The 107,871-nt window shown below is 42.6% G+C and overlaps 5 protein-coding genes across 12 annotated transcripts; 1 reads left to right on the top strand and 4 right to left on the bottom strand.

The window, feature by feature from the left end:
* Positions 1–33,153: 33,153 nt before the first annotated feature.
* tmem65 (transmembrane protein 65) lies at positions 33,154–34,434 on the bottom strand. The gene is given in 1 exon segment (NM_001140624.1): positions 33,154–34,434. A coding segment is annotated over 1 exon segment (369 nt). The 5' UTR covers positions 33,955–34,434; the 3' UTR covers positions 33,154–33,585.
* Positions 34,435–40,862: 6,428 nt separating this feature from the next.
* rnf139 (ring finger protein 139) lies at positions 40,863–45,544 on the bottom strand. Its single transcript, NM_001173630.1, is given in 2 exon segments — positions 40,863–43,702; positions 45,268–45,544. Coding segments are annotated over 2 exon segments (2,013 nt in total). The 5' UTR covers positions 45,431–45,544; the 3' UTR covers positions 40,863–41,852.
* A 1,318-nt stretch (positions 45,545–46,862) lies between these two features.
* Positions 46,863–50,697, bottom strand: tatdn1 (TatD DNase domain containing 1). 2 transcript variants are annotated; one of them, XM_014177259.3, is made up of 12 exons: positions 50,555–50,697; positions 50,032–50,097; positions 49,780–49,829; positions 49,440–49,503; positions 49,171–49,314; positions 48,968–49,010; positions 48,751–48,836; positions 48,619–48,659; positions 48,413–48,489; positions 48,240–48,310; positions 48,006–48,132; positions 46,863–47,766 (listed from the first exon to the last, which is right to left on the bottom strand). In XM_014177259.3, the coding sequence occupies exons 1-12, from the start codon at positions 50,655–50,657 to the stop codon at positions 47,664–47,666; spliced, it is 975 nt and encodes a 324-aa protein (XP_014032734.2). In that variant the 5' UTR covers positions 50,658–50,697; the 3' UTR covers positions 46,863–47,663. The 2 variants fall into 2 exon arrangements, with proteins under 2 accessions (XP_014032734.2, XP_014032735.1); XM_014177260.3 differs by having other exon boundaries at positions 50,402–50,613.
* A 23-nt stretch (positions 50,698–50,720) lies between these two features.
* Positions 50,721–54,767, top strand: ndufb9 (NADH:ubiquinone oxidoreductase subunit B9). Its single transcript, XM_014177264.3, has 4 exons — positions 50,721–51,005; positions 51,339–51,531; positions 53,630–53,743; positions 54,324–54,767. The coding sequence occupies exons 1-4, from the start codon at positions 50,917–50,919 to the stop codon at positions 54,453–54,455; spliced, it is 528 nt and encodes a 175-aa protein (XP_014032739.1). The 5' UTR covers positions 50,721–50,916; the 3' UTR covers positions 54,456–54,767.
* A 165-nt stretch (positions 54,768–54,932) lies between these two features.
* On the bottom strand, positions 54,933–103,257 carry LOC106588358 (MTSS I-BAR domain containing 1). Of its 7 annotated transcripts, none has more exons than XM_082970034.1 (15): positions 102,769–103,257; positions 97,431–97,492; positions 95,131–95,204; positions 70,836–70,920; positions 70,496–70,587; positions 69,794–69,868; positions 69,252–69,263; positions 63,818–63,975; positions 62,748–62,855; positions 62,420–62,517; positions 61,699–61,909; positions 60,376–60,495; positions 59,273–59,428; positions 57,918–58,074; positions 54,933–57,641 (listed from the first exon to the last, which is right to left on the bottom strand). In XM_082970034.1, the coding sequence occupies exons 1-15, from the start codon at positions 102,838–102,840 to the stop codon at positions 57,007–57,009; spliced, it is 2,115 nt and encodes a 704-aa protein (XP_082826160.1). In that variant the 5' UTR covers positions 102,841–103,257; the 3' UTR covers positions 54,933–57,006. The 7 variants fall into 7 exon arrangements, with proteins under 7 accessions (XP_082826160.1, XP_082826157.1, XP_082826161.1 ...); XM_082970031.1 differs by lacking the exon at positions 60,376–60,495 and adding an exon at positions 59,775–60,017; XM_082970035.1 differs by lacking the exon at positions 60,376–60,495 and having other exon boundaries at positions 102,769–103,256.
* Between the last annotated feature and the right edge of the window lie 4,614 nt (positions 103,258–107,871).

Below are 107,871 nucleotides of genomic sequence, written 5' to 3'. Positions count from 1 at the left end.
GCTCGGTGTCGCTTGCCATTGTTTTATTTTTTTTTATTTTTTTTGCACAGATCTTTATTTAACTTGTTGTAAATAACAGTAACATGCAAAACATAAACATAACATAACAGCCAGAGGGAATCCAAAGAAATTAGAGAAAAATAAAAAAACTATTATATCAAATCAAATACAGACATATATCGAATACATTTTTTTGACATATTGTTTTGTATACGTTTTAAAGATTCTAAGTACTGTTCCAAATCAGATCAAAAAATTAAGAAAAGGGGCTTTTTCTTCATAAATTTTGATTTGTGGATGAAAGATTTTCCTAATAAAATAAAGAGATTTATGACATACTCACGTTCAATTGTGGAATCAGTGTAGTAAAATAATATGTCAAACTTAGTAATATCAATGGTTGTATGCAATTTGCGGCTAAGATATAGTTTTACATCAGTCCAAAATACTTCACTATATAAACAATTACAGAATAAGTGTTCAATAGATTCAGTTTCTAGTTCACAAAAACTGGTAACGTCAAATATATATTTAGAAATCAAGCTATTACACGGATAGCATCTATGGATTATCTTAAAGGAGATCTCCTTTACTTTATTGGTCACCATAAATCTGTGTGGAGTGAGCCAAGCACGGCGCCAGTTTACATCAAACGATGAAGCCCAACAAAATATTGCAGAGGGAATAGACTTCCTGTAGAAAATATCCCTTATTAAACGATTGTTGAATTTCGTATCTAGTAGACCAATGCCATTCAACTGAATATCGCTTACAATCGGAGATATTCCAAAATATGCATTATTCTGAAGTAAAGTTTTTATCACACTAGGTATAGCTTTAATAACAGTGTCATATTCCTTGCTTGAAACCTCAAAGTTGTATATTTCCATAAATTCTCTCCGTGTAAATAGATTCCCACTGTTATTAACCAATTGGCTGACAAGAACAATGTTTTTCGAGAACCATTTATGGTTAAATAACATATTATTTCTATGTAATATTGACCCATTGTTCCAAATAAAACATTTATGAGGTGAAAAGTTGTGTTTATACAACAAAGCCCAGCACATTAAAGCCTGCTTGTGAAAAACCGCCAGTTTCACAGGAATTTTACCCACAATATATGGACATTGTAGTAAAAAATTAAGCCCGCCAAACTTCTGAAAAACAAAATGAGGTATAATATTCCAGAAGCTATGAGGATTTTTTATGTACCTTTTAATCCAGTTGACCTTTGATATCTGATTGAAGAGAGTGAAATCTAAGACATTTAGACCGCCATCACAAACCCTGTTGGTGATAACATCTCTTTTTATCTTATGTGGCTTGTTTTTCCATATGAAGTTGTACAAAAGCCTATCTAAGGTACAGCAAGTGGATTTGGGAATGTCAATAGATGAAAAAAGATAGGATGCACGAGATAGCCCCTCAGCTTTGGATAAAAGCACCCTTCCTTGAAGACTTAAATCCCTCCCTAACCATGAGGATATTTTTTTTTTGACAGATTCAGTTACAGGATTCAAATTAAGATCATTCATAGCCTTAAGATTTTTGGTGATCTTTACACCGAGGTAGGTTACAGTATCTTTTTCAGAGATGTTACAATCTGCTGGGTTGACAGCTCCTTTCACAACAAACAACTCACATTTGGAAAGATTTAAAGTCAAGCCTGAGATTTTGGAGAACTGCTTCACGATATCCAATGCTAATCTAGCTTGAGATACATTTTTCAAAAAAAGTGAGGTGTCATCCGCCAGTTGGGATATCTTGATCTCTCTGGACTGGAATGTAATGCCTTCAAATGGACTTTTATGAACTAATGAGCATAACATTTGAGAAACTAACAAAAATAAAAAAGGTGAAATTGGACAACCTTGTCGTATTCCTTTGTAAATGTTAAATTCTTGAGGATGTTCCATGACAGAGTTTGATACAGCTATTGCCACCATTATACAGAGTTCTAATAGCATCAACAAAGAAACTACCAAATTTCAAATGCTTAAGACAATCAAAGATAAAATTGTGTCTTACTGTATCAAATGCTTTCTGAAAATCCAGAAATAGGATAACAGTGAAGTCATCTAATAGATCACGATACTCAACCAAGTCTAATATCAGCCTCAGATTATTAGATATATGGCGCCCTTTCATAAACCCTGATTGACATTCATCAATCAGATCATTTAAGCAAGACTTTAACCTTTTTGCAAAGATTAAGGCTATAATTTTGTAGTCGTTATTTAGGAGTGTGATTGGACGCCAATTATCAATACTTAGGAGATCCTTGTGTGGTTTAGGTATAAGAGTAATAACCCCTTGCTTCAGAGAAGCAGGTAGTTCTCCCTTCTTTATAGCCTCCTTAAAGGTTTCAAGTAAAAAAGGTGCTATTTCTTCAAAGAAGGTTTTGTAAAATTCAGAGGTTAATCCATCACAACCTGGAGATTTGTTCTTTTTTAACTGAGCAACCCCGTACTGGATGTCCATAATGGATAAATCTTGGCAACAAGACTGATTGAGTTCTTCACTAATCAAATTAACATTCTCTATAGAATCAAGGAGATCCTTAGAGTCACACAAATTGTTATCTAAGGAGTAAAGATTCTCATAAAATTTAGTGGTAAATTCTGATAACTCTCTATCCTCAGTGGTAACCCCATTAATTTTAAGTTTCCGAAGTGTGTTGAGTTCCCCTCTCCTCTTCTCCAAATTAAAAAAGTATCTACTGTTCTTTTCACCTTTTTCAAGCCATTGTTTTCTAGATCTTATGAAAGCTCCTCTAGCCTTTTCCTCATACAATGTATCTAGTTGATTCTGTAAATCATTCAATTTAGCTTTCTCATTAAGATCAAGATGCTCAATCTCTGTGATAACGGCAATTGTCTTAGAGAGTTTAGCTACCTCACATCTCCTTCTTAAAGCAAGCCGTTTTCCATAAGTAATACAGGCTGAGCGGATTTTAAATTTCAGCAGTTCCCAATATTTCCCATATTCTGCATTAGATGTAGCTAAACTCCAGTAAACAGAAATTAGATTCTTAATCACATTTTTTAAATCATCATGCAATAACAATGAGTTATTTAGTTTCCAGTAACCACCAGAGTATTTCTTACCATCATTACTGCATATTCTTACAGTCAACCATATGACTTTATGATCCGTCAGGACTGCAGGCAGTATTTTTACCTCTACAGTGTTGGGCACAAGACTAGAGGTTATCACCCACAAATCAATTCTTGATTGTAAGGAACGATCTCTATTACTCCATGTGTATTGTATCTCTCCAGGGTTTTTTACTCTCCATATGTCAATTAAGTCCAGGCTTTGGCAGAAATTCACCAACTTGTTCACACCAATGTTAGGCCTATGAGGCAATCTATCAGTCTCATTAGAATAAACCATATTAAAATCTCCACCAACTATTATCTGACTGGATGGGTATTTTCTCAGAAGATTTTTAAGAATTTCTTCAATTTCCTCTAGAAGTAAGTTATTTGGAGGACTAGAACAGTATCCATATACATTACACAACACAAATAATCTGTCCATGTGGTTGATGACCGCTACTAGCCAATGTCCATTGGAGTCCATTTGAGTAAACAAAAATTTCCCTTTGAAATGGTGTGCTAAAATTGCAACCCCAGCTGAATGATTTGTCCCGTGGGCCAAAAAAATGTCACTGCCCCACTGATTTTTCCAATAATTATAGTCCTCTTTGCATGAATGTGTTTCTTGAACGAATACAAGATCTGCGTTGCAGTCCTTACAAAACAAAAAAAAAGCTTTTCTCTTCAACAGGTTACGTATCCCCCTGGCATTGATTGACATAAACTTCAAGTCCATATCTATAGAATAGAAAGAAAAATCCTATGCAATCTCAACTTTACCCTCTCTATAAAAAGTTGCTTCATATATGTATTAACTGAATTCCTAACTTGTAAAATAGTAACACCATGTTTCAAAAGTAGTACGTTCAGTTTGCAGTGGGGAAGGAACTACCTTGTAAATCCTACCGACAGAACAAATCAAATCACCCCGGTCGTATTTCTTTACCGTTGGCGAAAAAGCTCTGATTCCCCTGTAGTATCCACCGTTTCCTTGATTTCGGGCCTGTTGTACGAGAGGCCACAATTTTGCCTTTGCTGCCTTGTCTGCTGCAGTCAAGTCCTCACCGAATCTAAGTTTTCTTTCTTTCAGAAAGGCGCTTTCCTTTGCTTTCTTCCAAACTGCATCTCTCGCTGTGCGAAAAGCAAACTGGATGATGATCGATCGGCTGACGATGGCATCTTGTTTCTTCCCAATACGATGAGCGACATCCACAGCCATATCCATATATCCATCGGGAAAGTCCGGTGCCACACGGTTACAGATGTCTCTTACTAAGCGCTTCACATTCTCATCCTGGTCCTCGGGGACACCGTAAAGCCGTAGCCCCCACCTTCTCCGGTATCGCTCTGCTTCCGATAAGCGCTCTTGCATGTCTGCGATGGTCTTCTCCTGAGCAATGCATTTCTCAGATGTAGCAGTGTTTGCAAGTTTAAGCTCTTCGATACTCTTGTATGCATGATTCAGAGAGGTCTCGAGGTCAACTATTTTTGATGTGTTTTCGCGTATCATTTTCTCCAGACCGTCAGCTCTTTCGTTTACAGCATCGATTATGTTGATCTGTAGTTCGCGCAAAGATAATTCTTTATGTGTCTTTTTGGGTGCAGGACTATTGACTGCATTTTCAGAATCAACCGAATGTCCAGAATCCTCCATTTCTTCTCCTGAGGAGTCAGGTGTCAGTTTTTCTCCAACGTATGAGTGCTCAGCTAGCAACTGCCTTCTCCTCCCTTTGCTCTTTCGCACATTTTTTCCTTCCATTTCTCAAAGTTATGAATCAAATTATCGGTCAACTAAGTGTTGTTCTCTATTGTGTTTACTATAAGCCAAGTTCCGTTACATTTAAGTAAGTTTGAGAGGGATAAAAGTTAAGGTTACTCGGAGCAAGCTGAAATCTCGTCTACACTCGCCGCCATCTTCCAGCGCCCCTCCCTTGCCATTGTAGATGCACTATATTTCAGCTTGATGCTACGTTGTCAGAGATACCGTTTAAAATGGAGGTATAACGTGGTCCCGTTTCCAGTGACATCGCCGGATAGAAAATCCAATCACTGCCTACGCAATGCCATATATGGACGTGTGTGACGTCCGAACTCTACTCGGTCCTAACAATTTCTTAGTAGCGTTTAGCTAGCTACAAATAGATATATAGATGGGTAATGGCACATACTTAAGGTGTTAAACGGGGAATAGTGTTAGAAGTGGCTTTATATTATTTATACCACCTCCATTGTCCATACATTCACACATACCAAGGGATTGGGATAACCTGTAGGTCTATCTCGCTAACGTTAGGCGTTGTCACTTACCTGTCTGTCATTGTGTCCGTGTGCCCGGCCTGTGTTCAGTAGAGAACAACATTGTCGAAAGTTCAGATATAAATGAATTGTCTAGATATTATCTTGTGTCTCTCTGCCAAGTAGGTCTAGTAATTAATCATAGGCCTACTACTATCTTCAACATATACATTGTCATTCACCTGAACTCAACCCTGTTGATCCTGTCCTCTACTGATTAGAATATGTTTTTTATTGAAGCTGGGTTGTATTCATTAGAGCACACACCATAACGAAACTTGTTGCCACGAAAAAAACTAAACAAGCATTTTATATTTCACTGTGTTTTCTTCTGTGTTGTGCAGTTAAGCCGCTCTGCCACACATTAGACACTGGTAGGAGGCAGCATCAGCACTGGCAATGGACCCAGGAACAGGTGAGGAATGGATGGCGGGGGGGCGACACAGAGAGAGACACACACACGTACGGGATACAGTACTGTACTACATAAAGCAGGCTTAACATCCCCTCCCCAAACACACACTTGAATGTGCCCAAGAAAGCGAAGGTAACATGCCTGAAAGACTACTGCTCCGTAGTAGTCACGTCAGTAGCCATGAAGTGCTTTGAAGGCTGGTCATGGATCACATCAACAGCATCCTTCCGGATAGCCTAGACCCACTCCAATTCGCATACCACCCCAACAGATGCACAGATGACACAATCGGAATCTACACTGCCCTTTCCCACCTGGACAAAAGGAACGCAAATGTTCATTGACTACAGCTCAGCGTTCAACACCATAATGCCCACAAAGTTCATCACTAAGCTAAGGACCCTGGGACTAAACACCTCCCTCTGCAACCTGTTATATTCGGCACATGTGACAATTTTATTTGAATACGAGTTTGACTCTCCTTACTGGTACAATATCGTCGACCCAGGTACGCTAGTCCTCCACTCTCAGATGAGAGAGACATAAATCGTTGTGTGTGTCTCTTTGGTGATTTTTTTACTAAATACTTTATAGTCCACCTGATAGAGATAGACCAAAGGATACGCTACACTTGAGACCAGGCTCTTCAGTACCCCTGGTACAGTGCACAGGTGCGCACACACACACCTTCTTTTGCCCCCCAACAGAACCTGGCCCTCAAGTTGCTCTCCCTTCCTCAGTACCTTAAAAAAAGGTATGGGTGTGGATCAGAAAACCTGTCAGTATCTGGTGTTACCACCATTTGCCTCATGCAGCGTGACATCTCCTTTGCATAGAGTTGATCAGGTTGTTGATTGTGGCCTGTGGAAGTTGCTGGATATTGGCGAGAACTGGAACACGTTGTCGTACACGTTGATCCAGAGCATCCCAAACATGCTCAATGGGTGACATGCCTAGTGAGTATGCAGACCATGGAAGAACTGACATTTTCAGCTTCCAGGAATTGTGTAGACATGTGGCGGTGCATTATCATGCTGAAACGAGGTGATGGAGGCGGATGAATGGCACGACAATGGGCCTCTGGATCTCGTCACGGTATTTCTGTGCATTCAAAATGACATCGATAAAATAAAGATGTAATTGTGTTCGTTGTCCATAGCTTATGCCTGCCCATACCATAACCCCACCGCCAACATGGGGTAACTCTGTTCACAACGTTGACATCAACAAACCGCTCACCCACACGACGCCATCAACATGGTCTGCGGTTGAGGCCGGTTAGACATACTGCCAAGTTCTCTAAAACAACATTGGAATCTGCTTATGTAGAGAAATGAACATTAAATTCTCTGGCAACAGATTTGGTGTACACTCCTGCAGTCAGCATGCCAATTGCACGCACCCTCAAAATATGAGACATACAGTGCATTCGGAAAGTATTCAGACCCCTTGACTTATTCCACATTTGGTTACAGCCTTATTCTAAAATGGATTAAATTGTTTTTTCCCCCCTCAATCTACACACAATATCCCATAATGACAAAGCAAATGTATAAAAAAATTGAAATATCAAAATGTCATAAGTATTCAGACCCTTTACTCAGTACTTGAAGCACCTTTGGCAGCGTTTACAGGCTTGAATCTTCTTGTGTATGACACTACAAGCTTGGCACACCTGTATTTGGGGAGTTTCTCACATTCTTCTCTGCAGATCCCGTCAGGTTGGATGGGGAGCGTAGCTGTACAGCTATTTTCAGGTCTTTCCAGAGATGTTAGATCGAGTTCAAGTCTTGGCTCTGGCTGGGCCACTCAAGGACATTCAGAGACTTGTCGAGGCCACTCTCGCGTTGTCTTGGCTGTGTGCTTAGGGTCGTTGTCCTGTTGGAAGGTGAACCTTCGCCCCCAGATCTCTCTGTACCTTGCTCCATTCATCTTTCCCTTGATCCTGACTAGTCTCCCAGTCCCTGCTGCTGAAAAACATCCCAACAGCATAATGCTGCCACCACCATGCTTCACCGTAGGGATGGTGCCAGGTTTCCTCGAGACGTGACAGTTGGCATTCAGGCCAAAGAGTTCAATCTTGGTTTCATCAGACCAGAGAATCTTGTTTCTCATGGTCAGAGTCCTTTAAGTGCCTTTTGGCAAACTCCAAGCGGGCTGTCATGTGCCTTTTACTGAGGAATGGCTTCTGTCTGGCCACTCTACCATAAAGGCCTGATTGGTGGAGTTGGTTGTTCTTCAATCTCCACAGAGGAACTCTGTCAGAGTGACCATCGGGTTCTTGGTCACCTCCCTGACCAAGGCCCTTCTCCCACCATTGCTCAGTTTGACCGTGCGGCCAGTTCTAGGAAGAGTCTTGGTGGTTCCAAACTTCTTCCATTTAATAATAATGGAGGCCACTGTGTTCTTGGGGACCTTCAATGCCGCAGACTTTTTTTGGTACCTTTCCCCAGATCTGTGCCTCGACATAATCCTATCTCGGAGCTCTACGGACAATTTCTTCAACCTCATGGCTTGGTTTTTGCTCTGACATGCACTGTCAACAGTGGGACCTTATATAGACAGGTGTGTGCCTTTCCAAATCATGTCCAGTCAATTGAATTTACCACAGGTGGACTCAAATCAAGTTGTAGAAACATCTCAAGGATGGTCAATGGAAACAGGATGCACCGGAGTTCAATTTCGAGTCTCATAGCAGAGGGTCTGAATACTCATGTAAATAAGGTATTTCTGTTTTCACTTTGTCATTATGGGGTAGTGTAGATTGATGAGGAAAAATGTAATTTAATCACATTTAGAATAAGGTTGTTACGTAACAAAATGTGGGAAAATGAAGGGGTCTGAATACTTTCCTAAGGCACTGTGTGCCACTCGGTGAGAGAAAGTGTCATTGTTTTGGGGTAGAATGTGTTGTTGTTGGAGGTGCGTCTTGATCAGTTCAGCTCAGAAAATACCGTCCGTGTCAATCTGCCGCCATAGGCCGGCCGTTTCTGTCACCAAAAATTGTGAAACTAAAAAGTCCAATGAATGTAAAGGGAATAATGAAATCAACGCATTCAAAAGTGAGAAAGTGTACGATGACGTATGGTGGGCCTCACGTACTGTGCAGTGAAGTATTATGGAGGTCTATAGGTACTTTAAAAGCAATTCATTATAATTTTTCTATAAACCATGGTTTTGAAGAAAGAAAAAATGTATTTAAAGAAATACACTGCTCAAAAAAATAAAGGGAACACTTAAACAACACAATGTAACTCCAAGTCAATCACACTTCTGTGAAATCAAACTGTCCACTTAGGAAACAACACTGATTGACAATACATTTCACATGCTGTTGTGCAAATGGAATACACAACAGGTGGAAATTATAGGCAATTAGCAAGACACCCCCAATGAAGGAGTGATTCTGCAGGTGGGGACCACAGACCACTTCTCAGTTCCTATGCTTCCTGGCTGATGTTTTGGTCACTTTTGAATGCTGGCGGTGCTTTCACTCTAGTGGTAGCATGAGACGGAGTCTACAACCCACACAAGTGTCTCAGGTAGTGCAGCTCATCCAGGATGGCATATCAATGCGAGCTGTGGCAAGAAGGTTTGCTGTGTCTGTCAGCGTAGTGTCCAGAGCATGGAGGCTCTACCAGGAGACAGGCCAGTACATCAGGAGACGTGGAGGAGGCCGTAGGAGGGCAACAACCCAGCAGCAGGATCGCTACCTCCGCCTTTGTGCAAGGAGGAGCAGGAGAAGCACTGCCAGAGCCCTGCAAAATGACCTCCAGCAGGCCACAAATGTGCATGTGTCTGCTCAAACGGTCAGAAACAGACTCCATGAGGGTGGTATGAGGGCCCGACGTCCACAGGTGGGGGTTGTGCTTACAGCCCAACACCGTGCAGGACGTTTGGCATTTGCCAGAGAACACCAAGATTGGCAAATTCGCCACTGGCGCCCTGTGCTCTTCATTGATGAAAGCAGGTTCACACTGAGCACGTGACAGACCTGACAGAGTCTGGAGACGCCGTGGAGAACGTTCTGCTGCCTGCAACATCCTCCAGCATGACCGGTTTGGTGGTGGGTCAGTCATGGTGTGGGGTGGCATTTCTTTGGGGGGCCGCACAGCCCTCCATGTGCTCGCCAGAGGTAGCCTGACTGCCATTAGGTACCGAGATGAGATCCTCAGACCCCTTGTGAGACCATATGCTGGTGCGGTTGGCTCTGGGTTCCTCCTAATGCAAGACAATGCTAGACCTCATGTGGCTGGAGTGTGTCGGCAGTTCCTGCAAGAGGAAGGCATTGATGCTATGGACTGGCCTGCCCGTTCCCCAGACCTCAATCCAATTGAGCACATCTGGGACATCATGTCTCGCTCCATCCACCAACACCACGTTGCACCACAGACTGTCCAGGAGTTGGCGGATGCTTTAGTCCAGGTCTGGGAGGAGATCCCTCAGGAGACCATCCGCCACCTCATCAGGAGCATGCCCAGGCATTGTAGGGAGGTCATACAGGCACGTGGAGGCCACACACACTACTGAGCCTCATTTTGACTTGTTTTAAGGACATTACGTCAAACTTGGATCAGCCTGTAGTGTGGTTTTTCACTTTAATTTTGAGTGTGACTCCAAATCCAGACCTCCATGGGTTGATAAATTGGATTTCCATTGATTATTTTTGTGTGATTTTGTTGTCAGCACATTCAACTATGTAAAGAAAAAAGTATTTACTAAGATTATTTCTTTCATTCAGATCTAGGATGTGTTGTTTAAGTGTTCCCTTTATTTTTTTTGAGCAGTATATATCCATTAACTTCTGCAAAATTCCACTACCTGCCCAAATGCATAGTGCCAACTGTAAAGTTTGGTGGAGGAGGAATAATGGTCTGGGGCTGTTTTTCATGGTTCGGGGTAGGCCCCTTAGTTCCAGTGAAGGGAAATCTTAACACTACAGCATACAATGACATTCTAGACAATTCTGTGCTTCCAACTTTGTGGCAGCAGTTTGGGGAAGGCCCTTTCCTGTTTCAGCATGATAATGCCCCCGTGCACAAAGCGAGGTCAATACAGAAATGGTTTGTCGAGATCGGTGTGGAAGAACTTGACTGGCCCCATCGAACACATTTGGGATGAATTGGAACACCGACTGTGAGCCAGGCCTAATCGCCAAACCTCAGCGCCCAACCTTACTAATGCTCTTGTGGCTGAATGGAAGCAAGTCCCCACAGCAATGTTCCAACATCTAGTTGAAAGCCTTCCCAGAAGAGTGGCGTTATAGCAGCAAAAGGGGGGACCAACTCCATATTAATACCCATGATTTTGGATTGAGATGTTCGACAAGCAGGTGTCCACATACACTACATGACCAAAAGTGTGTAGATCATTCAGCTTGATAAATTAGGGTGGAATCATCCATCCCCCTCTACAACCCCATGGACCTAGACAAGCCAGTGCATCCAATTGATAGCGAAAGGAGTTCCTGGAAGCTCAAGGGGTCACCAGGAATTTGTCAACATTTTACTGGTACAGTATTTATTTATATTTAAAGGGCTTCAGATCCTCTACACAAGACATTTAGTATGATGTCTACCTCTTTTTCGTGGAGAAAAACCAGGCACATAACCATTCTGGTATCTTATACTTCAGACACCATTTTGAACACCAACCTGTACTGTACCTACTTGTTCAGTCTCATCCCTCCCACTTCTGTTCCGTTGCTATTTTCTTTGTGAATTGATTCTAAACGTTTCCTACACTCAATAGGACACCCCTGCGGGTATGATTGACAGATGCGCCTGAATTTGTCTTGGCACCACCAGTGCCTCTGACCGGCTCACACCAGTAATAAAAACAAAATACTAGTTGGAAAGAAAAATCTTGGTGACCCAAGGGAATATTTTCTAATGTCCAGCTACCTGTTGAGATGCAAGGGAAAATAATTATCTCGTCTAGGCTATTCAAATTCACTAAAGATTGTTATGAGATGTTAGTAAAAAAACTAAATAGTAGTTTAAAGAAAAACTTGGTTACTTGTTGAAATGTTCAATTAATAAAAAGGACTGTTACAGAAATTGGTATTTTTAATTCTCTGTCATTTGTATTGACTAAGCACCTGTAAAATAGTGTAGCGAATTCATGGGGTGGCCCCGACCAGGACTCAAATCTGGGTCTAGCGACTCTCAAACCAACACCTTAGCCGTTATGTCAAATGACCCTTAACGAGGTGGTAAGGTGTTGGATTAAGGTCGCTACAATACTGTTTTATTCACTCTAGGTGGGTAAGGTAAAGTCCCCTCAGCCTGCATTTGCACAGGCACAAAGGAGAGGGACGGGGAGGAGGGACATGGAACTAACCTCTTTATAAAAAGTAAAATACAGTTGAAGTCGGAAGTTTACATACACTTAGGTTGGAGTCATTAAAACTAAAACTAGTTTTTCAACCACTCCACAAATTTCTTGTTAACAAACTATAGTTTTGGCAAGTCAGTTAGGACATCTACTTTGTGCATGACAAGTCATTTTTCCAACAATTGTTTACAGACAGATTATTTCACTTATAATTCACTGTATCACGATTCCAGTGGGTTAGAAGTTTACACACACTAAGTTGACTGTGCCTTTAAACAGCTTGGAAAATTCCAGAAAATTATGTCATGGCTTTAGAAGCTTCTGATAGGCTAATTGACAGTATTTGAGTCAATTGGAGGTGTTCCTGTGGATGTATTTCAAGGCCTACCTTCAAACTTAGTGCCTCTTTGCTTGACATCATGGGAAAATCAAAAGAAATCAGCCAAGACGTCAGAAAAAAAAAACATTGTAGACCTCCACAAGTCTGGTTCATCCTTGGGAGCAATTTCCAAATGCCTGAAGGTACCACATTCATCTGTAAAAACAATAGTACTCAAGTATAAACACCATGGGACCACGCAGCGGTCATACTGCTCAGGAAGGAGACGCAATCTGTCTCCTAGAGATGAACGTACTTTGGTGCGAAAGGTGCAAATCAATCCCCAGAACAACAGCAAAGGACCTTGTGAAGATGCTGGAGGAAACAGGCACAAAAGTATCTATATCCACAGTAAAACGAGTCCTATATCGACATAACCTGAAAGGCCACTCAGCAACAAAGAAGCCACTGCTCCAAAACCGCCATAAAAAAGCCAGACTACGGTTTGCAACTGCACATAGGGACAAAGATTGTACTTTTTGGAGAAATGTCCTCTGGTCTGATTAAACAAAAATAGAACTGTTGGCCATAATGACCATCGTTATGTTTGGAGGAAAAAGAGGAACGCTTGCAAGCCGAAGAACACCATCCCAACCGTGAAGCACGGGGGTGGCAGCATCATGTTGTGGGGGTGCTTTGCTGCAGGAGGGACTGGTGCACTTCACAAAATAGATGGCATCATGAGGTAGGAAAATGTTGGGTATATTGAAGCAATATCTCAAGACATCAGTCAGGAAGTTAAAGCTTGGTCCCAAATGGACAATGACCCCAAGTATACTTCCAAAGTTGTGACAAAATGGCTTAAGGACAACAAAATCAAGCTATTGGAGTGGCCATCACAAAGCCCTGACCTCAAACCTATAGAACATTTGGGGACAGAACTGAAAAAGCATGTGCTAATAAGGAGGCCTACAAACCTGACTCAGTCACACCAGCTCTGTCAGGAGGAATGGGACAAAATTCACCCAACTTATTGTGGGAAGCTGTGGAAGGCTACCCGAAACATTTGACCCAAGTTAAACAATTTAAAGGCAATGCTACCAAATACTAATTGAGTGTATGTAAACTTCTGATCCACTGGGAATGTGATGAAAGAAATAAAAGCTTAAATAAGTCATCTCTACTATTATTCTGACATTTCACATTCTTAAAATAAAATGGTGATCCAAACTGACCTAAGACAGGGAATTTTTACTTGGATTAAATGTCAGGAATTGTGAAACTGAGTTTAAATGCATTTGGCTAAGGTGTATGTAAACTTCCGACTTCAACTGTGTATATATAGGCACATTGTGTGCAGGATTCATTCATTGGTATCATCACAATCAATTTCCATGTATTCAATACATAGGCTGGTTACTCATAGTTTTGTAGACTTTCCATTGGTGCACAGAAACACAATAGAAACAAGGCAACAGTAAACATGTCATCCCCCATGAATGATGTAGTCCCCCCCCCGGGCCAATTTAGCATGGGATTAACATATTTCAGTTGATTAGTATAGAGTACCACAGTATGAGTCATAATACCCATAAAGCCTCGAGGTCACACAGTGAAATAGTTCCAATCGTTTTATTAAATCGTGGCAAAATACAAGAGCAATCAAACAGTATTTTTACACAAGTATTTTCTCTATTTTTGTTGGCATAAGTATACATTTTAAAATGTAAACATGGCAGCATAGATACATTTTATGTGCCTGTCGTTTACATGGGAGTGGGGATGAGCATTAGATAAGTCCATGTTTGTTTAAATGAATAGTTCTTATTACCATGCCAGACTTTCTAGCATGTCACTAATGGTGACAAACAAAGAGAAAACAGAATAGGACGATGGAGGTGTGCTTAGATATCATGGTGAGAAGACACAACTATCATGGTGGACCAATAGCCAAGAAGGGAGAGAAGAGTTGGATAGTAATGACGGGGAGTGAGGTTCAGATACAGATGGCAAAACAGAGAACCATACCACAGGAATCAAACTGGAGAACAGAACACCAAACGAGATTGAAGGAAACTTGATGTACATGTTTGGGAGAGAAAAAGTGTTAAGGCGAAAGACAGAAGAGATGGAGACATCCCATGAAAATTGCAGGAGAAAATTGGCAAGAGCAAAATACATTCTAGAGATGGTATATCCTTAGCAAGATGGCTTACCTTCCACATTAACATGTTCCAACATACGTCTGGGATTTCCGAGACTATAGAGGAGACCAATGGAGTGGTGTTAGACAAACACCAAATAGAAGAGGACAGAGCGTGTGGATCAAGGGTCTCTGGAGCTGTAGAGCCTAAAACAGCTGAAGGGCACATGTGACCAGGAGTCTCCAGCAAGCCCAGAACAGTGGTGCAACAAACAAGACCAGAGGACGCCAGGAGGAAAAGCAGTAGGGAGAATGAGTTGGGGCAGATAAAAATTGTCTCCGTCCACCAGAGGGCAGAGGAGGTGAGGAACAAGTGCATGGCTTCTATTAGCGCTAAAGAAAAGGATGGAGTGAGATCATGATCAAACTGCAGAAATACTACTCACCCAGAACATTTCCATTGCTTTCAAACAAAACCCATCAAAGCATTTATGTTACACCTTGGTGCCCATTTTCTTATCAGTCTGGTCATGCTGAAATATGCAGTTTTTACAGCCAAGTACTTTGGTGACCAAAAAAAAAATGCATTTGGCAGTAATAGTTTAAATAATAAGGGTCATTATGAACATTCACTACAGTTCATGAGGAAATACAGCAGCATGGTGAGGGGCATTCCAGTTTAAGTACTGCATTTACTATAATACGAAAAGGCAAACGGAAAAACGAACACCGATATTCATAGACAGAAAACACAAAGAATATCCTTTCACACAATAAATGACTAGTTTGATTACATCAATGTGAAAAAAATCTGATTTAGGCCACCATAAGCTAATGGTTGTCTATCAGTGAACAAACAGTAACTATCCTACAAAAAGTCAATCATATTGGTAACGGAATAGGTGCTGCAATTGCTTTTTAACAAACAGTGAGTGCGCAGTTTTACTCTGTCGTTCAGCTCACTTCATGAACTGACTTTGTTTCCTTAAATTTCTAAAATACAGCAGATTAACAATGACGTTCTTTCAAACATGAAGTTAAATACTTCAAAATAAAATCTCCTATGTGCTGGTTTTTAAAAAGGTCATAACAATACATTTGGTTAGAGTGATGTGAAGAAAATAAGGTGAGGCACTTCTATGGTATGGACTGTGAAAATTGGCTTTGCTAAAATAAATGTGAAAGCTAAGAGACATAGATCAGCAGTTAGAATAATAGATAGGTAACTTAAGACTGACATGCTAGGAACCCAAGGAATTACGCCCACTAAATTTAGTGTGCGTATAGTAGAGGTATGTTTGTAATTATGCATCTGAAAAACGGGGTTGGTAGTGCTAATAACAGCATTTGTGACCAGTTTTTCAAATCATAGCGTAATTGCTTGTTGACAAACTAAATCAATAAAGTTCAATGCGTAATATACTGTACAGAAATTCCTCAACAAAAGACGTATCCTTTGAAAATATATATTACACAAGCTAGTTCAACTCTTGCTGTTTCAAATCCCCCCCCCCCCCAAAAATAAAATGCCATCGAGGTTGCAGTTGACACGTGTTCCTTTGTTTCACAATCTTAAAACATTGGTTTATGAAAATAACTTGCCATCAAATGCAACTACTTTGTAAGCCTAATGGCTCATAATAAACTTTTGGAAGATTATTTGGTAGCTCAGTTGGTAGAGCATGGCGTTGCACAGTGGGTTCGATTACCGGGACCACCCGTATGTAAAATGTGTGCACCCATGACTATGTCGCTTTGGATAAATTACATGTATTATATTATGAAATAGAGAAGAAAGGTTTTCCAGAGTTAGAGATGAACTTAAAATCATGCTGATGATGCAGCTTGCAATTGACCCTGAGACCAGAAAGCTGGTTCACATGCTGTTAAGAGTCTGTAGTGTTGTTGTGTGCTTCTTTGTTCTTGCTCTCATCATCATCCCCTAGGAATAACAGGGGGAACATTCCGAGAATGCATCCGATTGTGACTCCAATGCCTTTTCCCTGCACACAACGGGAGAATAATGAATGTCAAATGGGAAGTTCAACAGTTTGAGTTTTGTGAATGTTTCTCCTACTATTAAGGTTAACATAAATCTTTGAACATGGATAGCTAGTAACCCACCCATCCTCGAAATTTCTCAACCTTATAGGACCAGTAACCAGATGAAGAAGTTTTAGTACAGGAGTAGACCAGCCCATAAAAGGTAATCATTTCTAAATCACTCACCATGTGGGAGCTAACCCTGGTCTGCCACATGTCCGCCTGCTTGGGGGTGAGGTCAGGAACCTGCATCCCTAGCCTGGAGGCTAGGACCTCCACGTATCCGGCAAGACTGCCCACAGACAGACAATATAAGAAACACAGATATGGTAGTCATGTAAAATGTATATTACCATTCCATTTCAAGAAGAAAAAAACAAATCACAATCATACAGTATGTGGACACCTCTTCAAATTAGTGGATTTGGCTATTCCAGCCACACCCATTACTGACAGGTGTATAAAAAATATATATATATAATAATAAGAGCACACTGCCGTGCAATCTCCATAGACAAACATTGGCAGTAGTGGCCCGTACTGAAGAGCTCAGTGACTTTCAACGTGACACCATCATAGGATGCCACCTTTCCAAAAAGTCATTTCATAACATTTCTGCCCTGCTAGAGCTGCCCCAGTCAGTCAACTGTAAGTGCTGTTATTGTGAAGTGGAACGTCTAGGAGCAACAATGGCTCAGCTGCGAAATGGCAGGCCGCACAAGCTCACAGAATGGGTCCGCTGAGTGCTGAAGCGCGTAAAAATAGGCTGTCCTCGGTTGCAACATTCACTACCATGTTTCAAACTGCCTCTGGAAGCAACGTCAGCACAATAACTGTTCTTCTGGAGCTTCATGAAATGGGTTTCCATGTCCAAGCAGCCGCACACAAGCCTAAGATCACCATGCGCAATGCCAAGCATCGGCTGGAGTGTTGTAAAGCTCGCTGCCATTGGACTCTGGAGCAGTGTGTACGCGTTCTCTGGAGTGATGAATCACGATTCTGGCAGTCCGACAAACTAATCTGGGTTTGGCGGATGCCAGGAGAACGCTACCTGCCCGAATGCATAGTGTCAACTGTAAAGTTTGGTGGAGGAGGAATAATGGTCTGGGGCTGTTTTTCATGGTTCGGGCTAGGCCCCTTAGTTCCAGTGAAGGGAAATCTTAATGCTACAGCATACAATAACCTTTTATACGATTCTGTGCTTCCACTTTGTGGCAACAGTTTGGGGAAGGCCCTTTCCTGTTTCAGCATGACAATGCCCCTGTCCACAAAGCGTAGTCCATACAGAAATGGTTTGTCGAGATCGGTGTGGAAGAACTTGACTGGCCTGCACAGAGCCCTGACCTCAACTCCATCGAACACCTTTGGGATGAGTTGGAACGCAGACTGCGAGCCAGACCTAAATCACCCAACATCAGTGCCCGACCTCACTAATGCTTGTGGCTGAATGGAAGCAAGTCCCTGCAGCAATGTTCCAACATCTAGTGGAAAACCTTTCCAGAAGAGTAGAGGCTGTTATCGTAGCAAAAAGGGACCAACTCCATATTAATGCCCATGATTTTGGAATGAGATGTTCGACGAGCAGGTGTCCACATACACTACATTACCAAAAGTATGTCAAAATCATACCTGTCTACCCAGTAACTTGTGACCCCCACCCCTGAAATACTTGCAAGGCTTTGAAAGTTATATAACTGACTAAATATTACACAGAATGGAGAAGTGGTTGGTGCTCTTACCCAAGTCCAGCCAGGTCTGACACTAGGTTTCCAAGAGCTGCAGCTGTAACAGAAGACAAATGAGATTTTACAGTCTCAATACAACTGCTCCTGATGTTTGTTTAAACATGTAAACAATGCTGAACAGCTGTTGTGCCATGTTGATTCCTTTTTCAAACGTTCAAAAGGTCAGCCACTGTCTCTACAGTTTATAATCGGATCAGTGAACTGAATTGTATTATCACTTCATTTCATAAGCAGTCAGCCACAATATGGACCAGGCTCAAGGAACTGCATAGATCCAACTGCTATAAACCCTGAAAGCCTCATGAAAACACTGCTTGTGCCAATCAATCATGGCCAATCAATTAAACCAGATTAATTTTCATTACTCATTCCTACACGAGAGAAACGTACAGTGCCTTCGGAAGTATTCAGACCCCTTGGTTTTTTTCCCACATTTTGGTAGGTTATTCTAAAATTGATTAAATGTTTTTTCCCCCTCATCAAACACACAATACTGACAAAGCAAGAACATGATTTTAGAAATTTTAGCTATTTTTTTTATTTTTTTTATGTAAACTGAAATATCACATTTAAATAAGTATTCAGACCCTTTACTCAGTACTTTGTTGAAGCACCTTTGGCAGCAATTACTGCCTCAAGTCTTCTTGGGTATATTGCTAGAAGCTTGGCACACCTGTATTTGGAGAGTTTCTCCCATTCTTCCCTGCAGATCCTCTAAAGCTCTGTCAGGTTGGATGGGGAGCATTACTGTACAGCTATTTTCAGGTCTCTCCAGAGATGTTTGAAAGGGTTCAAGTTCGGGCCACTCAAGGACATTCAGAGATTTGTCCCGAAGCCACTCCTGCGTTGTCTTGGCTGTGTGCTTAGGGTCATTGTCCTGTTGGAAGGTGAACCTTTGCCCCCAGTCGGAGGTCCTGAGCAGGTTTTCATCAAGGATCTCTCTGTACTTTGCCTCGATCCTGACTAGTCTCCCAGTCCCTGCCGCTGAAAAACATCCCCACAGCAGGATGCTGCCACCACCATGCTTCACTGTAGGGATGGTGCCAGGTTTCCTCCAGAAGTGACACTTAGCATTCAGGCCAAAGAGTTCAAACTTGGTTTCATCAGACCAGAGAATCTTGTTTCTCATGGTCAGAGAGTCTTTAGGTGCCTTTTGGCAAACTCCAAGCGGGCTGTCGTGCCTTTTACTGAGGAGTGGCTTCCGTCTGGCATTGTATGTCCACTCTAAAGAAAAGTATATAGCCTAAACAAAACCATCCCACAATTATTGGGAGGGGCTTTGCCTAATGTGAATAGCTGCAGTAAATATCAATGGAACAAGCAGGGCTCAAATAGACAAAGTATGTTAGTTGAAGAGCTTCATAAATCAGGGACAGATGCCTACATGCTTCCAAAAACAGCCTACAAAATACCATCAGGCCCCATAAAATGACTGCCATCTACTGCCACAGTGTGATTCAAGATGAGTAATACACAAGACAGTGACAAATACAAAAAAAATTACCATCATCACTGTCAAGACTGGATGGTAACCTAATATGTACTTTTGGTTTAGCTCTGAAATAAGGACAAATATGCCGTATCTTTTGATGTGATCTCCAGAACACCAGTTAATCTAACCCATTGGGTAGAGGCTGGCTAGACTTTTGTTACATTGGAAAATATTTGACCCCTGTAAGGTTGAGAAGTATTCTGACCAATATTCATTGAGGGAGCTACTGCCAAATTTGAACATTTCAGATCACAATTGAACAGTCTTACCTGCCATGGTTGATAATCCAAAAGTGACACCTATAGACAACTCAATCTGGGTTCCCTAAAAGTCAAGAAAGCAGAAATATTACATGGACACTTGTTTCTTGGTGGGCTAGCAATCATGTTGACTTTACCATCCAATTTTTTTTTGCAATGTTCCCTTTCATCCTCAGTGGCAGTGTCCGAATACCCATACTAGTGTACTACATACTTAAACTGCATACTCATTTTGGTGTTTGATCTAATAGAATTCACTCGTCTCTTCCAATTTTACGTGTCTGCCAAAAGCTGATAATCAGATAAATTGACTGGTTATACCAAAATTAACAAATGGTGGGAGTCAACGCAATCGCACATTACATGACGCAGTCAAAGTACTATTTTCAAAATGTCACATACTATGTCACTTTTTTTTTGCATACTATGTAGTACGCGGAAGGGTATGGGTATTCAGACACGGCCAGTATCTAACGAGAACGTGAAATACAAAATACATTTTAAATGCTAGTTCAAACTAAACAATGAATACAGGTACATTTAAACACCAGAAAAAGTCATACCACTTACTGCTGCAATCATGATGGCATTGTCCAGGAAGCCAAAACCAATAAAGGGGATCGCATTGTGTAGAAGCACTGCAAACAAGATAGTACCCCAATAAAAAAAAACATGTTCTTATCATTTGCTGCTAAGATTAACTTGTCTTGGGAGTTAGGTCTCCACACGTGAATATACATTTTTCCATTGAGTAATGGAATTGACTGGCAGCAGAACACACGTGTCACTAAGTGACTCACACATGCTTGCTTGTTTGTGCCTGTGTGTACTGTATGTTTATGGGGCAGTGTCCTACTGACATTGAGGAAAATCCAAATGTATTTACTGACAGACAGCTTGGCAAAAGACAGCTTGCAGTCATTTATCAATGGCTGACATGAACATTTCCCCTCATTATACACTTTCTAAATGTAAACTCAGCAAAAAAAAGAAACGTCCCCTTTTCAGGACCCTGACTTTCAAAGATAATTCGTAAAAATACAAATAATATCACAGATCTTCATTGAAAAGGGTTTAGACACTGTTTCCCATGCTTGTTCAATGAACCATAAACAATTAATGAACCTGTGGAACGGTTGTTAAGAACCTACCAGCTTACAGACGGTAGGCAATTAAGGTCACAGTTATGAAAACTGAGGACACTAAAGAGGCCTTTCTACTGACTCTGAAAAACACCAAAAGAAAGATGCCCAGGGTCCCTGCTCATCTGCGTGAACGTGCCTTAGGCATGCTGCAAGGAGGCATGAGGACTGTAGATGTGGCCAGGGCAACAAATTGCAATATCCATACTGTGAGATGCCTAAGAGGGCGCTACAGGGAGACAGGATGGACAACTGATCGTCCTCGTAGTGGCAGACCACGTGTAACAACACCTGCACAGGATCGGTACATCCGAAACATCACACCTGCGGGACAGGTACAGGATGGCAACAATAACTGCCCGAGTTACAACAGGAACGCACAATCCCTCCATCAGTGCTCAGACTGTCCGCAATAGGCTGAGAGAGGCTGGACAGGGCTTGTAGGCCTGTTGTCTGGTGAGGACCTGCCTTACATCACCGGCAACAATGTCACCTATGGGCACAAACCCACTGTCGCTGGACCAGACAGGACTGGCAAAAAGTGCTCTTCACTGACGAGTCGTGGTTTTGCCTCACCGGGGGGATGATCTGATTCGCGTTTATCGTCGAAGGACTGAACGTTACACCGAGGCCTGTACTCTGGAGCGGGATCAATTTGGAGGTGGAGGATTCGTCATGGTCTGGGGCGGTGTGTCACATCATCATCGGATTGAGCTTGTTGTTATTGCAGGCAACCTCAATGCTGTGCGTTACAGGGAAGACATCCTTCTCCCTCATGTGGTACCCTCCTGCAGGCTCATCCTGAAGAGCCCGGATCTCAATCCCATTGAGCACGTCTGGGACCTGTTAGATCGGAGGGTGAGGGCTAGGGCCATTCCCCCCAGACATGTCCGGGAACTTGCAGGTGCCTTGGTGGAAGAGTGGAGTAACATCTCACAGCAAGAAATGGCAAATCTGGTGCAGTCCATGAAGAGGAGACGGACTGTAGTACTTAATGCAGCTGGTGGCCACACCAGATACAGATTGTTACTTTTGATCCCTCCTTTGTTCAGGAACACATTATTCCATTTCTGTTAGTCACATGTCTGTGGAACTTGTTCAGTTTATGTCTCAGTTGTGGAATCTTATGTTCATACAAATATTTACACATTAAGTTTGCTGAAAATAAACGCAGTTGACAGTGAGATGACGTTTCTTCTTTTGCTGAGTTTATTTTGTGGGTTCATTAAGAGAAATAGCATGGGTAGAGCTGCTGGGAAACAAAAGCTAATAAGCCCATAATTAATTAGTTTAGAAAAACTGTTTTCAAAGGGGTATAATGTGACTACGGAAGCATAGACCCTTTTGATCCCACTGAGAACTTTTGAGCTATAAATCTCTATGGTATAAAGAAAATTACATTCATAATTTGAGAGACTGCTTTTATCTTACCGTATTTGATCTGAGCTTGAGTAAGCGGTGAAGCCTCTTGAGTCTCTGAAAGACAAGATCAAAAACAAAGATTCATATCTGAAAAATGATGTGCACTGGGGTAGAACTTTCAGATCCTGATCAACCCTCATGCTTTCTCTCCCATTTACATAATTTAGCAGACGCTCTTATCCAGAGCGACTTACAACAAGTTTGGCACAGAGGTGTAGACTGCAAACTCTTCAGCACAAATATAAACATATTCACTGTATAATGCTGACTACTCAGCTCCGTCCAAGAGGCTCCATATTCTATAGTCTTGTGACAAACAGATTCTTGGTAGGATATTCATTGATAACTAAAAGGGGCATGTTCCAAGTGAATGTGTTTGTGTGTTTAAAAAGTCATAGGACTACTAGACAGTCAACTGTTTTGTGGGAGTGAATTCAGACAGACATGAAAGTCTCCCATTACTGTTATCACATTACGTAGCCTCTCATTCATTGATAAAGACTAACACACAAACCCCAGTGATAAACAGATTCTCACCTCTAATATGGAATGCCGTTTGGAAAGGTCAAGGACCCTACCTTGAGACAGAGGGGCTGGGGTGCTATTTCTGGGGCGAGGTGACCACCAGCTGACCAGGTTACTTTAATGAGAATGGAAATACTATTGACCGTCATGGAATACTAATTAATCAGAACAGCAGGCCAATCTGCTCATGAGTGCACAGCAGCTCATAGAAGAGAACAGGCTTTCAGTGTGGAGTGTAGAACCTCCCACTGAGGGAGAGTGTCGCTATAAAACCCATAATAAACTGCTTGCTAGTGACCAAGTAAACGAGTTGAGCAGGGGGCATGGTCAAAGTCTGTAGGTAACCCTAAGGCGGCACAAGGCCATGCAACACAACGCCTTGCGGCACAAGGCCATGCAACACAACGCCATGCGGCACAACACCATGCGGCACAACACCATGCAACACAACAAAAGCTTATTTGTGCGATTTAATTTCTGTTGACTCAAGGAGGACACTTGGCTGATAGGAAAATATCAATAAACTTCTAGATGACAAAATTGATATCTGTGCAATCTGCAGCCAGTAGACCTCAGGCAAATGTTCAATGAGAAATAGCATAAGGCTCCATATTTGTCATCGGTCACTCCAATGTCCAACCCCTCCATCTATATTACCCTTCTAAACAATAACGGTCACAGCAGGCAGCAGCAGTGCTGATGAGTCATTTCCCTCAGAGCTTAGCTGAAGTGGTGCATGTGAAACTGCCTAATTACAGAAGTGTCTACTCCTGCTGTCTGTGGCAATAGTCACCACCATCTGCCTGCTGTCACAGTTCTGAGGAACTGGCACTCCAACACATTAGAAAGGCTTAACAGGGGAAGTGCAGGACTACCTGCTGCTAGGACGGAATTGGAGAGGAGATGTGTTCGTCTTTAGTCTGCTATTCTTTTGAGGGCCAATTAATTCTCCCCAATTATAGTAGTGGATGTAAATATTTCCCAAATTAAATTGGAGCGGAACAGGGAGATGTGCCAATATGTGTTGTTTCCCAGTGAAAAAGTTAGGGCAGTGCACTCATTTTACAATCTCTATGTAAAAACAATTTAAACTGAGCCATGTTGGTTTAAAAAGCTGACTCTTCCAAATGAAAAATTGATCACTTACATGCTTGTAAATTGTCATATGGTTTGGTTGCATTATTCAATAGTGTAATATGTTTTAGAAGAAAAGTTTGTCATTGTTGAATAGTTTGTGCTTACTGACTACTGTGATATTTAAGGTCAATTTGAGCTGCGGACCAAGAGTGTCGCATCGCCAGCCACAACGAAATGTAAGGATGTAATGTGAATTGAAAAGTAGAAATCCTTTTTGCCACTCCGCTCCTCAGACTCTCCTTCATATCTCGTAGTGGGAATAGGGCCTTGAGGTTTGGTTCACAGGATTAACATTTTAAATAGCCCATTACTGAAATGCCACAGTGCCCCTTGACATTCAGGGCAATTTCTGTGTTGAAAAGAAAATAGTTATCTGAATCACTAAACTGACTCACCTGGGGATTTCATGTTGAACACAGAGTAACATGGAACAAGGCAGCAGCATTGGATTGTCATGCCAGCCGACAATGTGGCAACAGTATGGACAAACTTGAGTAACGTCAGTGTTTCCCCTATATTAATTTAGCAGCAGAAATCATTGCCGGAACAACAAAAATATTTCTGCAGAGAAGAGTTTAAGATCAGAGTGACAAGTTACAACAACTTATATATCTTTGTCAGATTCACATCAGATAGTCCGAGAAACCTCCGAGGTAACTAGCAATCGACCTTCTAATCCTGGAAGTGTAGCCAACCCATAGAGATAATGTAGATAGAAGATTCTTGCCCAAATGCCTGTTCTTGCACAGGCAGCACCATTGAGGCCTTCTTATTGGTTAAGGAAGGATCACATAATTCCATCCTGGTCATCAGGAGGGTTCAGCCAATGAATTATACTCATGAGCAAACATTCCATGACTGCAGGTGGCAGTAAATAGGTGGCAGTAAATCACCAACCTTGGCTTTATACCGAATCAAACAACACACTCCAACTCATAGTAGAAGAAAATGTACTCACAGACACGTTGCATCCTCTATCTATCTCCATGAGCCAACTCTATTAATAGATGTACAGTATGTAATAATTGTTAGCTAAGTTACAGTAACGTTAGCAAAACATTTTTGGGGTTAATATAGAATTGGCTCGTGATGTCATTGAGAGCAGGAGATAAAATGAAAAAAAAAACAGGAAAACCCCAGTCCGTGTTCTTAGGGGAAACACTGAAGGTACACAAAGCAGGCAAGGTAAATGTTGGCAGTCCGTCCGTGAGGAAAACACACATTGTTGTACCCTGTAACCCCACTTCTCCTTCAGGTGTCTCACTCTGGCCACGCAACTGGCTAGTGCAGCTGGACGCCTCAGAGTCTGGAGGGGGGGGGGGGGGGGGGGGGGGGGAGGGGGATACGGGGCACATAAAGAGAAGAGTTGGGCATGGCTGGGTGTGTAAAGGTAGTTTCACTGGGACTTTTATGGAAAAAGGGCTTCATCTACTGAGAGCTGAAGTACATTGTCACACTTCACCTACAGTTTAACTCACCTGACTGGGTATGTCTTCCTCAATTCCTCAAACATTTAATAATAAGCTATGAGGTACGGTATGTACTGGATGTCAAAAGTTCACTCACCTGACTGGGTGGCTTTTACAATTTCAGTTCAAACAGCAAGAGAAAATGCTCCTCATAATGCATTGACATTGGATGGACAACTAAAGAAGATAAACGCCTAGGTCTACCTAGTGCACCCTCTACAATTTTACTATAAAAATGAAACAATAATGAGCACCAGTGCAAAACATTAGGCTCTTCTCATTAGCCACTGCACTCATTCACATATAGAGCGAACACTTCTGGGAAAAGGAGAACCTGAATTGCATGATGGTTGTCCATTTAAAGCTCTGAATGCATGACCGAGGAGGCATCAGGGCTAATAGTACTTAAGCGGTTTCCTGGCGTTTTACCAGAGGCTGGCATAACAGGGACATGGTGGAGGGAGCCCATCTGTCAGAGGCCTGCTCCAAGAGAGACCAGCTGGCATGAGGGAGGGTCAGGAATGAGCTCTGGAAAAGGTCACTGTACTTCAAGCTTACATATTTCTCTCGGGGTTAAAGTCGAGGATTTTGATTTATTAGGATCCCCATTAGCCGACGCCAATGGCGACAGCTAGTCGTACTTGGGTCCGACACATTACAAAAAATAAAAGACTTTACAATTTACATACATTTAAAAACATAAAAACATGTAGTGTGTGCGCGCATCTATGAGGTACACACAACAACAAGAAGACGGGAGTTCCATGCACTCTTGGCTCTGTATAATACTGTACGTTTCCTTGAATTTGTTCTGGACCTGGGGACTGTGAAAAGACTCAGGTGGCATGTCTGCGTGTGTCAGTGTTGTGTGTAAGTTGACTGCAAACAATTTGGAATTTCCAACACAATAATGTTTCTTATAAAAACAAGTGACGCAGTCAGTCTTTCCTCAACTCTTAGCCAATGAAGAGCAAGACGTGCCGCTCTGTTCTGGGCCAGCTGCAGCTTAACTAGGACTTTCTTTGCAGCACGAGACCATATGACTTAACAATAATCAAGATTAGATAAAACTAAAGCCTGCAGGACTTGCTGTGTGGGGTGTGGTGTCAAAATAAAGAGATGGTCTGCTTTTACAGACAAACCTCTCCCCATCTTTACAACATTGAATCTATAGGTTTTGACCATGACAGTTTACAAGGGATGCACGATATAAAAAAATAAGTATTACAAAATAAAATAAATAAATAATAACAATATATAAATAAAAAAATAGTTGAACATATCAGAATCATTTGATATTAGCTAAAAATGACAATATCGGTATCGGCCCAATGTCTAGTTTAACACCGATGTGCATACCTATATAACGTAATGACGTCAAGTAAAATGTTGCGCTACACGTGCAACACAAAATTCCTAACCTAGCCCACAATGTCTGCTGTGTGGATCGAGCAGTCAACATCTCAAGCAGTCATTTGAAAGTGTAAGAAAATTTCAGCGAGACAACACAAAGGCGAAATCCATTAATGCCAAGATAATGGAATTCATTGCCCTTGACAATCAACCGTTCTCTGTCGTGGGTGATGTTGGCTTTCGCCGACTGGTCGAGCACCAGTACACTACCAAGTGCGCTATTTTTCAGATGTTGCCCTACCGGAGTTACACAGTAATGGCGTCACTGCTATTAGCTTCACAACATACTATGGAACGCCATTTGGGTGTCAAAAAAAGATACATCAAATAACACTATTTTGACACGTCAAATAACCCAGTTCTATTATAGAATGTTGCGTGTTCTGAATTTGCACGTGCAAGCCAAGCGCCACCACTACAATCAGTAGCACTGTCAAAGCTGTACAAAAAAAGTCTGCAAACAAGCAAACACTGGCCACAAACGATGTGATTACAATACCTCGTTGGTAATAAAGCAGTATTTGTTTGACCGCAACTTCTGGGGTAGCTAGCTAGCTTTAGCTTGGTACCTAGCTTGCACCAATACAACCAGCCTGAAAACAATGACCAGTAGAAACTGCAGTAATTTTCATTATTCTTAGCAACAATTTAGGAATCCTTATGATTAAGTATTAGCTAGGTTGCCACTTGTTGTTCGGCTATTGAAATTGAACTTCAGTTCATGAAAATAAATAGCTAGCCAGCTACTTAACCCTGTTGCCCAAAGCTAACATTATAAGCAGCCAGATCGCTTCATCTGGCTAGTGAGGCTCGACCGGACCGGGTTATGTGTTGTGAAGCTAGCCACAATAAGGATTAGGCACAATAGTGGAATTTGCAGTTCACCTTCAAAATAAAAGTACCTCTTTGAAAGTGATGCAGAAGGTTACAATTGGTGGAATCATGCCATATTTAGACTAGATAATGTTAAACAAGGTTGGAATGTGAAGCAATGAAATGGGGTATCAGTCTACTCGGTGACACCCACAGAACACAATGGTGAAGAGTTTACTGGCTCCCCAGTCAGCCTAGTGTGTGAACTGACATTCATATTGCACTGTACAGCTTTACCTAAGGTTTGGGGATCAATTAAATGGGGTATCACTCTACTCAATATATTTTTTCCAAAACGTTCTCAGAGTTATCAGACTCCAAAACATCCACTATTTCCTCTGGAATAGTGTTCAATACACATAGGTTAACAATAAATGTGGCTCAATTCACAGTTGTTTCAGAGTCTCGCAATAAGAGCTACGATGCTAATGTTCTCTGGGTGTCACTGAGTAGACTGATACACCATGTCATTGATCCACAATCCATAGGTAAGGCTGTACAGTGAAATAAGTATGCCCACAAAGCCAATTCTAAAGTATAATACATCCAGTGTGATTTCAACAGATTGTCAAATTAACTAATTATTGTCTTTTGTTGATTTCATATAACATTCCAACCTCGTTTGGCATGATCTATTCAATTATGGCATAATTATACTATCTGTATTCATTTGCATCACTGTCAATGACATACTTTTATTTTGAAAGCTAACGGCAAAGTCCACTATTGTGGCTAGCGTTACATAGATGGGTCCGACCACCATTAATCAAATAAGAACTGTCTTATAAATTAGGGTTATTTTAGATGATGACACCTAGCTATATAGTTAACTAGCTAACTATAGCTACTGAAACAGATTGACGTTTTGCTATGTTTTTGGGGATGAACATTGTTTGCATCCATGAGCTAGCTAGCTTTTTTTTTTTTTATGACCAGCACTGTAGGTGCGCGATACAACTTTACCAGCATCATAGCATACGTATCGATGAATCATCGTGACATATGAAATACGAGTGAGTGTAATAACGTAAAAAATGAATGAACGTGTTCAATTATTATGTGACGTGCAGTCGTATTCAGGTCCTGACGTGTCGAACAGTGTTATTTGACGTGTCGAATAGTGTTATTGTGGAACAGTGTTATTTGACGTGTCGAATAGTGTTATTGTGGAACAGTGTTATTTGACGTGTCGAATAGTGTTATTGTGGAACAGTGTTATTTGACGTGTCGAATAGTGTTATTGTGGAACAGTGTTATTTGACGTGTCGAATAGTGTTATTGTGGAACAGTGTTATTTGACGTGTCGAATAGTGTTATTGTGGAACAGTGTTATTTGACGTGTCGAATAGTGTTATTGTGGAACAGTGTTATTTGACGTGTATCCTTTGCGTTCCATAGTATGAGAAAACCTGGTTGAGAATGAAACGACTGAATAAATGAATAACGAAACAGCACAGCAAGTAAGTGAAAGAAATGTTGATTATGTTTTACTGGTAATGGGGACATACGTAAATGCCAACAAAATAACTTTTTGGTCAGTGTGGCGTGTTACCTTTATTTAAGTAGGCAAGTCAGTTAAGAACAAATTATTATTTACAATGACGGCCTACCCCGGCCAAACCACATGACGCTGGGCCAATTGTGCGCCGCCCTATGGGACTCCCAATCACAGCCGGATGTGATGCAGCCTGGATTCGAACCAGGGACTGCAGTGACGCCTCTTGCACTGAGATGCAGTGCCTTAGACCGCTGCGTCCATGTGTTAACTATTTAACTGTACTAGAATGCTTAAAAGGCTGCAAACATTTTAAATATCAGTATAGTTTTTTTTGGCAAGGAAAATATCGGATATCGGTATCGGCCCAAAATGTAATATCGGTGCATCATTAAGTAAAACCAAGCAATTTAGTCTCCTCAACTTATTCAACAGCCACACCATTCATTGCCAGATTCAGCTGGTAGAACTTAGGGAATGATTTTTACCAAATACAATGCACTTAGTTTTAGAGAGGAGAGGGAATGTGTAGGACCATGAGAAGTTGGACTATTCACATGACCAGGATCCCAGCTATATACCGTAATTTCCGGACTATTAAGCGCACCTGAATATAAGTCGCAACCACTGAATTTAAAAATATATATTATTTTGAACATAAATAAGCCGCACATGTCTATAAGCCGCAGGTGCCTACCGGTACATTGAAACAAATGAACTTTACACAGGCTTTAACGAAACACGGCTTGTAACAAAAAATACAAAATTAGCAGTAAGCTTTAGTTGTCTTTTTGCACTGAGTCAATTCCTCACGCTGCTGTTTCCAACGTCTTATCATCGACTCATTAAGACCAAGCTCCCGTGCAGCAGCCCTATTTCCTTTTCCAACAGCCAGATCTATCGCCTTCAACTTGAAAGCTGCATCATATGCATTTCTCCGTGTCTGCCATGATGAGGGTGACAAAATGACTACCGTAATCAGAATGATGGGAAGTTTGAGAGCGCTCGATTTAATCTAAACAGTAAACAAAAAAGTTGTTTGACCTTAACCCGTTCGGCAATTTCTTTGGTCTAATGAAAGCTTCATGCCGCCAAAAAACTGAGCACGTCACAGAATGTGTTTTTTTGGAGAAAAAAAAATGAAAGCGGGAAAAATCCATATATTAGCCGTGTCATTGTTTAAGCCGCGAGGTTCAAAGCTTGGGAAACAAGTTGCGGCTTATAGAGAATTTACGGTACTTAGGGGCACAGTTTACCTCCAGTGATGGATCTACAAATCAGTCAGTGCTAAGAGCATGCCATTCTAATAAGAAACTGAACAGATCCGCTTAAAACTTTGAGAGTCTAGAACTCCGTTAAGATAAAATACAACATTAGGCTTTTATAATAGACAGTGTCCGCTACAAAAAATGTAATGGGCTTCAGCTATATGGCCCAGATCATTCAACATTGAGAATGCGCTGCTTTGGTGAAAATCTTAGCTTGTAGTTTATAACAGTTATTGAAATAGGTTACTCAGGCTATAGCAAAGGAATAGGCCACTTGGCATTGCCCTGCTGTGGGCTGCGCGGTCAGCTCTAATGCGTGGTGCCAGTCAAGTTGAAATCGTCTGTCACATCACGATAGCGGTCAATCATCTTCGATATCCTATACTATCGTAATGTTGCTCAACCCTACTGTACAGAACTCTACAAGGATGACTGGAACAAGAAGTCCCCACCAGGGAGTTACATGGTATGGCAGTCATACATGAGCCATAGGCTACATTGTCAAGTCTGATTTCATCCCTGAAGTAGGCCTATTGCTAATGAGTATGATGCGGCATACTTTGGAATGAGAAGACATTCAGCTGCAGAGAGACACCATAGCATATTATGGTACACCAAATGCCTTCAGATACCACTGCAGCACCAAACACACAAAACGGCATAAGCATTTGGTAAGGTTGTGCAATGAACATGCACTGCATGGCTGCCATAACCGGTGGAAGTAACCATCCCTTCCGCTTTACTTCCGTATCATGTTCCCCCAATCTTTTGAATGGGCTTTACGATTGTATCAAAAACAAATGCAGTATGAAAATAGGCAAAAACTTGCGATGTCATGGTGACATTGGCTAGCTAAGCTCATGTGCAGAAAAACGGTCTTGCGCCAAACTGCACATGTGCAGGCAGTCAAATCAAAGCCAATCATTGGATATAAAGTTGTTTTGGACGAAAATGAAAACGTGTCAGTTTATCACTTTGACAAGGTTTAATCAATAACATCTTCAACTAGGCTACTTAAAAAGGTCCAATAAGGCCGTTTTTAATATCAATTGCAATTTCTCAAACAAGAATGTTGCTAGGACTGTCTAGGAGTGGTCTGAGTGGGGAGGGGAAAACCGAAAACTAGCTGTAGTTGGCAGAGGGGAACTCGTTCTTATTGGTCTATTAACTAATGTATCGCCTGGTGATGTCACCAGGCAGTCCAAAACTACATCTCACCAAAACAGGCTGAAATTTCAGACTGTCTTTTCAAACAGCTCTTACACTAAAATGGGCATTATCATAATTTTCACTGTATTATTCCAAACTCAGCGTGGAAATATATATACAAAACACAAGAAAATCTAGTTTGACTGCACTGGGGCTTTAAGACGTTGTCTCAAATCGAGGTTGTGCCTTTAGATTGAGAAAATTAAGAAATAAGGAAGAATTTTTCACTTCTCTCAGACTTCTCAAACCTTAAACTCCGGTCTTGTCTGTTTACTCTGTTTCGCAAGCATTCCTCGCAATGTTTGGCCTCTGGGTTTAGAGACTCTGATTCTATCATCAAATGAGTGAAAACGCATTTCATTTCATATACACACACACATTACCAAAATAATGTGGACACCTGCTCGTTGAACATCTAATTCCAAAATCATGGGCATTAATATTGAGTTGGTCCCCTGTGCTGCTATAACAGCCTCCACTCTTCTGGGAAGGCTTTACACTAGATGTTGGAACATTGCTGTGGGAACTGGCTTCCATTTAGCCACAAGAGTATTAGTGAGGTTCGGCACTGATGTTGGGCGATTAGGCCAGGCTTGCAGTCTGCGTTCCAATTCATCCAAAAGGTGTGCAGGCCAGTCAAGTTCTCCGATCAACAAACAATTTCTGTGTGGACCTCGCTTTGTGCTGAAACAGGAAAGGGCCTTCCCCAAACTGTTGCAAGCACAGAATCGTCTATAATGTTATTGTATGCTGTAGCTTTAAGACTTCCCTTCACTGGAACTAAGGGGCCTAGCACAAACCATGAAAAACAGCTTCAGACAATTACTCCTCCACCAAACTTTACAGTTAGCACTATACATTGGGGCAAGTAGTCTTCTCCTGGCATCTGCCAAACCCAGATTCGACTGTCGGACTGCCAGCTAGCGAAGCATGATTCATCACTCCAGAGAACGTGTTTCCACTGCTCCAGAGTCCAATGGCAGCGAGCTTTACACCACAGCCGACGCTTGGCATTGCACATGGTGATATATATATATATATTTTTTTTAAATGTGTTTGTGGATGAATTTACTTCTGCCACATGCCTTTTATGAAGTTTTTGCACTTGAAGACCATTGCACTACGTTTTCCCCTATTGAAGGCCGTTCAAAAAGGCTACAAAAGTTAAACTACAAATCTGAGGGACACTTTCACACCGTATTAGGAACTTCTTCAGGATAAAAAAATAAAATAACACCCATAGTTGTGCAGGTCAAACAAGTTTAAGAAAAATGTAATTAACTAAAAATGGTAGCCTGTCAGTTGATTTGACAACAGAAATTACTTTATCCTCATAGACTATTGAAAATATAAAAATAAGGATGACAAATGTATGACTGAAATGTTGCCCAGAATATCCCAATAGATAAAAGTGGAGGACACTGTTCCCACCACGATAGCGACCAACTTGGGGTGGGGAGTTTCAACATTCCTGACATCACTATAAGAATAGGAAACACAAAATCACCCTGCCTGCAGAGGGAGTGAGGGAAGGAATGTCAATAATTATAAAATGGGAGAGGAACTTTCTTGCAATATCTGTTATCTTACCTTGAGCTATAGCTATGGATTCAAAGCTCTGCAGTTCTTTCAGCAAACATGTTCTTTCTTTGGGGTGAAGGCTGTAGATGAATTCTTTCGCTCTTTTCGGAGAGTTTAGGGGTTCCCGCGGCTCGTTGCGTCCGAGCGTTCCCATCCAACAACTTTGCAAGTTGGACACCTTCAAAACCTTTCTGACCGTGACACTTTCCAGCACTGTTCTTGTTGAGATGGTGGGTCGTAGAGCTATCTGAAGACAAAGCTTGAACATTGTGGCAAAATAGGGAAAATATGTTCGTACAAATAAAATTAAAAAACTTCAAATAAGATGGCTGGGTTCTTTACCAGTTTAACGCTCAACGGCACTGCCAACCAGATAATTCAGCAACGTTAACTAAGGTGTTCGCTGTAGTAACGTTAGTAGCTAATATTGCAAGTGTTCGAGTAATGAGAGCTGTCAAAGTAGCGAACCCACAGCTAAGCTAGGTAACGTGAAGTATTATTGCCTAGTTGCAACGTTAGCTTGTAGCTAATGCCCAACATGTAACGTTTAAGTCCTCTCTCCTCTTCTATTATTTGGGAAGACTGGTTTTATGTAACGTTTGCTAGCAACTACAGTCGACTCCTGTTACATTTCTGCAATAATACATTAACGTTACTAAATATGTCTGGCAAGACAGAGCAGTTCACGAAAGGAAAACACAGTAGCTAGCTAACGTTAATTGCACAAACCCGCACGTGACCAGACTGACATGCCTGCTACTATTGTGGCGTTAGCGGGTCCTCTTTCGTTTTGGCTTGAGAAATAAACAATTTCATTGCAAACGTCCGTGCAATTCATCAGAAAGTATTGATATGGACCCCCAAAAAATAGAGCTCAACGTCATAAACTGTCGTCGACTGGAAGCGTTCTTCGATTACTTCCACTTGCGACCAATGTAGTTTTTTTCTCTCCCAAAGACATTATGGTTTCTCCTTTCGTGTTCTTCCTCAATCTTAATTTACTATGTTGAGCTGACATTTCACATATCATTTAGATGTATTCATCTAGATTAATTATTTTTTGCTCCTAGCTACCACGTGTCCTGAGATATTTGTTGTTCCAAATTTGATCATGAGATTCTGCCCGAGTAGTAGTACACCACATTTACCAAAATGCAACACAAAACGTATCCAATTCAAATGTAATTCATTACAAATATAAAATATACATTATTCCAATGTACATACATTCGGCTAAAAGGGCAATCAGACAACTAGGGAATCACACCGATCCCATAGAGGTTAAGAGGTTTTAAGCATTTAGGCACAAGGGGGTATGGTATATGGCCAATATACCTGGCTACTGGCTGTTCTTAACTTGATGCAACCTGGAGTGCCTGGATACAGCCAATGGCGGTGGTATATTGGCCATATAACACAACCCCCTTATTGCTATGCAATTTGAACAGTAAAAAGTCATTTTCTGTCATACCTGTGGTATATGGTCTCATATATATCAAGGCTTTCAGCCAAGCAGCATTCAGGGATTGAACCAGGTTTATAATTGTAATTAAATCCCTTTTGTGCATGTGCATTAACTATAGATGATTCAGACAGGAGAGTTTGAGTGATGAAAATTATTCAGAGGATTTTGAAATCTCTGAGCAAGAAACACTCAGACAAACTTGAAAAAAGCTAATATTAGGCTATTTTCTGGCAATTGTGCCAGATGTTAAGACTACAAACCGTTATAAATGGCCCATTTGCGAGATTGGCTTGTCATTTCAATAGACATAGGCTACAGACAAAAATCTGGGATTATCAATTCAACTTTGCCATGGTTTGCTTAGATAAAGGTAGGTCCCTGATAGGCCTACATCTCATTTCATATAGTCTACAGTAGCCTAGAGAAGATGAAGGTAAAATGTCAACTGAACAATTTAGCAGCTTGCTTTGTTCAAATTAACAGACTAATTTATTCAACATGAATAGCGAAAGGATTTCGAGGTAAGAAATGCTTGTTTTCCCCAATAGCCTGCTGGAATAGGCTACTGAGGATGGGGTCATAATTTCAATCACTGAATTAAATATTAATAATATGTACACTCCCGGTCAAAAGTTTTAGAACACCTAATTATTCAAGGGTTTTTCTTTATTTTTACTATTTTCTACATTGTAAAATAATAGTGAAGACATCAAAACTATGAAATAACACATATGGAATCATGTAGTAACCAAAAAAAAAGTGTTAAACAAATCAAAATATATTTTATATTTGAGATTCTTTAAATAGTCACCCTTTGCCTTGACAGCTTTGCACACTCTTGGCATTCTCTCAACCAGCTTCATGAGGTAGTCACCTGGAATACATTTAAATTAACAGGTGTGCCTTCTTAAAAGTTCATTTGTGAAATTTATTTCCTTCTTAATGCGTTTGAGCCAATCAGTTGTGTTGTGAAAAGGTAGGGGGGTATACAGAAGATAGCCCTATTTGGTAAAAGACCAAGTCCATATTATGGCAAGCACAGCTCAAATGAGCAAAGAGAAACGACAGTCCATCATTGCTTTAAGACACGAAGGTCAGTCAATACGGAAAATTTCACGAACTTTCGCAAAAACCATCAAGCTCTATGATGAAACTGGCTCTCATAAAGACCGCCACAGGAATGGAAGACCCAAAGTTACCTCTGCTGCAGAGGATAAGTTCATTAGAGCTACCAGCCTCAGAAATTGCAGCCCAAATAAATGCTTCACAGAGTTCAAGTAACAGACACATCTCAACATCAACTGTTCAGAGGAGACTGTGAATCAGGCCTTCATGGTCAATTTGCTGCAAAGAAACCACTACTAAAGGACACCAATAAGAAGAAGAGACTTTCTTGGGCCAAGAAACACGAGCAATGGACATTACACCGGTGGAAATTTGTCCTTTGGTCTGGAGATCAAATTTGCGATTTTTGGTTCCAACCGCTGTGTCTTTGTGAGACGTGGTGTGGGTGAACAGATGATCTCCGCATGTGTATTTCCCACCGTAAGGCATGGAGGAGGAGGTGTTATGATGTGGTGGTGCTTTGCTGGTGACACTGTCTGTGATCTATTTAGAATTCAAGGCACACTTAACCAACATGGCTACCACAGCATTCTGTAGCGATACGCCACGCCATCCTATCTGTTTTGGGCTTAGTGGGACTATCATTTCTTTTTCAACAGGACAATGACCCCAATCACACCGTTAGGCTGTGTAAGGGCTATTTTAACAAGAAGGAGAGTGATGAGTGCTGCATCAGATGACCTGGCCTCCACAATCCCCCGACCTCAACCCAATTGAGATGGTTAGGGATGAGTCGGGCCGGAGAGTGAAGGAAAAGCCGCAAACAAGTGTTCAGCATATGTGGGAACTCCTTCAAGACTGTTGAAAAAGCATTCCAGGTGAAGCTTGTTGAGAGAATGCCAAGAATGTGCAAAGCTGTCATCAAGGCAAAGGGTGGTTATTTGAAAAATCTCAAATCTCAAATATATTTTCATTTAACACTTTTTTTGGTTACTACATGATTCCATGTGTTATTTCATAGTTTTTATGTCTTCACTATTATTCTACAATGTAGAAAATAATAAAACATTAAGAAAAACCCTTGAATGAGTAGGTGTTCTAAAACGTTTGATGGTAGTGTTTATGAACAGAATATGCTTGTCAACAACAGCCAGTGTTTCGGATATAAAAAAAAACTGTAGCCTAATCTGACTACTGTTACCATCAAACTAATGCGTCCTAACAACTGACCGGCAATTGCGATAGAGTTTAGATAACTTCAAATGTAATTAACTAAACATGTCCATTAATAATTGCATAATAACACAAGGCTACAACAGTTTTCGGCTATTTATTAAAGTGGTTTGCCAGCCCCATGTAGTCTACACAAGTGGCACATTGATTTGCAATGACTAAATGATATCATAATTTCAACATATTTATTCTATCAAATGGTAGCTTACAATGGTATATAAATTAATAGGCTACCTGATGGCCAACAGAGTCAAATGTATCATTCTCCACATAAAATAACCACGCGAGGGAGTTCCCGAACTTCCATTTAAAATGTCCACTCGGGGAGCCCCCGAGACCCAAGAACTGAGCACGCATAAAACACTTCGCTTGATAGCAAAGTCTACATTAGAATATTGATGTAACCCAAAGTCGTTTTCCATACTTTGCCTCCATTATTGCTTGATGTGCATCAGTTCTAGCGTATTAATATGTATTATGGAAAAAGTTTTGGAAATAGGTGTCCCCATAATTACGATCGAAATAGCCTACCTACAAATGGTAAAAATTTGTCACGATGTGCGCGCGTGCTGCTCTTTCAGTAAAAACGTCAATCACTGCCTGCCGGTCAGCAGCAGGTCACAGTGAAATATATATTTTTAAGAGAAATCCCATGGCGGCCGCGGTGCAAATTAGAAATAGCCCAAAAACACGCAACCCGCGACCAATACATGTTCACCGCTACATCGTTTTAAAAGTAACCCTAAACTACAAACATGGCAACCCTGCACAGACAGAAGGGGTAACACAGAACGTTTTCTCTCCACCAAATATGGTAGTGAGAGAAAGTCCTGTCGCGGGTAGTGGGCGAGGATGGAACTATTTGAAACTGGGCCGCTAATTTTCTCATCGATGAAACATCTGATCTCAATAAATATGTCAAGAACACAATGCACTACGTTTTATAGACTTGACGACTTGCCAACGTTTTAAAAAATTACGTTGTTTAGAAGTGCCAGATCGAATTTAGTTTGTGCACACGCCCACTTCAGAGGAGGCGTTTCCTAACGGAAATATGCAAATACATGATACAACGCGCCAATAGTATCTTGCTAGCTCGTGCTTGGCTTTGACCTTGCCTGTTCTGCCCACTGTGCTTAATTTGCTCCCACTGTAAACGACACAGATTAACTATCCAGGGTTAGTTATACTTATCTTTCTTATTACATTATTATCCTTGTGTGATGATAATAATAAGTACCTTTGTTTTGCGAAATAATGTGTAGTAATTGCTGCATTGTCAAGCATCTACACTACATGACCAAAAGTATGTGGAGACCTGCTCGTTGAGCATCTCATTCCAAAATGATGGGCATTATTATGGAGTTGGTCCCCTCTTTGCTGCTTTAACAGCCTCCACTCTTCTGGGAAGGCTTTCCACTAGATGTTGGAACATTGCTGCAGGGACTTGCTTCCATTCAGCCACAAGAGCATTAGTGAGGTAGTACGCAGTCAGTGTTCTGATTAGAACGCAGTTGGCGTTCTAATTCATCCAAAAGGTGTTTGATGGGGTTGAAGTAAGGGTTCTGTGCAGGCCAGTCAAGTTCTTTCGCACTGATCTCGACAATCCATTTCTGTATGGACCTCGCTTTGTGCACGGGGGCATTGTCATGCTGAAACAGGAAAGGGCCAATCCAAAACTGTTGCCACAAAGTTGCAAGCACAGAATCGTCTAGAATGTCATTTTATGCTGTGGCGTTAAGATTTCCCGTCACTGGAACTAAGGGGCCTAGCCCAAACCATGAAAAACTGTCCCAGACCATTGTTCCTCCACCACCAAACTTCACAGTTGGCACTATGCATTGAGTCAGGTAGCGTTCTCCTGGCATCCGCAAAAACAGATTTGTCCATCGGACTGCCAGATGCTGAAGCCATGATTCATCACTCCTGCTCCAGAGTCCAATGGCGGCGAGCTTTACACCACTCCAGCGAACGCTTGGGATTGCGCATGGTCATCTTAGGCTTGTGTGCGGCTGTTCCGCCATGGAAACCCATTTCTTGAAGCTCCCGACTAACAGTTCTTGTGCTGATGTTGCTTCCAGAGGCAGTTTGGAACTCGTTAGTGAGTGTTGCAACCAAGGAACGTGCTACGCGCTTCAGCACTTTGGTTTCATTCTGTGAGCTTGCGTGGCCTACCACTTCATGGCTGTTGTTGCTCCTAGATGTTTCCACTTCACAATAACAGTACTTACAGTTGACCGGGGCAGCTCTAGCAGGGCAGATATTTGACAAACTGACTTGTTGGAAAGGTGGCATCCTATGACGGTACCACGCTGAAAGTAACTTAGCTCTTCAGTAAAGCCATTCTACTGCCAATATTTGTCTATGGAGATTGCGTGGCTATGTGCTCGATGTTATACACCTGTCAGCAACTGTTGTGGCTGAAGTAGCCAAATCCACTCATTTGAAGGAGTGTCCACATACTTTTGTATATATAGTGGGTGAGGATTCAGCATTTGTTTCATAAAGTTTACATTTGGTCTGTGTGTTGTATGCAGGGTTGAGCGGGCAGGACTATATGGTTCCCTAATCCCTGGTAGTTCTGCCTAGGTATTTATCAAAGAAACACAATGTTCATCATCACTAACCAGGTTTCCATCCAACCATTTCATGTGGATGAATTACCTGACACATTAAAAAAATCACGACCGACCGGTTGATGGAAACAGAATATACCGGTACAATTTTATAAATGCCGACAGACAATTTGTTCCTTCAACATGGTGGGATTTTTTTGTGTCTGTAAAATTTATTATGCGACAAATTGCGGTGGAAACGCCTTTATGCGCAAATAATATAATAACCATCACGCAATTATATGTTGTGTGGTCCTCACAGTACGACTCGTGAAAGCATGCAGTTTATTAGGATCCAGATTATATAAATTATGAATTTCACAGGGTGGTCAATGTGCACGTGGATGAGTTTGACACTCCGTTCCAATATATGTAACGTTAGAGGGTCTTATTCTGATGACATGGTGATTGATGCTTTGCTGCCGTTTGACAAAAACAAATATCGCTTTTATCCATAATAATCTCATGTAGGTATCCTACCCGAACTGTAGCTGCGAAATGATTTCTATATAACGTTAACACAAGTTTTTCTGAAAATGCGAAAAATCAAACTATTGAGGATAAAAGTCTGTGCGTGATGACGCCGTGCACATAGAAATAACGATCGCTGTTAAATTTCAATACCGAATGAAAAATACATCTCGTGGTAAAATGTGCATAGTAGTTTATGCAGATTTCAAAATATTCGCATGAAAATCTGATGCAAATTGGATGGAAATGTAGCTCATGTCATGCTGTGATGAAAAGGTATCGCACTAGCGTGTACTATTATTCTTGAGCACTTATTGACCAAACCACTATTAAAGAGTCTTTTATTTACATTAATCTTTTTTTTTTTACAAAATGAACAGCTTTACCTTTCATTAAAAGCAAACAACTAAAGCAATAATCAAAGTCCTTCATTGCTGAAACAAACTGAAAGCACAGCTTTTCAATTAAATAAAATGCCTCTCAATTCCTGATTAGGACAAGTGATACTTTCAGTAATTTCAATTCACCATGATTAATAATAATGACTATTGTATTGAAAATTACAATGTTATCTTTAGTTGCTCTGGAAGCTGTTGCCATTTCTAAAGAATGTCATTTCAGTTGTAAAACGTAAAATCAACTACCCTTTTAAAACTGCAATAGTGCGGATAAGCGTCACTAACAAAACTATTTGAGCCAAGTGAGTTGAAGGGCAGATTGCTTCATGAACACATGGTCTGAGCAAAACATGGTGCAAAGTTGCGGTTTCATTTTCAAGGTAAGACTCAAACATCTCGAAGTCGAGTAAAGTAGCATCTCTCAAAACACTCATTTGCATACAACCTTCCCTTTTCTAAGGGAAAGTGTATTTTTATTACATGTACAATAATGTACACAATTTAAGCAAGGTCACACAAGAGACCAGTAGTAATAATAAGAGGTATATCTGTGATTACAGTAGAACTTCACGTTTTAATTAAACCTCTTCTTGGCGCGGAGCTCTTGGAGGCCCTCTCGGCTCCCTGCTTACTTTCTTTCAGCAAAACAGCAAACACACGACCAACAGCATCCCTACAAAACACAAGGAATGTGGGTCTCTCACACAGAACTGCACCTGTTGGAACACCCAACCACCTAGGCACACTTTATCATAGCAGCTACACCTCTGCAAGCCCTTGGAGGAGCTAACCCAAAGACAAACAAAAAAGGAAACAAATCTTAAGAGTGAAAATGTGTGACATCCCTGATGTTGAGAAAATTATTATTATTTTTTTTTTTACTTAAATATATATAATATATTTATCTCTATAGGGCTGATCAGTCCCCGTTAGAGTCTGTGTCATCATTAATATAGTCTTCCTCTATGGGCGTTTCACCGTTCTCTGTCCCCCACTCATCCTCGTCATACTCAATACTGTCATTATCCTCCATTAGTTCATTCTCAGGCTCAGGCCCACCTGCGGCTGCTGCGGCCTCTGCCCCGCCGGGCTCTGCAAACTGGCCCAGGTCCCCGCCTGGCGCCACGTAGCCGTTGTTGTTGAAGGGCACCCTGTCCCGGGCCTCCTCCTCAATGTACACCTTCTGGTGGCACATGGGACACGTGTCCTGGATGTAGAGCCACTTACGGAGGCAGAGTGCATGGAAGTAGTGTTGGCACGGCGTGATACGTGCCGACGTGGCAAACTCCTGGTAGCATATGGCGCAGACGTCCTCGATGTCGCGCAGCTGGCCACCCTTCACCTCCGGCAGGGAGTTGATCTTCTTGACAGCCGTACGGCGGTTGATGAAGGTCTTCCAGCCGTTCTTGGCCTGCAGGTAGATGTTGAAGTAGGCGTGGAGGCACATCATGCAGGCGCGGATCTTGCTACCCGCCTCGAACATCATGGTGTAGGCGCCGTTTCCAAACATGATGACGCCAAAGACAAACTCGATGACGTTGCCCGTGGAGCGCACGCAGTAGACGTAGTCGTCCAGCTTCTCCCACAGCACGTTGTAGTAGCCATCCACCATAAAGAGGCCGTAGACCGTCAGCGACACCACCACCTTGAGGCAGAGCTCCACGCAGAAGGCCGTGACGGCGAACAGCCAGGTGTTGAGGGCGTAGCGGTGCCACAGGGTATAGCTGAGCACAACGGGCAGCACGAAGAGGCAGAGCGACACCAGCAGGACCGGGAAGTGGCGGCGGAAGGAGGAGACGTGCGAGGCACTCAGCGACATGAGCACGGGGTCCGTCATGCCATGGATGAAGTGGAGGATGGCAGTCAGCAGAAGGCACATGTTGCGGCTGAGCCGCACCAGCCGTTCCTCAGGGTCCAGACCACTCAGGCCCGTTTGCAGGGCCAGGATGAAGAAAAGAACGGGTGCCACGAAGCCCAGCCGCTTGTCCTCTTCCTCGGTGGAGCCGATGAATGCCAGGATGCTGAGGCCCAGGTAGTGGGCGATGGAGGAGATGACGGCGCTCATGCCCAACACGGTCAGTGTAGAGTCACAGCCGCTGATGATGAGGTTGCTGAACAGGTCCCAGAAGACGTCCCACGTCAGGTAGCTGTGTTCGCCACTCTCGTGCCGCACCACCTTGACTACGTAGACCAGGATGATGGCCTGCGCTGTCATGCGTGTGAGCCAGAAGACACGCAGCACGTCCGGGAAGCGGATCCTCTTCCAGGTGTCCTCCACCAGAAGCTGCAGCCCGTAGATGCGGTACATGTGGCGCACCAGCAGGTAGACGTAGCGGCAGGAGTAGTAGAACCACTTGAGCTTAAGGGCCAGGCACACAGCCGTGTTCAGAGCCAGAGCCAGGCCCGAGGCCACCGCTATCAGTTGCCGTATGTCCACGGGAAGCTCGATGATGAGCCCCCACAGCGGAATCATGACATCCAGGACCACAAGGGCAGCAAACACAGACTGAATGTTTAGCAGCACCACATAGCCCATGCCGAAAAGGAGTTGCACCACGGCCATGCCCAACCATAGGGTGGGCCCGTTTCGTGGTAGGAGTCTAAAGCCCAGCGCTGCTTTGTAGTAGGCGCTGTAGAAGTCTATGTGAGATATGGCATAGTAGTTGATAAGAACGGCCACCACTCCCAGGAGCACAGCGAAGAATAGCGTGTAGAACTTGAATAGGGCCTTCTGGGACAACACCAAGACCACACTGGAGACCATGATACCTGAAACAAATTCAAACCATAGTGTCAACATGCCATCAAGTGAAACAGACCATCTACTGTACAAGAGGTCTTGATTTATGATAAGGTTTAGAACAACATTTAGCTGGAGAGGGATCAGTAATTTGGTAGTATCTTACTTTAGGCAAACTACCAACCCTACCGTTGAGCTTGATCACACTGAACTATACTGGGGTCGGAAAACTTACCTCAATGCAGGGATGGGATATGCCACTGTACTCCAAATTGTAGCTTTATCCACACTGATACATCGAGAATATTGAAATACTGCTAGTTTTCCTGGAAAACTGCCCTTTTTGTCCTCATACGAGGTAGCCCTAGCCATGGCAGCCATTATGAAATGGCACGTCACGTTGAACAACAAAGGAGCTGAATGGCTGACACTGCCATTTCAAAATTGGCTGCAGTGTTTACTGTTTGCTAGTATGAGGACGAAAAGGGCAGTTCTCCAGGAAAACTAACAGTATTTCAACATTCTCTATGTATCAGTGTGGATGAAGGTATAACTTGATATACAGTGGCATATCCCATCCCTGCATGGAGGTACGTTTTCAGACCCATATCTCACTTCGACTCCACTGTGTCTTAATGTAACCATGATTGCATTCCGACCCGTGTAGTTCAGTGTAATCAAGCGCAAAAGGTAGGGTCGGTATCTAAAAATGTCTGAAAACATTACATAGGTCTAAGTGTAACGATTGACATGTTTGCAAGGAGAGAGACTAGTATGGTAACTTGCAGGGTAGGTAGGTGTTTTGACATGGGTCATGCAAACATAGTGTTGGACTTGAGGGCAGTAAGTATGGCCAAAAAGTACCTGATCAAACACACACGGAGGTCAGCAAACTACCTAGACGTGATTGTTTGCCTGTGACAGTATTGACAGGCCAAAATGAAGGCCACAACATCAGTTATTTGTCCTGCATTGACAAAACAGGTTTACCCATACTTCATAACTTTACTTAATAGCTACTTGGCCAGAGGTAAATTATCCTACAACACCTGGCTGGTATTAATTTGTCTGATAGCCAATATGTTGGTCATATGTCTGCCTAATGTTACTTAGCTGGCTAGCTAACTGTACTAGAAAGCCTAGGAGTAAGGGGTATGGTTATTAGCTACCTATCTGGCTAACAATTGCAAAGAACATGGTCTTCGTGTTGTTATCACTGGCTCCCAAGTGGCACAGCCGCAGCGGTCTAAAGCACTGCATCTCAGTGCTAGAGTTCGATTCCAGGCTGTATCACAACCGGCCGTGATTGGGAGTCTTATAATGCGGCGCACAGGAATTGGCCCAGCGTCGTCCAGGTTGGGGTTTGGCCGTCATTGTCAATAACAATTTGTTCTTAACTGATTTGCCTAGTTACATAAAGGTCAAATAACAAAAATAAAACTGCTTTGGAAGGATTGGGCTGTGGTCCAGGCCCTTCGCGGTTGACAGGTGACGCGAGTCAGCCACACTGACGTCTGCAATAGTAACTATAGCTAGCTGTCAAGAGGGTGACGGCGGCTCGCATGTAGGGGTCCAAAACTACTAATAATCTTACCCATTACTCGGATTAAAATCTTGCCCGCTGTTCCGGCCCATCCTGACCCAGGAGCATAGTAAGAGTTAAAAATGGCGTCGATAATAAAGATGCAAGGGACTCGAAATGCCACATCCAGCACGGTCAAGGCTTGTTGGCCGATTCGGACATTAGCTGAGGCCATGGCTTAGGGCGTAAGTCCCGGAGGACTCGGTCGCTCCGTTTAAAGAGTTAAAAACTCCAGCTTCTTTTGGTGTCAACTTCCCACACGTTATTTAACGGGGTCCATACAAATCGCCATCTTCGCTGCCCTCCTGCTGCTATGCAAAGAACGCGGAAGTTTCTACTTTTTTTAAACCCTCGTGACGTTTTGGACGTCAAAAGGTGTAGTCTGTGACGTATCCATGTGCTTTATCAAAGATTTTTATAACTAACCCAAGATAGACCAGAGCCTGTATTTTCCAATGGGAGTAATTTTATCATAGTGGGTAGAACAAGCAAGGAGATGAGGAGCCAAGCACCAGCTGGGAGCCAAGCACCAGCTACCAGCTACTGAGATTCTATTGGCGCGTTGTAGCATTTATTTGCCTAATCTGTGAAGTGCGCATGTGCAATAACTCAGTTTTCCCTTGCGCTCCTTCTAAACGCACATTTCAGAAACTTTGGCAAAGGGTGAAGTCTACAAAACGCAGTCCACTCTTTTTGTTACATATTTTAGTTTTGGAAACAGAATACTGTATGTAGATCAAATATTTTATTGATGAGAACATTTGCAGAATGTCGGCCAAAATCCATCTCGCTCCATCTTCCCCTCTGCCTGCCACAGGGCTTCTTCCTCTCATCACCATATTTGGTAGTGAGTGGAAACGCCAACCGGATGCTTCACATTTAGACATCTGGCGAAATATCTGGTACATTCTTCTATTTGTGGCCTTATGGCGCTTTCTGCCGCGTTCACGTACTATTCGGAAATAGCATACTTTATATTTTATTACAATAATACATCAATACAAAAGGTACATGGGGAACACAAGGGGCGGCAAGTAACCTAGTGGTTAGAGCGTTGGGCCAATAACCTTTCGAATCCCTGAGCTGACAAAGTAAAAATCTGTGGTTCCGCTCCTGAACAAGGCAGTTCTGTTCCCCAGTAGGCCGTCATTGTAAATAAGAATTTGTTCTTAACTGACTTGCCTAGTTAAGTAAAGGTTAAAATACCTATACTTAAGTGATAATGCCCTCGAATCCGGTTTTTGGAGGATATATTAGCATAGGTGTTGTTAGGGCCGGCTTTGAGGGCATTACCTCTTTTATATAACACATTAAAATAACGATTGACATTTTTATTAAAAAACGTTATTTTGATTAATTAATTCGTACTATTTCACATTTCCACAAGATACTCTCGATACCAATCTAGGGTTGCTACCCAAGCCGGCTGGTCGTTCGTTCTATTGGTTCGGTTGCCAGAGACGCGACCCAGTTGTTCTTTCTAAATGTTCCATTGCCATACAGGCGGCAATGTTCTTATCCCTTGCTTGCTAGCTAGCTAGCCAGCCAACTACGGCTAACTTACGGTCATGTCAAACAGTGCAGAAAGAATAACAACAGTAGCTGCATTTGTTTAAACTGTTTTGTGGCAACATTTATTTGGATACATCCATAACTGAGCTAATGAGGCACGGTTTCGCCTGGCATAGTAAATGTGCTCGTTAAGACTGTTGTTCAGAGGAGCTAGCCAACAACACAGCTAACACAATAACTTCAAACTGAAGCTGACTGAAGAGGGAAAGACTAGCAAACTAGCTGCACTTCGTTGTACTTTTTTTTAATTGACATTTCTTTGTGCATATTATCCATAAAAATGATGTCAGCTGATTCATAATTTCGACTGGCTGAGAAACGCTGCCTGCCTCTCGTCCCGAAATGTTTACATTTACATTTAAGTCATTTAGCAGAAATGTTCATTACTATGGGACAGTTGATCAAATTTGAATATTGAAACAATGTTGCAAATGTCAGAGAGACAGACAGCAAGGTTTATACAAATCTCCGCTGTTGAAAACAAAATGTTAGTCTAAAAGAAATGTGAGATAATGTCTAGATTATTTTTATAGTGGAGATCAAGTTTATAACGTCCCTCCCTGGGCTAATGAGACAGTGGATTGCACAGTCAGATGGAACAGAGTAAATAGGCATTTTAAGGCCATGCTAACTAAATTCTCCATGCAAAGTTGGTGATAAGGCATTTCTGAGGACTTCACTGATTGACACCAGCAAGTGCTAACATGAGCAGTTGGAGCCTGTTGGCAGATGGTGTAAACATAAACCACTCTAGAAGAGTAGCATGAAATGCTCTTCCTTAAGGGCAAAAGGCATTTTCAAATTAGGTCAGGGAAAATGTATTTTAGGAAAAGTAATCAGCTTCCAGGAAAGAACACTTTCATAGTGGTGTTGTAAATTATGTTTGCCATCTCCACAGGATCCTCATTCCTTGCAGCAGCCATGACTTCAAGCACTTGTCTGGAATAAAGGTTAAAAAAAAGGGATTGACATTACAAAAAGTCACAGATATCATCCTGAACAACAACACAATGAGCTCACAGGGCTAATCAATTCAGCTGTTAATTCAGCTGGTAATGCTCAGATTATCATGAATGAATGAACAAGTCCACGTTGGGTCATCACTGTAACATTCTATATGCTATCAAGACCCCCAGATTTTGTACAATCCCTTTCAACCTAGGAACCAACTGACATACATGATATGGCAAGGCTCGTTCCTGTCCTTCAAGCAGTGTCCTGCCTCCCATTTCTTCTTGGTGGGAAATGTAGTTTTGATGTGCTTGGCCCCCGCATGAGTGTTCTTCACCCCACACCATGGAGCATCTAGAAATGAGAGGAGAGCATTCACTCAAACTAGCATTCTCCCAATGTTCTGAAGCAAGCTGAGACACAGATTAATATAAGCACTTTTTCTCAGCAGAGTCACAAACCTGTCTCAATCATCAGTCTTTCACTGGGAATGGACTTCATCGCTTCAATATTTGCTCCTGTTTTCAAAGAACTGAAATGGTGAGAGAACAAAAATCAAAGATTTGGAATGAAATAAACTATATTTACACAGGTCACTTTTCTGCATAACTTCTCAACCTCAAAATGATCTCACCAGCCGTTTATGCCAATATATAGATCCAGGTCAGTAAGGGCAGCAGCGTCTTCTTTAGTTCCATCAAAAGAATGGACCTGGTAGATTTGAAAAGCATTCAATGACACTGATTTATAACTTTCCTAGGGGGTCAAGGGAAAATAATGTATTCATTACATGAATGGTTCTCAACTACAAAATAACATCTGATTGAGACATTTCCTTACCACACCTCCGACACATCTGTCTCTGTTTCTCTTCATGATGTCTGCCAAGAAAACAAATGACAATATAAAACATTAGCCATTGTCATGGCATCAAGAGGCAGATGTTGTACATGTGTGAGACAACAAACATACCAAGGAAATCTTTATGCGAGTTTCTGCAGTGAAGGAACATTGGCAGTTTGGTTTCCTCAGCCAAGTCGAACTGCTTCTCAAAATACCTGTCACAGGGAAAAAGTGGTTTGATGCACTTATAATCTTAACTTTTACATTTTTCCTTTTGTTAAGTGCAATACATTATTTGTATTGGTGCAGTCTATAAACATTATTCTAAAAGAAAAAGGTAACTCACTTCATTTGAGTTTCTTTTGGACAGAATTCCAACCTGTCAAAATCTGTGGTGTTGAGAGCAGAGGCATACAGTGGGCTAAATAACTTGACCCATTTATTGTACATGTACCAGTATGTTGAAACTCAAAACAATGCTAAAACATACATGTATTACAGGGACTGTTAAGAGTTGGATATGATGACAATACATGGCTGCCAACCTACCTAATCCACATTCTCCAATGGCCACCACCTTGCCCTTGTTTGATGTTGCCAACTCCCTCAGTGATGTGAAGTACTGATCTGGTCCACTCTGTTCAAACTCACTGCAGCGTGTTGGATGACATCCAACCGTACTGTAAAATTCCTCTATGCATAGACACAAATTGTATGACCATAATGAAACTGTTATAACTCTGAAAGCGCTGCCAAAATGTTTTAAACACGAGTGAATAATAATTTTAATCCTAGTCATTTTGATACATCATCATTACCTCTGGAGTGTGCTAATTTGAGGGCCTCCTTGCTGTCTTCAAGATTCCCCCCCGTGATCATGAACTGTAAGCATTAAGGAACATGACCCAGGGCTCTCCGACCCGGTTCCTGGAAAGCTACCCTCCTGTAGGTTTTCACTCCAACCCCAGTTGTAACTAACCTAATTCAGTGTATCAACCAGCTAATTATTAGGATCAGGTGCCGTAGATTAGGGTTAGAGTGAAAACCAACAGGACAATAGCTCTCCAGGAAAAGGGTTGGATAGCCCCGATATAGGCTATTCACACAATATTATATTTATGATATTGACATGAAATTAAACATTGACACAAATCTTACCTTTTGGACTCCAACTTTGACAGCACGGTCAATTATCTCATCAAAGTCACCTGCAATTTATTTATTTTTTTATAAAAAGTTGTTACCAATTTATGAGTATATAACTTGGCAACAATGAAGTACAGATATGTTAGAAATGCTTAATACATTCCCAATCAGCCTAGTAAATGTAACGTAGATACATATTGCACATATCAGATGTTTCATTTGGCAGTGTTATGTAGCCCAAATGCATGTTCAACTCACACCTACCTTGGTGTTTTTGATTTCCTCTGTAAACTCCTCGAAACATAGGGTCTGTTAGGTTAATACCGATATCTGTGGAGGAGAATGGCATACATAATCATAACTCAGAAATCATATATATCCCCTGCTTTATAGGCATCCATGTCTATAGTAAGTACTAAGCAGCTTAGTACTTACATAATACATCACGTTCAGCTTTACCACAAATAGGCAGCTCATCAGCAATTTTTAACCGTATATAAAGTTAGGCTATTGTCAAGTGGCACAGTAACAATAGACCATCTCTGATTCTGTACAAGCTTCCATGCACAGCTAATGTAATGTAATAATGTATTGTTACATCAAGGGGCATAGTTTTGAAAACTGGCTAGACTACCTGTCGTTCTGCAGTTGTGGTGGGTTCTGTAAGCTAAAATAGCTAGCAGTAGTACTGTACATTCAGCAACAACTATTTCCCTAATTTAGACAACGTATAGTTGCTTGTTGTATCTGGCAGCACTGCTCAATCCGATCCCTGGTAACGTCTTACCTATAAATTTTAAGTGTGCCATCCTTGCCAGGCTACTGAAAGAATCTCCACATGCAATTTTGAGCATTTCCCATAATTCTACAACCTCATACACAATTACCATATATAACCAAATAGATGCGCATATTTTACATTTACCTTTGTCTCAGGTGACGAAAAATGATAACGAAAGGAAATAGTATGTATTGTGTATTATTACAGCCACTCTAGATCATTATCAGATATTCTTTGCTATTATCAATATTGCTAAAATAGTAAAAATGTAATTACGCATCACGTAGATGTAAACTGTAATGCCAAATCGCAGACATCCAATGTCCCACAATCCTCATCGCCGCCGAAGGTGACAGGGGACAGAAAAAATGGCAACTGCGTACCTTACTCACCACCAAAAAGTCTTGAGGCTGTACAAAAAATCATTGAGGCACCTTGAATCATGGTGTATTTTTAGGTAAGCAAAGTAGTTCTCGTTATGGAGTCGTATTGAATAATGTGCAATGTTCTTATCGACTGCATGGAACCAGCTAGCTAGCTGGCTAGGTCACCCTCTGTTTACCCCTGCGCGGTGCTAATGTAACGATACGCTCTCTGACATGCTATAGAGCTAGCTGGTGGATAAACTATAAATTAGCTAGCTATCTGCTCGATTCAAGTTAGTGCTTGCCTCTGTACTATGATAGCTAATGTGTTTAGCTAGTTGTCGATCATACACGCACAGTCAGTGTAGCCTGCTGTTGTTGACATCAACCGCGGCACCACCTAACAGTACTAATTTGGATTACAGGGATAAATACCGCTTCTACGCGTGCATGATGAGGGCACGCTTCGACGAGGCCAAGGATGAGAAGGACATGGTCAAAGCCACTATGATGCTGAAGGCAGGAGAGGAGGAATTCTGGTCTAACCAACACCCCCAGCCTTACCTATTCCCTGACTCTCCAGGAGGAACTTCCTATGAAAGATATGAAATGTACAAGGTAACTAAATTAGAAGATTGTCCAACATCTGGATGTGCATTGTGTGTTACGGATTAGGGTCCATCTTTTATCCTGGGATTTACTAGTTAAGTACACAAGGGGGCACCAAAAAGATCCATATAAACCCATTGATTGGGTGTCTATTACAACAATGCAAACACAATTAGCACAAGTAATAGCACATTTCCATGGAGGCTGCTAGCTGAAAATGATAACTAGCGCAAATGAAAATAAACAAATTACAAAGACAGACAATCCAGCTAATTTAGTTATACATATATACAATACCAGTCAAAAGTTTGGACACAGCTACTCATTCAAGGGTTTTTCTTGATTTGTACTATTTTCTACATTGTAGAATAATAGTGAAGACATCAAAACTATGAAATAACAGATATGGAATCATGTAGTAACTGTAAAAGTGTTAAACAAATCAAAATGAGATTCTTCAAAGTAGCCACCCTTTGCCTTGATGACAGATTTGCACACTTGGCATCTGTCAACTTGTCATCTGATGCACCACACATCTCTCTCCTTCTTGGTCAAATAGCCGTTACACAGCCTGGAGGTGTGTCGGGTCATTGTCCTGTTGAAAAACAAATGATAGTCCCACTAAGCACAAACCAGATGGGATGGTGTATCGCTGCAGAATGCTATGTTAGCCATGCTGGTTAAGTGTGCCTTGAATTCTAAATAAATCACCGACAGTGTCACCAGCAAAGCACCATCACACTTCCTCCTCCGTGCTTCACGGTGGGAACCACACATGCGGAGATCATCCGTTCACCTACTCTGCGTCTCACAAAGACACGGCAGTTGGAACCAAAAATCTCACATTTGGACTCATCAGACCAAAGGACCGATTTCCACTGGTCTAATGTCCATTGCTTGTGTTTCTTGGCCCAAGCAAGTCTCTTGGGCCAAGAAGAGAGGTTTTTGCGACTGCTCTTGAAGAAACTTTCAAAGTTCTTGAAATGTTCCGGATTGACAGACCTTCATGTCTTAAAGTAATGATGGACTGTTCTTGCCAGAATATGGACTTGGTCTTTTACCAAATAGGGCTATTTTCTGTGTACCTTGTCACAACACAACTGATTGGCTCAAACGCATTAAGAAGGAAAGAAAATTCCATAAATTAACTTAACAAGGCACACCTGTTAATTGAAATGCATTCCAGGTGACTACCTCATGAAGCTGGTTGAGAGAATGCCAATAGTGTGCAAAGCTGTCACGGTGGCTACTTTGAAGAATCTCATATTTTATATTTCGATTTTAACACTTTTTGGCTGTGTTATTTCATAGTTTTGATGTCTTCACTACAATGTAGGAAATAGTAAAAATAAAGAAAAACCATGGAATGAGAAGGTGTGTCCAATCTTTTGACTGGTACTGTAGGTAGGAGCTACTGAATGTCATTTTTGGTGAGTTTGGACATTTACAAGCGAATGTGAACGAGAGACATTGTGCAAATGAACAAAGTTTTGTCTAAAGAACAGTACAGGCTCTGAAGCAGAATGTGTACACGCTGTGCCCATGCGGAGTCTGGAATCGCTAGGGCAAGGGTTAGTGCAACGGTCCTGCCTGCTCTGCTAAGATAGGTGGCAGGAGTAGACAGGCCGAGAACGGACAGGACAAAAACGCAAGGAAACCATGCAGTGGCGCTGTACAGATAACTCATACAAAGGGCATTGACTTCTCAAACACTGCCGATGTGAACACTGATGCCTTGTGACCTTATTAATTCAGCCACTTGTTTAGATAAACTTAGGGGTCGTGTTAACTTGCAAGTTTACACGGAATTCTTAGTTCATTTTCTCAATATAAAAAAGCACAACCTAGATTTGAGCCAATATCTTAAGTAGCTGCTGCTGAACAGGTTATAACTGACACATTTTCATTTTCAAAAAATTACTTCATATCGAAGGACTGCATTTGACGGCCTGTACATGCGCAGTTCGGCACGAGATGACCGTTAGAACCGATGACGTTTTTCTGTGCATGAGTTAAGCTAGCCAAAGTCGCCATGACATCTCCAAGCTTGATCTGGGAATTCTATTGGAGAAGCAGTTTTCTGATTTCTTGTATTCTGTTTTTACAGGTCCCCGAATGGTGTTTAGATCACTGGCATCCGTCAGAGAAGGCCATGTATCCTGACTACTTTGCCAAGAGGGAGCAGTGGAAGAAGCTGCGAGAACAGAGCTGGGCAGGAGAGGCAAGTTAGGCTACAGTCCCTTTTCCACGAAGAGAAGAATTCTGTCCATTCTCGTACTTTTTTGTGCTAAACAAAGCATCAAAGTTAAAGAATGCATGGTTTGATGTTCACCAGTGGGTCTGTTTTTACATTTAGTTGTTTAGCACAAGCTCTTATCCACTTTAGAAGAAAAATGTACTTACTGTGATATGTGGTCGTCCCACCTAGCTATCATAAGTCACTGCTAGTAGGGGGGGAAAGCCAAGGGCAAGTGTTAGTTTACGAAAGGCACTTTTGTTTTATATTTGCCGACAAGTACACTCCCCAACCTAAATCCTCCAAAAAGGGTCTGAGTTGGAAGTCTGGGAACATTTTATTTATGCAATGTTCTTTCAAGTCATAATCAGGGTCCTGGCATATTTTCTTTTACGTTTTTTAATTACTTCCCTCCTGTTGGATTAGAAATATGACAGATTAACAAACGTTCATATGAATTAAATAACCCAATGAATCAATTGATTATACTCACTTCAGACCGCCTTATAAATTGTTGAAATTTGAACTGTTCTGAGTCTTAAGGTGGTGTCATCTCTCGTTTCAGGTTCAGCAGCTGCAGGAAGAGACCCCTGCCATTGGGCCCAAGACCGAGGCCCTCCCCCCGGCCCGCAAGGACGGCGACCTTCCCCCTCTGTGGTGGCAGTACGTCACCCGCCCCAGGGAGCGCCCCGTCTAAGAGCCCCCGGATGACACTACCTGGTGATAACTCCATAGTGGCACATGGCAGCTCACCATGGTACCTACTACCACACAACAGCATGCAGATTCACCTCCTGGTGAATTACTATCCATCTGTAAAGATAATTATATAATGGAGTCGTTTTGGAAGAGGTTGCCGTATGCTTTGTCAGAAGATATTCCACCCTGTCTGAATTGACAGCAATTATTTAGTAGTAAAAGCGGGTGACTTTCAAATGTACTGTAGATGTCCTTGTACAGGAAAAGAAGTACATCTGTTTAAATAAATCTGAGTATAATTCTTGGGAAATGATTGTGTCTCTTGATATGCAGTATTGGCATTGTAGTGTTGAGTATCTTGAGCAAGTGATACCAATTTTATGATCTCCGCTTATAGTCAGGAAATCATACTACAACAAAGATGAGACTTTTGATATGAAATGTAGAAAGCAGAAAATCAAAGAAACACTTCGAGAACCTTTTTCAGACGCACATTCTGCTACATCTTTATTTTTAGCTGAAACAACTGTTACATAGAAAATAGGAGACAGAATTCCCGGAACTGAACAATAATTATCTTAGACAACGTCAGTGGTACAGAAAGAGGTCAACTCTGTCCAAACATGTCTCTAGGTCATCAGCAACAGACTCACAAGGCTAAAGTACTAGTGTGTGTCAATCTAGACCACAATCTGCGTCCCAATGCTCCTTCATTTCCTCGCCTCTTTTCCCTCATGTCCGTGAACTTTGAGATTAACACATTAGATTAACATTGTTTACATCATATTACTTTTACCTGTCACATATAAGTAGGCTAAAGTCCTCTTGAATCTGGCCATGAAGAAAAGGAAATGAGAGAAGGAAACCATTGCAGACTATTGGGACAAAACCTCGTATTTGCAAGGTGTGAGTCTGACCATGACCAAAAACTAACTTCGATTACTTCTAACCATTTAGCATACATAAGATTTAGCAATGTATCTCTACACCAACGGCTGTACTTTCGAAAAATACTACAGTATATTACAGCTAAGTTTTACATGGACAATATCAGACCATTTGTATAGAATAATTGAGTTGTGAGCCATACAGGATCTTCAGCGTCATATGCATGTCGTTGCATCGGCCACACTTTAGTTTCCCTGCCTTACCTGTCTTGAATGGAAAAATAATCAGGCTGCAGGCAGGCACTATGCAGAAAGTCAAACTGCTCTCAAATGGGGGAAATGTATTGGGATAAATAGGTTCAGTATAAAAATAACAAAAAAAAACCATGCATTACTCGGATCTCATTTAACAGGTTGTGTGTTTGACAGTGAAGCTGGTCTACAACACCACAAACTAAGGTATGGCGTTCATGACAAATTATAGTGGAAGAAATGACCATGTTTAGAATATGTACACATATTAGGCCATGTCATCTTGTTAAATACTTTAGGTAGTCGCAATAGTGAATTCTGTCTTCAGTTCACGGTGCTGAACACAAGCTAACAAACTCCACTATGTTACCTTTCACTTTTTAATATATATTTTTTACATATTCTAATACTATTAGTTTGTTTTCGCGTTTCGAATGACTTCTAGTTACCAGTGATCACCACTAGCTTTCACAGAGTCTACTAGTATTTTCACAGCAGGACGAGCACTTGTTACATTTTCCAGTTATATTTGCGTATGAATCCTCCGTATACCATTTAGCACAGCATCACTTGTATTGAAATAAATGATCAGTCTCAACAGGAAAGTAAATAAGGCTCCTATTCTAAAGCCACCAATCACTGAGTGCTTCCACTGACACCAGAGTTGCATTCAAGGTAGAAACCTTGCAACATATTACTAATGACAAATGATGTGACAACCACTCATTCGATTGTTAGTGTGGCAAGTCTTTGCGTCCTTATTTTCTGACCAAGAAGCTTCCTATTGACAGTGGGTTGTATTTATTCTCGCTCTGAATCTTTTGGCGGTCTAGTTTATTAGGGTGCAATTAATTGGGGGTAGAACATGCAATTTGATTTATTTTTCAATGGCAAAAGAAAACAGATGAAACACTTGCTATTACAGGAAAGTAAAATGTTGCTTTCCATTGTGGTTATTTCCCTATGTACCCCTCTTCTCCACACAGTCTTACCTTCTATATCTTTCTCCCTCCAATCTTTTTGTTTGTTTGTTGTTGCTATGTGTTTTCGCAGAAAAGATGAATCATATTCAGTAAAATAAAGTCATTGAAGTTAATTCAGCTTTTGGCACCTTTTATGACAATGGACGGGTAAAAGGAGAAAGTACGAAGAGGAGCATCGAACATGAAACATACAAACGCATCAAAATATAAATATGTACATACAAATAAAAGATTTGATATTTTCCGTCATTTGAAAATAGTCAAAGCAGTTGTCGCTCCGTCTCCCTCCTCCCCAACTTTCCCGTGTATTTTCACGCATCTAGACTCCCACCCTTTTCTTAAACCTATGGGTGAAGACACAGATACTGTATGTGATTCAATCTGCTACATCGAGGGGCAGTGGACCTCACACACTAAGCTAAGCCTCTCACACTATTCGCGGCGCCGACCGGTCGTTGGATGCCGTCTTCTTCAGCTTGACCCCTCGCCGTATGGCCAAGAGCACGTCTTCCCCCTCGCCGCACCCAGGCTCCTCCTCCTGAACCTCCGGCAGGGCCTCGCGGTCCCACTCCGACAGCCTACTACCAGACTGAGGTGGGGAAGTGGGAGGATCGGAGGGGGCCTGAGTGTCCCAAGTTGCCTTGGGAGACACCAACCCGTTGTCAGCCGCTGAAGAGAGTGGGCTCTGGGGGCTCAGTGGTCCCCCTCCCTCACTCTCTCCTCTGAAGAACACCCCGGGGTGCTCGGGCACAGTGGGCGTCTTAACGGGGATCATGGGGGGCTTGACAGGGATGGGGCCCAGACCCAGGCCTCCGGAGGGCCGGCGCAGGTTGGGCTTGGAGGAGGGCGTGCGGCGGATGGTGGCCACCCCGGGGGTTACAATGCTGGCGGGGGAGGGGGCTGTGGTGGGGATGCCCGCTGTGGAGGCCGGCCGCTTGGCATGGAACATGCGGCGGTAGGACTGGCTGATGTCACAGTTGCGGGGGATGGTGGAGGACTTGTCGAAGTCGGGCTGGTCTGTCTCCTGGTCACAACCCACGGAGAAGTAGTCGTAGTCGGACACTGGCGGGAAGAGATAATATGTGGATGAGGATCATTGTCACCTACACATACAGAACATATTTTTCATCCGTATGGCTGTTAATCAGAAAATGCCATTAGACAGAGGTTCAGATCCTTTAGTCAAAACACGACTAACACCTACTATTGTTCACTATAATTCAAAGTGAGTGGATCCCTATCAAAATATCCACACATTGACCTTCTACTGTACATATTAAGGACTGACGGCGATTACCCCTAACATGCAGCGGGAGACACACATGCACACTACGGTACCTTGTGAGGGGATGGTGTCCTCAGAGCAGCAGGGCGTGGTGTTCTGGGTGCTGTACCCACTGGAGCACTGCAGGGAGTCCCTGCTGGAGCGCTGGATATCCAGCTGCAACCCGCGGGCCAGAGCCAGGGCCAGCTCCTCATGGGCCTCTGCCTCCTCCTGCCGACACACACATATTAAGACGTATAGCTTATACATACCTATGCAATATGGGCCCGATTCAGATTTGGGATAAGTTGACTTTACGGACAATTCCTGCCACTTTTCAACCTCAACTCATTATCTCCAGCACCATACCAGTGTCTACACATCTGAAAACAGCACAGTCTATGATATGTGGTTAAGAAGATAAGAAGAAAGGTCCTAAAAAAAAATGCTCATCTGTGACATCACAGAGTAGGATTACAAGTTTTTAACGAGGGAGGATATTTTCTTGCTCCCCACGTTACCGTGAATCTCATAGTGTTTGAAAATCACCGTTAATAAAATGTTTTAACATTTTGGTGATGTCGTCGGGTATATTTTATTCTACAAAATGTAGAAATGCGCCGTTTTCACATACAGTATGTTGACAATGGTATTGTGATGGAGATAATGAAAATGAGATGGAAAAGTGGGAGAGTTGCCCTTTAATATGGACTTAAGTCAACAACAAGAAAAAATGACCGAAGTCCACATTATCTCAAGCATACAGCAAAATACATATTAAAAAACATGTTTCACACCATAGAGACAACTGCATTTAACCCAGGTCTGTTGTGTGGCTGTTAAATACTATGACAAATACTTTTAAAAACTTGAGCTGTGCTTGATTTAGTTTTCCTTATAGTATACAGTAAACATTTGACAGGTCTGTCGTACAATAAAAATACACACATGACATTCACATGGTCATAAAACACATTTATATACCTTACACCTCTACATTAAGGATATCAGTATCAGCATCCACATGTGTTTCTGTAATTATGGGTGTAGCTGATTCATGATTTCGCCTGCTGAGAAACGCTGCCTGTCTGTCTGTCTCGTCCCGACCCGACACGTTCATTACTATGGGACAGCTGGAGATCGACTTTGAATATAATTATATATATATTTTTTTTTATGTCGGAGAGAGACAGACTGCAAGGTTTATATAAATTTCCGCTGTTGAAAACTAAATATTAGTCTAAAAGAAATGTGAGATCATTTCTAGATGCTTTTTATAGTGGAGATCAAATGTTTAAATTGATTGGCTGAGCTGATGGAACAGAGTAAATAGGCATTTTAACTTCATAGATTTAGCTGGTGGTAACTTGTGGAATAGATACCGGCTGGAATGCGGTTTTAACCAATCAGCATTCAGGATTAGACCCACCCGTTGTATAACTGCATTGGTGCCCTTGGCTCTCTGGGGCTTATCCCCTGGTGTGGTGGCCTGGGGGCTGCTGGGATCTGGAGTCTCCCTCTTCTCCTTGGTCCTCCTCAAGGTGTTCACCATGGGCTGGTCGTAGGGCCCTGGCTTGGCCCAGTCCTACAAAACACAGAGAGACAAAGCTCTTGAGCAACGCCCACCAAAAATAGCTCTGTTGTGTTCATTACACAAGAAACGGAAGAAAAAGGACAAACTGATTGGGTTTTTATAGCATTCATGCCTTTATGAATGACATTTATGCTGCATGACTTCACATATAAAGACTTGCATAATGTAACCGGAGAGTGTTTGCAATCTCCCTGTGACTGTGAGAAGTGACTGTGAGACGTGATTGTGAGACGTGATTGTGAGACGTGTCTGATCATCCACAGAGGAGACTGGAAGAGAAGGAGGAGAATAAGGAAGGAGGAAGAGGAGGCGGCGGTCGATGACAGAACGGACGCACCTTCCAGGTGAGGACCTTGGAGGAGGGGATCATGCCCGGTCCCAGGGCGCAATAGGGGGGGCTGTCCACCAGGAGGGCGGAATCTGGTCTCGACCATGCCCACTCGGGGGAGGTGGGAGAGTAGGAGGGCGAGGCGAGGGGGGTGGAGGGGGAGGATGGAGGGAGGTCGGGGTAGACCTCGCCAGACAGATAGGGGGCTGCGGAGGGCCCCTGATGATGATGATGATCATACCCGTTTGACAGCTGAATGTGAGTGGAGGACAAAGTGACACAACAATGAGAAATCATAAGTCAAAATGGCAGCTGCTGGTGATGAAAAAGGAAGGTCAAAATAATGCACACGACTGAAATCAGATGGAATCTAATAACATCAAAATCCTGGTAGCAGACACCTGTGTCATGTTCAGCAGGTACATTTTGAAACAAAAGAGAAACGGAGAAGGTAGGCTACTACTTGTCCAATAAGAATGCTCCTGTATTTGAGGCCCACTGAACATGACGCTGTTGTCTATGTGACAGGAATGAGGGAGGTTTGATCAACCAGCAAAAGTGCACCTAATAACACTGCTCGTGTTTTGTACATGTCTAAACGTGTGTTCACCTGTTCCACCCTAGTGCTGGAGCAGGTCTCCTTAGAGGAGGCAGGTGAGGAAGAGGAGGAGCTGCCCTCACTGACAGGCTGGCAAGTCTCAGAGACGGCCGAGGATGAAGAGCCAGAGGTCTGCAGCAAAGCCGTGCAGCAGGACAGAAAGGCGCACGCACACACACAAATATACATGAAAAGATTCACAGGCACACACACACACACACACACACACACACACACACACACACACACACACACACACACACACACACACAGAAGCAGTTCAAAACAGAGCAGCCACAAAGAGACACGTAAAAAAGACAAGACGCACAGACAGAAGTACAGAGAAAAAGAACAGAAGAAAAACATTCTGGGTTCGCAACATCGATAAGAAGGAAAACATGAAACATATCCTACAAAAACTATAAGCACTACGGCGAAGCCTGAAAGTTATGCAAATCAGCACGACTTGTCACACACTAAACAGCTAGCAGTATGCAGTATGCAGAGATTGTAATGAACAGTATTAATAATAGTAGAGTCATACAGCAGGTGCTGAGTCTAAGGTGGGGGGGGGGGTGGGGGCAGCTTGAGCGCTTATACACACACCTCAGAAAACAGCGGAGCTGTTCAGCCACTAAGCACAGCATAGCACAGCCATTTCAGTGGTAATTAGAGCTACGAGGGCATTGTTTGAGTTGAGCAGCCACAAAGCAGACATATACTTCCAGCCACCACTGAGACCACACAAGCCTTATCTTGTATCTAAGCAACACTGTAGTTGTCATACAGGTATACAGTACGGAAGTCCTTTACATGATCTACGTGCAGTGACTAAACACACACGTTGTGTGTGTGTGTGTGTGTATGTGTGTGTGTGTGTATGCGTGGGTGAGCAATCAATCAGACCCAGGTGTGGTTTGGGTCTATGAGCAGGGGGCCTGGCTGTTGGGCTGCTGCTCACCCATGTGGCACCCCTGTGTCCCCCCTGTGGCCCTAACTGGTCTAATGTAACGGGGGTTTGAATGGGAGGGTGACTCATCGAGGATCGATCTGCGCCGTCTCTCACAGTGACGCCGCCTCTGCTGTCTCTAATGAGCCCCGTTACCTAGCAACCTGGGAGGATTCTCTCTCACCAGCAACAGAGTCCAGGTGGGGAGAGGGAAGTGTCGGCTGGAATACAATGCCACCGTTACTGTGTGTGTGTGTATATGTTTTAGCTCATAGAGTATGTTACTGCTTCTTAGCGGTTTAGGGCTTCTCTAACATGTCTGTTTGAGGGGTGTTGATAAAGCAGTCGTAACAGGGCACGTTCCTGTTCTCGTCTCTCCGTAGTACCTGTGGGTGGGTGTCAGGGGGCATGGGCGAGGGCGACTTGGACTGGTAGGCATCCTGGGAGATGAAGCCGGAGTCGTGGGAAGAGACACTAGAAAGGCGGGCGGGGCCTTGCTGAGGGAGGGCGGAGCTCCGGTAGCGGTAGTGGGAGGTGGGGGAGTGGCAGTGAGAGCCGCTGGAGCGAGAGTCGCTGCTGTTGACGCTGTTCAGACTACTGCGAGAGACAATGAGAGAACACAGTCTTCTGGTTACTACAGATATTGGTAACTGGTTCGCAACTGAAATGCTTGGTTAAACTATGTAAATAGATAAATACATATTGATTCAAAACAATATTTACGTGTTAAGGTTTTTAAAAGACTGTTACTAGGTAATTGCAAACAGCTACAGTTTTAACAAGTTACAGCGCCAGCCACAAGCAGAGGTTGCTAACAAGCTCGCCTGGAGCACAAATATGATGGTTTCTTTGGCCCTAATGCCTCACACAACACAGAAATTATTGAGACAGTGAACTCATTCATTTCGGAGAGGCCACGGCGGCCTCACATTTGTAAACATCCAAATGATGGCAAAAATGTCAAAGCTACATTACCACCTCCGATCCACAAGATGGAGTAGGAGGACTGAATGCTAGGCTGATGCGTCACTCCCAGTCCATGCTATGTTCTCAACCAGCTGAGAGGTTTGGGTGTAGTAGTGGTGATTATTGGACATGCTCACCAACCTGCACATGCTGGACTTCCTGGATGCTGTGGTGCTGGGGGAGGAAGGAGGGGTCTGGTAGGACCAGCTGCTCTCAGATCCCTTCAGGTCCAAAATGACCTGGGAGGAAGAACATCAGAACAAGGGAATTTATGAACAAAGAATCTTGTAGAAAAAGCTCTTGGCAGCCCTATTTTCTAGAGGGAAATTGATTTCTTTACCATTGTACCTCCAACCATGTGAGTCAGTAACACAGAGACACTAACCGTTATCCAGGACATGAGTGTAACATGCAAAAAAAAGAGGACTATTTAAGCTCTGTCCTGAGAGTGTGGACCAAAATCACTGACCTGCTCGCTGGCGGGGGGCAACTTGTGGGGGTCCATGGTCAGAGCCTTCAGGTCGTCGGTGAGGGTCTGCAGGTGAGTGATCTCCCCCAACATGGACATCTCCTCTTCCTGATGAACAAGAATGTCGGGATGGTGTAAGGCAGGGATGTCCAACCCTGTTCCTGGAGAGCTACCTTCCTGTATGGTTTCGCACCAACCCCAGTTGTAACTAACCTGGTTCAGCTTATCAACCAGCTAATTATTAGATTCAGGTGTGCTAGATTAGGGTTGGAGTGAAAACCTACAGGATGCTAGCTCTCCAGGAACAGGGTTGGATTGAAAACCTACAGGATGCTAGCTCTCCAGGAACAGGGTTGGATTGAAAACCTACAGGATGCTAGCTCTCCAGGAACAGGGTTGGATTGAAAACCTACAGGATGCTAGCTCTCCAGGAACAGGGTTGGATTGAAAACCTACAGGATGCTAGCTCTCCAGGAACAGGGTTGGAGAGCCCTGGTGTAAGGGATGGTGCTAGCTTATGAATGTGGTATACATTTCAAATTAGATCTGGTTCTCCATTAACTCAATACTTCTACTTTTAGACTGTGAATTGAAGCAGGTCATCCCACTCTACTGGGATTTTCCAAATCTCTTTGCAGAGCAAGATTCAATGGCAATAGAAAAACTTAGAATAGATTACATTAATCACGTTCACAGGTGCATAGGAGAAGCAAAAACTAAAGTAAACTGACCAGCGTGGACTACCGCAGATTGTGTATACTTCCAGAATAAACATTTACTAACAAATGTGACATTTGAGTGACATACACCTTCATCAAAAATCGCCAAATAGTTCACTTTAAAAGGATGAGATGGTTGTTTGGACTCACAAAGTGCACTGTATATTAACGTTCATAACAAAACGACGCTGTTGGTTGGAACTCATTTGTTGGAACAACATGATTGGTTCTAATGTGTTGGAGCAATTGTGTATGTGGGGTCCTACTTCATTTCTACATGTTTTCATCAGCCCAGAACCCCCTAACAAATGATGCGTGTTTGACTACACAGACGGCTGGGTGGGGACTCACCACGACGGGCCTCAGCATGGAGACTAAGGTGCAGAAGCGGCTCCTCTCCTCCACCAGGGCCTTCCTGACCGCCTGCTTCTCTGTCTCCTCCAGCAGCAGGTACTTATCACTGATGTCCTGCATGGCATTGTCCAGCTGGGGCTGGATGTCCCCCCGGCCTGCAGCACACACACAACAAGCATCTTTGTTAGTTGTATCCTAACTTAGGGTTTAGGAAGACAAGGTTTTTCTGAGTACACAGCAACATCATCTATGTTCGGTCTCAAACCAGACAAAGGGACTGTGGCCGTGTGACGTACAAGGAATTCGGAGGTGAAAACAACACGAAAAGACACCAATGCCTCTTAAAGTTATGTTTTAAATGAATTGTTGTGGTGTCCAGTCATCATCATCATTAGATATATGGTTATATAGATATAACCATCAATCCCTTGCACTACTTCATGCTTCATCTTTTGATCACTAATGGTCAGTGTAATCGTAGACAATTTATATCTATTAGTGATAACCTCACAGTGCTATCTCAAGCACCAATCAAATCATGTTGTGGAACCAGTTGGTGTTTACATCGGGGTCACACCCTCACAATATTAGACAAACTTAGGATTCGGGAACACACTGAAGAACCATCGCCTTAGGAGATGGGAGTGCATTTATGTAATCGCTCTTCACAAAATGGAGCATTGTTCTGATTTGGACATTTTACCCTCTCAAATTTGACCACTTAATCGTATCAAATCAGTGTCTTTGGTTTTACTGACATTCAGAAATCTAGCCGTGTTTTAATATAAAAAGTGTCACTTTTTTATTTAAACGTCCAATGCAGACATTTTTATCTCAATATCTAATTATTTGTGGGTAACAATTAAGTAACTTACTGTGATTGTTTTCAATTAAAATGGTCAAAAACTAACAAAAATAGCTTCTTAGCAAAGATCAATTTCTCAAGCAAGAATTTTGCTAGGACTGTCTGGGACTGAAAACTAGCTCTTAGTGGTACAGAGGTTTGGAACCAGGGTGGGAAATCAATTTTTTGTTCACCAGCTACCGTGGCAGGTAAAGATTTTTTTTTTTACCAGCCATTCAGATTTTTTTGTAATTGGCATAATTATACCAAAAAATATACATATAAACGGATGAGCATGATTAGTAAGAAGTAATGGGGTATATTGCTTAATTTAATTTGTGTGACCTGCGTCTTCAAACCAATATGTTCAAATAAATAATTTACACTGAACAAAAATATAAAACGCAACATGCAACAATTTCAAAGATTTTACAGAGTTACAGTTCATATAAGGAAATCAGTCAATGAAAAAATTATTTATGCCCTAATCTATGGATTTCGCATGACTGGGAATACAGATATGTATCTGTTGGTCACAGATACCTTGAAAAAAAAAGATAGGGGCGTGGATCAGAAAACCAGTCAGTATCTGGTGTGACCACTATTTGCCTCATGCAGCGCGACACATCTTCACATAGAGTTGATCAGGCTGCTGATTATGGCCTGTGGAATGTTGTCTCACTCCTCTTCAATGGCTGTGCGAAGTTGCTGAATATTGTCGGGAACTGGAATACGCTGTCGTACAACGTCAATCTGTGCTTCTACACCTCCATTGCTTGCTGTTTGTGGTTTTAGGCTGGGTTTCTGTACAGCACTTTGAGATATCAGCTGATGTAAGAAGGGCTATATAAATACATTTGATTTGATTTTGATTTGATCCCAAACATGCGCAATGGGTGACATGTCTGGTGAGTATGCAGGCCATGGAAGAACTGGGACATTTTCAGTTTCCAGGAATTGTGTACAGATTCCTGCATCATGGGGCCGTGCATTATCATGCTGAAACATGAGCTGATGTTGGTGGATGAATGGCACGACAATGGGCCTCAGGATCTCGACACGGTATCTCTGTGCATTCAAATTCCCAACGATAAAATGTGTTCATAGTCTGTAGCTTATGCCTGCCCATACCATAACCCCACTGCCACCATGGGGAGCCCTGTTCACAACGTTGACATCAGCAAACCTTTCGCCCACACGAAGTCAAAACCCACACGTCTGCCATCGGCCCGGTTCAGTTGAAACTGGGATTCATCCATGAAGAGCACACTTCTTCAGCGTGCCAGTTGGTTATGACGCCGAACTGCAGTCAGGTCAAGGCCCTGGTGAGGACGATGAGCACATAGATGAGCTTCCCTGAGACGGTTTCTGACCATTTGTGCAGAAATTATTCGGTTGTGCAAACCCACAGTTTCATTAGCTGTCCAGGTGGCTGGTTCAGATGATCCCGCAGGGGAAGAAGCCCAATGTGGAGGTGCTGGGCTGGTGTAATCACAAGTGGTCTGTGGTTGTGAGGCCAATTGGACATCCTACCAAATTCTCTAAAATGACGTTGGAGGCTGCTTATGGTAAAGAAATGAACATTCAATTCCTGCAGTCAGCATGACTATTGCACGCTCCCTCAAAACTCGAGACTTCTGTGGCATTGTGTTGTGTGACAAGACTTCACATTTTAGTGTGGCCTTTTATTGTCCCCAGCACAAGGTGCACCTGTGTAATGATCATGCTGTTTAATCAGCCTCTTGATATGCCACACCTGTCAGGTTGATGGATTATCTTGGCAAATGAGAAATGCTCACTAACAGGGATATAAACAAATTTGTGTGTAACATTTGAGAGAAATAAGCTTTTGTGCATATGGAACATTTATGGGATCTTTAATTTCAGGTCATCAAACATGGGACCAACACCTATATTTTTGTTCAGTATAGATACAATGGTAAAAACAGATAAACATCTCTAAAACCGAACATCAAGAATCAACAGAGTGCCAACCCTGCCACAAAAGGCTGAGTGATATGGCTTATTCATTATTATTATTATTATTATTATTCAGGACTCTACAGTCTACGGCTACACAGACAGTTTTTTACAAGGAGTACACAAATAAATCTAGGAGAACAATTTACATATGAGTGTTTTAATTATAAGAAATTACTAAAAGTTCATGAATAAATGTTTTTAGGACTGATCCATGCTCAATCAAGCACAATCATTAGGTGAGACAAATGTCCAGCTGCCCCTTTAAGGGACAAGCCTTTACAGTGATAACTTGGGCACTTGCATGTCCGTGATGAAAAAATCTCAGACTGTGACGCCTTCCTAGCATCAGACAGTTGCAGCAACTAACCTAGCCTGTGAACAAAACAATGCAACTGGCCAAGAAACACGAGGACAAAGTCACACTTTAGTAGCCTTTTTTTGTCAATTCGACCAACTTCTACATGTGGCCTTCAAAAAAAATATATCCCAAATCCTTTGTGTGACCACACGCCAACATGGCTGGTGAAATAGACATTCTTACTCGCCAATGAAAAAATCTACCCGCATTTGGCAGGTAGCAGGTGTTCATTTCCAACCCTGTTAGGAACTCTTTATTATTGGTCTATTAACTAATTGACCACCTGGTGATGACACCAGGCAGGCCAAAACTCCATCCCACAAAACAGGCTGAAATCTTAGGTCGGCCTTTTCAAACAGCTCTTTCACCGAAAGGGCATTAAGAACACAATCTAAGTAGATTAAGTATCAAGACATTGTGTGCTAAAATGATAAAACTCTAGTCTGAACTTGTAGAGAAAGGTTCAATAATCTCCTCTGAGGCTTTAAGGACGTAAACATGCAATTATAGTTTTACATTTCTTAGAAGAGCCAGTACTAGTTATGTGGTTAAGGCTAGATAGATGGAGGCCCTTCTTATTTTCCAGGGAAAGCACTGCAGAGGAATTCCTTCACAGGACACAGAATGCAACGTTTGGTTTCCCACATTATTTACTGTGTGCTGAAGGATCACATTCGGCATGTTGCTGCTCTCTATTTCACTCATAGAAATGCACTGGGGGAGTTTCCCTGTGCTATATAACAGGCTAGGGAGACTATTGAACCAGAGAGCTCTGACCACATCTGAGGTTCCTCAGGGGTCAGTTATCGGTCCTGTTTGTTTTGTCTCACAGGTGAGGTTGAAGCTGGAAATCAAACTCTTTTGATGGTCAGGATAATATGGCCTTGTTTATAATCATAATAGGCCTTTTATGCTACTAAAACAGACAAACAGACTGGTTCAAAAAGCAAATGTCTAGTTTTTCGTTGTACTTGCAAATTCTTTGTGTTTGGTGAATGTATGCAAAGGGGTATCATTCATAATGTTGAATCATTCTCTCACATTGAATATTACAACATTTTAAACCTCTACAAACAAGAATGATATACGCCGAAACTCTACAAATGATGTAAACACGTATATCACAATACAAGATACAAACTAAGCTGTACTTGGTTTCATAACAGGCAGGATACGGTCAGGGTGAGACAGTGCAGGAGTCAAGTCAAAACATAACTCTAAACAACAAGCAATTTTCTTGACAAGCTTCTCACAAATCTATATAATATCATAGCTGTCAAAGAAGAGGCCCTGATTGTTGGCTGTGGCTGGGTTTCAGAGGAGATCTACATGTAACTGCCAAAATAAAGCAAACACTTGCGTAAATGAGGGATACAACGTATATTGAAAGCAGGTGCTTCCACACAGGTGTGGTTCCTGAGTTAATTAAGCAATTAACATCCCATCATGCTTAGGGTCATGGCTAGAAGAAGAGATCTCAGTGACTTTGAAGGAGGGGTCTCAAAAGGAGCATTTTGTGTGTGTGTGTGTGTGTGTGTGTGTGTGTGTGTGTGTGTGTGTGTGTGTGTGTGTGTGTGTGTGTGTGTGTGAACGAACACTTATGGGAGATTCTGGAGCAGCGCCTGAGAGTTTTTCCACCACCATCTACAAAAAAACGAATGATGGAATTTATTGTGGAAGAATGGTGTCGCATCCCTCCAATAGCGTTCCAGACATTTGTAGAATCTATGCCAAGTCACATTGAAGCTGTTCGGGCAGCTTGTGGTGGGCCAATGCCCTATTAAGACACTTTATGTTGGTGTTTCCTTTATTTTGGCATTTACCTGTATATTGGTGCCAGACAAATAATGAACTCCACAATTATTTACTGACTTTGCCGCAGTCCCGATCTCCCCTGATGATACGAAATTAAGCCACAGCCAAAAGCCCAAGGGAGTCAGTGAGATATATTTGGAAGCAGACCAAACTCATGACACAGTGAGGGTAGTGGGTGGGGGAGGGGACCTCAGGGGAGACCGGAAGAGTAAGAGAAGCAGGGAGATGAACTATTTTGGGCATTCAGGAGATTTTTTTAACCCTTGAGTGAGGAATGTGACCGCACAATATGAAACAGACCAGTAGACAATGTGACAGGATACATGGGGTGGGGGGGGGGACAGGGACGAGACCACACACAGGTGGGAAAGGTCAACGGAGGTCAACAGAGAACCGTGACACAAAGGGAGCTAGAGGGGGCAGCGACTTACCGAACACGTCAGCTGGAAAGAACAGGGGCGTGATCGGATGCAACATGGCAGTTGTTGGAGCAGAGAGGAGAAATCTCAGTCAGTTTAGACCCAGGAGAAGGGGACCTGTTCTTGAATGGCTACAGGTTGCAGAATTGTCACAGATCCTTATCATCTTGCCCAGTATATTAGACTTTGGCCCAAAATCGTAAAGATATAAGGTCTGTGATAAAATCCCAAAGGATTTGCCAAGATGCAGCAAGGATTACGTGACTCGAGTACTGTTCTGTCCTATCCTGTTATTTGCACAACATAGTCCCTCCTAAATCCAGACACATAACGTCCCAAAATTATGTGGCTCAGCTGCCTCTCTTCCCATTACTATTCTGACCCTATGGCAAGTCACCTGGGACAGTATGAGATGTGTCTTGGTAGAATTCAGTATCAACACTTTAGTTTCCTTTCGCCACCCCCAAAATCGGATTTAGCTTCAAAGTTGTAAGTTCTAGTTCCAGTCGTAAGCAGTCCACACCCAACACCAGGCATCCTCAGAGTCACCCTACCTTTCTTTGCCTTCTTCTGCAGCTTGAGAGTGTCGGAGGATTTCTTTTTGATCTCCTGACGGGCTTTCTTGTACTCTGCGGAAGGAAGGGAAACACAGTGTCGCACGTTGCCATTGTCAGTGCTTTGAAGTGCGGCAGCACACCCAAAACGTGGGCGACTCTTAAAAAGGAATAATATCTGATTGATCTTTGTTCTGAGGGACGCGCTTTCCATCGTACTGTAACTTCGTTATGACAAGCGGTGGCTGGAATCAAACCTTGCAACGAGGGAGCACTCTGTTTCTCTAAGGGGGAGAACTGAACTCCTAGGTTGGGTATTATTGAGCGGAGAGGGGGATTGGGTTCGAGGTGGTTAGCTGAAGCGCATAAAAGCACTATTGTACTGTTAACTATGCAAAGTAATGCCTTTAAACACAAAGGAAGCTATTTTGTGGTGATAAAAGACAAGCATCTTTGTGATTTGATAGCTCGCTCTGGAGAGCCTCTGAGGGTTTACCCGCTGAAGGGGAAACGGTGTGTTCTGACTTAAATGGATTATGAAGGGAGATATCTAGCTAACCATTATACTGTAGCACTGCAGGCAATAATGGGGTGAAGTATAGAGTATAGACTGTAAATGGAGAAGTTTGAGAAAGTGTGTGTTGTAGTGGTAAGAGGTAGTATACTGTGTGTGTGTGTGTGTGTGTGTGTGTGTGTGTGTACCTTTGGCGTGGTCCTTGTCCAGCGTGTTGGCCACTCTCTTCCACTCCTCCATCTGGTCTTGCAGAGGGTTAATCAGGCAGTCGATGAAAACCCTTGGGTGGTGATTACAACTCAAGTCAAACAGAGCGGAGAATAACGATCTGTAGCACAGAAGAATTGCTACAAGGCTACTTTTCTTGGTGTATTCCTCTAGGTGTGTAGGCACTGTACGCAATTTCATCTCCTCTTTTCTGCTTATTTCACTCTCGCCACAATATGAGCTAATGGGCCCATTCAGACAGAAGGATGGAAAAGAAAGAGAAAAGGCAGAATGAAGGAGGAGGAGGAGACGGGGGCTCACATGGAGAACTGCCTGAGCTTGGCCTCGATGCTCCGGTGCCTCATGCACATCCTGGTGAGGGCTGAACCGATGTCTCTGGTGCCACCTGAAACCAGACCAACAACACAAGCTATCAGGCAGAGTCTGTTGAAGAGGGATCCCGTCTCATAATGTTTTATAACGATCTGTTATTCCCTGTACAAATTATTGAAGGTTGTCGAAATCATTGAACGGGTGCACGAGCTAAATCACAAACAGTCAGAGCACGCATAGATGTGCTTTCACATTAAACTACAATATCAAAATGAATTTCAAGCCTGGTCACTGATATGATGATTTACAGTCGATTCCATTTTCAACCGCTTTGTGTGACAGCATCAACGAACTGATAAACAGTAAGAGTGCTACTGTAAAAAAAAAAAACGCTGCAAGTGAAACGTAAGTATCTCATAACGTACAGTAGTTGGATGCTGTGTCCCTGAGCAGCGGAGGCCAACATAACAGTACGCCGTCAATGACTCATACAGTGTCCAAATATGTACACAAACAGGAGAGTTAGTTCCACAGTGGAAGGCTGAAGCAACAGAGGCAGTGATCGGTTCTTTCGACAGGGTTCAAAAGACAGTCAGCGCACGTCACTTAGCTGACTTGGTGGTTTCTACAAAATGCTACTACTTGTAACACACCCGTTCCATTTGGCCTGGTCTGTCTAAGTCTAGGACTATCAGGAGGAGCTTGCTAGGGGAGAGGTAGCACACTGTTCATTCCATCACTCACTGACACACTCACTGACACACACACACACACACACACACACACACACACACACACACACACACACACACACCACACACACACACACACACACACACACACACACACAGAGCCGTAATCACTTAAGTGTGACCGTTAGGGTTTCTAGTGAAAAGCAAACAAAGCCTATGACCTCACCTCTCCAGAAAAAAAGGGAGGGAGTAGAGGAGGGTGTGAAGTGTTGAAAAAAATTCCTGGCCAGAAGAAAAAGTCGTGTCATCCTCCACAAAGCCCCCCTGGTTTCCCTGGGGACAGTAAAAAAAAAGCCACACCCCCCCCTCCTGACCCCCCTGTGCTGACTGACTAGCACTCAACTGTAGCAGACTAGCAGTAGCTAATAGCTATGCAGGCACCAGGGGGACAGATGGCCACTCTCTCCCCCAGACAGAGACTCCCTCCTGGGCTATTGTTCCTCGGACTTCAAGCCTCATCAGTAAAGACCCAGGCTGCTCTATGGAGGAGGAAGTTCTTCAAAAACATCCCATTATAACAAGTGGGTGTGTGATTCAATGGTGCAGTGGACAATGGAATGGCCAGATCCACTGTAACTAATCTATTTGGGTTTTTGTATTGTACTGCTGCACTTGCAACCACTGCTGATGACCATCGTTTCAAACGGTGGGGATTGCAGAAAACAGCTTGTGCATTTAGTCATTACTGTAAAACAAATTAGTTTTTCTACAGTATTCTACCCAATTCAGTACAAGCTCTGATGATGTTTCTCAAACCAAACCCATTTCATACTCAAAATCCATTTCATCGCACTGTCACTGATCTCCTAGGAAGTACCGTGATGTATTTCAATATCCACAGCTAGGGTTAAGTCGATGAATTATTAAAAAGACCATTCTTGTCAATTCATCCAACCATGAAGTGGAGCTCATCAGCCATGGTTCACATTCTCCCTTCTCAAGTTCCCAGCTCCTTTTCACATCTTCCTCATCCATCATTCACTAGGTTTCTGTGGATTGGCTGTCTGACTGTCGTCACTCTGTTTGTGTGACCCCTCTGTCATCCATCTACTATTGCATTAATAGAAATATAATAATGTGCTATGGTGTGATATTTCCATATATTATTGTATGGTATTTCTAACCCATATTTCCATCTGCAGAGATTGGCCATGTAAAGCTATTGAAAATGAAACCCGGGAGTTACATTATTTTAAAGGGCGGTTGGGGTATTGTGTTACAGTATTATGCACAGCTGTAGGATCTTAATTTGATCAGCCTGTTGCACTCTTAAAAAGGCTTCTGAAGTTTGTAATTTCCAATTGGAAATTTCAGACTTGAATTTCCCGTACCAAAAATGCATCAACCTCTACAAAAATGTCAATTGATTAGAATCCACATCATAATTCACTTCTCCTGTTGCTGCAGGATTATTTTCCCGCTGTAGAAAACTGGCTCAAATTAAGATCCGACATCTGTAAAAGTGCTCCTTTAGCTCAACATTTGTTAGGGGGATTTCTGTTCACCGCTCTCCTATTATGTACCGTCCATGTCTGTGGGTAACATGGGGCTCATTATTTTTCAAGCACCCACTGGACAGTCAGATCTATAACTGTAAGGTTTTTCTCTTATAGGCACTTACGCTGGCAAACTCAGAAGTTAGCTGGATTAATACAGTTCTATCCTAGCCTAGCAGTTGCTCCACTACCATTCAAAATCTCTACATTGTTTATGAAGCAGTGAAAAGTTGTGTTTTTTTTCTAACGTAAGCGCCTCAGCGCCTTGTCAATATGACAGGTCTCCTGCAAAATGACAGCACCGAGAGGGGAAAATACAATGTTCCACCCCATAATGCTCGAGGGTTGCCATGGAGACAGCAGCAGTCAACATAAATCTCAATCTCTCTTTCTCTCTCGCTCTCCCTCCTCATCCCTCTCTACATACAGAACAAATGTATCCGACTTCCTCTGCTGAACGGCACCCATCTGTAATAAATCTCCTGCTCCTCCCTAATATATTATGCCACAGTCGTTACAATTCAAATCTTCCTCTACACCGTCCTTCGCTCACTATCTTACGTAAGGAGTAGTGTTTATATGCTACAATACCTTGGTGGTGGTGTGTTTACATCTAATTGAAATCCAGAAGAGGTTTGGAAAATTCCGGACATACTTCCTGCTCCACCACACACACACACACACACACACACACACACACACACACACACACACACACACACACACACACACACACACACACACACACACACCACACCCCCTCTCCACACACCAATCTCCACACACCACCCACCTACACACACTGTCTCCTACTCCTAGTATGTGAAGTCCCGCCCCTACAATGCCAGTCTCCCAAAAAATCTCCTGACCCCCAAATCTATAAATAACCAGATTGGTTGGCGCGGGGGCTCTGGTTGCCAGGATCCCTCTTGAATAGCTGATGTATGGAATAGCACTCCTTATTAATAGCTGTGACATGGGGGCCCTGTGGCATGGTGAGCACTGCATTGCACCAACACCTCCCTTCTTTCTCACCCTCTCCTCACGCCCTCTCTCACCCTCCCCTTCCCTCTCCCCTTCTGTGAGTTACCTCTTCTCTCCTCTTCTCCCCACCTTTGATGCAAGAGGAAAACTGCCTCTGATATCTCTATCTGTCAGTCTGGTCTTTGTAGAATGACCTAGCGTTTCAATAGAAACATATAGCCTATTCCTATTGAAGACAAAATGGTAACTGTTTATGCTGATGTATCATTTGTAGATGACAAATGATTCACCGACTGCTAATAAACTTAATAGGCAGACACTAACAACAAGATTAAAATGCAAAGCTGTTTTATGAGCTTTGTCGTAAAATATCTAGGAAGGGTCTGATCTAGTTGTGGAACAGTCGGCCCAGATTAGTTTGAAAGGGACCTACATAAAGTAATATACTACAAACCAGAAAGGGACCTACATAAAGTAATACACTACAAACCAGAAAGAGACCTACATAAAGTAATATACTACCAACCAGAAAGGGACCTACATAAAGCAATATACTACAAACCAGAAAGAGACCTACATAAAGTAATACACTACAAACCAGAAAGAGACCTACATAAAGTAATACACTACAAACCAGAAAGGGACCTACATAAAGTAATATACTACAAACCAGAAAGGGACCTACATAAAGCAATATACTACAAACCAGAAAGAGACCTACATAAAGTAATACACTACAAACCAGAAAGAGACCTACATAAAGTAATATACTACCAACCAGAAAGGGACCTACATAAAGTAATACACTACCAACCAGAAAGGGACCTACATAAAGCAATATACTACAAACCAGAAAGGGACCTACATAAAGTAATATACTACCAACCAGAAAGAGACCTACATAAAGTAATACACTACAAACCAGAAAGGGACCTACATAAAGTAATATACTACCAACCAGAAAGAGACCTACATAAAGTAATATACTACAAACCAGAAAGAGACCTACATAAAGTAATATACTACAAACCAAAAAGAGACCTACATAGCTGCAGTAGCTACAGTATAGGCTCTCAGAGTGCTAGAAATATACAGAGCAATGAAAGCTGGTAGAGTTTGCGTGAAATGGCACCCTATTCCCTATATAGTGCACTACTTTTGACCAGAGCCCTGTGGAAAGTAGTGCACTATAGAGGGAATAGGGTGCCATTGTTTAGTGTTGCCATGTTGTACTGACTTTGCAGGCTGGCCAACGCCCTCTGGCCAAACAGGCTACAGCTGTCACACACGTATTGACCACAGCAGAGTTGATGGCATTTTAATGACAATCAGGCTGATCGATTCACCTCTTTGTCCAGACCAGCACTAACAGTCCAGTGTGTTTACCAACGTGTGTCGCCATAATTCTGTCTGGTCTAGACAAGTCAGCAAAATGTATAGTTAGACATGTCAACGTACGTTTTTGGCCCAGTGACCACAGTGACCAAATATGTTTAGTATGATCTCTAGCTATCTGTAAAGCAACAGACAGCTCCTTCCTATATTTTTGACAACAGAAGGTAGAAAATGGCCGTTTTCACATGTCGACACTGGTGTGGTGCTGGAGATAATGAATATGATGTTAAAAACGGTGAAGTGCACTTATAAATTAGGCTAATCTCCATACTACTTACCATAAAATTGCAGTATGTCACTGACTACTTTATCAAGATCCGTGGGTCAATCAGCGGGAGTGATGCTTCAAGGCACATTCTTCTTCTAGTTATTTCCAATGTTGTTCTACAGTGTCTGCGGTGTATTTCTTTAGGTTACTCTGAAAGCCCATTCAACCACTTGTCTCTGTATGTCAGTGCATCAGCCTTCCCCTGAGTAGGTAACAGAGATGGAGCTGTCCTTTCCATCTCCCACTGCTCACACAATGTGACAGGGCATGAGGAATGTGTGGCGTCTCTCTGGGATGCTGTGGTGTGGAGAGTGTGTGTGTGTGTGTGTGTGTGTGTGTGTGTGGCATGGGTAAGGGCAGGGTACCACAAACAAGCGCGGAACGCAGGGATGAAGACTCACCACACTGCTACTGGCAGGCCCACTCAGGGAGGAAAATGCAGAGTCAAGAGCATATTGTAGATGAGAAACAGCCGTGTAGACTTTGTTTTGTCTGTGGTTTGTTTTGAATGGATTGTTGTGGCTGTCAGTGGGTGTAGAAGTGGGAAGGCTCTTATTGGAGGGAAACTGAAGCTGAAGACTAAATCCATCTCCTTGTTGAGCACCACATTTCAGCTACCAACAACCAAGCTTTTCTTATGATAGCGAAACGTAACACCGCCTATATATCTGCTTAGATACTGCAGTGTCCTACAATCACCCTTTACTGAGACGGGAGTCTGGGGAGGCAGGCAGAACTGTCCCTGTCCCTCTGTGTTAGCCTGTGTTAGCGTGTGATGCTACGCTAGTGCTAGCACCAATCCCAGCCACGGCGCCACAGGGGCCTGCGGTGGAGGGAGAGAACCGGGACAGGGAATTAGAGCAGATGAGGACATGGCCGAGCCAAAGACCCCAATGCATACAGTGGAAATGATGAGGATGTTTCAGCGTGGCAACGGCTGGATTCAGTGCACCACCATGAAGCTAACTCTTAGATTTCGTGTGTCTGGGCTTTGACTTTTTAAAAACATTTTTTAAATCGAGTCAATTGTCATGAGTCCTATTGTAGCCAGGGTAATGGATAGAGCACTGTGGTACTAAGCCCTTCCTCCTTGGAATCGGACATTTAATTAACTTTATTGACTGGGGCATGACAAAGTAAGGAATATGAGCAGATGCCTTCCTTGAAATAGAGAAAAGTCCCACAAGGTCTGAGGACCAAAAAAAGAGGACAAAAAACAGGCTCTAGGTTCTTAGCTAAACAGAACTATTTTTCCAAAAGAAGTTCACATTTGAGGAAAAGGATCTGGTTCAATTTAGCAAATTCTACTGCAAAAATTACCAATGACACCACTACGCCGTCGTGACAACCTGTGAAGTCAACAAAAACACCCTGTTGTGATCGTGTCACAATTACTGCTGAGGAAGCTCTGATTGGCTGAGGGACGATGGGCAGGCCCAATCATGAGACAGTGCAGTATCTGAAAGCTGTCAATATCAGATCACTTTGACAGTTTTGCATGGTGTTACATCAGTTCTTTACAGCCCTCAAGGTCAACTTAACTCCTTTTTCAAATTCCTTACCCAGGGTGTTCCTCCTCAAAACAGTGAGGGCGGAAACTAATGAACTACACATTCCAAATAGCTTCAAGGGTGGGGGCACAGTCTTCGCATTCCTTCAAGATTCCTTAAATAAGACCCAGAGAACCCCCTAACCTCCTTCCCTCCCACTCATCCTATCACCCCATTAGCCCATCTTATAGCCCTGTAGAGCCTTGTCAATCTTCATGCCATAGACATGTGGTGTTTGTATGATGGGGCAGACTCTACAAGACAGACCGCAGTCCGGTCTATATCAGACCTGGGTTCAAATAATAGAACTAATCTATCAAATACTTAAGATGAGCTTGATTGAGCTCACCTGGCACAAGGGAACCAATGGTACTTAGTCCCAAAAGTTCAAAATTGCAAACCCTGCCCGCAGGCTCAATCCAACGCCCCAATAAAACAAATGGTAGACTATTTGAACCAGGTTTTGGTGTCTATGCAACTGTGCAGACTATCAGATTGAAGAAGGCTCTCCCTTCTATATTAGGTACATTGGTGGTCCTACAGCTGTCTGGGGCTGGGGTGGGGGGCATGGAGACAGGATTACTACTGACAGCTGAGAGTAGGGGTGGTAGACAGGACGGCTATAGGAATGCAGGCAGACAGACAGCCCTAGAATAAGGGTGGGGTTTGAGAGACATCCCAGCCTCTTGGTAATTCCTCATAAGGGCTTTTGAGGATGGCTCACGACTATGAGACGACTGGGAAACAGAACAGGCCTCACAAACTGTGAGCGCACGGCTTGTGAAAACCAAAGCAGGCCGTTTGGAAGACTGTGGGACTAATATGAAATTCCATCTGTATGTTAGGTACAGCAGTTAGGGTGTGGCTTAAAATAACGTTCAGGTTGACAAGATTCTGTTGACCTTTTCCGAATTGCAGTATATAACGATGCGGGTCAACCAATGAAGACATCATTTATTCATCCAGTTCATCCAACCCATCGTGTTATTTCACTCCACGGTCATACTCATTACGCACCAAATGGAAGAAAACGTACTGAAACAGGGAGCAATTACCTGAATAAGAAATTCTCGTTTTTCTTTTCTGTTGCGAAACGGTTTGCTACATTTTGCTAAGGCTTGCCCTGATGAATATGACCCAGTTCTTGTCACTAGTCTCTAAGCAAAATCATTTCCCTCAATAGAGCAGTAATCTGTAGCTAAAGCCCCAGTGAGGACAGGACAACACTTTTCCACTGGCAGCCTCAGTCACTACTACCCATTGGCATTACACTCATGGCTCCGTTTCCTGTATGTGTATTGCAGCTGAATGCTAAACGAATAAGCCCCAGAGTATCCAACACACACACTCCTCCTCTCTCTTCAATCTCTTCATTAGTTCCCCACTCCATTTGTCGTCTTCCAAGACCCTGCCACAGAGGCCTAGTTCTCTTCTTTTCATCCCTCCGTCTTTGACACACATATCTGGATCTGGGATTATTCAGCAGACTTAATGCGCGACAATGTGACACCGTTTAGTCCTAGTTGCGAGCCGACCCGTGCCGCGGCTGAAAGGCCTCTGGGGCTAAAATAAGTTTCCTCCTAATCCCCATCTTGCTCAAGTGTTTTATGGCCTTCCCATATTACCAGGCCAAATCTGAACCAGAAGGGACACCGTTATGATGATAAGCCTCAGCTATAGCCAGATAAAAGTCAATGGGCTGTGAATGAGAAAAACGGAGACGTGAGGAAATAAGGGAGAAAATAAAAGAGAAGGAGACTACAGTCTGGAAGATTATGGAGTAATGGAGGTTTGAAGAGAGAGCATTTAAACGTAAGTTGTTCTTTTTACTACCAAGACAACTCCACTGTACTGTCAGTGGCGGTTCTAGATCATTTCAACTGGGGGGGCCAAGCTGGGGCCAGTTGTACTGATAGAGGGGCCAATAACATTAGACGTTACTGTTGTCATATCGTTTTCTTCACTGCATTGCAGGCATTAGCAGGCAAAAGACCATGTTCATAATCATCATCGTTGCCACTGTCTAATAACGGATGTAAAAAAAGAACGATAGCAAAAATGTGTTATGTAAAAATTATTTCATACTCCATATTTAGGGGGGCCACAAGGAGGTCCAAAATTGTTGTCACAGGGGCACTGGCCCCCCCTGCCCCCCCAGAACCGCTAGTGTGTACTGTACCTAGCCTTCGTAATCAGCTGTGAATAGCATAGTTATTTGGTGAGGCGCACGAGGGGCTAGTGCGTGGCGTGCTTATTTTGGGGTGTTAATTGCCGTGTTTGTTCACTTTGAAACGTGAGGCGGTGGCGATACCAGTGGGTCCGCTTCCCGAATGCCGCTCGCCTTTAATTAGCTTTAATTTACTGACAAAACCTTGAGGTGATTCTCAGAGAGGTAGAAATGAAAAAGGGCTGCCGACACAATGAAGACACCAGTCAACTAATTTCCCGCCCCAAAAAACCCCCAATGGAAACAGCTCTATTAGAGGATCCATTGAAAATTGTGCCACTGTCTTCGTTCTCCTCCATCCTCTAGTGCAGCCAGATATCTCCCTGTCTGTTTCATTAATTCTGTTGGGGCTTTGAAATTCGACAGAGAACCAGAATGAGGGTGGGGTGTAGGTCATTCTCTCTCTCTCTCTCCCTCCCTCCCTCCCCGCATGTGTGTTTCCAAGCATGTGCATGAGTGTGTCTGTGCCCACATGTGTGTCTGATATGGAAATATCAGGCTGGCGCATCAGGGGTGATCGTGCCCTCGGGGTAGCATGGATTTAACAAGACCCAATTTCCGGAGTGGAACACACTTCTGACCGGCCGGCTTCTGGATGGCTGGCTAGCCACGAAAGCAAAACGCCTACTAAGCAAACCAGCCAAAACTTCATCATATCAGACCAGACAGAGAGGAAGGGGGGGGGGGGGGGCATAACTGCCAAGCAGTGTTTGTATTCCAGTGCTTTTATGTCTATTAAGAGAATTGGGCCACAGCCAAAGTGTGTGTGGTCTGTGGGGTTGAAGCCTGTCGAGGCCAAGCTCTGTAACGCTTTCATAAACATTAGCAGATAAAACTTGGAAATTAGGAACATTGGGAGCATGACAGGGAGGCAAAGAGCAACATGTACGCCCTGATAGGCACAGCTACTCCCAGGATCAAAATGAACTCAGTGACTCTTCTACTCTGAAGCCAATTCACCCTACTACAGCATTTCTAAAGCAATATACAGTGCGTTCGGAAAGTATTCAGACCCCTTGACTTTTTCCACATTTTGTTATGTTACAGCCTTATTCTAAAATGGATGAAATAAAACTATTTCCTAAGCAATATACACGTAATACCCCATAATGACAACGCGAAAATAAGTGTTAAGACATTTTTTTTTTTTAAAGAAGGTATTCAGACCCTTTGCTATGAGACTTGAAATTGAGCTCAGGTGCATCCTGTTTCCATTGATCATCCTTGAGATGTTTCTACAACTGGACTGGTGTCCACCTGTGGTAAATTCAATTGATTGGACATGATTTGGAAAGGCACACCTGCCTATGTAAGGTCACACAGTTGACAGTGCATGTCAGAGCAAAAACCAAGCCATGAGGTTGAAGGAATTGTCCGTAGAGCTCCGAGACAGAATTGTGTTGAGGCACAGATCTTGGGAAGGGTACCGAAACATTTCTGCAGCATTGAAGGTCCCCAAGAACACAGTGGACTCCATTATTATTAAATGGAAGAAGTTTGGAACCACGAAGACTCTTCCGAGAGCTGGCCGCCCGGCCAAACTGAGCAATCGGGGGAGAAGGGCCTTGGTCAGGGAGGTGACCAAGAACCCGATGGTCACTCTGAAAAAGCTCTAGAGTTCCTCTATGGAGATGGGAGAACCTTCCAGAAGGACAACCATCTCTGCAGCACTCCACCAATTAGGCCTTTATGGTAAAGTGGCCAGACGGAAGCCACTCCTCAGTAAAAGGCACATGACAGCCCACTTGGAGTTTGGTGCGAAAGACTCTCAGACCATGAGAAACAAGATTCTCTGGTCTGAAGAAACCAAGATTGAACTCTTTGGCCTGAATGCCAAGCATCACGTCTGGAGGAAACCTGGCACCATCCCTATGGTGAAGCATGCTGTGGGGATGTTTTTCAGCTGTAAGGACTGGGAGACTAGTCAGGATTGAGGCAAAGATGAACACAGCAAAGTACAGAGAAATCCTTGATGAAAACCTGCTCCAGAGTGCTCAGGACCTCAGACTCGGGCGAAGGTTCACCTTCCAACAGGACAACGAACCTAAGCACACAGCCAAGACAATGCAGGAGTGGCATTGGGTCAAGTCTCTGAATGTCCTTGAGTGGCCAAGCCAGAGCCCGTACTTGAACCCGATCGAACATCTCTGCAGAGACCTGAAAATAGCTGTGACAGAGCTTGAGATGATCTGCAGAGAAGAATGGGAGAAGCTCCCCAAATACAGTTGTGCCAAGCTTGTACCGTCATACCCAAGAAGACTCTAGGCTGTAATCGCTGCCAAAGGTTCTTCAACAAAGTATTGAGTAAAGGGTCTGAATACTTATGTAAATGTGCCATTTAATTTTAATTTTTTTTATAAATTAGCAAACATTTCTAAAATAAGTTTTCGCTTTGTCATTATGGGGTATTGTGTGTAGATGATGGAAAACATTTATTTAATACATTTTAGAATAAGGCTGTAACCTCATTTTTTGTTGAAAAAGTCAAGGGGTCTGAATACTTTCCGAAGGCACCGTACTGTACCATGTTTTCCCTGTGTGTAGTCCCATCAAATAAGAAAACTAAATGCATACAAAGTTACTTCGGTGGGTCACTCTGGATAGAGTCTGTTAGATGACTGCATGTGATGTAGATGTTGAGTGGCTTCACTGCAAGTAGATTGTATGTTTTAATATTTAAAAAAATTTAAAATAAAAAATAAAATAAAAGTTCCATGTGTTGTATTAAGTATAGGTGGGAATATCACATTTCAGCCAAGTTATCGTTTCTCATTGTGTATTTATTATTATGCGTTTTACTTTTCTATTCATTCTCTATTTTCTCTTTCTCTGCATTGTTGGGAAGGGCCCGAAAAACAAGAATTTCCCCGTTAGTTTACGAAGCGTGTGAAAAATAAAATTGTATTTTATTTATAGAAAAAGTTACTCAACTGATTTTCTGAATTCCCAGTACCCAGAGAAAGCACTTGGATAATACTGTGGTGGCAGAATTTGGGGTGAGCTGTTGTATCTTCTCAAGGGATATGTTCTGTGTTGGACTATGCCTTTCATAGACACCTAGTATGTCTGCACCCTAACACAAGGACATTGTGTTCCGGGGCTGTTGCTTGTATTGAAAGAACTGTCGTGTAAACAATATGATTGTACTATTCACCTCCCACTAAACAGTATAAAGGGCATGTAACCATTTATTATTTGAGTTCTTCCCTGTGAAATCAGAGATAGATCTCCCCTTGTAGCTGCTTCTACTAAAGATTTTTCTATTATATCATTCAATAATCTCTGCCTTAGTCTTCGGATCGAATTTTCCACAACAATACTAACACACACACACACACACACACACCTGGGAGGCCTTGGTTTACACCGTGATACATATTACCGTTGCGTAATGTTTACCACACAGAGCTGGCTTTGGGCACCGCTTCACTCTCTGTTTGGGCCTCCACTGCCAAACCTATGGCTTTGATCTGCAGATAGCATCTAGTATAGCTATCTAGTATATCTTGGATTTAAGGCAATCTGCAGTATCCATAGAATCAAAATATATAGGTAATATGTACATGTAGGTAGAGCTAAAGTGACTATGCATAGAAAATAAACAGAGTAGTAGCAGCGTAAAAAAGGGATCTGGGTAGCCCTTTGGTTAGCTGTTCAGGAGTCTTATGGCTTGGGGGTAGAAGCTGTTAAGAAGCCTTTTGGACCTAGACTTGGCGCTCCGGTATCGCTTGCCGTGCGGTAGCAGAGAGAACAGTCTATGACTAGGGTGGTTGGAGTCTTTGACAATTTTTAGGACCTTCCTCTGACACCGCCTGGTATAGAGGTTCTGGATGGCAGGAAGCTTGGCCCCAGTAATGTACTGGGCCACACGCACTACCCTCTCTAGTGCCTTGCGGTCGGAGGCCGAGCAGTTGCCATACCAGGCAGTGATGCAACCAGTCAGGATGCTCTCGATGGTACAGCTGTATAACCTTTTGAGGATCTGAGGACCGATGCAAAATATTTTCAGTCTCCTGAGGGGGAATAGTCTTTGTCGTGCCCTCTTTACGACTGTCTTAGTGTGTTTGGACCATAATAGTTTGTTGGTGATGTGGACACCAAGGAACTTGAAGCACTCAACCTGCTCCACTGCAGCCCCGTCGATGAGAATGGGGGCATGCTCGGTCTTCCTTCTCCTGTAGTCCACAATCATCTCCTTTGTCGTGATCACGTTCAGGGAGAGATTGTTGTCCTGGCACCACACAGCCAGGTCTCTGACCTCCTCCCTATAGGCTGTCTCATCGTTGATGATGATCAGGCCTACCACTGTCATCGGCAATCTTAATGATGGTGTTGGAGTTGTGCCTGGCCATGCAGTCATGAGTGAACAGGGAGTACAGGAGGGGACTGAGCACGCAACCCTGAGGGGCACCCGTGTTGAGGATCAGCGTGGCGGATGTGTTGTTACCTGCCCTTACCATCTGGGGGTGGCCCGTCAGGAAGTCCAAGATCCAGTTGCAGAGGGAGGTGTTTAGTCCCAGGATCCTTAGCTTAGTGATGAGCTTTGAGGGCACTATGGTGTTGAACGCTGAGCTGTAGTCAATGAATAGCATTCTCACATAGCTGTTGCATCATTTGTGGATCTGTTGGGGCGGTATGCAAATTGGAGTGGGTCTAGTGTTTCTGAGATAATGGTGTTGATGTGAGCCATGACCAGTCTTTCAAAGCACTTCATGGCTACAGACGTGAGTGCTAAGGGTCGGTAGCCATTTAGGCAGGTTACCTTAGTGTTCGCTTTTTTGATGGATCGTTGGAGGGAATAGCGGGATTTCTTATAAGCTTCCTGGTTAGAGTCCCACTCCTTGAAAGCAGCAGCTCTACCCTTTAGCTCAGTGCGGATGTTGCCTGTAATCTATGGCTTCTGGTTGTGGTACGTACGGTCACTGTGGGGTCAATGTCATCGATGCACTTATTGATGAAGCCAGTGACTGATGTGGTGTACTCCTCAATGCCATCTAAAGACTCCCGGAACATATTCCATTCTGTGCTAGCAAAACAGTCCTGTAGCTTAGCATCTGCTTTATCTGACCACTTTCTTATTGACCGAGTCACTGGTGCTTTCTGCTTAAGTTTTTGCTTGTAAGCTGGAATCAGGAGGATAGAATTATGGTCAGATTTGCCAAATGGAGGGCGAGCTTTGTATATGTCTCTGTGTGTGGAGTAAAGGTGGTCTAGAGTGGTTTTCCCTCTGGTTGCACATTTAACATGTTGGGAGAAATGAGGTAAAATGGATTTGAGTTTCCCTGCATTAAAGTCCTTGGCCACTAGAATCATGCTCTCTAGCTGCCTGAAGGTTAGCAACATGTGAGTGGTGCTGTTGGTGGAAATTGTGTCGGACGAGGTGTGTGCTGTTTGTGCGCCAAGTACCACAAAAGCAGTAAATGGTTTAATTATTATGTACCGTGGTGTGCAACAAAGCACTGAGAAAAGGTAGTCAGACAACCCGACCCCCTCCCATACAGTAACTGTGTCCCTTCCTGAGGTACTCTCATTTTAAAATACTATGAAGCATTGTTCTAGGAACATTGTGCATTTAGGCTAATGTGAGACAACAACACGGAAATGATACACCGTGAGAGTTAACACGAACACTGTACTGAGTTTACTGTAAACAGCCCCAACGTGGGATTCGAATCCTACATATTATAGGCCGTCATTGTAAATAAGAATTTGTTCTTAACTGACTTGCCTAGTTAAATAAAGGTTACATAAAAAAAAAGAAAAAAAGAAGAATAAAATATATATATAATTAGAAATAGGACATCATGTTTCTGGAGGTAGAAGAGGGTAGGCTCTCTCTTTTACACGCCACCCAAGCACAATGTTCATTGGATAGCAGTGCACCTGTTTCACGTTCAATGAAAACATGTTATAGCAAAAAGATTGGTGAAATTGAGCGTCAATCAAGAGATCAGTGACCTACTATCAACTTTGTTTTGACCTAAATTCAACAATCAGACCACTTGTGCTTTGTGAGTCAGTCTTGCAGCATGATATGACTGAATTATTGAATACCTGTTCAACCTTTACAAAATGCGCTGCTCCCCTGGTGACCACTTAGCTTTCCCTTAGGATCCTCTGGCATCTCACCTCTCTGTGGGCGGTTTCACGATAGGACTCCACCAGTAGACTACCACTTTGTGGTGACGACATGCTTCAGACAATGAACAATCGTGTATAAACAAGTAGTAGTATCTCATAATGTGGGCTGCATATTTCATGACAGGTGCCAAATGGCGATTGTAAGGGCTTGTACTGCACTGGGAGAACTTCCCTCTTTCATTACCATGATACGGAGCTCCCCATACAGCTATAACCACAGATCAAGGATCAGATTCCCCTACCCCCAACCTTAACCTCAAACATTAGCAACCTAAATATAATATCTGACCCTGGACCAGTTCAATCACCAACTTCTACCATCTACTCCATTGTGGCTACAGGTACCGGGCAACACTGGGCCTTGATAACAGACTAGCATTTCAGCATTTACATTTTAGTCATTTAGAGACAGCTAGGTGAGACACCCACATATCATATCACAGTCATAGTAAGTACAATTACCCTCAATAAAGTAGTTATCAACAGACGCACGGGCGGTAAATTATGCTGTTTGATTCACGCTAACGAGCGGAGACGAGCGGGGCTTCATAACTAATTAAAAGTGTGTGTGTGTGTGTGTGTGTGTGTGTGGGGGGGGGGGGGGTTGGGCGTTGTGAAACGCATGAAAGAACAGACTCACCTGCTGGGTGATCTTAGTCAACAATTCAAACATGTCCTCTGGCTGTACGGTCAGCTGGGGGAGAACATAGTCATACACGCTGCAGGAGGAAGGGCAACGTTGAATAGTTGAGGTGTTCGGCTATTTTCACTATCGGCTTGGTTACAAAGAAAGAATTACAGCCGCTGTTTCGTTACATGCGTCGCCAGCTACCAAAAAAAAAAAAAAACTCACACAATGCTTGCAAGGTAATTAGATAGGAAAATGTTTTGGGGGGGGGGGGGGGGGGGGTCCCAATTCAGACTATTGAATGATAACAACTGGATTGGACTAAATGCATGGATGGATGACAGAGAGAGACAGAGAAAGACAGAGTGTGTCATACCCCTCTCTTACAGTTCTTATGGTGCCATAAGCTATGGGTTTACGTCAACACACTCCTTCATATAGGCTACCGATGGCCACTTCACACATCACAGGCAGTCTTGAGAAGACTTGTCCTCTATGGCTCAGATCTCCACTACCACCCCTCCTTCTACGAGCCCAGCCAACCATGTAAATTGCGTCGTACGCAGAGCACTGACTCTACGGGAGGCTTTTCATGTACGCATCTAGAGAGGCAGAGCACGCTCCCTCTCCTCCAAACATACTGACAGTGGATCGAGTGCAACAGTGACGTCAGGAACTCCGCCGGCTGTTGCTATGCTGCATACCATGTCAGCCCGCTTGTAATTATACTATTACACTCTCAATTAATGCCAGTAGAATCTATATGGAGAGGGACAGGTGGGGATCGTTGACCTGTTAACTCTGCCGGACCGTACACACATTGGTACACACTCAACTTTCTTTCCTCATCTCCTTTCCTTTGTGGCCTCCGACGTGTGAATGCATGGAATATGATTTTGCCTCGATGCTTTCACCTATCAAGTCCTTTCAGATCAGTAGGTGTAAAGGAGAGGAGATGACGGAAGGAGGATATTTGAGACTGTTTGGAACAAGTCCTTTCAGAACAGCGGCACTGAAGGAGAGGCGACAAACTTAGGAGGATATGTGAGATTGTTGGAACGTGGCCACTGAGTTGAGAGTAGAGTACAAACATAGTGGTCTCGTATTTCCCAGAGTACCTTATTGGACATGGGTTCAGGGGGGAACGAGCCAGCCATGACACTATAGGGCTGTTTAGGCACGCAACAGGAAGAGCCCTGGCGACACCATCGCCACAAACAGACTTTTCAGTGAACTGCAGGGAGAATGGACTTGTAGGTCGAGCGCAACGCCTAGGATTGATCCCTCAACCATGACTTAATTATCTAATATTAGTTATCTAATTATCTACTGAGGTTTCTCTAATTGAATATGTTATGACCTTGTGGTAAAAAAACTCACGCAGAGTTATTCAGAAGAAACATCATCTTTGCTGTAGATTTCACCCACAGTGGTGGACGGGACGGGAGTAGAGCTTCGTAAAGCTAGAAAGGTTTCAGGCAAAGCTCCTGGGCTTAGAAAAAGAGACTGCGGGGACTATGGGGAGGTTTACTTTGAGAGTGCTACTAGGTTCGTTGACATTGACTGTTGTTAAAATCGGACAGTGGCCAAAGTACTATGCAAGTCTCCGTCTAACAGGCCCAGCTATCAGCGGATAAAGTACTTAAGTAAAAATACTTGAAAGTACTACTTAAGTCGTTTTTTGGGGGGTATCTGTACTTTACTATTTAGATTTTTGACAACTTTTACTACAACTTCACTACATTCCTGAAGGAATGTATGTACTTGACACCCAAAAGTACTCGTTACATTTTGAATGCTTAGCAGTACATGAAAATGGTCTAATTCACTTATCAGGAGAACATCCCTGGTCATCCCTACTATTTGTAAATGATGTCTGAGTGTTGGAGTGTGCCCCTGGCCATCTGTAAATTATGTCTGAGTGTTGGAATATGCCCCTGGCTATCTGTCAATGATGTCTGAGTGTTAGAATGTGCCCCTGGCTATCTGTAAATGATGTCTGAGTGTTGGAGTATGCCCCTGGCTATCTGTAAATGATGTCTGAGTGTTAGAATGTGCCCCTGGCTATCTGTAAATTATGTCTGAGTGTTGGAGTATGCCCCTGGCTATCTGTAAATGATGTCTGAGTGTTGGAGTGTGCCCCTGGCTATCTGTAAATGATGTCTGAGTGTTGGAGTATGCCCCTGGCTATCTGTAAATTATGTCTGAGTGTTGGAGTGTGCCCCTGGCTATCTGTAAATGATGTCTGAGTGTTAGAATGTGTCCCTGGCTATCTGTTAATTATGTCTGAGTGTTAGAATGTGCCCCTGGCTATCTGTAAATTATGTCTGAGTGTTAGAATGTGCCCCTGGCTATCCGGAATTAAAAAACAAGAAAATGGTGCCATCAAGTTTGCTTAATATAAGGTATTTGAAATGATTTATACTTTTACTTTTGATACTAAAGTATGAAATTGCAATTACATTTACTTTTGATACTTAAGTATATTTAAAACCAAATACTTAAGACTTTTACTCAAGTGAGATTTTACTGGGTGACTTTCACTTTTACTTGAGTCATTTTCTATTATGGTATCTTTACTTTAAACAAGTATGACAATTGGATCATTTTTTTCACCCCCGCTAGCTACTAAGGAAAGTGCATTCAGCAAAAGCAACCCACAAATTGAATTCATCCACAAAATATGATTTACTAGTTTGCACTGATATAAAAGAACCTGACAAAAACAATTCCACAAATCTACCCCATTAGAGTGAAAAGTAGCACTGAAAATCCCTTGAAACTATAAAAATGCCCCGTCTTGCGCAATGCAGTAAATATGATTTCTCCCTTTTGCAGAGATGAGATCATAAAAGCAGAAGCTGCCAAAGGAGTCCATCTGTACAGTTGGTGGCACTGAGGCTTTTCTCCCTGACTGGCACGCCTGTCCTTCTGTCTCTGTGGAGACCACTCACTGTGCATCCTCTAGTGATTTGCCCACTTGCATGTTCTCCAAGGGACATAAACAAAAAGGCCTTTGCAAATCAGCTCGACCGGTTTTGAAACCGTGGGCCACCAATTGATCTTCATAATAACTACATATCAACTGACGTAACGTTTTATGTACGTTGTAGTACATTTTACAATTGTCAATTAGCATATGTGGATATTCACATTTTCTAATTTTCATATTCTCAGTTGGACTTGTTTTTCAATGACCATTTTTAATAGTCGTCTCTAAGCCTAAGTAGGTGGAACTCCAGTCCCTCCAATCCGAACCACTGCATGTGACGTTAATTCTAGTCCTGATGCAACAGTCATTTCTCCGTACCCCTTGATCTTACAGTATATCTTAGTATTTCATCAAACCCCTTCATCTCTGTCACCTACATTCAGGCCCTTTCTTACCCTGGTCCTGGATCTGTTTGTGCACTGGCATAGCACACACCCCTGCAGCCCCCGCAAGACGGGGGCCCACGAGCTTTGGGTGCCCCCAACGCCTAGAATAGAAGGAGATTACCTCAAAGATTCTTGAAAGTCGGGACAATCCTTGTCTGGCAGGGACAATTATTTTTTATAGTGGAAAATAATGAATTTGTTACATTATAACATTTACATTTAAGGGACTATCTATCTATATATATATATATATATATATAAAACGGGTAAATAATGGATATTAACTGAACAATTATCTCATGTAGTGTCTTGCAATAGCCCTTTGTAAATATGCATCTCAAAACTGTGATTCCTAAAAGATGTGTCTGGAGATTTGGTCAACCGCGTCAGATTTGCTAAAATCCTAAATGAATCAGGAATGAGCAGGGACAGCTATACCATAAGGACCCCTTATTCATGTCCTCATTACATGTAGTGCAACAAGACCACTCATGGTCTGGAAAGTTCTCTACTTTTGATAGATTTAAACAAACAATATTGGAATCACCACGGTCATAACCATAAACTGTCAACTCCTTCTGCCTGATAGAATATGAATTTTGGTTCAAATATGTTACATTTCATTCGGGTTTTATAGTCATAAAGCAACTGATGAAAAACATTTTTTGGTCAACTTCATAAAACATCATCTCCATCAGATGTTTGTCTGACATCAACTCCATCAGAGTGCTGAAAGGTCTGATAAAATGGTTGTGTTTTTATTGGGGATTTTCAAATGAATCATTTTCCATATTTTACAGATGTTTGTATTGAACTTTAACTTTTAGAGGCAAAAATGTACGTTATGAGTATATGTTGTCAACTCCGTCAGAGCTCGTCAACTGCGTCACTGATGGAGTCAATATATTTTTTTTCATATTCTGAAAAAAATATTGTAACCACTGTTCTGCAACATATGCTTAAACAATTTACTGTGCTAGACCTAATGGATAATGTTTGCTTTAGAAATGTTGTTTTATGTTCTAAATCTAAATTAGCCCTGGAGCTTTTAATAGTGCCATAAAATAAAACAAAAAAGCCGTTTTGGAGATTTGTATTCCTTATTTGAATAATCTAAAGTTCGAATTAAACAATCAAGGCCTTTAAAACACTTGTTGGACAATAATTGTAAAAATGAAATGCCTTTCATGGTGTCTGACAGAGTTGATAAATATCCAGTTAGTTACATTTTATGAAAAATAAATCAATAGAAGGTTGTTCCTTTACATGGTTTGATAGCTGATACTTTGGTCTATCAAAATATATATACCTTTTTGGGTTAATAGTAAGACAAATATTTGTGGGGGAAAAAGTTTAGATTGTCCCATCTTTCAAGAATCTCTAAGCTCTAAAACAGCAACACTTCCTCTCAGCCTCATGGCAAAATACTGTAGCATGAGATAAGCTATAATACTGCACATTTTTCTTTCTGCCCCACGGGGGGCCTTGCTCGAACCTTGTGGGGGGCCCCGCGAAACTCCACTACGCCACTGTATTTGTGCTGTCTTGACAACTCCTATACTCATTGTCACGTGAGTGAGCTGGCAAAGCAGCACAAACAGATCTGGGACCAGGCTAGCCCTTTTTACCTGCAGGATCTAATTCTCTCAAAGGCAACACAGAAGGGTTGCTGACATCTGCCACAACACCCCGAGCTCTTAAAGAAAGGAATCCTTCCTGGCAGTGGGGCACCATGGCAACCATAGCCACACAATACATAGCAAATAGGTGCTGGATGTAGAAATAGAGCAGACAGAATGACTGCGTCTCCTGGTTTTCATATAAAGACATTAACGGTGCTGTGTCAGAGGAAGTAGGACGGATTTAGCGGTTGAATGCTTGTTGCATGCAATCTGAAACTTCAATGCGAGTGTAGCAAACGTGTTTATCCCATGCTTTCGGCAGTGATGACTGTTCTGTAATTTCTAGTTCTATGATGCATTTAGCCGTAGAGTTGAGCGCCAAATGGCCATTAATTAACACAAAGGGCTGATCACATGATCCGACGCAAGCAAACCTCATTGAGACTGTACTGTGCTCATATCCATTGGAAATTGAAATCAAACTCCCATCACACTGAACAAGGGTGCATCAACGTGAACAAAGTCCTATGTCAGGTGTCTTCACACACTGCTCTTCATAATGGTCTACTCCTATTGTCTATTGCTTATGCCGTCTCCCACCGCAGAGCTGCTAAGGGCTCCTACAGCATGGCTCCAGAGGTGGGACCAGCCCTCCTGATTTCCATACTTGTTGCCATGAGCACCGGTCTGGCTGTGACTAGCTGCTGTGTGGAAGGACAGGACAGGAGCCGAGCACATATGGCCATCCGTTCGCGACGGCCTCTTTGAGACGCAGATAAATATGAAAATGAGGTGGGGGGGTTTAGCGTAGCCTACTGAAGGACTGTTTATCCTGGATTAAAGGTAAAGGATAGGGGTGTGGACTGGAGTAGTGGGGGCTGTCTCAGTCGCTAGTTCAAACAATCTGGGAGGTGCACTGACAATTGTAGGCCTGTCCTTTAGAAACCTCATAGATCCTCAAAAGGTTGTGCGATTGCGTAAGTGGATAATACTGTATGTAACACGCATTGGAACAAAAGACAAGGCACAAACAAAGGGCACAGAAGAAACAAACATTAGTGGCCTTGTGTGTCGCATAAACAAAACCGTGACTGGACGTTGTTGGGTCCTGACCATACATGGTCATCATACGGGCTGCCTCACACCACAACCAGACAGTCAGACCGAGTAATGAGAGGGAAGAATAAAAGGAGGGCAAAGCACAGCTATTTTAGGTGTACTCCACTTTAGATTGAAAAATGGGCCTCCTACACTCAGTCAATCTCCCCCGTCTAGGGACTAGCACACAAAAACAGCCAACGGCTAATCACGGTGCAGTGTGGCTAACTGATGAACCTCCCATAAGGACGTTTTCATGTCTATATGACAATGTACGTTGACATGGAGAAAATACGGTCCCTATCGTACAACAAAAACATCTGTAAACATACATACACTGTGGCAGACAATCTCATTCGTCAACCTCCTCTCCTAGGCCTGTGGTTCTCAACTGGTTTCGCCTCGGGACCCAAATTAAACCAGGTTGTCTCAATTGCCACGCAATATTCGCATCGCAATTGCGTCACGAAAAACTAAATTGCCAAAATACAATCTGGAAAACGATTTTTAATGACATATTGATATTAAATGTAGCAATTATATGACAAGGGAACAACATTCCCACCTCTTTCATTGTCAATAAAACAATGTGCCCATATTGTTGATAAAGAAAGTTAGACTCACTGGTTTGAGACCAAAAACATACACCCAAAGAGCATTCCTGAACTCTATATTGAAAATACTGTGATTGAAGAAATATTGTTCAGAGATTCAATTATTTAGAAATGTAAGTACACTGAAATGTCAACACACTTTCTACCTGGTTGTTTTTTTACACAGATACCTCTGACCCATTCAAAACCTCACGACTCACCAGTTGAGAACCGCTGCCCTAGGCCATATGATATAACAGCCTATTCTAAAACGGGTATAGAAAGAAATGACATAGACAAACTGGATTGAGGTGCTCAGCATAAGAAAATGCTTTTATTTAGCACTGGCGGCTATTTCCACTGTGTTGGGTTGATATTCCCATACACCTACACAGCTGAAAGGTGTTGTCAAATTTGGACCTTTCATCCTTTGTGTTGAAAGGCCTCCCACTGTGCCCTTTGAGTTGGGAGCGTCTGATTGTCTAGCTGCAATCATTTACAGCAGAGGATATGAATATGCGGAAATGTATAAATAGGGTTATGTCGCTTACGTAACGATTGAACTGAATCTATGGCAGCCAGATTGAATAGCCATTACTGGATTGAATAAAAACATGTGGCATTACAATATGTCATTACTGAGGTATTGAAAAAAACATGTATTTGGATTGGAATGGATAACATATTACTGAAGAGTCAGAGGGGTTTTTATAATGAAAGCCAAGGGAGATTTAAAAAAAAAAATGCAGCTTTTTTTGCTTACATTTTACATATTGATAATAAAGGCCTGTGGGCTTCCGCTGTTATGTCATAAAACCTTGGAAATCATTGTGGGTAGTAGCCTACATATTAGAAAGGAGGGTGAAAAGAAGGAGAGGAGAGGAAAATGAGGTCACCATTCGCACTCTGTCCACTGCCGTGTATCCCACCTTACCACTTAAAGTGACAAAAGTCTTTAAATGAAGTCCATTCTATTCAGGACATGCCCTCCCTGTGAACTTCAACTGTAAACCCTCGGAGGTACTCAGTCTCACCACAAAACAAAGCTGCACCGTCACAGACGCGACCACAACCACGGTTCAACCGCCCAGGATGGTGTGGCCAGTGTTCTTGAACCATATTCTCATGTTAACACTTGAAACACTTAAAAGTGTTTGATGGAACATGACAGTTCTTTAAGATGTGACACCCCTCACGTTAAATGAAAAAGCTCCACTGACCTACTAACCCTTCAATTAGCCAAGCGAAAAGTGACTGCCTGGTCGTGGCTCGCTCTGTCACCGTGACAGTCAGTGGCCATGACAGCGCTCTGTAGTGGGCAGACAGACCAACCCCGACCTGACCACAAACCCACTCTTCCTGCATCTTACAACCACTCTGTCAACAACATTAGGACCACAAATCCCGCTGATGGAAGCTTGACGTTGCATTAGATTGACAGTTCCGATTGTTGAGGGTGAGGGAGACTACTCCTTCAGAAAACATTCATATAGCATCCGTAAAGGCTGTCATAAATGTAATACACTCACTATTACCACATAAAAGTGTGTGTGGCAAAACTATTCCCCACATTAGGTAGTATCATGCTTTCAGTTAGGTAGTATCATGCTTTCAGAAATGACAAGGCAGCTCCAGTTATGTTAAAATGTTGCTTGTTTGTTGACGAAAACACTACCATAGTGTATTAGGATAGTGGGTATGAGGAAAACATAGTTTCCAAGACATGAACATACTGTACATGCATCCATCAATGAGGTGGACAGCTCAGTGCTCAAGTGTCTGCCAGAAAGGCAGGTTAGAGGTTAGAGGTTAGAGGTTAACAGGAGGGTGAGTGAGCATGACTATTAGTGGCTCTTTTCAAGTCCAAATGAAAGGCTAAGCAGAGAGCTGGCTAAAGAGGGGAACATAACGTTATTACGATGTGGGTCTTTGTAAATCATTCTAAATGATTAAGACAAGTCTTCTACATGTATAGAACATGAACGACTGCAACAGCAACCAGGAGAAAACGGGATTTCCTCTGTCAATATGTGTCCTTAGCATCGCAGCCAGCCCCCACAATACCCCACTGCCATTCGTCCTCCAAACCACACACACACACACACACACACACACTTCATAGCCCCCCGACTATGAGGTACATCTGCTTACCTCTGCTGCCGGTTGCCAGATCAGCCACTTTCTGAAAGGCGTCCAGGAAGGCGGCTACCGCGACAACTGTCGTCCTGGGAGATGAGAAAGACACAGCTGGTCACCATTCTGATTATTATTGGCAGCAGAACATACAGTATGTACAACATAGACCTACAAGCATACAACACCCATATTCACCATGGTTTGAATCACTTCACTAGTAACACCATATGCTTTGGGGAAAGGGGTGGACAGAGTTAGTAGTCTGGTCAAGGTTGGGTCAGTGTTTACCCTACAATTGTATAGGCGGGGTGGGTCCCTCCATCTAGCTCTATTGCCCCCCCCCCATCTAAACATGTTATAGGCTTCTATTGGTTTCAATTGACAGTTTGATGCCAGAGGGCATGGATGGGTGATGAATGTTGCTTTAGGGGCCTTTGCACCGCGCATGGAAATTGAATTTGGGGAAAGACTGGGGTTACATCCACTAGATTCCCATTTTTTTGCATTACCTTTCATGAGTATTCATCATCTAACTATATGAAAATGTTAACCTTCAACCATCCCCGTATTAACACATTTTCAAACCCCCTTAGGTGGTAACCATAAGCAACCACACTGCATGGGGTACAAAACTATGGATAAAAGGGGTCACGGTAGATTTAATCTGGATTATTGTTGAGGCTTTTTTATTTTTTTTTACCTCTATGCCCTTGCATTTCTGCATTTTAAGATTACCATGCAGCCAGAGAAACAAATCCATTACTAAATTGTCTGTTCCAGCCCTCCCTGAAATTGTATAAAGTAGAGACTGACCTTTGTTGACAAGAAACTGAGCTGAAATTGAAGTCAGTAGGTAGGCAAACTATCATCAACCAATTTGATGTCATAAATCATTTCAGGTTAGGAAATTCAACTGAGCCACATGCTGCATGATGGTACTCTGTTGTACAACGTGCAACCCAAAGGGTTGCTTTTCTCTCATTCTTAAGGAAGTAACGACTATTCAGATAATCACAAGGCTAAGCGGATGCAAGCAATTCTTCGTTATTTAAAGCAGAGCACGGTTACTTAAAGAGTGGACATGTCTACTCTAAATTAAGATGAGCTATTTAAAAAGGAGAATTTGGCTTTTTTATACCCAATTTTTATTTTGGATGTAAATGGCAAGTTGTAGAAGGGTCCAGACACTTTTTTTTAGCAATTTAACTTACCCCAACCAGCGATTCACTTCCTCATCCTCGTTGTGCAGTACGGGGGCTCTAAAAATGACTTACTTGGCTGTTTTCGGAGCATTTATTCATGTTTTTTCAGAGCTGCACAACGAGGATGAGGAATCGCAACAACAAAAAAAGGGTCTGGACCCTTCTATAACATGCCATTTTAAAAAGCTAAATTCTCCTTTAAAATGGTGTTAGGAAAACACCCGGAGTAGGTCGCACACAATTGGCACTGCAGAGGTTATGGGTATCTGCCCTTTGGCACTCCGGAACTCACTCCCTATAGCATGTAGTTGGTGCACCGTGCCACTGCTACTGTCCTAGATTGCAGAGGTGTGTGCCACGTAAGCACATACATGCACAGTGCAGTACACAGATGCAAAAAAAATTGCTTCACACATGCTATTGTAGACGCACCATTTACCATGTGGTGAGAAAGAGCTGAAAAATAGAAAACTAGAAAAATGCATGTTCTGTTTGTAATGTTAGCATGTTTCGCTTTACCTGTGGAGAGTAAAGGGGGGAGACTATTGAGCTATGGATGCAAGAAGACTTGTTGAATGAGAAAAAAGGCCAAGAGGCTAGGAGGAGGACATTTCCAGCTGGCTTCTGTCACATCAGTGGTAGGATTTCTCAGGAACCCTTTTCTTCCACAAGCCTCACCGGGACAAGGAAGTAGAGATGTTTTTCAGCGTAACCCAGTGTAACCCTTGGCCTGAAATAAAAGCTTCTGGCGCGCTGCACTGATCCACCACGCTGAGATAATGACTTTATGATTTGATCGTTAATCTCAGTTGATGAAAGGTTCATTAAGTTTTTCCCTTCCTTCCCTTCCTTCCCTCATGACCTTCAGCTGTGACTGTGTGCAACGGTGATCCAGAAACACGCTGACAAGACCAGGGCAGGGTGTGTGTGAAATTCTAGACAGATAACATGGAACATTTGAAGAAGAAGGATTTTTTTTTTTTTTTATGAGGTTGGGTAAATGGAGTGTGTGTGTGTGTGTGTGTGTGTGTGTGTGTGTGTGTGGTGTGTGTAGAGATGTGCAGTAACTCCGTGTTTCTTGTTGTGTTGTTTTGCTTTGTTTGTTTGGTTTACCTGAGCTGTGATTGTAGCTTCCCAGCCTTGCTGATGAAGTCATCCCACACTGGGTAACTGCTCTGAGGACATAAAAGAGGAACATGTGAGGACGAGGAGTACACACAAAGACAAAGACATTTCTAATGCAACATGTCCGCAAGCTCATGTCTGAAAAATCTCACATATACAAGAGCAACAATGGGAGAGATCAATAAAGTAAATCCATAGACCCATACTGAGAATGTAGACCCCACTCTCACTTTCAGTGTATGTAAAACAATAGCCCACAGCCAATATGGATACAGTTAGGATCAAATTGGGTTCAATTCAAAGTCCCAACACTGCATTGTGGTATCTCTGTTGAGAATGTAGGCTACCATGAGTGAAGTTGAACTACAGTAAACCGAAGAGTTCTAAAAAGTGGATTATAAACTGGGTGGTTCAAGCCCTGAATGCTAATTGGCTGAAAGCCGTGGTATATCAGACCATATACCAATTACGTTGGTAACCAGTTTATAATAGTAATAAGGCACCTCGGGGGGAGGGTTGTGGTATATGGCCAATATATGTACCACGGCTAAGGGCTGTATCCAGGCACTATGCATTGCGTCGTGCTTAAGAAGAGCCCTTAACCGTGGTATATTAGCCATATACCACAACCCCTTGGGCCTCATTGCTTAAATTGACTTCAAACATCATAAGAATCCCATGAATTGAGTGTTGCCTTTGTTGTCAGTGCGAAGACCTTGAAGGCTTATTCAGTATGAGGTGCAAGAACATTGCAAATGTACATTTTTGTCATTTAGCAGACACTCTTATCCAGAGCAATTATAGTTAAGTGCCTTGCTCAAAGGCACATTGACATATTATTCACCTAGTCGGTTCAGGGAATCAAACCAGCAACCTATCAGTTATTGTCCCAGTGATCTTAACCACTAGGCTACCTGCCGCCCTAAACATGTTTACTTTACATTTTAGTAATTTTTAGCAGACACTCTTATCCAGAGCACATACTGGTCCACCGTGGGAATCGAACCCACAACCCTGGCGCTGCAAGTGCCATGTGCTACCAACTGAGCCACACGGGACCTGAAATGTACCATATAGGACTGACACTACTCTTAGAAGCAGGTGACTGTAGGTTAGCCTGCCTGTCTGAAGACATGTTGGCCTCTGGTTGAAGCACCTCGTCCTTCCCTCCCAGGCCTCTAACGTCTAAATTCAGGGCTGTGGTGGTGAAAGGACAGAGTGGTAGCTAGCCAGCTATGGTCTGGGGGCCATGCAGTAAACATCTGTCACCAGGGCAGTCTGGGTGAAGCTAACAAGGCCACACCACAGCTGGAAGGCAAGAGACTGTGGAAGTCAACAGGGAACGGCCTCTAGCTGGGAGTGACATGCTCGCTGAGTGGACAAACACAAGTGTCTTCTTAGAGGTGTGTGTGTGTGTGTGTGTGTGTGTGTAAAAGTGCATAAGTGTGTCCATGACTGATGAAGAGACCTGCACAGGAAGACAGACACTACTTAGGCTGGTCATATCAATTCCAGCTCAACTTCCTCCACTCTTTGGGTAAATATGTAATAACACATGAACATGGTTGTATTTGAGATACAAGATCTGCATTTCAATTCACTCTCTCAATAGACTCTTCAATTCAAATAAACTACCCACAACCCTATTGTTTTGAACATAGAAAACACAGTAGAAAATATACACCGTAAGCCTTTTTTTTTTTTTTACTGTGATAGCAATGGATCACAGCCCTGAGATGATAATGGGGCCGAACAATCAGATTACGGGGCGGTGGGGTTAACGAGATAGCACACTGTCAGACTTGTCGTTGTCAAGGTGATATGTCTTGAGTGATTGATTAGCGCCCTAGCCGCACTCCCCTGAGAGGAGGGATACATGTGAAGTCTGCCGTCTCTCAGTGCCTCACTCAGGCATCCTTTTGTTCATCCACGGCACTAGCCCTCCACATTGGTTACCGTGACAACACGACCGAGGCAATGACGCTGCACTTCAATCTCCCCGGCGCCCATCCTTCACGTCGCTGGGGCGAGGAATAACATGAAATATGCACTGCATGAATTCTGCATGAATTCACTCACTTGTATGGCTTCGATGTGTTGATGTCCTACTGAGAGATCATCGTTTTAGCATCGCAAACGGCATTTCAGGTTCAATGCAGTGACTGAATAAATGCAGATCATTTAAAATGCATCGAATCAGGCAAACAAAAAGATCAGGCTTTGACTCAGGCAATTCTACCGCATGGTGCTCATCTCAGAAATGAAAATGGGTAAAAAGAACATGGCTGTGTGTTCAACAAGACTTCTCATGGATCCATCAATGTATGGTCATAACTAGATCCAAAGCAGAGCTCTAGGGTTTATCTTTTCCATCCATTCCAGTTCTATGGTTCATCTAGTCATTTCACCCCAACCCCCCAGTGAGAGGATTATTTTAGCCAGAGTGATGATCCACTCTGATTTAATATAAATACTTATTAATAAACCAAAGTAGGCCTACATCCAATGCCCTCAATAGCATTACCTTCAACCTCAAGCCAACAGATGAATAATGTAATGGTGCTCAAACGCGTATACATTTGAAGGGGTAATAGAGAATAAAGCATTATGGGCCGGTTTCCCAGACACGTACAGTATTAGGCCTAGCCCAAGACTAAAAATAGTCCTAGACTCTCCATTGAGTAGCCTGTGTTTTATTTCAGGACTAGGCTTAATGTATCCACAAAACAGATCCGTGAAGTAGCACAACTCACAAATAAAACCTAAAAGTAAACCTTTATAGAACCAATTCTGAAATGATTCAATTACCACTGAATTCCATTTTTTTTTTTTTTGGTCATTCACACTGCAGAATTTATACTCAGTTTAAAGAACACTTGGAGCTCAGGAAAGGCATGTAGGATTGGTTCCAGTTATTAAACAGATGAATGGTAACATGTCTGCTTAGACAATAAGGGATGTGTGAACAGTATCTAAATGAATGATGTATTAACACACACACACACACACACACACACACACACACACACACCAGCACGCTGATTCAATTTAAGCACAAACATTGGCGAGCAAATATAGGCACACATAGACAATCCCCACCCACACATGTACACATCTGCCAGCAGACAAGAGTGTAATTCCTGGTGCCCTTTGGAAAAGCCCTCCACCTATGAAAACGGTTTATTACACAGGTCCAGTGAAACCTGTCTGAAATGGCTGTAGAAGGCTATCATGAATGGACATATTTCTGCCTAATGTTAGACCATTGGAAAGCATTTGTTGTCATCAGAATCTATAAAAGTTGCCCATTTCTCTGTTTGTCCCATTGTTTCTCTGAAATCATTTATAGTTAAGCAGAGTTGACCACATGGCTTTGTAAAAGTTTTTCAAACCAGATCATGGACATCATGGTTTTCATTTGTTTGGAATCTCAATCATTATTCTCCTACATCAAACGTCTATCCACCGCCAGTGGCGTGTATTCATGGATGCCAAAGGAAGCCTGGCTTCCCAAAACAACTGACCAATAAAAAAAATGATTTATCTTTCGCCTCTCTGTGTTTCATAATTTTCCTACAATTTGCAAAAGGCTGAATGTATTTCACCGGAGAAAGCACCCGAGCGAGCGAAACAGCGCCCCTCCGTATGTGCAGGCCCTCTATCTGACGCTGTCTGGTCAAAACGAGTATGACATTGTTGCCGCCCGTAGCATTGAAGTCAAGGGAAGCCAGCGAGCATCGGCCTCCCTTGACAAAAGATTTGACAGAAAACTTTAATTGTTGCATCTCGTTGTGATGTTGTCCTCTGGTGGCTAAAATGGTCCCTTTCCTACATTAGCCATGGCTGGAGATGGGCAGGGGGGGCCAGTGCCCCTGTGACAACAATTTTGGACCCCCTTGTGGCCCACCTAAATGTGGAGTATGAAATAATTTTTACATCCGTTATTAGACAGTGGCAACGATGATTATAAACATGGTCTTTTGCCTGCTAATGCCTGCAATGCAATGAAGAAAACGATATGACAACAATAACGTCTAATGTAACTGGCCCCTCTAACAGTACAACTGGCCCCAGCTTGGCCCCCCCAGTTGAAATGGTCTAGAACCGCCACTGACCGTATTAGACTAAGCAGAGGTGATTTGATGATGTTGAAATATTGAAGTTGAAATGGAAACATTAACTTGCTTGACTATGCTGTAGGTCATGTAACTGTCTGTTACTGTACATGCAATATGCTTTGTGGACTTCACTGGACAGAGGTTGTTATCTGGTTTTGTGATAAAACAAAGGTGTGGTTGAATTTATACTTCCACTGTGTCCTCGTAGTCTCGACCCCTTTACGCCTATATCAAGGTCGCAAGGCATATGAAATAACAGGTTATAGAGCAAACAACGCGATTATCAAAACACATACAGCAGGTTGTAATATGGGGGGGGGGGGGGGGGGGGGGGCTTACTTCACCAGGGATTTTACCCACGCAACGCTACTGTCCACCATAAACCCCAAAATGCACTCAGCCACAGCTAAAGGGCAAACTTTCACAGTTCACACCCTTTGAATTTATCTGCCACCATTTCACTGCATTCAGTTGTCAGAGGAACAGGTGGGGACAGGTAAGAATAGGTGCGCTAACACTTTCGGGCAGACTGGAGGCGCGTCAGAAAATATGCATTTTTTTCAATTATTTTTCTCTCTGCTTATTAGGCTAAGCATAGAAAATACAAATTGGCATGTTTCCTTCTGAGATGACATTGTGCAAAAATAGTACTTATTTCATTTCCAACTGTTGAGTTTATGAGAAAAGCAAAATAAACCAGATGCGTAGCCTAAATGAGTTCCACATCTCAACAGTGACACATTGTCTTGCTCTCCTCAGAACAAAAGTCAAGGGGAAACCTTCAGGACATGCATTTACTGCTACTTGATTGACGTGGTTTTAGAACATTCTATTATAATCCATATCCTGGATCATTTAGCCTTTTATATGCAACCGTTCGTGGTCAACGAATCAGAACACGCCCACCGTGCGTACCTCGATTCTATGCAGTCCCTCCGTGAGCGCAATTTAGTAGCCTAGGCTTTACACAATCATTTGCCAGCCTGCCACTCTTTGAATTTTTATCGTATTCTGCAAAATCAAATGTAATTGCATGCCCTTTATCTAGCACAGTCAATGTCACATCGATTAGGTAAAAACATAAGGGCACGTATTGCCATATCAATAAAACGTATTATTCTATAGACAATTTAAATTAAGATAATACCCTACGAAACCTAAATAAATATTAAGATAAACAATGAATACATTAGTCCCCGAAGTGTTACCTTCATGTCGCCTATCACTGTTTGAAAAAGTCCTCCGAGCGCACTGCATTCTCTTTCAATGACAGTCTCCATTTTCAGCAATGTATTATCTTGCCAAAACTGTAGTAAAAATGTGTATTCTGTCCTCCAAAACCGACTGAAAAAATAAACTCAATAGTAAAGTATATTTTAAGGGCAAATATCCTTTCAAAGACTTGCTGCAGTATCCTGTATGCAGCACACCAGAACGATGGAAAGCAAAGCAGCCGTGAGATTTAAACCCCACGTTAGTTTCCACACAGATATACATTCCATGTTTTTGCGTTTAAGACCATACTGAAAGAAGGATACAAATAGGAAATCCTAGAGGAAATACCAGTTGTTTAAAAACGTGTGATAAAAACGAAAACAATTCGCGTACTATCACGGCATAGTCGAGGTTTAATGAAGTTTCTTGCCACAGCTGACATGCGAACTGCAAGTGTTTTACCCATGCGCGCCAGCATGCAAACCTTGAGCGCGCGTCCGCGTCGCCCCTCCTTTTGAGGCTAGTACAAGGTTACTGTAGCCCTACTTCTATGCATCGCGGTGCATGGATCATAATAAATAACAAAGGGTTTGGAAAAAAACGAAACTTTTTTTTTTATATCACATTTTATACAGTAGGCCTAATCCTTAGATATCATGTGATATTTAGATTTCACATAATTTATAGACTGCAAATGGACTGCAAGAAGCCCAAACATACATAATATTTGACTAAAACATAATCATTACAAATCTTTCTTACATTTGTATACTATCACATATCTCTCTATATTATGAGTGGGAAAGCTATTCCATGAGAGAAATTGCCAAGAAACTGAAGATCTCGTACAATGCTGTGTACTACTCCCTTCACAGAGCAGTGCAAACTGGCTCTAACCAGAATAGAAAGAGGAGTGGGAGGCCCCGGTGCACAACTGAGCAAGAGGACAAGTTTGAGAAACAAATGCCTCACAAGTCCTCAACTAACAGCTTCATTAAATAGTACCCGCAAAACACCAGTCTGAACGTCAACAGTGAAGAGGCGACCCCGGGATGCTGGCCTTCTAGGCAGAGGTCCTCCGTCCAGTGTCTGTGTTCTTTTGCCCATCTTAATCTTTTCTTTTTATTGGCCAGTCTGAAATATGGCTTTTTCTTTGCAACTCTGCCTAGAAGTCCAGCATCCCGGAGTCGCCTCTCCTCTTGCTCAGTTGTGCACTGGGGCCTCCCACTCCTCTTTCTATTCTGGTTAGGGCCAGTTTGCACTGTTCTGTGAAGGGAGTAGTACACAGCGTTGTACGAGATCTTCAGTTTCTTGGCAATTTCTCGCATGGAATAGCCTTCATTTCTCAGAACAAGAATAGACTGACGAGTTTCAGAAGAAAGTCTTTGTTTCTAGCCATTTTGAGCATGTAATTGAACCCACAAATGCTAATGCTCCAGATACTCAACTAGTCTAAAGAAGGCCTGATTTGTTGCTTCTTTAATTAGCACAACAGTTTTCAGCTGTGCTAACATAATTGGGTTTTCTAATGATCAATTATCCTTTTAAATGATAAACTTGGATTAGCTAACACAACGTGCCATTAGAACACAGGAGTGATGGTTGCTGATAATGGGCCTCTGTACGCCTATGTAGATATTCCATAAAAAAATCTGCCGTTTCCAGCTACAATAGTCATTTACAACATTAACAATGTCTACACTGTATTTCTGATCAATTTGATGTTATTTTAATGGACAAAAAAAATAGCTTTTCTTTATATGTGACCCCAAACTGTTGAACGGTAGTGTAAGTATTCAGACCCTTTGCTATGAGACTCGAAATTGAGCTCAGGTGCGTCCTGTTACCATTGATTATACTTGAGATGTTTTTACAACATGATTGGAGTCCACCTGTGGTAAATTCAGTTGATTGGACATGATTTAGAAAGGCACTGACACCTGTCTATATAAGGTCCCACAGTTGACAGTGCATGTCAGAGTAAAAACTAAGCCATGAGGTCCAAGGAATTGTCCGTAGAGCTTCGAGACAGGATTGTGTTGAGGCACAGATCTTGGAAATCGTAGCAAACAATTTGTGCAGCATTGAAGTTCCTTAAGAACACAGTGGCCTCCATCATTCTTAAATGGAAGAAGTTTGGAACCACCAAGACTCTTCCACGAGCTGGCTGCGCGGCCGAACTGAGCAATCGGGGGAGAAGGGCCTTGGTCAGGGAGGTGACCAAGAACCCGATGGTCACTCTGACAGAGCTCAAGCATTCCTCTGTGGAGATTGGAGAACCTTCCAGAAGGACAACCATCTCTGCAGCACCCAGTAAAAGGCACATGACAGCCCACTTGGCTTTTGCCAAAAAGCACCTAAAGGACTCTCAGGCGATGAGAAACAAGATTCTCTAGTCTGACGAAACCAAGATTGAACTCTTTGACCTGAAAGTCAAGTGTCACGTCTAGAGGAAACCTGGCACCATCCCTACGGTGAAGCATGGTGGTGGCAGCATCATGCTGTGGGGAAGTTTTTCAGAGGCAGGGACTGGCAGACTAGTCAGGATTGAGAGGAAAGATAAACGGAGCAAAGTACATCCTTGACAAAAACCTGCTCCAGAGCGCTCAGGAACTCAGACTGGGGTGAAGGTTCACCTTCCAACAGGACAACAACCCTAAGCACACAGCCAAGACAACGCAGGAGTGGCTTCGGGACAAGTCTCTGAATGTCCTTGAGAGACCCAGCCAGAGCCTGGACTTACACCCGATCGAACATCTCTGGAAAGACCTGAAAATAGCTGTGCAGCGATGCTCCCCATCCAACCTGACAGAGCTTGAGAGGATCTGCAGAGAAGAATGGGAGAAACTCCCCAAATACAGGTGTGTCAAGCTTGAAGCGTCATACCCAAGAAGACTTGAGGCTGTAATCGCTGCCAAAGGTACTTCAACAAAGTACTGAGTAAAGGGTCTGAATACTTATGTAAATGTAATATTTCAGTTTATTATATTTAATACATTTGCAAAAATCTATACAAACCTGTTTTTGCTTTGTCCTTATGGGGTATTGATGTGTGTAGATTGATGAAGAAAAAAATAAATTTCATCTATTTTAGAATAAGGCTGTAACGTAACAAAATGTGTGTCTGAATCCTGTCCGAATGCACTGTATTTCGTGGCTTGCGAAAGTATTCAACCCCCTTGGCATTATTCCTATTTTGTTGCCTTACAACCTGGAATTAAAATTAATTTGGGGGGGGATTTGTATCATTTGATTTACACAACATGCCTACCACTTTGAAGATACAAAATATTTTTTATTGTGAAACAAACAAGAAATAAGACAAAAAAACAGAACTTGAGCGTGCATAACTATTCACCCCCAAAAGTCAATACTTTGTAAAGCCACCTTTTGCAGCAATTACAGCTGCAAGTCTCTAGGGGTATGTCTCTATAAGCTTGGCACATCTATCCACTGGGATTTTTGCCCATTCTTCAAGGCAAAACTGCTCCAGCTCCTTCAATTTGGATGGGTTCTGCAATCTTTAAGTCATACCACAGATTCTCAATTGGATTGAGGTCTGGGCTTTGACTAGGCCATTCCAAGACATTTAAATGTTTCCCCTTAAACCATTCGAGTGTTGCTTCAGCAGTATGCTTAGGGTCATTGTCCTGCTGGAAGGTGAACCTCCGTCCCAGTCTCAAATCTCTGGAAGACTAAAACAGGTTTCCCTCAATAATTTCCCTGTATTTAGTGCCATCCATTATTCCTTCAATTCTGACCAGTTTCCCAGTCCCTGCCGGTGTTCTCGGGGTGATGAGAGGTGTTAGGTTTGCACCAGAAATAGCATTTTCCTTGATGGCCAAAAAGCTCAATTTTAGTCTCATCTAACCAGAGTACTTTCTCCATTTGTTTGGGGAGTCTCCCACATGCCTTCTGGCGAACACCAAACATGTTTGCTTATTTTGTTCTTTAAGCAATGGCTTTTTTTCTGGCCACTCTTCCGTAAAGCCCAGCTCTCTGGAGTGTACGGCTTAAAGTGGTCCTATGCACAGATACTCCAATCTCCGCTGTGGAGCTTTGCAACTTCTTCCCGGTTATCTTTGGTCCCTTTCTTGCCTCTCTGATTAATGCCCTCCTTGCCTGGTCTGTGAGTTTTGGTGGGAGGCCCTCTCTTGGCAGGTTTGTTGTGGTTCCATAATGAATTTAATGGTGCTCCGTTCAAAGTTTCTGATATTTTTTTATAACCCAACCATGATCTGTACTTCTCCACAACTTTGTCCCTAACCTGTTTGGAGAGCTCCTTGGTCTTCATGGTGCCACTTGCTTAGTGGTGCCCCTTGCTTAGCGGTGTTGCAGACTCTGGGGTCTTTCAGAAAAGGCGTATATATATACTGAGATCATGTGACAGATCATGTGACACTTAAATGAAGTCCACCTGTGTGCAATCTAACTAATTATGTGACTTCTGAAGGTAATTGGTTGCACCAGATCTTATTTAGTGCCTTCATAGCAAAGGGGGTGAATACATATGCACACACCACTTTCCCGTTTTTAATTTTTCTGAATTTTTTAAAGTTATTTTTTCCATTTCACCTATTTAAACTGTTTTGTGTATGTCCATTACATTACATCCAAATAAAAATCAATTTAAATTACAGGTTGTAATGCAACAAAATAGGAAAAACGCCAAGCTCGATGAATACTTTTGCAAGGCACTGTATATACACTGCTCAAAAAAATAAAGGGAACACTAAAATAACACATCCTAGATCTGAATGAATGAAATAATCTTATTAAATACTTTTTTCTTTGCATAGTTGAATGTGCTGACAACAAAATCACACAAAAAGAATCAATGGAAATCCAATTTATCAACCCATGGAGGTCTGGATTTGGAGTCACACTCAAAATTAAAGTGGAAAACCACACTACAGGCTGATCCAACTTTGATGTAATGTCCTTAAAACAAGTCAAAATGAGGCTCAGTAGTGTGTGTGGCCTCCACGTGCCTGTATGACCTCCCTACAACGCCTTGGCATGCTCCTGATGAGGTGGCGGATGGTCTCCTGAGGGATCTCCTCCCAGACCTGGACTAAAGCATCCGCCAACTCCTG

The sequence above is a fragment of the Salmo salar genome, chromosome 27 (genome assembly GCF_965601325.2).
Source record: "Salmo salar chromosome 27, fSalSal1, whole genome shotgun sequence".
In the NCBI taxonomy this organism is placed as follows: Eukaryota; Metazoa; Chordata; class Actinopteri; order Salmoniformes; family Salmonidae; genus Salmo; species Salmo salar.
The sequence above is the reverse complement of the archived record's forward strand: the minus strand, read 5'-3'. Positions and strand labels throughout refer to the sequence as shown.

What these genes read in the sequence shown, in the direction of transcription:
- LOC106588358 (XM_082970031.1), bottom strand. Translation starts at nt 102,840, where the DNA reads ATGGAGACTGTCATTGAAAGAGAATGCAGTGCGCTCGGAGGACTTTTT. An exon ending in AAGCTACAATCACAGCTCAG is followed by an intron (nt 95,205 to 97,430) that starts GTAAACCAAACA and finishes CTCATCTCCCAG; the next exon opens with GACGACAGTTGTCGCGGTAG. An exon ending in CCCCTGACACCCACCCACAG is followed by an intron (nt 60,018 to 61,698) that starts GTACTACGGAGA and finishes ACTCACATTCAG; the next exon opens with CTGTCAAACGGGTATGATCA.
- ndufb9 (XM_014177264.3), top strand. Translation starts at nt 50,917, where the DNA reads ATGGCAACTGCGTACCTTACTCACCACCAAAAAGTCTTGAGGCTGTAC. An exon ending in GAATCATGGTGTATTTTTAG is followed by an intron (nt 51,006 to 51,338) that starts GTAAGCAAAGTA and finishes TTTGGATTACAG; the next exon opens with GGATAAATACCGCTTCTACG. An exon ending in AAAGATATGAAATGTACAAG is followed by an intron (nt 51,532 to 53,629) that starts GTAACTAAATTA and finishes CTGTTTTTACAG; the next exon opens with GTCCCCGAATGGTGTTTAGA.
- tatdn1 (XM_014177259.3), bottom strand. Translation starts at nt 50,657, where the DNA reads ATGGTAATTGTGTATGAGGTTGTAGAATTATGGGAAATGCTCAAAATT. An exon ending in CCAAAAGAAACTCAAATGAA is followed by an intron (nt 48,837 to 48,967) that starts GTGAGTTACCTT and finishes TCCCTGTGACAG; the next exon opens with GTATTTTGAGAAGCAGTTCG. An exon ending in CTCGCATAAAGATTTCCTTG is followed by an intron (nt 48,660 to 48,750) that starts GTATGTTTGTTG and finishes TTTTCTTGGCAG; the next exon opens with ACATCATGAAGAGAAACAGA.